Here is a 143,384-nt window from a genome sequence, read left to right on the forward strand (position 1 = left end):
AAGAAGTTTAAAGCTGTCAATATTAAAGATTTTCGGCCCATTAGCCTTGTGGGAAGTTTGTACAAACTTCTGTCTAAAGTTTTGGCTTCTAGGCTTCGAAGAGTTTTGGACAAACTTATTTCCAACTCCCAGAATGCATTTGTAGGGGGAAGACAGATTCTGGATTCTGTTCTTATAGCAAATGAATGTTTGGATAGTAGATTGAAGAGTGGTGTTCCGGGTGTGATCATTAAGTTGGATATAGAGAAGGCTTATGATCATGTAAATTGGAATGCTTTGTTTTACTTAATGGAGAGGATGAGTTTTGGGGAGAAATGGGGGAGGTGGATGAAGGCTTGTATCACTTCAGTTCGTTTCTCAGTGCTTATTAATGGGTCCCCGGCTGGCTTTTTTGGTAGCTCTCGTGGTCTTCGTCAAGGAGATCCTTTATCTCCTCTTTTGTTCTTGTTGGTGATGGAAGTGTTGAGTAGGTTATTGAGGAGGACAGAAGAGGGTGACTTTCTTAGGGGGTTTCAGGCAAGCCCCAATGCAAGAGGAGGTTTGCATATCTCTCATCTATTGTTTGCTGATGATACTATTATTTTTTGTGACGCGTCAAGGGAACAATTATTATATATAAGGATGGTGTTGATCTTTTTTGAAGCTATTACAGGCTTAAAAGTAAATGTTGGCAAGAGTGAAGTTGTGCCAGTTGGTGAGGTTGGGAATTTGGGTGCTTTGGCTCGCATTCTATGTTGTAAGGTTGGGCGTCTGCCTATGTCTTATTTGGGAATGCCTCTTGGGGCTCATTTTAAGGATGCTTCGATCTGGAAATCCTATTTTAGAGAGGGTGGAGAAAAAGCTTGCTGGTTGGAAGAGGTTGTATTTGTCAAAAGGAGGTAGGCTTACTTTATTGAAGAGTACTTTGTCGAGTCTCCCAACTTATTATCTATCGCTGTTTACAATTCTGCAACACATAGCAAATAGATTGGAGAGGATTCAGAGGAATTTCCTGTGGGGGAGTTCTGATGATGTTTTCAGATATTCGCTTGTTGCTTGGGATAAGGTTGTTTGGCCGGTGGAGATAGGGGGTTTGGGGATTCGGAAGATTGGGCTTTTCAATCAAGCTCTACTTGGGAAATGGCTTTGGCAATTTGGGAAGGAAATTACTCATTTATGGCGTCAGGTAATAGCCACCAAATATGGAGAGGATAGTGGAGGTTGGTGCACTAGACTTGTGAGAGGGACTCATGGTTGTGGGTTATGGAAGAATATCAGGAAAGGTGCAGGCAATTTTTTTAGTCATGTGGTGTATGAAGCAGGAGAGGGCAATCGTATTCGGTTTTGGCACGACCCTTGGAGCGGTCCTACTCCTTTGAAGGAATTATACCCGGAATTGTTTGCATGTGCTGTGGTTAAGGAAGCTCTGATTTCTGACATGTTAATCTTTGCACCAGACGGGGGAGGTAGGAGTTGGAACTTCCGTTTCCGTCGTAATTTTAATGAAGGGGAGTTGAGGAGGTTTTATTCTTTCTATGGGCATGTTTCTGCCAGGATTCCTAGTGGGGAGGGGGAGGAAATTTTGATCTGGCAATTGAATTGTAATGGTGTTTTTGATGTGCGATCCTTTTATATTGCTTTATTGAAAGCCCCTTCTGTTTCTTTCCCTTGGCAGAGCATTTGGTGTGTAAAGGTACCTAAAAGGGTCTCTTTCTTTTTATGGACTGCTGCTAGGGGTGGGATTCTTACTATTGATAATCTAGTTAAGAAGACCTTGCCCCTTGTCAACTGGTGTTGTTTATGTAGGTGTGATGAAGAGACTGTGGATCACCTTTTGATCCATTGTAAGTTTGCATCTGCTTTGTGGAGTGAGGTCCTTAGTATGTTTGGGGTTCAATGGGTGATGCCGGACACTATTGTTTCTCTTCTTTTTGCTTGGAGGAATTGGTTGGGAACTTACTCTTCAAAGGTTTGGAATTTGGTACCAGCTTGCCTTATGTGGTTAGTATGGAAGGAATGCAATACCCGAACTTTTGAGGACGTTGAGAGTTCTATAGATAAGTTGAAGACCTTGCTTGTTAGGACTTTGTTTGAGTGGTCTCGTATTTGGGGGCTTACGCATTGTAGTGCCTTGTCTGATTTCCGTAACTCTATTAGTCTTTCCTTATGATTTGACTGTATCTGTTTCAAGGGCAGTGTGTTTACAATCGTAAACACATTGTTCTTTTTCATCAATAAAACTCTTATTATCTATCAAAAAAAAAAAAACTTGATGCACATGTGGAAGTGTTGGAAAAGAATTTTCCATCTCTTTTTTTCCTTCTTTCACCTTGCTATCTTCTTTTGATTCTAGAGTTTCCTCCATTAAGCTTGTAAATTGCTGTTTTAAATCATCTTCAAGTTGTCGAGATGTTTCAGTTTTCTGATTAGACTCTTCTACTTGTTCTTCTGGTTCCATGGACTTTGTTGCATGTTGATCTGACTGTTGTACTTGCTGTTTAGGGTCCACTAGTTGCTCATCTGGTTTTTCTACCTCTTTAGCAAAATTTTCTGACTTATCAGCATCGTGTTCCAGCTCTTCAACTTCCTTTTGTGGCTGTATAGCTCTTTGTTTTGGAGTTTCAGCAATATTCTTGAGGTTTTTCTGAGTTTCAGCAACATCCTTAGGCTTTGACCTCTTGTTTTCACTTCATTTGTCCTGAACTCATAGGCTTTAATACAATTCTTTCATTATTGAACATAAATTGATATGTATTATTCTTTTCACAATGATACACATCTTGGTCATAAAAGCCAAGGGCAGCCTAATAAGATGTGTCAGAGTCATAGGAATAACATCACACCATATAGAATCATTATATTGCTCATGAGAAATAGGAACCAAGCATCGTTTAGTTACCAAAATAGAAGTGCTGTTTATCCACACCACCTTGTATGGTTTTGGTCTTTTTGGATGTGGTTCCGTTGATAGCTTCAACCTTTCAACAGTAGCCTCAGAAACAACATTCATGTCACTGTCACCATCAATAATAAGCATCTGAGCTTCTGTTCCACAACACACTATGGTTTGAAATATTGAATTACACTTCCACTCCTCCTCTTGATTGGGTGCAGCAAGAATACGCCTAACAACCAAAAGAAGAGATGTGTCTTCTTCTAATTCTAGGAGATCATCAGCCAAAGTAGCCTTATCTTTCAACTCATTAGCAGTATTGAATTTGTAGTCAATATGGACTTTGTAATTTGGCTGCATAGTGGATGCTCTAGGGTCAACCTCTCTCAAAGGTGTTTTCCCAGCTTGGGAAGAAAACCTTTCTGTAAGGGGCTGCTTAAAACGCTTCTCAATCTTTAAAGCTAATTGGAATGCCTCAGCAACTGTGTGAGTTCGTTGTGTAATCATTTGGCTATGAATTTCAGCCCTTAATCCTGACTTTAATCGGGCTAAGATTTGTTGTGGATCTTAAATTCCTCTATGCCAAATTTTGAGGTCTTCAAATTTGTTTATTATACTCAACTACTGACATATTACCTTGCCTAAGAGTAGTGAATTTTTCAAAGATCTCATCTTCATAATCACGGGGCAAGTACTTTTGTTTTAGCTGCTGCTTCATGTCATCCCATCTAACAATTGGAGGCTGTCTAGCACATCGACAATCATACTCCACATCTCTCCACCAGATCCTAGCTTGTCCAATAAATTTCATAATAGCAAAACTGACCCTACTCTCATCGGACATGTCATACCCCTCAAAATAACTTTCCAAAGAAGCAAGCCAATCTGAAAATACATGGGCATCAATTGTTCCAGCAAAATATAGTACTTCTACACGAACTTTCTTCATTGTGTCTCCAGCCTTATTGCGATAATCAAGTCTCTCATAAGGATTTCTATAAGGATCAAACTTATTGCTTGAATTTCTGCTTTTGTGATGTAACCCTTCAAATCTGTCCGCAATTTTATAGGCATAGCTCTGCCTTTTTGGATCTATCATGCTTTCATGGTGCTGATTTGGGCTTTGATACCAATTTGATGCAGGACCGTTAAGAAAGTTCAGCACTATACTAGGTTTCTTGATGAATTCTTGAATAAGGAGTGATGTTTAAGAGCTTAGGTTAGAAGAGAATGAATGTTGACGGCTGTTTGGGGCTGAAACAGGGGATAAACTTAGCATCACACCTCGGAGAAGTTTGCACCACACAAACAAAGCTTAGAATAAGCTGCTGAATTTTATTAATCAAAATATTCTCCAAATAACATGACTACAAAAGAGCCTTTATATAGAGGCCATAGTTATCATTTTCCTAGTAGGACTTGGAATCTAAATAACTTATTCCTAGAATGAATAGGAATACTAATAATAATTAAATAAAAGGCTTAATAATACTTAAACATAAAATAAGACTCAGGGGCCTTTGGTATGGCCAAGGACAGCCCATTCCAGATTTCTAAAAATTACCAAATTGCCCTTATTTTAATAGAATTTAATTAAAACTGATCTAGCAGCTTCTCAACCTAAAAGACTCAATACAAGTAACTAAAATGACCTATCAAATGTGCAAAGAAGGTCCGACATCAAAACTAGACCACAATTCTTGAATCTTTGTATATTTAATCTTCTTTTTCCTTGAGCTCTTCCTTGTCCTCATTAATTATTATTTTTATTTGGTCTAGTGTCATAATTTACCCTTTTTTTTTGGGGGGGGGGGGTGTCTAGTGTCAAAATTTTCCTTTAAAAAAAAAAATTTGGATGAGGTTGTTTTGAAAACATGAATTAGTAGGAAAGTATCCTATTTTGTAGGCATTTTAAGTGAAGTTGGAGATATATTTTACCGGGTTGTCCTCAAGTTTTTTAGGTTTAGGGATCTTTTTGAATCACATAAAAGTTCAGTCTAAAGAGGGGAATCCTCTTTTATATATATATATATATATATATGAAATTCAATAATGTTCAATTTGATAAATTTTTTAACAACCTCACCATTGGATTACATGTTCTTAATCTCCATTTTTTGTAATTTTTTACAAAGATAAAGCATATGTGGAGATAATGTGTTCTAGCAGTATGTCATTCAGAGGTGCAACATTGACAACGAGGTATATCAGATATAACCTGAAGCTTATGTGTTTTATGCTTTGTATGCTAACTATGTTAGAAATTATTAATAAATAATGTGTTTAACAAATCCTATTTGAATGCTTTTTTTAGAGTTATTAGTATATTTGGGAGGATGGAGCTATTGCTATGCATGTTATTCTGGTGTCCATTGTCCATTTTCTTTTTGGCAATATGCTTCGGATCTCTTCCGAATGCAATCTCTTAGTTATTAGAGTATTAGAAAAGGAGCTAAATATTATTTGTTTTACGGAGCTTGCTATGACTTGGATGAAGGCATTTCTGGTCATCTTTTATTTGTAGTTGCCTTTTGAGCCTGGCAGGATTTTCATGTAAAGCCAGATCTGTTATCTTAATCCATTAGCCAAATATTCCATGTTATAGAGAAGGTATGTTTAAAAAAATTAAAATTGGTAAGTTACACGAACACAATGGGTCTTGAACCCATTACCTCACCCTCCATAAACTTCTAGGGAGAAGAGGTTCCAATTGTGCTAAAGCTAATTGGCCATGGACAAGGAAAATTGATCCATATTTGGTAAATTTATAGCACCAAAATTGGTTTGGTTTACTTTGTTTCTTCACCTATAAACCCACAAGATTCAGCCATTCCACACAGGATTCTTGCAAGTCTGCTATTAAGCACTCTTTGGTGCCAAACCATGCACATTCCTCCCTGTGATCGTGGGACATGATTGTGGATCAAATACAGTAATTGCCATAGTAGTTATTTCTGTATATGACCCTTATGCTGTTGGGGGTGTCAACAGCAGATTTAGTAATTGCCTTAGAGAGAATTCTGTGTATTTCTCCAGGCTTGTAAGGGTTTCCTTTGTACTTGAGATTAAGTAATAAAGGTTGGAGTGGGTTCCCTGTAAACACCGTGTGTGTGGTGTTGGCTAAGACCAAGTTAGGGACTTAGGGCCATCATAGGCAAAAAATTTGAGTGAAAAATTGACCATATGACAATTAGCTAATTTGGGGAGACAATGCAAGGGAAGCGAGCGTATTTCGCGGAGAGGAGAATTGGGTTTGTCCGCAGTGGAGATTCAAAAGTTCGAGGGTCTTGGTTATGGGATGAGTGGTAGCAGGCACCGGAGGATGGATGCTATTCATATTAGGAAGGAAAACCAAGTTTATAGTGCTGAGGATAAGAGGGCGTTGGCCATGTTTAATTATGAAGAGAAGGCCAAGCGTGAGCACAAGGTTATGGTTGATTTGCAGAGATTGGTGCAGCACCATATAGGGTAGGATGTTGATCCTAATAATGATCCCTTCGCTGCAATGAAGCCTGCAGATACTGCTGATGCATGATTTTTATGTATGTGATTGCTATCTGTATTGGTTTGATCTCATGTCCTTATATTTTCCTGTCTTTCATTGTCTACTTATAAACCAAATATTTTTGCTTGTTTATCAAAATGCTGATGTCACTCTTAGCAATGTTTTATTGATGGTTTGAAGTAATTAGTCACTACATTAGTCCTTCCAGAACATATTTTGATTGTTTTGGGTTTATAGTCAAATCGAGGGTCATATTGTCTTCTCCCAGTACCGCTATTATCATCTTCTTCATCAGTAGGAAGAGGTTTGTATTGAACTGTCGTCGAGATGCCATATCAATCAAACTCAACTCTTACTCAATCATAGGGATGAGTAAACAAACAACTGAGAAGAATTCTAGTTCAAGAATCAAATTAAGCACCCTAAAAAATACAGTGAAGTAATAGAACATAATAAAGAAGGGGCAAAATGCTTCAGCACAAACTAACACTTTCTTCCTCTCACAACTGCGTCGAGGTCAAAATCTGTCCCCCACCATTGGCATCCGAAAGCAGAATACATCCTAAAACAGAACTTAAAAAGGATCCATCTTTCAAATTCAATAAAAATCTTCCCAAGTAGACATACACTGCAACTCATGTAGGCTAAATAGGGAAGAACACTGCAGGAAAGTCTTTTATTTTTTCGGGGGCAAAATGATAGTATTTCACACCATGCATCAAACAAAAGTTGATGAGTGGGTTCCTTATCACACTGCCTAGAAAATTTCGGTATATTGCACCCGACTGAAAACAGAAAAGGGAAATCCACCCTTGACACCTTTTCCGAGTCTTACACTATTAATCTCCTTCATTTTACTACCATAAAGGGAACATTGAGTTCACGTCACTGGAGAACATATGCATCAATCTACAATATAAGAACTGGTACTATAACTCAAGTCAGGATATTTGATTTCAAAGTTCTATGGAAACAACTTTTCTTAATTTTTATACTGGGATTATATGCAGTTCTAGAATTCATTTGGTCTTACCGTCTAAACTTGTGTAAAGAAATGATACTAAGCTTGGAATAAATCCATATTTGATGAGAAAATAATATAGAACACTTTTCGTACCAGTATAAACAGGTGTCCTGATGGATATTCACCTTTTGCTTGTTCCTTGGATGGGTCCGTGGCTATTTTCCATTTTGAGGTGAAAGAACTTGGCCACAGACTAAGTGAAACTGAATTGGATGAGTTAAAAAGAAATCGTTATGGAGATGTGAGAGGTCGACAGGCAAACTTAGCAGAAAGTTTGGCACAATTATTGCTTGAAGAAGCTTTAGTTAAGAAAACTGCAAGCAAAAAAGTTGTTCCAGACATTCAACAAAAGCAGAAACTTGTAAAATCTTCAGTTGATGCAGGATTTGCAACAAAGAGTGAGCCTCAAGCTGATGACAGGAAGAAGAGTGCTGGAATTGCTGGTGATGGGTTGAATAAGGTGTCAACTTCTGCCCGGATTTCCAGTCCTGTAAAACAAAGAGAATATAGACGCCCAGATGGCAGAAAGAGGATTATTCCAGAAGCAGTTGGAGTGCCTGTTCAGCAGGAAAATCTTTCTGTTGGGGCTCAGATCCAGGTGCTTAATTTTCCTCTTATGTCGTCTGATCATCGAAAGGATGATAATGGGTTGGTTCGAACTGGGGGCGGCTTTATAGGAAATTCTGTCAGGGAGACACTAGGCAGAAGCTCTGATTTAAAGGAGCATTCAGGGGTCACTGCAAGGGCTACAATTTCTGATAGCCTAATTATTGAGAAAGTTCCGGTTGCTACAGGCAGAGATGGAAGCATCAATGTGGAACAGTCGGGGAATGTTAAGGCTTCTACATCTTTGTTTCCTGCTTCTAATACGTCTCTTTCTATGAGGGTGTTTGATAAGAAAGAAGGATTTGATGCCTTACCAATTTGCTTTGGAAGCTCGACCTAGAGAACATGCTGCAAATGATATTGTTGGGGTGGGAAATACATTTATGATGAAAGAAACAGAAATTGTTTGCACTAGGGGGTCTCAAACTCTTTGGTCTGATAGGAGGGAAAGTCACTGTTCTAGCTGGAAATGCAAACTTCTGGTCAGTTGGATGTGAATTTGGATGCCTATAGGTGTGTATTGAAGTTTCAATGTTTTGTTTTGTATTTAGTTTTGAAATGTTCTCAACATTTTATTTTTCTATAATTTAAGGGACTGCATGGTGTATTTTGATTATTACTCTTCATGATTGCGATCCGGATCATTGCATCATATATTAGGCACAACTGTTGATTTTTTATTTATTTATTTATTATTATTATTATTTTTTTATAATCTTGAACCACCGAATTAGTTGCATGTTGTTTCTAATGCCTTGTAGATACAAATCTTTCTCTGCCAAACTATTTTGTTATAAAAAAAGAATTTGGCATTGACAAACTTTTCTAGACATTACCATTAAAAATTACCGATTGTCCTAAAAGCTTAAATTGGTAAGAAATAGTGAATTTAATCATTTATTTTAAAACCCAATAACACCTGGGCCTAAATTGCCCTTATTAAGTGGGGCTTAACACATGAATTGTTTTCATGGGAGGTAACATGGAGACATAGTTTAAACCCATGACTTCCTGCTATGATATAATGTTAAATTATCAATTGTCCTAAAAGTTTGAGCCATTAGGAATCATTTAACCTAACAATCAATCATGGGTAGTGAATTTAATAATTTAAAATAACACTCCATTCACACGTGGGCCTAAACTGTCCTTATTAAATGGGGCCTAACACATGAATTTTTATCATGGGAGGCAATTGGGGAGACATTTTTTGAACCCATGACCTCCTATTCTGATATTATGTTAAATTATCGATTGTCTTAAAAGTTTGAGCATTAGGAAATTGTGAAATTAATCATTTAACCTAACAATCACTCGTGGGGTCCCTTGACTAATGATGTACTTCAATTATAACTTATAAATCAATAAAGCTTTCTAACTTTAAATATATAAATAAATAAATAAACATTTAAGGTCAAATAAATTTCATCTTTTTCACTACATTTCAACTCGAAGTAGCGGATTAGATCATTCAAAATCCACACACAAACCTTAAATCTCCATTTCTTTGCCAATCTTTTTCCTTTCAGTATATAATTCTTTCTTAGTTTCAAAATATGAAAAATCATTGAAGGCAGCTAAGTAAATTAACCTATGTATGAAAAATATGTTATAGTCTACACATATTACATTTTGTACATTTTGTATAATGATTACATTCTTATATAATTCGCTATTTATTTTTATTAATGTAAATTAATAATTATTTAATTAATTTTGCTTTCAATCTTGTCTTTAATTTTGTCACCCCTAAATTGAAATCCTAGCTCTGTTATTGATGAAAAATGATTACTATACTTCCTCTTCTTTAACAATAAATAGTAAGAACAAAAGAATAGGAACAAAAATAATACTTATGCAAATTAACACAATTTCAAAAAGGGAAATGTAATTTTGAACAATTGAACTTTCTGTGACCTTTCTATGTAATAGTGTTACAGAGATGTGCATAAGAAGAATTGATATTGGCTAGACAATATGAGGTTCTTTGGTTTGCTAGCTTGATATTGGCATTGGTGTGGTGTGAGCCGCCAGGGTTATTTTAATTCAATTAGGGAAAATTTAACAAATGCCCTAAGGACATTGGTTTAGGAAATATATTTATAATTTTTTATGGAAAAATGAAAAAACTACTATTTTCGACAACTTTTTATATTTCGCATGAAAGTGGTTTCAAAGCTTTTATTAAATGATTTATTAACAAATAACCTAAGGACGTTAACCGGACCCATTAAGTTTTTATTCTATGTAACTTTACATTATTGTTGGAAAATATAATAAAGTTCTATCAAAAGGGGGGGACAAAAGATCATTGGTGGCGAAATCCTTGTATTCGATTTGCGAATATGAGACTGATATATGGGCCCCATGGTTATAAGGTCCACATGTCAGTCTCACATAGGGTTTATACACTAAGTATATAAGATACTTTCTCACTATAGTAAGGTCTATCATTAATAGCTTTTTGCCAATTTTGAGTGATGAGTGATTCTTGGAAATATATATTAAATGAATGGGAATATTTGATCAAGATCACGTACAACTCATGGTTGAATAATAAAACCGCAATATCGATGAAGCTTCGCAATTCAAGGATGTAGGTACCAAGAACTTTTGCCTTTGGCTTTGGCTTTTTTGGCTTGATTGCCTTGCCTTGCCTTGGCTTGAATTCTTTGTCCCACATTGGAAAGATAGCTTAACCAACCAATGTGGGACAAAGAATTCAAGCCAAGGAACCAAACTAGTGGTACTCTTTCTCATTGGCTCATCCCTTATAAGGGAGAAAGAGGAAAGCTATCTTTCCAATGTGGGACAAAGAATTCAAGCCAAGCCAAGGCAAGACAATCAAGCCAAAAAAGCCAAAGTCAAAGGCAAAAATTCTTGAGTACCTACAATAAAAGGATCCTTTTATTGTAGGTACTCAAGAATTTTTGCCTTTGCCTTTCGCTTTGGCTTTTTTGGCTTGATTGCCTTGCCTTGCCTTGGCTTGAATTCTTTTTGTCCCACATTGGAAAGATAGCTTTCCTTTTTTTACCTTATAAGGGATGAACCAATGAGAAAGAGTACTACTAATTTGGTTACTTTGATTGACTTAAAAAAAAAAATTTGAAAGAGAGATGGAAGACTTTGATTAACTTGACAGCATATATAAATGTTAATTTAATACTCATTAATAGCTTTTCGTTATAAGGCCCAAATGTTAGCATATACGATATTTTATCACAAGAGAAATATTATGTCTAAACATTTCTACAATACTTTCATAACAAATCATAGGTAGTAGATTATTACTTGTTGTTAATGGTGGTCAAAAAAGTAATTTCAATGGTGAATTCATATTAAAAATCCGTAACAACCTACCACCTAGGATTTGTTGTGAAAAAACCGTGAACTTAGCACTTCTCCTATCACAATGTTGGGGTCTATCATTAATAACTTTTCATTACAGGCCCAAAATAGGAATGACCTTTAAATGTAAGGACTAAAAGTACATTTACGCAAAAAAAAAAAAAAAAAAAAAAAAAAAAAGTTGAGCCAACAGTTTCATAAAATTTAATAATGAGAAAGGAGAAGCAGAAAGGAAAGAATGGTGGATGAGAGAAGATAAAGATGAAAGAAGATAATGGTGAAAGAAAACATCATATTAATTTTGGTGCTTTATTAAAATATATTCTCTGATAAATGAAATATAAATCACAAATAAAATAAAATTATAATACCTTCTTGAAGTGATTCATTTAAGTCAAAGCAATCTTTTGGAGCAAAGTATTGAGTCTCACTTGCAACTACATTCCCGTCCAATAGTGCTACAATATACATGCAATAAAAATTAATATCATATTAATTTTATATTTTAACCTATTTTTAAAAAATAACTATGAATCAAATAAAATTCAATAATGGTAACTTGTTTAATAATTCTTCAATCCTTGACATTTCTTCATCCTTTCTTCTCTTTGATATTGGTAAAGGGAAAAAAATTGATTTTGATACTGGTAAAGTGAAAGAAAGTAAATAGTAAAATATTAGGCTGTGTTTGTTTTGGGTGTAAATGATTTCATGTGTGTTTGGTAAGCTCAGGAAAATGGGTCAAACGGAAATCATTTTCCGTGTTGACCGTAAAATAGCACTCTTGAGGCATAAAACCATTTCAGCCTTTATTTTACCTTCAAATCAATTACACCCGAGGGAAGCTTCTCACACTCCAAGCACTCCTCACACTTCTCCCTCCCAGAACTCCTCACAGACACACTCCAAGGCAGTTGTGACCGAGCTCTACAGAGCAAGACACGCCAACGCAAGTCACCGTCCGACGACCCAGTTTGTGCTCCTCACGCCAGTCCGTGCTCCTCCGCCAACCCACAGTCCGCCGATCCACCCACGTTGAGTTTGATTCACCCTTTATTTCACTGCGACAACCTCACCTGACCTCCGATCCACCCTCTACTCAGTCCAATCTAGTCACCTCACCTCCGATCCACACACCTTCGACCCATCCTCTACAAAAGCCGATCCACCCACAGTCTTTCCCTAAATCTTTCTCTCTTTGATCTTTGATTTTTGTTGTTGTTGTGGTGGTGTGGGTGGTGGTGCTTTGGTGGTTTTTCTGTTGTGTGATGGTGGGTTTTGTGTGGATAGTGGTGGATTTTTTGCGGGTGATGGTGGATTTTATGATATAAAATTTGTTTGGAAGCTGAAAAAATGACTAAGAAAATGTCAAAAATTTGTAGAAAAATAGAATTTTCAAAATGTTACCAAACACTGAAAATTGTTTTCTAATATAATTTTTCAAATGCAACCAAACACTAGAAAATATTTTCCTTTTCCGAAAATATTTTCACTTGAAAATATTTTACACCCAGAAAATATTTTACATTGAAACAAATCGCAGCCTTAGTAAAATAATATTTGGTGGTAAATAAAAAGTAAAATGGAAAGAAACGTGTTAAGAGGATTTTGTGGATAGAATAAAAATATTCCCTTGCCAGCTGTGTCTTCTTTAAGAGGACAATTTTGTCCAATTTTTTATTGCTTGCTGTGTAGTGTTTTTTCATCCATGTATTCAATTTTTTTTATTAATATGGGACTCACATGGCAAACCTTAAGAAAGCATGCTTGTTAACGTTTTCCACTTGACTTTGACTGACGAAGGATTCTTCAAAATACCCTTTATTTTTTTAATGAATGAGAATATTTTATCAAGAGTAGGTAGACCACGTACAAGACTTTTTTTTTTTTTTTTTTTTTTAGAAACAAACACACACATAAGAGAGAGAGAGAAAGAAGTTCTAATACAAAGATATATCACAACTCCACTTAAAAACTATTATAATTTTTAAGGGAGGGTGGGGCAAGTTATAAACACGTATAAAACATGGTGGAACAATAAAGCTACAAATTTATTACTTGTTGTTAATGGTGGTCAAAAAAGTAATTTCAATGGTGAATTTATATTAAAAATTCATAATAACCTACCACATAGGATTTGTTATGAAAGTATTGTGAAAAAACTATGAACTTCGCACTTCTCCTCTCACAATGTTGGGGTCTATCATTAATAACTTTTCATTACGGGCCCAAAATAGGAATGACTCTTAAATATAGGGATCAAAAGTGCATTTACAAAAAAAAAAAAAAAAAAGACAGAAAAGTTGAGCCAACCGTTTCATAAATTTTAATAATGAGAAAGGAGAAGCAGAAAGGAAAGAATGGTGGATCAGAGAAGATAAAGATGAAAGAAGATAATGGTGAAAGAAAACATCATATTAATTTTGGTGTTTTATTAAAATATATTCTCTAATAAATGAAATGTAAATCACAAATAAAATAAAATTATAATACCTTCTTGAAGTGATTCATTTAAGTCAAAACAATCTTTTGGAGCAAAATATTGAGTCTCACTTGCAACTACATTCTTGTCCAATAGTGCTACAATATACATGCATCAAAAATAAAAATTAATATCATATTAATTTTATATTTTAACCTATTTTTAAAAAATAACTATGAATCAAATAAAATACAATAGTGGTACATTGTTTAATAATTCTTCAATCCTTGACATTTCTTCATTCTTTCTTCTCTTTGATATTGGTAAAGGGGAAAAAATTGAATTTGATATTGGTAAAGTGAAAGAAAGTGAATAATAAAATATTAGTAAAATAATATTTAGTGGTAAATAAAAAGTAAAATGGAAAGAATAAGAGGACAATTTTGTCAAAAGAATAAAAATATTCCCTTGCCAACCGTGTCTTCTTTAAGAGGATAATTTTGTCCAACTATTTCTTGTAAGCCGAGTCTTCTTTAAGAGGACAATTTTGTTCAATTTTTTATTGCTTGCCGTGTAGTGTTTTTTCATCCATGTATTCAATTTTTTATTAATATGGGACTCACATGGCAAACCTTAAGAAAGCACGCTTGTTAACGTTTTCACTTTTCACTTGACTTTGACTGACGAGAGATTCTTGAAAATACCCTTTATTTTTTTAGTGAATGAGAATATTTTATCAAGAGTAGGTAGGCACGTACAAGACATGGTGGAACAATAAAGCTACAAATTTTTTTTAATGAATGAGAGTAGACCGCGTCAACACATGGTGGAACAATAAAGCCACAAATTTTTGTTTTTTTTTTAATGAATGAGAATATTTAAGATGAAAAGCACATTTTAATCTCTATATTTTCAGGTGATTTCATTTTAGTCCCTACATTTTATTTTTATCGCTTTTAGTCCCTATCCTGAAAAACGCTTTTTATTTTGGTCCCTGCCGTTACATCAGAAACGGAAAAGGCTAATGTGGCAAACGGTATGAATAAATAATATTAAATTAATGTTCATGTGGCCTAAATTAATAATAAAAAATGTTTTTTGACATTAAAAAATGTCACGTTAGCATTTAAATTAAAAAATTAATTTTAACTAAATAAAAAAAATTAAAAACAAAAAATCACATTAATTAAGATCTGAGTGGATTTTGAACCTAAAAATTTTGAAACCCAAAAAATTATCATTTTTTTTTCTCTTTTTTGGGAAGAATACAAAGAACTCTGAACAGAATATGAATTCATGTTCTTCAAGCTCTAGATAGCCCCAAATGGAAAAAATAAACAAAGCAAATATTATGTTAAAGAGCCCCATGCTATCTCACCCGATTCAAACACAAACCAAATTTAAAGCCTCTCTCTCTCAGATCAAGACCCATGGCCTCCTCAAAGCCCCTCTCTCTTCAGATCAAGACCCAATCATCACCTTCATGGCCATGGTTTTCAGATCTCGTCTTTTCTTATCTCAAGCTCTCCTCTCACACAAACCCTCGGCTCTTTCTCTCTCTCTCTTTAGATTGATCTAAACCCTCGGCCACTGTTGTATGATGTTTGGATTTGAAAACCATAAACCAAACCCAGAAAGGATCCACTGCCATTCGTGGCTGTGGTGGTCAACGGTGAAGGATTAAAGCTTGAGGAGCTTCGGCCTGGGTTCCTCACGGTGAAACAAAAGTAGAAGATCGGATGGTTGTGATTGGTTTGAAGATCGGTGAAGGATTAAAGCTTGTGGATGTGGATGTGGTGGGTTTGAAGATTTTGGATCATTGGTTTGAGTTTAGTTTTGGATCGTTGGGTTTCAAATCGCGGATCGTTGTGATTTTGTGTTTGGATTGTTGGGTTGTTGCTGAAGATGGATTGATGGCTTTGTGTTTGTATTTGTGTTTGTTTTCTTGTTGATTTTTGGGTATGTGTTTTCTTTTTTGTGTTTGGTTGACAAGAGAGATCTACTGCTGGGTTTGTGTTTGTGTTATTGCTTGAGACCGGTTTGTGTTTGGTTGACAAGAGAGATCTACTGCTGGGTTTGTGTTTGTATTCTTGCTGGAGATCGGTTTGTGTTTTTGTGTTTGGTTGACAAGAAAGGGTAAGAAAATACTAGAAAATCTGGGCATGTGTTCTTATATTTAAAATCTGGGTTTGTGGCCTTTAGTGTTCTTGTTAAAGATGAAAACATATTTTTTTTTTTTTTTTTAATTTTGGGTTTTTGTTCTTGGATCTGGGTTTGTGTTTTTGTTGTTCTTGTTCAAGACACACTTAGATTCAATTCATATGATTTTTAATTTTTAATTTTTTTATTTAGTTAAAATTAATAAATTAATTTTTTTAATTTAAATGCTGACGTGGCATTTTTTAATGTCAAAAAACATTTTTTATTATTAATTTAAGCCACGTGGACATTAATTTAATATTATTTATTCATGCCGTTTGCCACGTTAGCCTTTTCCGTTTTTGATGTAACGGCAGGGACCAAAATGGGAAGCGTTTTTCAGGATAGGGACTAAAAGCGGTAAAAATAAAATGTAGGGACTAAAATGGGAATCACCTGAAAATGTGGGGACTAAAATGTGCTTTTCGCCAATATTTAAACAACGTGAACACACGGTTGAACAATATTCATGTCTTTCATTTTTTGAAGGGTATCACTATTATCTATCAAAATCAAAATGGACACGTGTTTAAGTTGGAAGTATTTCAGTCTACTACTTTCCTTGCTCTTCTTCCATTCTCAATTCCCCTTTTCTTCTTCCTTGTCTTCGAACTCACAATGCTTTGCTCTACTCCATTTTAGTCACTCTCTTTCTCTCAGTAGTTATTTTGAGTGTTTTAATTCTTATCCAAAGACAGGGTCTTCGAAGGAGGATAACGACTGCTGCACTTGGGATGGTGTCGTCTGTGACAATTCCACTCGACATGTCATTGCCCTTGACCTTAGTTACGGTTACCTTTCTGGGTTCATGGATTCCAACAGTACCCTTTTCCTTCTTCACCATCTCAGGACCTTGAATCTCCCTGGGAATAACTTCTATGGCTCCCTAATTTCACCTGAGTTTGGCAAGTTTCAGAGTTTGACACATCTTAACTTATCCTATTCTGCCTTTACAGGTGAAATCCCATATGAAATCTCCCAGTTGTCTTCGCTTGTTTCACTTGATCTTTCTTCCAATTCTCTATCAATCAAAACATCAGTTTGGAAAAGAGTCATTGGTAACTTTACCCAGTTAAGGGAACTTCTTTTGGATGGCATAAATATGTCCTCAATTAGACCTAATTCTTTGATGAACCTATCCTCCTCTTTGACAACTCTTAGTCTCCAAAACTGTGGCTTGTAGGGAAAACTCGAATTAAACATCTTCCGCCTTCCAAGTATGCAAACCCTTGATCTTGGAGGAAATTGGAATCTTGAAGGTTCTCTTCCAAAGTCTAATTGGAGCAGTAGCTCCCTAAAGTACCTAAATCTCTATTTGACAAACTTGTCAGGAGAGTTACCTGATTCTATCGGCAGTTCTAAACTTGAACACCCTTTCCAAATAACAATAATATTTTAACAATTTCGTTAGTTGCCCAGTTTTGAAAGAATGTGTGAAACTAGCATCTCGAGTTTTAGAAACTCAAGATTTAATTAGAACTCGAGTTTTTAAAGCTCGAGTTTAGTGTTTTTGTGCTACCATTAGTTGGAAAAAATTGCCACGTGGAGCCACGTAGAAATCGAGTTTATAAGACTCGAAATCTGCAGAATAAAAACAAATCCACAGTTTCAAACAGTTCATTACAAAATCCTCAAAGTTCAAACACTCACTCACCCGAACACCCTTTCGCATCGCCCTCTCAAACTCACTCACTCACTCACTCACTCACTCATAAAGCAAATCCGTAGCCCATTGCTGAAGCAAATTCGTTGCCCACTGTCATGAAGGTAGTCTCTCAAGCAATCGTAGCTCATTGTCGCCATTCATAGCCCACCGTGCAGAAGGTACTCTCTCTTTCTTCTCAATACTTTGTCATTTTTGCTTCTTAGATTCCTCTGTTTGTCTCTCTCTTTCTCCAATTTTAGATTTTGGAATTCCACCGTGACCTAGGATTTTTCGGATCTTTTTGGGTTTTTTTTTTTGTGTGTTTTTTTTGTTGGTGTTCTGAGAATATAGTCGTCGTCATCATCATCATCATCCTCATCCTCCTCCTCCTTATCATCATCATCGGCATGAACATCATCATGCTCTACATGTCAAAAAAACTCATATTGAGCATCCGAAACTATAACTTGTAAACTTGTTTGTGTTTGTTGGATTTCCTCGATACCAACTTCTGTACACGGCTCCAACTGTATGCACAACTCAATGTTAATTACTTCAAGTATTCTCTCCAACTTGTCAAACATGATCTTCACATGTTTGTCTGTTTCTATCGCCATATACTTGTAATTAATCCGGTGCTTCAGGATTTCATTTGGCATACGATAAGTAATTTGTATGTTGTGCACAGGAGGATTTTCACACAACTCTTCCATAACCATCATCTTCAATTCGTCAAGGGTTTTCAACCTACGATCAATTTGGGTATAATAGCTCTTTATACCCAGTCCTTCAAATGGCAATCCCTTGTTCACATTGGCATTCTTCAACATACCACCGTGGTATAGGATTATATCAATTTCAGGCATTGTGAACCTGTTAAATTCAAGTTACTATGTTAGTTAAAAAACATTTTAAAGTTCCCTGATCTAAAAGAAACTTGAAGCAAGTCTTTAACTTTCTAATAAAAAGAAACGGCCAAGAAATTTTTTTAATTTGATTTTCATGATACAAACTGAACATTTTTTTTCTAAAATTTTGGCTGTAGTACGACTATATTTAACAATTGGACATATACAAATCCATTTGTCCTTCCTATATACAAGAAGCTAATTATAGCAGGATGGTATGAGAGGCAAAGACATGTAAAGCAAAAGATAATTGCAAACACAATTTTTTGTAACACATACAAAATTGCAAAAGCTAATTGCAAAAGATAATGGGGGACTAAATAATTGCAAAAGATATCATATAATTTTGTAACACATACACAGCCAAAATTTTTTGTAACACATACAAACACCCCCCCTCCCCCCAAAAAAAAAGAATCAAGACCTTTTTAGTATTTCCAACATATTTCATGCTTAAGACATCAATATCAATTGAAATCTCAGTCAACCATTTTATAAGATTCCAAGACTAGCTTTAATAACCACATCAGATTGGACCTTTTAGCCAAATGAACACACAGTACACACCCATTAGAAATTAAATCTGCTTCAAGATTGTGACTGTTCTCAACAAAAGCCCCTTCGAAAAAGAATAAGAGAACCTCTGCTATTCTGTACAGAGCACTTTGGTAATGATTCCATGAAAAGTCGTTACAAGATTAAAGTCCATAAATTTTTTTTTTCACACATACACATCTATATTAACTTGTACTAGAAGTAGATAGCTTATTTTCTAACCTTTTATCAAAAAGAAGTAGAGAGCTTATTATTGAACAAAAGGAAGATACCAGAACCTTGATTACCTTAAAGATTACAATAGACTTTATTTCTATCTACAACCATACATCACCAAAAGAGGCTAGGCTACATCACCTTATTTCTGAGGTTAATTGCAACTTTCTACCCTAAACAATGAGGTCAATTGCAATGTTCATCCTAAACTATAAATTTTTGTAATTTACACTTATTCTGATACTCAAACTCTTTAACCCACACCCATAGACAACTAATACCCAACTACAATAACAATCAAATCAAAAACCCTTACCTGAGATATGAAATTGTTGAGAGGGAAGAGTAGTGAGAGAGGCAGTGTGGTGAGTGAGAGTGAGAGGCAATGTGGTGTGAGAGTTATGGGTAAGTGAGAGTTAGTGAGGCTGATTGTATGGGTGAGAGTTAGTGAGGCAGAGAGTTAGTGAGGATGCTCTGTTTTTAGGTGAGAGGTTGTGTCTGTGTTTATAAAATTTTGTAGACTACGTGTTTAAAAAAATTTTCTCAGCAAAACTCGAGTCTATAAGACTCGAGTTCTATACAAATTTTAATTAAAAACTCTTCTTAAATATCGAGTCTTAAAGACTCGGTTTTTGCTATGTAAAAATTGAGTCTTTAAGACTCGAGATCTACCATTTTAAGCCAACTCAACAATTCAAAGCAAGTGAAAAGCGAGTTTGTAAAATTCAATTTTTAATTAGATCTCGAGTTTTAGAAACTCGAGATGTTAGTTTTCTTAAATTTTTGAAAAGTTGCCTAACTTACTACATAGAAGCCCCTCACTAGTCTACTCTGCAAATTCCCTCGTCTAAACTTTTTGGAGTATTTGAATCTTAATCGTTGCAATTTTACAGGGGCAATTCCAACATCACTTAGAAATCTCACTCAAATTATTTATTTGGATCTGTCATATAATAGTTTCAATGGTGAGATTCAAAAATTGCCACTTTTAAATTTTAGGTGTTTTTGTCTGACACTTCAAACTGACAATTTTTTAAATTATTGTGGATTCAACAGGTTTGTTGCCGTTGTCAATATTTGACTTGCCGAATCTCTCCGGTTTATACCTTGACCATAATCAATTTGTGGTCCCCTTCCTAATCACATAAGTGGTTTGAATCTTCTAATTGATCTCTCTTTAAGTTCAAATTTCCTAAATGGGACACTCCCATCTTGGTTATTTAGTTTGACCTCTTTGGTGAGGTTATCTCTTGATTATAATCAATTCATTGGTGAGATAGGGGATTTCAAGTATTATAATTCCTTGGATTTCCTTGATTTGAGCTATAATATGCTACAAGGCTCTATTCTTAGCTCAATATCTAAACTTGTGAACCTTACTTCTCTATCTCTCTCATCAAATAACCTACATGGCTCTATTCCTAGCTCAATATATAGACTTGTGAACCTTACTTCTCTAGATCTCTCATCAAATAACCTACAGGGCTCTATTCCTAGCTCAATATCTAGACTTGTGAACCTTACTTCTCTAGATCTCTCATCAAATAACCTGAGTATTATGTTGGACTTAGAAATTTTCTCAAACCTCACATAACAAAGTCAGTCTCAACAACAATCTAACATTTACCTTGCCCAATCTGGAGAGCTGGTACTTGTCTTCTTGCAACATTAGTGAATTCCCAGTTTTCCTAAGAACAGCAACAAATTTACAAAACCTAGACCTTTCCTATAACATAATTCATGGTCAAACTCCAAAATGGTTGGGAGCTGTGGGGAGGAATTCATTATATTTTCTGGATCTTTCTCACAAGTTGCTTCAAGGACCATTCCCCATGTTAAATTCTCTTAACCTTCAATATCTCTTTGCCTCCCATAACAATTTAACTGGGGAAATTCCTTCTTTAATTTGCAATGCAAGTTCCCTTAAAATTCTAGATTTTTCTCATAACAACTTTAGTGGCACAATTCCAAAGTGTTTGGTACTCTCTAATTTTCTCAGTGTGTTGGATTTGAGAATGAATAGCCTTAATGGTACCATACCTGCAACCTTTTCAATGGGAACAAATTTGAGAAATATTAACCTTAATGACAATCAATTGGAAGGGCCATTGCCACGATCTTTGGAAAATTGTACAAACTTAGAAAGTCTAGATCTTGGAAACAATAAGATAAATGGCACCTTCCCCTATTGGTTGGGAAGTATTCTAAAACTGCAGGTTCTAGTCATTAGATCAAATAAATTTCGAGATCGTATAGGCAATTCTAAGACCCAATTTCCTTTCTTAAATTTGCGAATCCTAGATATCTCTAACAAGGATTTTAATCATCCTTTGCCAAGAAATTTTTTCAAATATTTGAAAGCCATGATGAATGTGGATGAAGGAGAAGTTGGGTTGAAATATATGGGAGATGAGTATTATCATGATTCTTTGAATGTGATGATAAAAGGGTCCAATATTGAGTTAGTGAGAATCCTAACTATCTTCACAACCATTGATTTTTCAAACAATAGTTTCATAAGGGAGATTCCACAGATAATTGGAAGCCTTCATTCACTCAAGGGGCTCAACTTTTCTCGCAATAACCTTACAGGTTATATTCCATCATCTTTTGGAAATTTAACTAATCTTGAATGGTTAGACCTCTCTTTCAACAAGCTCGGAGGGGAGATTCCCAAGCAATTGGCAGATATTCCGTGGCTTGCAGATTTAAAGCTATCACATAATCAAACAATAGTTTCATAGGGGAGATTCCACAGATAATTGGAAGCCTTAATTCACTCAAGGGGCTCAACTTTTCTCGCAATAACCTTATAGGTTAAATTCCATCATCTTTTGGAAATTTAACTAATCTTGAATGGTTAGACCTCTCTTTCAACAAGCTCGGAGGGGAGATTCCCAAGCAATTGGCAGATATTTCGTGGCTTGCAGATTTAAAGCTATCACATAATCAACTTACAGGACAAATACCTTTAGGGAAGCAATTCGATACATTCAACAATGATTCATACACCGATAACTTGGGATTATGTGGATTTCCATTGACAAGAACATGCAGCAACCATGAGATAAAGCAACCACCACCATCGACCTTGCAACAAGAAGACAACTTAGAGTCTAAAAATGGGTTTGGTTGGCAAGCTATATCGATAGGTTATGGATGTTGAGTGATATTTGGAACATTAATGGGATATGTTATGTTTAAAATTGGAAAACCAAAGTGGATTGTGAGGATGGTCAAACTAGAGCAACATATCTTGCTTAGAAGGCTGAAGAATAATGCCTGCAAAAGTGGTGGAAGAAATTAACAAGTCAAAACAATTTGTGGGTAGAATTGTTAGAGTTTTTGAAGAAAGTGTCAAAGGCATGTTGTAACTTTTTGTAATTCATGGAAATCATTTCGATTTCATGAAAAGGTTGGGAGTCCAAGTAGAATGCATCTCTTGTGTGTTATTTCATTTCTAGATAACAGAATTTTTTTTTCAACCATGGAAGAAATTATGGACATGTTGGAATCTGACTCCAATGGAAAAGAAGAAACATACTTTAAATCTAACTCAAATAGCAAAACACAGCAAAAAATAGAGCTCTCCCCCAATTCCTTCCATGTGTCAAAATTGGGATAAAGATGAAACTTCCCTTTCTACTTGCCATCTTCATCATCCTTATTCACTCTCGTCTTCTTCATCGTTCATGGTTCCCAAAGACACAAGACACCATTCATTGCCAAGGTATGCCTCCTTCTTTAGATACATCTTCTCTCTTTGTCACTTTTTTTCTCTCTTTTTCTCTAAATGTAAATGCTTATTCATAGGGAAATCAAGCTGCTAAACTTTGTTATTATTAATTATAAAATAAGTATTTGATTTGTTTTTTTTTTTTAATTTTATTTTATGCAGCTGGTTGGTGTTGTTGCTGTTGAAATAATTGGTAGGCCCAAGATTCCTTTCTGCCTTGCATTCTGGTTTTGAGTTGTTATAATACTTGTATTTTAACTATCTGATTTTTTTTTGCTTTAGGTGCACAGTTTCTGCTTTGCTTAGCATAAAATGCCCAGTAATGTGCAAGGTTGATACCTCTGATGTTTCGGAACATATCAATAACCTTTGTGCTCTTGAATAGTTCAAGGCCTCTGTGTAGACAGTAAGGCCTCAATCTCTCTTGCTTATTTATATTGTTGGGTTTTGATGATGCCGAAAATATCACCAATAGGTTACACAGAACTCGCGACTTAAAGTGAACCAGCACAACTAAATAACAGAAGACCTTAGAGAGCACCGGTGTGGTGCCGGCCAAATACCCTCCGAAGGTCAAGTTAGAATTATTCTCACAACTCTAGAGTGCTAGAGATGGTAAATTATGCGTACCTTGATTTGCGAGGGTACTAAAGTTTTTATAGTAGAAGAAAGTCGACTTCTCCTCCTTGGACTAGAAGTCTTTTCCTTATGGGACTCTACTTCGAGCAATCCCAAATGTGATGGAAAAACATTTCCTTGTAGAGTGGGTTCTTCTAGAATTATCCTTGTGCGAACATTCTGATTTCCCTAGGATCCCCTCAGATTTTAAACGTGTACACCAAGTATTTCAAGTGATGCTAAGTCCTGGGCCCTTCCTTAAAGTCGACCTATGAGCCCGAATCCGTTAAGCCCAATGTTGTGTGATTTCATACCCCTTCAGTTGCCCCCTTCACCCTATGGTCCGTCATGACTTTAAGCGGTCGGACCATTAGGGTGACGGTTAAATATAATTGGGGATGACGATCAAGGATGGCTCATGATGACGGTTGAAAATTTTACGAAGTTGACATTTCCAGATTGATCACGTTGACGGCTGAAGATTTATGAAGTTGATGGTTCCAGATTGATCACGTTGACAGCTGAAGATTTATGAAGTTGACGGTTCCTCAAGGGGAACAATCTGTGGATGTGTACTGACAGATTGTCAACATTTATGAGGCATGCCACGTGTCGCTACTTGATTGGATGGTGTATCGGATCGAAGCGTCGCTTCGTCTTCCGTGCATCTCTCATATATATAACACACCTCTCTTCCTTTATTTCTACTATTTTCAGCTAAAAATTGTTGTCAGAGCGAAGTCGTCATCCTTGTCAGAGAACTCCATCGAGAATTCGTATCTGTCGATTACTCAACCGTCAACCACCATTTACTAAGTGTGGTGAGTACTTATTTTCATTTTTTCAAGTTGCATTTTGTGCTTATATTTCTGTTAGAGCTACACACCCCGTCAGTACTTTTAGACCCGTCAGTCTTAGGTTTCATCGTCAATTGTAGGTAATGTCTAGTGTGTCAAGTAATCAGTCAGTGGTTCGTGATGGGATGGAATACGAGGAGGTATACCAGTCCGGTCATAAAGACCAAGAGAGTCCCAGCGAAGATAGGAGTCCGTCTGCCTCTTCTTCATCCTCAGCAAATGAGGATATGGAGATGGTTGAAGAAGGATCTTCTGATGACGACGGGGATCAAGCATTGGGATCCGTCGTTGGTGCTGATGGACTTAGAGAGTTCATCATGCTACCAGAATGGACGGTGCATAAATTCAGATCCATCATCAAAGAGAGACATTTCAGCACCTTTAGAGCCAACTTCCAAATTCCAGACAACATTCCCATCCGTCTACCATATGTGTCGGAGAAGTGTTATTACGAAGGGGTAGAAGGTGTCGGAGTGTACGAGTAGATGCTGAAGGCAGGACTTCGGTTTCCGCTAAGTACACTTCATAGAGAGCTTTTAAACTATCTGGGTCTGTCTGTTAACCAGATATCCCCTAATGCCTGGAGGGTCTTCATAGCCATGGAGATTCTCTACGGTGCAATGACAGACGGTGAACGAAGGCTGACGATACGTGAATTCCTTCATTGCTACCATCCAGACGAGATTGATAGGGGAATCTATAGCTTTGACAGTAGGAGCCCGTTGCTGAAGGTCATTTTCGAAACACCGGACTCAAATAGAGACTGGAAGAGTCGGTATTTCTTCCTAGAGGGTGATGGGTGGATGAACCGTCCAGGAGAGACGGAGTTTATGCTCGTCGACACAACTTGGGGGGTTTTACATTCATCTCGTATGCATCCATCTTATTTGCTTTAATATTTTACATTCGTCATCTATAGTCGTTTTCTTTTAACCGTCTATTTCCAATGCAGGTAGACGGCGCCCACAGGTCAGTGTTGAAGAGTTTAGCTTCCTAGAAAGAATTTTTCAAAAGACAAAGCCGGAAGAACGGACTTGGGCGAATCTGGTAAACCCGAGAATAATCCATTGGTATTGTGACGGTCACGAGCCTACCCGTGAGGCCATTATATATGACGAAAGAGTTCACAGACGTAAGTCCGTCATCTTTCACTTCGTTTAAATATTTTCGTCCATATGTAGATAATTTCATCCGTCCTGTATTACAGAGATGGACGACGCAAGGAGGAGGGCATTGATAAAATCACAAGCCGCCAGGCAAAAGGAGACGGGCGAGATTGTGGTTCCTAAGGGGACGGCGTCGTCGGCAAAGAGGAAACAGTCGTCCAAGTCTGACCGTCCACCTAAGCAAAAAAAAATCCCTTTGGAGCCCGTCGTAGGGTTGATGGCAGAGGGTGCAAAGACCGTCACCCCCTCAAAACATGGGTCTGGCAAAGGTTTAATGAAGGCCCCGTCCACTAGTCAAGAGAAGCCTCCTCCTCTTCTCCGTGACGACTCCAAATTCGCCCTGGAGAGGCTCTCATCAATCATTTCCTCAGAGGACTACGAAGACCTCAGCAATCACTCGACGGAGGCAATGGGGGAGACGGGTCTGTTTGCCGTTGCACAGGTAACTTTTATCCGTCGACTTGAGTCCGTCTATCTTGCTTTGGCTTTTTGTTTTAACCCCTTTTAACTTGTTTATTTCAGTCCTTGGTTATGATGAAAGGCCTAATGGACCGGTGTCTGAATCGTGAGGCTGCTCTGGAACGTGTTCGGGCAAAGGCAGAGCAGACGGAGGATGAACTCGGTCAACTTCATAAGTGGAAGTCTACAATGGAGAAGAAGTTTGACCTGTCAGAGCAGGCGAGAAAAGAGCTGGAGCAGAGGACGGAGGAAGCTGGGAAGGCCTTGGAAGCCAGAGACAAGGAAGTCAAGGACTTGAAGGAAAAGCTCCCCATGTAATGGAGATTAAGAAAATACTCGTCGATCCAAGAGTATTTCTAGCCAACTTTCAATCCGTCCACTTTGTGGAGTTCAATTAAATTTTAGCATTGATTGATCCGTCCACCCTTGGGTGATCCGTCCCCTTTGAGGACTAGTATGTCATCTTTTGGGTGGTCCGTCCACTTTGTGCACTGTTACTTTTCAATTATGCGGATCCGTCCACTTTGTGGACTTTGCAGGTTAGTTCGCCTTTTAGGTGATCCGTCCACCTTGATGACAATTATTTCATTATCTTAATGATCCGTCCACTTTGTGGGCAGTTATTTCATCTTTTGGGTGATCCGTCCATTTTGTGGACTTGTAAATTAGTTCACCATTTTGGTGATCCGTCCACTTTGTGGGCAGTTGTTTCACCCTTTGGGTGATTCGTCCACTTTGTGGGCTTGTAAATTAGTTCACTGTTTTGGTGATCCGTCCACTTTGTGGACTTATTTTGTATTCGTCCATTTTGGACTTCAAATCGTCATCCTCGTAGGATGATCTATCCACTTTATGGACTTGTTTTGTATCCGTCCATTTTGGACTTCAAATTGTCATCCTCGTAGGATGATCCGTCCACTTTGTGGACTTATTTTGTATCTATCCATTTTGGACTTTAAGTCGTCATCCTCTTAGGATGATCCGTCCACTTTGTGGCCTTGTTTTGTATCCATCCATTTTGGACTTCAAATCGTCATCCTCGTAGGATGATCCGTCCACTTTATGGACTTATTTTGTATCCGTCCATTTTGGACTTTAAGTCGTCATCCTCTTAGGATGATCCGTCCACTTTGTGGACACATAATAATAATAATAAAAAATCCGCGTAGAAAATCAAAACTGTATCTGATTATTCTTCTTAATAGAAATGCGTAAGGAAAAGTACCTGCCCCCTTGGGCTAAAAAAGGCACAAAAAGATTGTAGCAAAAATAGTTGAAGAAAAACTAATAATTAAAAAGCTTAAAATAAACTGGTCAATTGGGGGATCGTTGCTGTTCGCTGTGTTACTACTACTGGTAGTACTTTCTCAAGTGCTCGGCATTCCATGGATGTGGCAGCTTCTTTCCGTCTATCGTCTCCAGGTGGTAGGTGCCTTTCCTTTGCCATGACATAACTTGGTAAGGTCCTTCCCAATTGGGGCCGAGCTTTCCCTGTGTAGGGTCTCTAGTGGCACCCAAGACCTTCCTGAATATGAGGTCTCCTACTTGGAAGTCTCTGTGTCGGACCCGAGAGTTGTAATGTCTAGCCATACGATCCTGGTATCTAGCGAGACTTTGCTCCGCCGCCGACCTAATCTCGTCTATCAGGTCCAGCTGTAGCCGCATTGCTTCGTCATTGCTGCTCTCGTCATGGTTGTGAACCTTGTAACTTGTGAGCCCAACTTCGGCCGGGATGACCGCCTCACTCCCGTACGTAAGTCGGAATGGTGTCTCTCCTGTTGGGGTCCTCGCCGTTGTCCTGTATGCCCATAGTACGCTCAACAATTCTTCAAGCCATATGCCCTTTGCCCCCTTGAGCCGAGTCTTGATAATTTTAAGCAAGGATCGGTTCGTGACTTCAACCTGGCCATTAACCTGAGGATGGGCGGGGGATGAGTAGTAGTTCTTTATCCCTAGCTGTGAGCAAAAATCCCGGAAGTAGTCGTTGTCGAACTGCCTCCCGTTATCCGAGATAAGGACTCTAAGAATACCAAACCTGCATATGATGCACCTCCAGACAAAACTTCTAATGTTCTTCTCTGTAATGGTGGCCAAAGCTTCCGCTTCTACCCATTTTGTAAAGTAGTCAATACCCACTACCAGGAACTTCAGCTGTCGTACCGCTGTTGGGAAAGGTCCTATAATGTCTAGTCCCCACTGAGCGAACGACCATGGAGCCGTCATCGGGGTCAGTTCTTCGGTTGGCTGCCTGATTATATTGCTGAATCTTTGGCATTTGTCACAGCTTTTAACATAAGCCTCGGCATCCTTCTGCATGGTTGGCCAGTAATACCCAGCTCGTACCAGCTTATGTACCAACGACCTTGATCCAGAATGGTTCCCGCAGATTCCTTTGTATACCTCCCTCATTACGTAGTCTGCTTCTTCGGCACCCAGGCATCTTAGATATGGACGGGAGAAAATTCTTTTGTACAGGATGTCTTTTATCAAGACGAACCTTGCCGCCTGGACCTTTAGTTTTCTTGTTGCCTCCTTTCCGTCTGGCAATACCCCGTTCTTCAAGTATGAAACTATCGGTGTGGTCTAGGTGCTTTCGGAGCATATCTCCTGCATGTTGCCGGGATCTATTAGTGGAGAAAGTTGAACAAAAGAAAGTACATTACCCGGGGTTATCATATGCTCTGCTGAAGCGGTTTTGGCTAGGCGGTCGGCGAGCTCATTTTCTCCCCTGGGAATTTGGATGATCTTGGCTTCTAGGTCGTCGATTCTTGCCCTTACTTGATTGAGGTATCTCTTCATCCTTTCACCCTTTCATTCATAATCTCCGTTCACTTGATTGGTCACGACCTGAGAGTCGCAGTAAACGACTACGCTCGCGGCTCCTGCGGCTTTGGCTAGGTCGAGGCCTGCTACTACTGCTTCGTATTCCGCTTCATTGTTGGTGGTGGGGAAGTTAAGACGGACCATACATTCAATCCTGTCTCCTTCAGGTGACAGCAGTACGATGCCGGCTCCCCCGGCTCGTCTATTGGATGATCCTTCAGTATATATGCTCCACCGAGGGGACTCTTCTGCCCCCTTATCTTCGTCACGAGTAAATTCTGCTATGAAGTCGGCTAAGATCTGTCCTTTAATGGCTATACGTGGGCGGTACTTGATATCAAATTCGCTCAACTCTATTGCCCATAACGTCAGTCGACCTGCAACTTCAGGATTGCTCATCGCCCTTCGCAAGGGCTTGTCGGTCATTACGTTCACCGTATGGGCTTGAAAGTAGGGCTTGAGCTTACGAGCCGCCGTGACTAATGCAAAGGCGAGTTTCTCCATAGGTGGGTATCTTTCTTCGGCACCGCGGAGCGCCCGGCTGGCGTAATATACGAGCTTCTGTACCCCGTCCTCTTCTCTAATTAAGGCCGCACTGATTGCGACAGGGGAGACAGCCAGGTAGAGGAAGAGTTCTTCACTTGGTTGCGAGGGGCTCAGCAGAGGTGGTGAAGATAGATAGGCTTTTAACTCCTCAAATGCTCGCTGACACTCGTCTGTCCACTCAAAAGACTTCTTTAATGTGCGAAAAAGGGCAAACACTTATCCGTGGCTTTCGACACGAATCTATTTAATGCCGCTACCTTGCCGTTAAGGCTTTGTACTTCCTTCACATTTCTCGGGGGAGCCATTTCTATTATGGCTCGGATCTTGTCCGGGTTAGCCTCAATCCCCCTTTGAGATACCATGAATCCTAGGAATTTTCTTGCTGTCATGCTGAAGGCGCACTTTCCCAGATTGAGCTTCATGTTATAGGATCGAAGCGTACCGAATGTTTCTCTAAGATCTTCCAGGTGATCTTCCTCCTTTCGGCTCTTCACTAGCATGTCATCGACATAGACCTGGACATTTCTCCCGATTTGCTGTGCGAACATCTTGTTCATCAGCCTTTGGTATGTTGCGCCCGCATTTTTTAGGCTGAATGGCATTACTTTGTAGCAGAAGAGGCCTTGACTGGTCACGAACGAAGTCTTCTCCTGATCAGCTTCGTGCATGCGGATCTGGTTATAACCTGAGAAAGCGTCCATGAAGCTTAGTAACTGGTGTTGAGCCGTCGAGTCTACTAGGACGTCGACCCTTGGAAGGGGATAGCTATCTTTGGGACACGCTTTGTTAAGATCGGTGAAGTCCACGCACATCCGTCACTTGCTGTTTGCTTTTTTAACCATTACTACGTTCGCCAGCCAATCGGGATAGTAGACTTCCCTAATGAAGCTTGCCTCTTGTAGTTTGCGGACTTCTTCCATTATTGCTTGGTCTCGCTCTGGGACGAACACTCTCTTCTTCTGTCGGACGGGTGGAAAGGAAGGCAACACATTCAATTTGTGTACCATGACCGAGGGATCTATTCCTGGCATGTCGTTATGACTCCAAGCGAACACGTCTTAATTGCTCCTCAAGAAAGTTATGAGCTCTTGATGGATTGCAGGGTTAGCGAGCATTCCGATCTTGGTTGTTCGATCCGGATTGGAGCTGTCAAAAGTTATCTCCTCTAGCTTCTCTGTTGGTTCCGTCACCGTTTGGTGCTCTTCTATGTTTAAGGCCTGGATTTGGTCTTCCATCTCCATCATGGCCACATAGCATTCCCGTGCGGCCATTTGACTTCCGCGCAGCTCTCCTACTCCATAATCCGTAGGAAATTTGATCATCAGGTGGTAAGTTGAGGTTACCGCCTTTCACGAGTTGAGCGTGGGTCGTCCGAGAATAGCATTGTAGGCAGACGAGCAATCGACCACTAGGAATGTTACGTCCCTGGTGATTTGCTGGAGGTAATCGCCTACCGTTACTGATAACGTGACCGCACCCAAAGGGAATACCCGGCTTCCTCTGAAACCAACGAGCGGGGCATTCGTCAGCATTAATCGCTCCTTGTCAATCCTCATCTGCTGGAACGCCGGATAATACAAGATATCGACTGAGCTGCTGTTGTCGACCAACACCCGGTGCATATTGTAGTCTTCTACCCGCATGCTGACGACGAGAGCATCGTCATGTGGATGGTGCAGGCGTCGTGCATCTTCTTCTGAGAACCCGATAATGGGGCCTTCTCTTCCTGCTATCTTCGGCACAATGCCCGTCAGCTGAACGCTCTGTACCATCCGGAGGTATGTTTTGCGAGCCTTTTTCGAAGACCCGGCTGCAACTGTTCCTCCGACTATCATCCTTATGTCCCCTATGGGAGGTCTTGGTCGCTCGTTCTCTCGCCGGGGGTGCTGTTCTTGTGGGGGTGGATCTGTTCTCTCCTTACTGATGAACTTTTGCAGCTTTCCTTGTCGGATAAGGGCTTCAATCTGCTGCTTCAAGTCGTAGCAGTCGGCTGTGTCGTGACCATGGTCACGGTGGAAGCGACAATATTTGTCCCTAGATCGTTTGTTGAGATCACTCTTTAGCTTTCCAGGGAACGTCAGGGCCCCTTCGTCCTTAATTTGCATTAGGACTTGGTCTATCGGGGCGGTTAATGGGGTGAAACTTGTGAATTTTCCCCCCATGGGTTTAGGGCGTCTCTCCTCCCTTCGGTCTCCTACCCTTCCTTTCTTCCGCCCCTGGTCCTGTCGAGTGTCTTCTTGCCTCTCTCTTTTCTTGGTCCTCTCTTCTCAGGCCAACAGTGCGTCTTCAGCTTTCATATATTTGGTGGCCCTGTAAAGCACTTTTGACATGGTCTTTGGGTCGTTTTTGTATAGGGAGAACAAAAACTTACCTCCCTTCAGCCCATGCGTGAATGCCGCTACAAGTATTTTGTTGTTGGCTTCGTCGATCGAGAGCGCCTCTTTATTGAAGCAGGATATGTAGGCCCTTAACGTTTCCTTCTCTCGCTGCTTGATATTCATTAAGTAAGATGTGGACTTCTTATACCGATGTCCTCCGATGAAGTGCGTAGTAAATTGAGTGCTTAGCTCCTTGAAGGTGCTGATGGAGTTGGGTGCTAGCCGGTTGAACCAAATCTTTGCCACGCCCTTTAGGGTTGTAGGAAAGGCCCTGCATATAATTGCGTCTGCCACTCCCTGAAGGTGCATCAGGGTCTTGAAGGTCTCTAGGTGATTTAGAGGGTCCTTGACCCCGTCATAACTATCCATATGTGGCATGCGGAACTTACTTGGCAGGGGGAAGGAGTTGACGGTGGTCGTAAATGGCGAGTCAGTCCGGTTGACAAGGTCGTCAAGGTCACTAGACACTCGTCCCTTGAGAGCGTTCATCATCACTTCCATTTGTTCCTTTATCGCCTGCATCTCCGTGATGATGGGTGGCGGAGCCGTATCTGCAAGAGAAGGAAGGCTCGTGTCCCGTCGCTCTGGTCTGCTTGGGGCGTTGCTAGCCTGTGGTCCTTCTTGATTCCTCCTTTCAGCGTTGGTCCCTTCTTGATCCGCTCCTTGGTTATTGGGTGTCGCATTTTTCTGGTTCAGCTGCTCTTCCAGGTCGTGGTTTTGTTTGGTGAGGCACTCCACGGCTGTGGCAAGCATCTTGACCTGTCTCTCAAGAGCAGTCGTGGGGGCTTCTTCTTCTTAAACGTCGTTAGTGGTCGTCATTGAGCGAGTGAGTACCATGTAATTCTTTTGTCTAGGAAGCGATAATGTGCTATGTTTCCCACAGACGACGCCAACTAATGATGCTGAAAATATCACCAATAGGTTACACAGCACTTGCAACTCAAAGTGAACCTGCACAACAAAATAACAAAAGACCTTAGAGAGCACCGGTGTGGTGCCGGCCAAATACCCTCCGAAGGTCAAGTTAGAATTATTCTCACAACTCTAGAGTGCTAGAGAGGGTAAATTATGCGTACCTTGATTTGCGAGGGTACTAAAGCTTTTATAGTAGAAGAAAGTCGACTTCTCCTCCTTGGACTAGAAGTCTTTTCCTTATGGGACTCTACTTCGAGCAATCCCAAACGTGATGGACAAACATTTCTTTGTAGAGTGGGTTCTTCTAGAATTATCCTTGTGCGGACATTCTGATTTCCCTAGGATCCCCTCAGATTTTAAACGTGTACACCAAGTATTTCAAGTGATGCTAAGTCCTGGGCCCTTCCTTAAATTCGGCCCATGAGCCCGAATCCGTCAGGCCCAATGTTGTGTGATTTCATACCCCTTCAGTTTTGGTACCATATCCTTATATATTTAAAATTTGCTTTTGTTTCTCATGTCCATTTTTTGATTCTTTGGTGAATGCATTTCTTAATATTTCAATGTTTTGGAATTTATGATGGTTTTTAATTATACACTTGCTATCCATGTTGAATGTGAGTATTGTCACCTCTTGAATAAAAAAATGAAAATGTGAATTTAATTTGAATGAAGATTCAGGATGATTTTGAGATTATATATAGAAATTGGGTGAGCTATAAGTCAACTTGTAGGTGTAGACTTGATATCATTTCTTCTCTTATTTGTAATCTTCAAGTTTTGATATATGAATATGGAGTGCAGGGTATATATAAAGTATCTCACTGTATTATTTTTTTGGCTGAATAGTTTCACTGTATTCAGTATAAAGGAACTCTCCTGGTTTTATTATTATTATTTTTTTCTTATCAATTTTTTTTTCTTTTCTATTTTAGCAATAGTTGGTATGCAAAAGGTTAGTTTTCTTCCATGCTTGAGAGGAGGATTTGGAGCTTTTTTGTGGATCTATAGGGGAGGTTACTGAGGTTAGCTCCGTTTCTATATAACGCAATCTTCTAAGCGTCTTTTGTGAATATTTATGTCAATGCCATTTTGGTCTGTGCCAACAGGTTCGGATTATGAAAGGCAAAGATTCTGGTGAGAACAAGGGCTTTGCGTTTGTGACCTTTAGAGGTGCAGAATTAGCTTCTAAAGCCATTGGTGAGCTGAATAATAGTGAATTCAAGGTAACATAATCTTTTGCGCATCATTTATTATTGCCTTTTTCCCCACATAGGCTGAGGACTTAATGGCAAGTTGAATATTGAATTTGATATAAAATTATTATTGTTAGCTAAAAGATTAATATGAGTATTCCTTAGAGCTTTTTTAAGGTTTCTATTATTATTATTGTGGCCGTTTGCTGTTATTTATGAATGCTGCAATTGTTGAATGATTTTGTGTAAACACTTTCTCTCCTGGGTAAAAAAATAAAATGTTCAACATCTCAAGCAAAGCACCGTTTGTTCATTTGTAATGTTCCTAGAAGCTAGGGAGAGCAGGATCTAAGGAAGATTGTCCTGGAGGTTGGGCCTGGAGTTATACTTCTGTGGAACTTGTTAAGGTCAGTGTGAATTAGTTATACGTCTTTAGGGTAGTTATCATTAATAGTTGAGATCGTTTATTTCTTTTTTGTTTATTTTTAGAATTCCCAATGTCTTTAAAAAATTTACGTTTTACCACAGCCAGTGGTTTAGTTCTTTTGTGCCAGTTACAAGCGTCTTGGACTCAATTTATTAAACTCTTGGTCACAGGATGCAAAGAATCCAAGCAATAATCGGGGCTTTGCTTTTGTTGACTACCATAACCATGCATGTGCCAATTATTCAAGGATGAAGGTGATGAATCCAAAATTTAAGCTAGGTGATAATGCCCCAACTGTGAGCTGGGCTGACCCTAAAAATGCTGATTCTTCTGCTGCTTCATAGGCCTTGTAAATTTTTTACTTTGTTTATAGAAAATTTATAGCTTCCTGTCCACACTTGAGGACCAACTATTTCAGTTAAAGTAACCGGAACTGAGCCAGATTTTTTTTTTTTTTTTTTTTTTTTTTTTGGGATGTGTGGGGGGGGAAGGGTGACATTAGTAAAATTATTTATTTAATAAGAGAAAGGAGGGAAGATTTTCAAAGCCAGGGGGCCATGCCTTTCAGTTAAAGTAACCGGAACTGAGCCAGAATTTTTTTTTTTTTTTTTTGGGATGTGTGTGGGGGGGGGGGGGGGGGGGCGGAGGGTGACATTAGTAAAATTATTTATATAATAAGAGAAAGGAGGGAAGATTTTAAAAGCCAGGGGGCCATGCCTCTCCCCCCCCCCCCCCCCCCCCCCCTCCCCTCTCCTGCCATTGGAGCATCAATGCCATTGTCAATGCTTGATATTGATGTCAAACGAAAGCTTCAAAAAGTTTTCTTCTTCTTTCTTTTCTTTTCGTTGAATGAAGTTTTTGAGAATGGATTTAATGGTATGATTTTAAGAGATGTAATTGTGGCTTTATGTAATCCTTGAAACATTTAAGAAAGAGGCTCTAGGAATGGTTGAGGCAGTAGAATTTGAAAAAAAAAAATTTTATTAAAGATGTTTCTCTAAGCTTGGTGGTGAAACCTAAGGTTTAGGCAGATTCTAGATGTTGAATCCTGCGATTTCTCCTGTTCTTTGTTTTCTGCTATTTCTGTTTTCTGCCAATAATTTCCTACATCAATTCTATAGTATTCATCTTAGTGGGCACATAACAAAAGATGTTTAAAGCGGATGTTGGTAAATAATATTAAGTTATATAGTTCTTTAGATCTGTAGGAGTTGAATGTAATGAGATTGTGGCTTCTATAAATTCACTATTGGAAAATGGACAAGGAGGTAGTTCCCATAAATTAGAATAACAAATCAACTAGCTCTTCCCGCTTGAGAATTTTGATATCCCTGATGAGGAACTTCGTGGGTGACTTTTTTGGGGTAGCATACTCTCATTGTATTGTACAGACCTATGATCTGTGAGTCTGTGACTGGTCCACGTGACTATCTTTTAATAGTTCAAATATGTCAGACCCTTGTATTTTTTTGTCCTGAACTAGTTTTCAAGATCTGGTTGTAGTTGAATTTCATTGCAGGCTATTGTTGGGGCATTGGTCTAGAAGAACTTAAGCTTGTCTTGTATAGGTGCAGGCAGTGTATGTGAAGAATTTACCGAAGAATGTTACCCAAGACCAGCTAAAGAAGCTATTTGAACATCATGGGAAAATCACAAAAAGTGGTTCTGCCCCCAGAAAAATCTGGACAGGAAAAAAGTAGAACAGGTTTTATACATTTTGGGGAGAGGTCTAGTGCCATGAAGGCGCTAAAAAATACAGAAAAATACAAACTAGATGGTGATCATATATTTGTTTCTTAATGCATTTTACATTTTTCGAACAAAATCAAATTAGTCATTCACATTGCTTGGTTTTTTCTGATTTTCAGGCCAAATTTTGGAGTTTTCCCTTGCAAAACCCAATGGTAATATTAAAAGTTGTTGTGGGAAATAAGTGCAGCTTCAAAATCCTGTTCCTAGGGTCCATTATGCAAATGCACTTATTTCCTTAATGAAAAACATATCAAACACACAAAATTACGTTTCAATAACACCAACGTGTATTTTGACCAAATAAGTGCTAACATACAGACACTTGGTGTAGTGAAAAAGAGGGAGAACCAGAAAATGAGGTGGGGTCAAGTTTTCTAGCTGGGCTCATAAAAAAAAAAAAAAAAATACTCGAAACACTAGCTGCTAGAGGAGCTATGCACTTCAAAAAGGAGATTGGTTTACATCTATCTAGCTTCGAAGGAGATTCTGTCAGCAAAAAAAAAAGAAAAAAGGCTTTCAAGGAGATTCATAAATTTTCATCAATCCGCTCAGACAAGGTGATGAAGCTGCAGTCCTCTTTTGGTCATATTGTTAAGGTATGTTGTCTTCTGTTAGCTCTTTACAGAGTTTTATTTCTTTTGTACACATAGGAAAGGTAATGTTGTAGTACTTGTCTTTAAACAAGAGAGCAATTTTTTTTTTTTTTCCATTATTAATCTGAATGAAGTCCGTTCTTCCGAATCTTTATAGTTGTTTGGCTGCGGATTTATCTGCTATTAAATAATCTATATATTACTAAAAGCTGAAGCGTAGCATTTAATGTTGCTATGCTCACATTGAGCCACATCAACAGCCATGTCATTTTTATCATCTTTTCTAAAATTTTCGTACAATTTTAAAATAGTTTTTATCAATTTTAAAATACTGATAAATATAAAATATTTTACAGCCCTATCTCCACCATAAAGCCCACTTCTTATACATTTAATTACACCATAAAGCCCAAACCCAAAGCCTTTTCAACTGATACCTTTTAAAACCTTCTGTTTTCACGGTATCAACTTTTTGTTTTCCTGCACGGTTTCAATTTCCTCTCCCCACGTTTTAGTTCTTTCCCCTTCCCCACTTTGTTCTACCGTTTCACATTTACTTCACGCCAGCCTCTCTCCCTTCTAACGGTGGCCCCTCTGTCTTCCTTCCTTCTTGTCTTCCACTCCTCACACTACTATATAAATACTGACAGAGGCGGGATGATTCAGTTAAGGTATCTCTAAATCCCAGTTTCTTTTGTGGTCCATTCTTTTGCTTGATTTTTTTTTTTCTCTTTTTACTGCCTTTTTCGTGCTATGGTGTGGATGATTGTTTACTGCCTCTTTCATAGGGTGTTGAATTTTTGATTGTTGGGTTTTTTAATTGGAGTTTTACCTTTTTGAGTCTGTTCATTTTGAGTTTTTTTATTGCTGGGTTTTTTTTAATTCGACGTGATTCCAATGACTTAGTATGACTCTGATTTCTTAGCGTAGTGCTGTGGTGTTTGCTTCCGCTGTTTTCCAACAATTGGTATCAGCGCCTACTTCAATATCATGATTGTATAATATGTTGATTGGGTTTTAGAATCAAAGCAAATTGTTTTCTTGGTGTTTCAATTTTTTGCAGTAATTTTTCTGCATAATTGTGTTTATCATGGTCTTTGGTTTAGACATGGTTTGTTATTCATGGTTTTGATTTTAAGTCATTGTGCAAGCGTTCTTATTTTGTGCTAAGATTGTGCTTTTTAATCGAGATTTATAAGGCTGCTATGGTGTGGCTGATTGTTTATCGCCTCTTTGTTATGGTGTGAAATGATTTAATATTGTTTATATAAACATGCTTTAGTGTGAAATGATTTGAAGGTGGCTGATTGTTTAGTGTGACTTTGATTTCTTAGTATAGTGTTGTGGTGTTTGCTTCCACTCTTTTCCAACAATTGGTATCATAGCCTACTTCAATAACATGATTGTATAACATGTTGATTGGGTTTTAGAATCAAAGCAAATTGTTTTCTTGGTGTTTCAATTTTCTGCAGTAATTTTTTTGCATAATTGTGTTTATCATGGTCTTTGGTTTAGACATGGTTTGACATTCATGGTTTCAATTTTAAGTCATTGTGCAAGTGTTTTTATTTTGTGCTAAGATTATTTTTTTTAATTGAGATTTATATAAGGCTTAAATCTCTCTCCCCACCTAAGATGTATCAAGATGGGATTATAACGACATGCCATCTTTCATTCATCCTAGAAATATGGGTAGGCCTGATTTACTAACCGTTATTATAGTAAAAAATCTAGGTGGGTCTATAAAATATGTCGTTGCAAGTTTCAACTTTCCATTAAATATGTAATTAACTTAAAATACGTCCTGGAAGTTGATGCATCCTATTAAAATACGTCTTTCAAGAAGAGCAAAACATTATAGTAAACATTTTATGCATCCTATTAATCTAGGTGGTTCTTACTTGCAAGTTTCAACTTCCCATTAAATATGTAATTAACTTGAAAGACGTATTGTAAAATGTTTTGCTCCTTTAGTTAATTAGTTAATTACATACTTCAAAAAATTAGTTCTTTAATTCAAATTAGTTATAAAAAAAATAAAAAAAGGAGAGCAAATTAGTTCTTTAGTTCAAACATTTTATAAATTACGTCTTTAGTCCTTTTTTGAGCAATACATCTTTCACATATTTTCAATGCGTCTTTCCCATTTAATATTTGAAGTTGAAAGTATGTAATTAACTAATGAAAAAACATTTTTAATTAATTTTATAGATCTTTTTCATGTGAAAATGATATATTTTTAATGGCAATTTTTTAATGAAATTGGAGGGAAGACCTAAATTGCAGGCAATTTTTTATTGGCAGTATCTCAATGGGGAATATGTAAATTTTGATTTTGACAGTTTTTAGAGTACTATTGCATGCTGTTCAATCAGAGGCATTTGTAAAAATGTTCATGTCCGAGCCAGTGATAATTGAATGATTACTCTATATGTACTCATATCATAAAGGCATCTATGGAAAACTCTGATAAGATAAGCTACATTTACTCAAGAACTTCTCCACTATTAGATTTGGTCACATGTATTTGGAAGTCCACTAAAAATATGTTAAATGATTTAAATTCTTATATCATTTTTATTCATTATTGCATTACTTTTTTTTTTCTTATTTATTTATTGGTGATTCACAAGTGTCATAGATAGATTTAGAGCTATTACCACTATGGAGGCAAAAGTAGCAGTATAAACATATATATGCGCGATTTGGGCTTGATATAGTTGCACATACTCAAAACATATTACTTCTCCTTTTCTACAGTGTATTGTTTAATGAGTTGCTTTGCTAGGAAATTCCATTGTCAACCGAATAGTTTATGTAACCAAAGGAATTATCCAAAAGAAATAGAACATTGTTGAATGAGTTGCTTTGCTGGGAAATTCCATTGTAAATAAAGTTGGAGTTGTTTCTTCAAGTATGTACAACTCTCAATTATAAATAAAATGAAAAGGTTATGCTAACATATTTTTATATTATCTTTCGGTACGCTAAAATAATTTTTATGTTATCTTTGGGTTGTGTAGGATGTTCAGTTTTTCTACCAATTTATCACGGATTATCTATTAAATTGCAAGTTCAAAAGCTAGAATATTTCTTTAGGTATCACTAAATGTCGGTTGTAAATAAAATGAAATTTTTTACTAAAATAGTTCTCCTATTATTTTTGGGGGTGTAAGCTGTTCATATTATCCACCACTTATTTGAAATGATTTTTAGGTGGGTGTAATCAAATGGCTTTCTATAATTAAGACAAAACATTTAATGACAAGATACCGCTACTTCTAGAATTGTTTCAAAGGCACAAATCAGAGCTTAAATCTCTGTGAGATTGAATATATGTCATTGATCAGTGAAATGGGCAGATTAGGAGAGTATAAAAGTTAAGGGGGATAAAATAGTGCAAAAGATAGGGGTCCTCAAGTTGTCTTTCTTGGGTTCATAAATTTCGAACGGTAGAAGGAAAAAAAAAAGAAAAAGGATGGCATATAGAGCATGTAGGTGAGAATTCGGGGCAGTGCTAAAATAGGCAGTGGAAGCTTTTAACACAAAGTGAAAGAGTAAAAACAGAGGGAGAATAAAACCAAAAGCAGAGAGAGATTAAAAAAAAGAAAATCGATGTTGGTCTGAAAAATGAGGTTGGTTTAAGTATTTGGGTTGGGTCTTATCTTGTGATGGTTTCATTTATAATGGAACTACATAAGGCAGGAATCTTCAAATAGTCTTAGAAAAATGATCTTCATGTTTCTTGTATGAACTTACTTAACAACCAAGAAGACACTATAAATAGATGACAGCAAAATCAATGCACCCCAAAACATAAAATATAAGATCTTTTTGATTGTGTGTATTTGCATGCGAGTGTTTATGTTCATTCATTAAAAAAAAAAGTTCTTGGTGTTCAATGATGTGGACACCTGTCACCGTTTTAATTACTATTTTACCCACCCATTGCTCACAGGTTACCTGTTAATTTGCATTTTTTAAAGTTGGATTGCTTATTCAAGTCTAATTCTCAATTATAAATAAAATGAAAAAGGCTATGCTAAAATATATTTTATATTATCTTTTGGTTGTGTAGATTGTTCATTTTTTCTACCAGTTAATTATGAATTATCCATTAAATTGCAAGTTCAAAAGCTGGATTGTTTCTTCAAGTATGTCTAATGAATAAAATTTCCACATTCTATTCCAAATACTAATCTCTAAAAATACTCAATTAATTCCTTCACCAAAGCCTCCAATCACCATGAATCCTGCAATATATTGATCATGCATATATAATGGAGCTTGAGTAGTAATGCATAGAAAAATATTAATAATTAATAATATATAATAATAACACTATCAAAAACAAATATATCATGCGCAACGCGCAGGTCTGCGACTAGTAATAATAATAACCCATCTGCTTTTAAAAAAAAATATTCAAACTCAAATGTAATAAATAGATGACTATAAGTTTTTTTTTTTTTTTTAAATGAGATTATAAGTTAAAATATTAATTTGTTTTTCACATTATTAATGATCTTGCCTAATCAATTTTATTTTCGTAATTCAATTTCATTTTCACAATATTGTAAAATCATTTCTTTCATTGATAATTTCTTCACCAATTCCAACATTAATTATCTATTCTTGTTCTTATCCATTTTGGTGACCTGAAACTTTACTGTTGCGTGTTGGCCTGGGATTTCCTTGAATTGACAACTCTCTCATTGGAATTCATGACCCTTAATCACTCCTATTTAGCACAAAGCGCAACAATTCAGACACTATCTATCATTAGCTATATGTTGCATTTACTCTCAAAGTATAGTTTAAGCTTCAACAGTTCCAACCTTTTCAACTATGGCTTTCCAATGCCAGAGAGATGGTGAAGATGCCCAGGCTAGGTCCCCGCATTTTTTTAAGATTATCCTGGGTGACACTCGTCTAGAAGGAAAGCTTGTAAGAATACTTTCATATATATATATATATATATATATGTCACTGAACTTTTTATTTTTTATTTTTATAATGAATTAGTAAACTTCATTTACAAAACCAAACTGTAAAAAAAAAGTTTCCATAGGTCAACATAGCAACAGGAACAATTAAGGCTTGCCCAGACTAACTAACCAAATCAGCATTAATGGAGCCAGTCTATCCTTCGTTGTTAGTTTGTTTTAGATTGTCAACAAGTTTGCCAAAGAAAGTTTGAACAGCAGCTACTGATAGACCACTTTGCCAAAGAAAGTTGGCTTTGTATGGTGACTAAAGCTAGTCAGAACTTAATTGTAGGCTTCCAAACCCATGTTTTGTTCATCAATACAGAATTCACCTTGGCCTTAGAGGTGCTTGTTGTACTTGTATCATATATCACCTCAAAGCCATATATCATTAACAGGGTTCTAGCATGGTGCCAATTATCATGCCATAAAAATTCCTTTTTTACTTGAAGGATTTAAGACTTTTAAGTATGGCTTTTCATCCCCATGTGTAGAGAACAGCACTTGCAAATAGGTGGACTTGGTATTATGTAACGTGTAGTAATCATGTAAGCTGCCCTTTATTTTGACCTTTTTTATGGCTGTATGATGACTAATCCATGGAGATTTCGAGCTTTGTGAGGTAGCATGTTGGAACGAGTTGGCCAATGAGGTTTTTTTTTTTTTAATAAATATGTATATATAAAAATTTCTTTTCATCTTATCATCTTATAATTTTCTCCACTTAGTTTACCTTTTTTCTCTTTTGGCTTCACATTAACTAACAATATTAAAGGAAGGCCAAATCTATTTTTTTCTGCAATAATAATTATTGCACAATAATAATAGAATTTGATTGTTGTGTGTTTATTTCACAATGCCTGCATTTAGTTATGTGAAAACTTAAAATGGAAATTCTCTTTACAGAGGGTTCCAAGAAAGTTTATTAGCAAATATGGAGGTGGTCTGTCAAATACTGCATATCTTAAGCTTCCCCATGGTGCAGAATGGAAAGTAGAGTTGACAGATAGCGATGGTGAGATTTGGTTTCAAAATGGTTGGCATGAATTTGCAAACTATCACTCTCTAAAGCAGGGGCACTTGCTAGTTTTAAGATATGAAGGAAATTCCCACTTTTATGTACTCCTATTTGATGCGAGTGCAAAAGAAATAGACTATTCTTTTGATGACAAACTCCAAGTTCCAAAGATGGAAGATATTGAGAGTGATGATAACTCAGTTGAAATCTTGGATGACCTTCGCCCAAGTCGAAAAACAAGGATGAAATCGTCATTATCATGTCCTTTGCCAAATAAAAGGGCAAAGACCAATCCAAGAAATTCCAATTTACAAGCAGGGGATCCACATTTCAGAGCTGAAGTCACTAAAGCTACAGGGACAATGTTAGAGAAATCAAAAACGAATGCAGGGTTACCTTATAAAGGTTTGAATCTTACACTTTTTTTTATGTTATTTGGTTTTTGTGTCAAAGTGTCATGTTTTAATAACTCCTAATTGGACCTACTATTTCAGCAGAAGAATGCAGTGGAGCTACTAGATGCCTAAAACTTGAGGTTATTGAGAAGATGCAGCCATTGTCTGTCAGTGTAAAAGATAGAGCTCTTTATAGAGCTAGAGCTTTTGAATCTGGAAATCCTTTTTTCACGGTTGTTATGCAACCTTCATATTTTCAAGATGGGAGATTGGTAAGCTTCCACTTCCAGTTCAAAAATGTGCAGGCTACATTAACTTCACTTTTTAGATAGCTTACATTAATAGGTGAACAAAATTATGAACTGGGTCCTTCTTTGCAGGCTAAAACTATCTCTTGTCTGAAAAAGAACGTATTACTTATTTGAATTTTCTTTTTCTTTTTAAAAAATTTATTTAAATGAATCTTATTTGATTTTTCACTATTATCTTTTTTAGAATATATCATCCAACTTTGCCAACAAATACCTAAGGAAGACAAATGATGATATCATCCTTTGGGTTTCTGATGAGGGAAATTGGTCCATTCGAGTCAGATTTAGGGAAGCCCATACAGGAGCAAGAGCCAAATTTTGCCATGGTTGGAAGGCATTTGCCCATGAAAATAACTTGAAAGTAGGTGATGTTCACCTTTGAGCTGATTAATAGGCATTGAAGTTGCCTTTAAAGTTGCCCTTTTCCAGGCTGGTAAAGATATAGACTGCCCTCTGTTGAATGGTAAGGAACTGGTTGAATTTGTTTGTGTGTTTAGTATTAATTGCATGTGCATGACTTGATATTTTCATGTCATTTCAGTATCAGCTCATGGGGGTGGAGGAAATGGAGGACCTAAATCTGACTGCAGTTTGGCTGATTATCCTGCAAAAGAAGATGGCAGAGGAAGGTCTACCAGTCAGAGATGCCTGAAAGTTAAGGCTTTTCAGAAGAAGAAAGAGTTGAATATTAAAGGAAGAGCTAGAACTATTGAGAGAGCCAGAGCTTTTAAATCACAAAATCCTTTTTTCATGGTTATCATGTGACCATCATACCTTTGTGGCAAGGGTCATATGGTAAGCTTTCAGCTGTGCATCTTATTGAGTTTTAGCAATGCAACTTCTATTAACTTCTATTTTCATAAATTAATTAGAAAACACGTAGCAGGGAGTTAGAAAATTGCCTGGGTTTCAAACAGTATCAAATTAGATTAGAATGCACAGCCATTATGAAGAATAAAATCAAATCAGTGGCATAATCCATACAACTGCCCTGCAACCATAAACGTAAAAAATAATGTTATTGCCACAAAACTACTTCTTCATACAAACGGGTTCTACACTAATAACTATTTTGAAATATCTTCTATTCTCTTTTCCACAGCATGTACCCCGGGGCTTTATGAACTATTTACCAAAAGAAGGCTTTATCAAGGACCATGCCAAAGGAATTGCACGCATTGTGATGCTCCAGGTTGCAGACCGATTATGGCCTGTGAAGTTACACGGTTATTTATGTGCAGGTGCAGCATATCAGTTCTCTTCTGGTTGGTCTGCATTTGTGAGGTAAAATACTTTTCAAGTAGGAGATGTTTGCGTATTTGAGCTTGTTATGATGGACAACATTGTGTTCAAAGTTCACATTTTCAAATGCCCAGAATAAGTGGTTGCTTGTATTGTGATGGATCATCGTTGGAGCTCATTTATTTTGTTACTACTCAGTGTTCACAGAGTTTTCTTTCCTCTTGTTTTTGGATTGGAGTGTATCATGGATGTGATTTTTGTTGTATCTAATGCCCCGGTGTGGACAATCTTGGAATTCGAGCATTAGGTCTAGTACAAGTATGTTTGGTCCATCAATCTTTATGAAAAAGATCCCACAGGGATAGTGTATTCTTTTTTCCCTTTCGTATTATTCCACTAAATCTGATTGGTTCAAGTATTACAACATATATAATTACTAGTAATTTACCCCCAAAAAAATTTATAGGAAATCTCAAATTATAGCATGACTTATTATAACACTTGAGAATTAAAAGAAAAATGGCAAAGGTAGCTAATCCCATCCATATGAATTATGATAACAACTGAAAACTCAAATAATCTACAAAATCAACAAATGAATTATGGGAAATCCTCCTGTCATTGTTTATTTATGTAACTAAGATTGATTCTTGGAACCTATATATGATTTAAAGGTACATTCTATTGTTCTAAATCCTCCAAGAGTAATAACAAAAAGCATCAATTTCCAATTGGAGTAGTCGAGTTTTGTTAAGGCATTAACCCAAAGGTTAAATTCTCAAAATTAATGATGTCAGTCCTTTTAAATGAAGCTCTTCATCAAACACTCACAACCATTTGCAATGAAGATTTTTGTTACTGATAGTTGCTAACTGATTACATTTTATGCCTAATTTGTATTTTTGGCTTTGTTTTAACAAAATCCTTTTACACGACAACACACACACAAAATGAAGAATGGTGGTTTAAAATACTATTTTCTTAAGCCTCAACAAATATGGCAGCTAATCACTTGGTTCTCGTCTGCCATTACAAAGGTAAGCATTTAAATGGAGAAGATGCAGTCATTCAAATAATTTCAAAGTAACCATATATAGAGCATATCAAAAGAAAATAAAATAAAATAAAATGTGAATGCTCTAAAAATTTTTTTTTTCCTTCAAAGTAATCATATAATGCTTTGTAATTGACCTTAAAATAAAGACAAGATTTCAATGGAAAACTTGTAGGGAGAGGTAGATAGGCAAAAATCAAAGACCAGATCTCTAAAATATAACTTGCCACATCTATGATAGTAAGTATATTAGTATAATGACATAGTATGCTTTATGAATTCTTTTTCCCCCATTACCAAGGAAACTTAGCAAAGGAAGAAGAAGAAGAATCCTAAGAGAGGCAACTTAGGATTCCATGCTAGAAAATTTTCAAAGTAAATGAACAAGAAATCATTTAAATTCGGGGGACAGAATCATCTAGTTCATACTGACAATAAACTGAACTAATAGTTCTTAGTAGTGTATATTCTACCCATGTGCTAATTTATAAGCCTCTCTCTCTCTCTCTCAGACACACAAACATGTTAGACACACAACTTCCCCTAAGGAGTTTCCAAGACCTTATAATACTAAAATGTGAGATAATGCAGGATCAATGTTGTCTTAATAGGACCTATACAAAAAATGTTGTCTTAATAGGGATTGCATTGAAAGAGATCTCAAATAAATATCTCAACCAAGAGGATTTAACAACTCCACTCTTTAAGTGCTTGTGGTGCATTGGTCACTCCACAAATATAAGTGCTTGTAGGGTGTAGGGGGCAAGGACCGGGGTTCAAGTCTCCAAGAGGAAGCTTCAGGCACATATATACTTAGATTAAACTAGAGTAGAATTTCTATCTTGTATCAAAAAACAACTCTACTTTAAATGTTAATCTAATTACACATAGGACAACAATTTAATACCAATATAAGGTCATTAAAACAATTGATGAACTGAAAGCTTAAAAAGAACTTATCTAGCTTAGTCAAATTAGGCCATATACCACTTCATCAATGAAATTTTTTGTGTATATATTTACAATAAACTTATGGTTTTTGCTTTATAATGATTGCTATATATCATCAAACTAAGACACTAATTAGTTTAATGTAGGTGAGATTTGAACTTAAGTTATTTATTTGAGAATAAGAAACTTTACCAATGTAACTATTTGGATGCCACATAAATATGAAATGAATTGAACCCATGATATTTGCTACATGTACTTGCTCTTTACCATCAGCCTAAAACACTAAATGGATTTCGAGGTTAGCAGGATTCAAACCTAGGTCCCTTATTCAATGACAATAAACTTTATTATTTTAGTTAACCAAAATCCTCACCATTTATATAATATATAATAATGAAATATTAACAATTAATTTTGCTAATCTTTTATTTGCCACTAGATTTTTCATTTAGTTTTTTTCTATTTTGCTTTTGTGCATCTTTTTAAAACCTTACATTTTAAGGTGCAAGTATACTTCTTCTTCTTCTTCTTTTTTTTTTTTTTTTTTTTTTTTTTTGAGAAACAAAGTGCAAGTATATTTTAACCAACTTTCAACAAAAAAGCTTCTCAAAAAAAAAAAAAAAAAAAAAAAAAAGCTTTCAACAAAAAGTCAAATAAGGTAATGCCATATGAATACATACATATATCACATGACGGGTTTCTAGTTAATGCTTTACAATCTTGACTTCTACATTCCTTACCTCTCCTCTAACCCTCCATCCTTTTGTTTTTTTCCCCTCACATTACTGTTGCTCTTCCTCTCTTTCATCCTTTATTGTTTTTTTTTTTTTTTTTTTTAATTTAAAATTTGCTATTACTTTTACTACAATTCTTCCATTCATTTTATGTTATGCCACTACTTTGACAATCACCCCCACAAGCTTTTAAAATCTTTAAAAAAAAAAAAATTCAAATGTTATTTTTAGAGGTTTTAAGTACTTGTAAGTTTAGTGAATAATTTTTTATCAACTTCTATTTCTCCATGTTAAACTCTTATTTTGATTGTGTTCCTAAAATGTCATATTCAATAATTTATTTTCGGTTGATTTGAGTTGTTTGATTATTATTATGTTTAAAATCATAAAAATATGAATAAAAATAACAATTGTTATTTAATTATCAGTTTGTGTAAAATAAATTATACTGGGAATTCATTACAACTTAAAATAAGGATATTACATAAATATTGTAAGATTTTTCGCTCACCTATTTATTTATTTATTTTTACAAACTATCCCCCAAAAAAATAAAATAAAATCTCCACATTTTAAAAAGCATAATAAAATACTAATATTACTCATAAAAAGTAAAAATCTGTATATGTTTAAGGATTTTGCTAACGAAAGGCACACAATAATTAATCATTTTTGGAAAACAATTTCTTGAAAATTAAAAAAGTATTGACAGCTTTTTCAATTTTCAAGAAAATGTTTCAAAAAATGGATGACTTAACACATTAATCGAACCTATCTTTAAACGGCACCACTGCCTTCAACTTGTATATATTTATTTTCATAATTGTTAGTTAGAGCATCTCCAATAGCCTCTCCAAATTTTTGTCTGTTTGGAGAGTGAACAGTACATTTTACTTTTTATCTACTTACTTTTTCAAATACACTTTCCAATCAACTTTCTATCCTTTTCTCCATCTCATTTGAATATTATTTCATCATTCATTCTTTATTCTTTTTTAAACAACTACACATCTTCCAACATTTTTTTATTCAATACCTTATTATTATAATAGAAAAAAATATTTGAAGAATGAACAGTAGCTCATCAAACTTGATAAGTTCTTGTTCATAAGCAAAAAAAATTAGGATATAGAGAGGTTGAAGGGCTTTTTTTGGTGTGTTTGCTCTCCAAATTAGGCTTTAGAGAGCCTATTAGAGATCTTACAACCATCAAAATGGGGAGGCCAGCGTTAATGATCGAAATCCCTGATAAACGACACCGTTCTGACCGCGATAATGGCCGTTACACACCAGATTCCGATAACTCCTTCGACTACAACAAACACCACCACCGTCGGAGCCCTAATTACAACACCTACGACCGTTATTACGACAACCACCACCGCCACCACCGCCACCACAACCACAACCACAACCACAACCATAACCAACAACGCAGCAACTCGAGCCCAAACCCTAGGTCTAACAAAGCCCAAGACTTTTTGCCCAAGCGATTTGGACGTGATTCTCGTAACGGAAACCAATCCGAGTTCGAGTCCGATGAGGAATTGAAGGGGCTGAACCTTGAGGAGTACCGGAGGCTCAAGAGGCAGAAGATGAGAAGAGCGCTCACTCATTGTATCTGGAATTGCACGCCGAGTCCACCTAGGAATGAGAATGATAACGATAACGACAAGGCCGATGAGATCTCTGACATGTACGGTGGAGAAGACGAGTTAATCGATGGCGAAAAGAACGATTCAAGCTCGAAAGAGAAAGCGAAGGTGAGTAGTCGGAAAGGAAAATCGGAAAGTCAGTCTAATTCCGAGTCTGAATCGGATTCGGAAACCGATGATTCGTAGTCGAAGCGGAAGAGGAAGAGAAAGAGTTCGATTTCCAATAGTAGAATATACGAATCTGATGAGAGTGACAGTGAGAGTGAATCGGATGAAGAAGAGGAAGAAGAGAGAAAACAAAGAAAGAAAACGAAGGCAAGTAGTAGGAATCGGAGCCGCCAAAAGAGTAGCAAAAGAAGTAGTAGAAGAAAAGGGAGTAGTAGTATGAGAAAGAGTAGGTACAACAATTCCGATGAAAGTGATGATTCCAATGCTAGCCTTCGAGTAAGGTCGAAGAAGAAGCAGAGTCGGAGTATAGCATATATTGCTCTTGAGCCACATCAACATAATATTTCGGTCCATTCGAGCTATTTTAGTACATTTTTCAATTGTAAAAGAATTTAGCAAATAACTAAATTAGTTCATTTAATTATTTTGTTCAAATCTATTAGTACAAGAAGTCATTTAAGCATTTTTAAATTAATATTAATCAACAATATTTTTTTTTTTAATAATGCATCTTATGAATGTTTTTATTTAAAATTTTAATAGTAAAAAAAGAACATCTAAATGATATCTTTTACTAACTAAAAAATTTACAAAGTGACATGATTAATTAGCTTCACATCAACAACATAATAAAAGAATGGAAAAATTGCAAATTACACCTTTGAAGTTCGGGGTTGACTGGATTTTACACCCCAAAGTTTTGAAAACTTGATTTTACATCCTGAAGTTTGGTTATGTTAGCAATTCACCCCCCACGATTAATTTTTGCTGTTAAGTGACACATCATGATGCTGATGTGTTTTATTTTTGACAAATCAACCTTAAAACTATGTCGTTTTAGTGATGACTAAGCAAAGAGTTGGCATGCATCAAAACTATGTAGTTTTAAAGCAAAACTTAAAACAAAAACCTCCCCCTAAACGACACAATTTCAGCCAAAATCCTAAAATCTAAAAACAAAAACTCACAACAAAAAACTCAGTTCCTACAAAGTATGTTTCTTTGAATCTTGTCAACAAGAAATTCATTCATTAAAAGCCCAATTAGAAGTTGCAAAGTATGATGTGATCAAATATTGCACAGGTACCCTCGTCTCAATATCTACAATTGGTCTTGCTGTACTCCGCATCTTGTTGTAGAGGGATAATTGTTACTTTGGCAGTTAAAGATGACACTGATGAAAATTTTGTATTCATTCTTTTCATGGAAATTGTCTGTTGGGGAAATTCAGGTTGTATTTCTTGTAATTTTCCCCCAAAACAAGGCTAATCCCAAGTGGTTGGAACAATTTTCATAGTTCCTTGCGGGACAAAGCTAAACGTCCAGATTTGTAGTCCCATTTTGAAGTGGTTGAACATTTGTGGGAACTTAGTTTTTTGTGGTGAGTTTTTGTTTTTAGATTTTAGGATTTTGGCTGAAATTGTGCCGTTTAGGGGGAGGTTTTTGTTTTAAGTTTAGCTTTGAAACTACATAGTTTTGATGCATGCCAGCTCTTTGCTTGGTCATCACTAAAACTATGTAGTTTTAAGGCAAATTTGGCAAAAATAAAACACATTAGCATAATGATGTGTCACTTAACGGCAAAAATTAACCGTGGAGGCTGAATTGCTAATGTAACCAAATTTTATGGTGTAAAATCAAGCTTTCAAAATTTTGGGGTATAAAATCCAGTCAACCCCAAACTTCAGGAGTCTAATTCGCAATTTACCCTAAAAAAATTCATAATTAGGATCTGTTTGGATACCGCTTATTTTGCTGAAAATTGAAAACTTATTACTGAAAATACTGTAGCAAAATAATTTTTAAAACAAAAACACTATAGTAAACTTTTTTTTTTTTTGACCCGAAAAAGGTAGAATAGGTATATTTAAATGAACAAAAGTACAAAAGGTGTAGGCCAGCTATATGGCTCAGGACATTGTAGCAAATTTTAATAGTGCGTTTTTCACAAGTTGCAACTCTGTGAACAGTACTGTGGGGGCCACTAAAAAACGCAAACGCAAACTTGGGGGAGAAACGCTGTATCCAAATGGATACTTACTATTTTTTTGACAAACATAATTACTTTTTAGTGATACTGTAACTAGTACAAATTTTACTACATATAAGCTTTATAAATCTATATAATATCTCACTCATTGTTGCTATGCTCTTTTTGAGTCACGTTAACATAACATTCGGTCTACTTCAGTCAAATTAAGTCTATTTTAGTCCACTTTTTTGGTCCATTTGGTTCATTTTTGTCCATTCTGTTAACTTCGGTTTTATTCGGTCCACTTTGGTCTCCTTTGATCCACTTCAAATTGAGATTGGTTCAACTGCCCCACTAATCTTGAGAAATTATTAAGTCCACTGGAAGGACTACTAAAATAGTCATTTCTAACCAATGAAATAAAACCACTTATGCAAATGTGTGAGTCAACTTCCTAATCAGAATATAAAACAAAAAAAATCACCATATGTCAAATTTGCATAAGTGACAGGGTTTTATTAGTTAGGAGGACCACTTCAGCAATTCTCCGATAGACCTAATAATTTCTCACCAACCTCTTGAAAAGACTCCTTTAAAATAGGAGTCTAGATCTATTTGTCCCATCACCCAACAAAATTTTTAGATTTGGTTTTCCCTCATACCATTCATTTTTTCAAATTCCCATTTTGGTTTCCAATTCCTCAATTAGCAGGAAAAAAAAAATCCAGAGATATAGAGATAAGTATCATGTTATTAAATAAAAATCCAAAGAGACAACTTCTAAATTTATATATATATGACTCAGGGTACTTGTGAATTTTGATCTTTCATAACAATTGATATTCTATTTTCCCACGTTACAACATTTTTGGAGTGCCAGAGTCCTTTCTATTGGGTGCTATTAAAATGGTCAAGTTTTTACTCAAAATTTTGCAATATTTGACTGTAATTAGAACGAGAAAATAAGAACATTTATAAAGTGATGCAATCTTAAAAATGGGCTCGTGCTTTGCGTGGAAAGTGGAAGTTATCTCATGTCCTTCAAGGGCTTTGATCATGGTCTTTTTAATATGTAGCCAAGGATGGGAATTTAGGTGCCACTGTTATTGCTGACTTCGTAAAAAAAAATAAAAAATGCGTTGATGCTCTACTTTGGCTTGAGGAGTTACAATTGTGTTTTTCAGCCTTAATGGCTAGTGATGTACTTCAATTATAACTTACTAGCCTCATCACACACGCTTCGCACATGCAATAAGGTTTTTTTTTTTTTTTTTTTTTTGGTCCTATTTTGTAGCAAAAAACGTGTTTTTATTTTATATATATAATTTTTATTTTAAAATTTTAATTTATAAGTGAGGCTTTTTTTTTAGTGGTTCTATTTGTAGCAAAAAAGAATGTGTTTTTATTATATATATATATATATATATATAATTGTGGGGCCAGAGAATTTGTGATCCCGGCCCACTTTACACTAGGGCCCAAGGCCCGCGCCGAGGAGAGACATTGCCAAGGACGTGCAACGAAAGTCCAAATGGCCTAGAGATGTAGCCGAGGACGATCTTGTCCTCGGCATCCTAAAACCTAAAAGGAAAGAACAGCACGCCATTAAAGGCAGCCCCCAGAGCGCTCCCAGAAGAAAGGACGAGTACAGTAAGACGCGCATGGGGGTACAGTGTAGGAGTGGTTCAAGGAAAAACAGTCACCTCCGCATTGAATACGCCAACAAACGCCTTGGCCGCATTAATGAGGAAAGGATCCCTGAACAGTGTGGCTTCGGTTGCTGCAACTAACAGAAGGTAGGGGAAGGCGACTGATGGGACAAGCACTCAAGTAGTTACCTGCCTGATCAACAGATGGAAGGTCAGGATCAACTGAGAAGGGCTATATAATGTAAGAATTCCTCCATGAAAGGGGGAGAGAGAAAAAGAGAGAGAGAGAGAGGTGAGTAGCATTATGTATCGTCTCTAGGCCCGAGGACGATGTTTCCCGTTTTAGCCTGCGTATCTGTTATTCAACCCATTCATGACCATGTCTGGTCGTTGCAATCCTCGCTAAAACCTAGCTCTCGAACCTACTCTCTACAAATTTATTGTATTGGGCTAGTTGGGCTTGAATCCACTTCTACCACGAAAGAAGTGTGTGAACCCAGTCCCTACAATTGGCGCCGTCTGTGGGGAGAGCTTGTGTGTTAGTAAGGACAACAATCAGGCATGGCAGGATCAGGCCCTCATCAAGCAGGCTCCCATCAGCCCGAACCAGCCAAACCTCAACAACAGGGTAATTTCTCCAACCTTGAGCATACTCGAAATGAAGAAAATGGAAGGTTCCGGGAGGGAAGTGTGAACACCACTCAAACCAGCAAAAGCCATTCTCGTGTGGGCAACCATGTGCTCCAGAGACAAAACAACAACTAGGTCACGCAACCAAAACAAGTTAAGAGCCATGCATTCCAGAGACAGAATGATAAGCAAACCATGCGGCAAGAGATAGAAGACTTGAAGATGAAGTTGTACCATGCACAACGAAGGCCATCCCATTCCAGGCATGACATACCCTTCGATGACGAAAGTGATGACGATTATAGGAAAAGATCAAGGACTCCTCCAAGCGAGACCTTCTCCCACGAAGAAGAGCATTTTCGGAGGCGCGAATGTAAAAGCCCATCTCCCAGGGGCTCGGGAAACGATGCCATGAGCAAGGCACTAGACCAGCTCTCCAAATCACTCTTCACGCGTCGCATAGAAGGGGCTACGCTTCCTCGACGATTCTAGCAGCCGACCTTCACCCTTTATAACGGCAAAACAGACCCCGTGGAGCACGTGAGCCAGTTTAACCAAAGGATGACTGTCCATTCTAGGGATGAGGCGCTAATGTGCAAGGTTTTCCCATCCAGCTTGGGACCTGTGGCGATGAGATGGTTCAATGGCCTAAAGACGAATTCCATAGATTCGTATAGGCAGCTAACCCAAGCCTTTGGCTCCCGTTTCGTTACGAACAGTAGTGCCCCTCGGCCCCTGAGTGCGTTATTATCGTTGTCCATGCATGATGGAGAAATTCTAAAAGCCTACTCGGACCGTTATTGAGAAATGTTTAACGAACTGGAAGGCAATTTTGACGAAGTCGCCATCAGCACCTTCAAAAGTAGCCTCCCGGCCAAGCATGGCTTGAGGAAGTCGTTGACAGGCAAACCTGCCACCAGTGTGCACCAGTTGATGAACTGGATTGACAAATATAAACGAGTAGAGGAAGACCAGCTGCAGGGTAAAGGAAAAGAGAAGGTTATCCCCTAGGAGAGGAGGGATTTCAGGTCAGAACGATACAACAACAACCGCCCGAGGAGAGATTTCATAGGGCAATCCGGAGCAACCAACACGCAAACTGTTAACGCTGTATTCCGAGAACCAGTACATCGGGTGTTGGAGAAGATCAAGGGCGAGCCATACTTTAGATGGCCAAATAAGATGGCCGGAGAGTTCACGAAGCGCAATCAGAACTTTTATTACCAATACCACCAGGACCACAGGCATACCACGGAGGATTGCAGGAACCTTTGGAACTAGCTAGACCAGCTCGTCCGAGAAGGAAAGTTGAAGCACCTCCTGCATCATTCCAGTGGTCATCAAGGTCAGACCCATCAGGAACCCTAGAGAGACGCTGCCCTAAAGCCGCCCGTAGGGACGATCAATGTAATCCTGGCCGCGCTAAGAAAAACAAGTGCGCGCCCTTCTCGAGTATTATCTGTGTCCCAGCTGCCTACCAGGGAGTCCCAACCAGAGCTAAAAAGGGCCAGAAGGAATTTTCACCTGGCCTTAAGCTTTTCAGAAGAAGATATGGACGGTACCACCCAGCCCCATGACGACGCGCTGGTGATCACTCTCAGAATCACGGGCTACGATGTGAAAAGGGTGATGGTGGATGGTGGCAACGCTGCCGAGGTCATGTACCCAGATCTCTACAAGGGGCTGGGATTAAAATTGGAGGATCTGACGCCCTATAGCTCCCCTTTGATGACCTTCGATGGGAAGCTCGTTGTCCCAAAGGGCATGATTAGGCTACCCATCTAGACCGGCCCAAAGACGGTGGAGGTAAATTTTATTGTGGTAGACACTTACTCTCCCTATACGGCCATCATCGGCAGACCCTAGCTCTATACACTGGGAGCTGTCGCCTCCTCCTTGCATTAGAAGTTGAAATTCCTGTTGGGGAACCAAGTCCGCGAAATCCGTGGGAGCCAATCCATGGCAAGGCATTGTGTGGTGGCTGCTGTCTCCCATCGGCTCGATACGGAGTCCTCGGCTTCTGCTGAAAGGAGTTTATAGCAATCAAAGGTCTCGACTTCACCCCCTGACACAGCCGCCGACGAGGTGAAATGCGAAGACTTGGAAGAAGTGGTTATTGGCGGCGATCCGGAGAAATTCTTTCGGGTAAGGGCTCAACTGCCTCTTCAGGAGAAGGAGAAAATGATTAAGTTCCTCAAAAGAAACATCGATGTGTTTGCCTGGGACGCCTGCGATGCTCCTAGGATCAACCCGGCCTTCATCTGTCACCATCTCAATGACAACCCGTCCATCATTCCCAAGAAGCAGCAGCCTCGTCGCCCGTCAAGAGAGCACGCTGATGCGATTAGAGATGAGGTGGCGAAGCTTAAGTGTGTAGGGGCTATCAAAGAAGTTTTTTACCCCGAATGGTTGGCCAACACTGTGGTGGTCAAGAAGAAAAGTGGGAAGTGACGAGTTTGTGTGGACTTCACAAACCTAAATAAGGCGTGCCCTAAGGACCCCTTCCCAATGCCTCGGATAGACCAGCTAGTCGATGCAACAACAGGCCATCCTCGGATGTGCTTCTTAGATGCCTTTCAAGGCTATCATCAAATACCGCTGGCACTGGAGGATCAGGAGAAACGGCTTTCATAACATCTATTGGGAACTACCACTACAAGGTAATGTCATTTGGTCTGAAGAACGCAGGATCCACTTATCAACGGATGATGACGACAATGTTCGAGCCATAATTGGGCAAAAACATCGAAATCTATGTCGATGACATGGTGGTGAAGAGTAAAGCGGTGTCCGAACATTTAGGGGACCTCGGCAGCACCTTTGGCATCTTAAGGAAGCACAAGCTGCGCCTAAATGCTTCCAAATGCTCGTTTGGTGTGGGATCAGGCAAATTTTTGGGCTACATGGTTACTCATAGGGGAATCGAGGTTAACCCCAACCAGATCAAGGCTATAAACGACCTGAAACCACCACAAAACTCAAAGGAGGTCCAAAAGCTCACAGGGATGATCGTAGCCCTCAACCGATTCATTTCCAGGTTGGCGGACAGATGTGGACCGTTCTATCTCTTGATTAACAAGTGGAAGGGGTTTGAGTGGTTCGAGGACTGTGTTGTGGCCTTCCAGCAACTCAAGAAGTACCTATCCCGACCACCTATCATGTCCAGCCCCGAGGCCGATGAAGTCCTGTATGCATATATTGCTGTGGCCCCCCATGCTATGAGCTTGGTACTAATACGGGATGACAAGGGCATCCAAAAGTCGGTCTATTACGTGAGTACGTCACTGCATGAAGTTGAGGTCAGATACCTACCCTTGGAGAAGGCCATATTGGCTGTAGTCTATGCCACGCGGAAGCTTCCCCATTACTTCCAAGCCCACACGGTGGTTGTCCTAACCCAACTACCTTTGAAGTCTGTACTGCGGACTGTGGATTACATTGGAAGGATCGCCATATGGAACACGGTTCTGGGGGCTTTCAACATTAAGTACATGCCCCGGACCTCTATAAAGGGCCAAGTCTTGGCTGACTTAATAGCCGAATTTGCTGAACCACCAGTGGGAATAGTAGCAAAGGAGTAGAACATGGATGGAAAATCGGTTGGAGTAATCTCTGCACCAGGACCCCCACGTTGGAAGGTGTACATTGATGGCGCAGCAAATCAAAGGGGATCCGAAGTGGGGCTAGTCCTAATATCTCCCGAGCAAACCGTCATAAAGAAGTCCCTCAGACTTGGGTTCCCGGCCACGAACAACGAAGCCGAGTATGAGGCCCTGCTACAAGGAATTGCCATGGTAAAGAAAATGAGGGGAAAGGCTGTGGAGATGATCTCGAACTCAAGACTGGTAGTGGGCTAAGTAAAGGGGGAATTAGAGGCCAGAGATGCGAGGATGCAAGAGTACCTAAGTCGGGTCAAACGCTTGCAGTCGGGCTTCGATCTCTTCAGCCTATCGCACGTCTCCAGAAGTGGAAACACTCATGCGGACTCACTGGCCACACTTGCCACATCCTCGGCAGGGGATCTGCCTCGAATTATTCTTGTCGAGCATCTGGATAGAACGAATGAAGGAGCGAAAGGCATGGTCCCTGTTCATGAGGTCAGGGCGGGCCCCAGCTAGATGGACCCTATGGTAAGGTACCTCAAAGACGACATCTTGCCCGAGGAAAGGTTGGAGGCGGAAAAAATACGAAGAAAGGCTCCCTGGTTTTGGCTGTCCGAGGACATCAAACTGTACGAACGTTCATACTTCGGACCATATTTACTGTGCGTCCACCCTGAGGCATCAGAGCTACTGCTCGAGGAGCTATACGAAGGGATCTGCGAGAGTCACACAGGAGGAAGATCCCTATCCCACCGGGCCATCACTCAGGGATATTGGTGGCCGAGGATGCAGAGGGAAGCCCTGGAGTACGTTAAGAAGTGTGACCAGTGCCAAAGGTTCGCCCCAAATATTCATCAACCGGGCGGGATCCTCAACCCTCTATCCAGCCCATGGCCGTTCGCCCAGTGGGGCCTGGATATTGTGGGACCTTTCCCGAAGGTAGCGGGAAATAAGAGGTATCTACTGGTCGACACGGATTACTTCACCAAGTGGGTCGAAGTCGAGCCCCTGGCCAACATTAGGGACGTGGATGCTAAGAAATTCATCTGGAGAAACATCGTCACACGATTCGGGGTCCCTCGCACCTTCATTTCAGATAATGGACTCTAGTTTGATAGTAAGGCCTTTAGAAAATATTGTTGCGAGCTGGGGATCACTAACAGGTACTCAACTCTAGCTTATCCTCAAGGGAACAGTCAAGCCGAGGCCGTCAACAAGGTCATAGTTAATGGGCTTAAGAGGAGACTAGACGACACTAAGGGGAGATGGGTAGAAGAGCTACCGCACGTCTTATGGACTTATCAGACTACTCCACGACAGTCCACAGGGGAGACACATTTTGCCCTGACCTATGGGGCCGAGGCTGTTATCCCCCTAGAGGTAAACTTCCTAACACTGAGGACAAAATCCTTCACCCCGGACAGTAACGATGAACTATTGGGGAAGAACCTGGACCTAATCGACGAACAAAGAGAAAAGGCAACGATCCATTTAGCCTATTACCACCAGAAGCTCAAACAGGGTTATGATGCCAACGTAAAGCTCAAGCCGCTAGCACCAGGAGACTTAGTGCTGAGGAAAGTTGTGGGTGCTGCGAAGAATCCGTCCTGGGGAAAGCTGGGACCCAATTGGGAAGGGCCATACCAAATTACTTCAGTCGCGGGAATAGGAGCTTTCTACCTAGAAGACTTAGATGAAAGGGCTGTACCTCGTCCATGGAATGTAAATAACCTGAGAAGGTATTATTATTAATAACAACATCTCCCCAATTCAAATTTTAAGTCTATTACGATTGTATGTCTCGCATCCTAGCAACCGTCTAAGTGCTAGATAGAACCAAGGTCTTGCATGGTCCTCGGACTCAAACCTATGGGGAAACTAGATACTCCAAGAAAATCTAAGTGCTAGACAGAACCAAGGTCTTGCATGGTCCTCGGACTCAAACCTATGGGGAAACTAGATACTCTAAGAAAATCTAAGTACCAGACATGGCCTAAGAACACGCTCGGCACCTCGGATTATGCACTTAGCTCCCTAGAAATATGTGTAGACGCAAACTCAGCGTCCCATGGGCGCGGGTAAGTTAGAATTCTGGGATGTAACTCCAAATATATCATATGCACAACCATTCATACATGTTAAGATAACTAATTCAAAAACCATGAGATTCGCAGCAATAGTAATATCGGCAAAGGCAACAAACATATAATTTAAAGGAAAAAGGAAGAAATGAATTTCATACATATGGTCAAAGAGTTTAATTATAAGCAAATTCCAAGGTCCTCAAAACAAAAGGGAAACTAATTAACAACTAAAATAAAAACAAATACAAAAGTTGGCCAGGGCTCCTACTTCTTCAATTTTGTTTTGGCCACTCCGTGGGGAGGCTGAGCAGGATTAGCCTCGAGACCCTGGGAGACGTCCCCTTCCTGGGGAGGTCGAGCAGGATTAGCCTCGAGACCCTGGGAGACATCCCCTTCCTGGGGAGGCTGAGCAGGGTTAGCTTTAAGGCCCTTGGAGACATCAGCAAGGGGAATGGTTTGAAGGGGTTGAATTGAGATGGCCGGCTCCTCGGCATCAGAGACCTGAGCACTGACTATGGACTTGGCAGCCTCCTGGGCACCTCAGGATTCAGACCTCCTGGGGTTTCTGTCACCCCATGAAGCTCTCCTCCCTTAGTCGGCTCGTCAGGAGTGGAAACGAATTAAGTAGCTTCCGGCTAAGCAGCCTCAGCCTCCTGTGGAGCGCTCACAACCTCGGAGCTGGCAGAGGCGGTCTCACGAATGGCCGGAGGATAGTACACCTTCTCCGCCTTCCACAGGTCTGACGAAACCTCTACCCCAGCTCGTTTGAGGGCTTCATTCCAAACTTGGGAGCAGTATAACCTGCATACACCAGGGATTTGAGCTTTAAGGATGGCTTAGGTATCAGCCACCCCCGCATCGTAAGCCTCCTCCTCGGCTTTGTCCTTGGAGGTCTCGGCCTCCTTCTTGGCAAACTCAGCCTCTGTCTTGGCCCTCACGACTTTGTCCTTGGCTCACTCTGCGACGCCCTTAGCCCCCTCTGCCTCGATCAGTTTCTTCTTTAAATCATCGATCTGCTCCTTGGCAATTTCTAATTGCTCCTCGGCAGCGAGCAAGCGCCTCGTCTGGTCCTCGGTCTGTTTTTGGGCACCGGCCAGGCCTGCCTCAGCACTATCCCTAGCCTTGGTCATCTCCTTTAAGTCCTCCCTGACCTTCGTGAGGTCAACCTTGGAATTTTTAAGGGTTCGCGCAGCCTTTATACGCTTATTACGCTCAAGTTCTACGGACTTACTCTACCCCTTAGCCTCATCCTCCAACCTATAGGTGGCCTAGACGGCCTGCCAATTGAAACAAACACATCATGAATGAAAACATAGGAGTAAAAGTCGACGGAGTCACAGGTATTAGGAGCCTTACCATACCCAGGTACCTCTTCATGCTGAGGAAAACCTCTTGCATCCTCATATTCTTCAACTTGTTCATGTCAGTGGGGAGCAGCAAGGTCCTCTCCAACGCGTCTGCCACATAAGCGTCTTCGCCGTCTCGGAAGCTCCTCATGAATGCATCTTCCATCAGTGGCTCCTCGTGGAGTATTGAGGCAGGAAGCCAAGCATTAGGCGCGGATTGGGCATCGACCCCTTTCCCCTGGCCTTGATGCCTAATCTTTAACTGTTTTTGAGCGGGGCTTCGTCCTCCTCTCGAGAGGAGTGAGATTTCCCCCCTTCCATTGGCTCTTTACCCTTGGAACTCCTCTTCCTCTTTGGGTCAATGGGCTCAGGCCGAGGAGGCAGAGTAGATTGGGGAGAGGTAGGAAGTTTGGGTCGGGGAGATTGTGACTGCGACCGAGAAGGAGAAGACCTAGTCTGGACAGGCTGGGGCTATGGTGGGGGAGTTGGAACACTGGATTGCGACTTTCCCTGTACACCCTTCCTCGGCTGGCCCTCAATCAGGTCGAACAAGCTGGTCGGGGGCTTTCTCTTAAAACCCATCTCCGCCAAAGAAGATGTTCCCATTGACAACAGTTCCGCCACGGACAAGTCAGGGTCACCCAGGTCACCGGAAGGATCCTTGGATGAATCAGCTTGGTCAAATACCCCGAACCCCTCTTCGGATAAACCCAAATCACCCTCGTCCCCCGCTGCTTGGTGGGACGGAGAAGAGCCCGCCAACGGGATGCCCTCTGGGACAGGAGATCATTCAGAGATCAAAAATCTGTGCTCGGCTACAGTGATTTTCTGAAGCCGAGGATCGTTAGCTTTGATCACATGCTTCGGGGCAGCAAATGACTTTTGGATAGAATCATACCCTAAGATTTTGTGAGCGGCTTTGACTTGGTTGTCCTCTTCATTTACAAAAACCGTCGCCTTAAGAACGGTGTCCAAATCCTCCCGGTTGGTCAGATGAAAGTGTCGGTGAAAGGCGTGTGGATCTGCAAAAAGAATGCAAGTTCATAGTTAGTAACCGAACCATACAAATTAAGATTAGCCCCCTTCTGCTCTCTACACCCCACCTGGTTCTCCCTCCACAGTTGGGCAAGGAAAGCCATTGTGCCACTCCCCAGATACAATAAGAAAGTCCTTATTCAATCCTTTGCTGGACTCGGGGAGGCACTGGATTAGCCGAACCCTATCGTCTCTCGTCTTCATGTAGTAGGATTTGCCCCTCAAATGTTGGAGGTTGTAGCACCAGTTTACGTCATGATGGGTTAGTCTTAGCCCCATTTTCTCATTTAAGTCGTTCACACAACCCAGGATCCTAAACACATTAGCAGTGCACTGGGTGGGAGCTAATCGGAAATGCCTAAGGTAATCCCTCATTACCGGCCCCATAGGGATTCTCACACCCCCTTGGCGAGAAGGGGAATCACCACCTCGCCCGTTCTTCTCTTAAAATGCCACTCCCCCTCCTTGCAGTACCTCAAACCCACATTGGGGGGTATCCTATAGTCGGCGATGAACTTTTCCAACGCCTCTTCGATTTCAACCAACTTTTTTAATTTACCCATCTCTAGAAACCGCTAAAGAGATTCAGGGGATGACGGGAGAAGGAGAGGAATAAGAGAAAGATAAACCCAGAAGAGAGGAAACACGAGTTAGTGAGAGCAGAAAACTTACAGAAAGGAGGAAAAGTTCCTCGGACGGGCTTTTTATGCTGGAGAGAGACTTGAGTTTGGCTAGAAGTTTGACTGAACCCGGGATATGTGAGCCAGAACTCTTAAGTGCGAAAGTGAAGAGACAAATCAGTTCTAAAGATTATTTATACCTCCCATTAAAAGTAACTGTGCGGATTTTCCCGCCCATAAAGGTAAGGAAATCTCCACCGTTAGATTACCATCGCACCGTTGAACGTGGGGAGCACAGAGCCGCCCACATTTAATAAAGACGCGCTTCACATACCAAGGCGCTAGGAACGTGTCTCGGGCAGACGAAGAGGCTCTGGTACTGATAGATGACAAGGATTAACAAGCCATGACAAAGGCCTGATGTCATTAAAACCCTCATCCCCGTCCGAGGAGCCGGACAGCAGGATTTTGATGGGCTATTGTGGGGCCAGAGAATTTGTGATCCCGGCCCACTTTACACTAGGGCCTAAGGCCCGCGTCGAGGAAAGACGTTGCCGAGGACATGCAACGAAAGTCCAAATGGCCTAGAGATGTAACCGAGGACGATCCTGTTCTCGGCATCCCAAAACCTAGAAGGAAAGAACGGCACGCCATCAAAGGCAGCCCCCAAAAGCGCTCCCAGAAGAAAGGGCGAGTACAGTAGGACGCGCACGGGGGTACAGTGTAGGAGCGGTTCAAGGAAAAACTGTCACCTCCGCATTGAATGCGCCAATAAACGTCCTGGCCGCATTAATGGGAAAAGGACCCTTGAACAGTGTGGCTTCGGTTGCTGCAACTAACAGAAGGTGGGGGAAGGCGGCTGATGGGACAAGCACTCAAGTAGTTACTTGCCTGATCAACAGATGGAAGGTCAGGATTAACTGAGAAGGGCTATATAATGTAAGAATTCCTCCATGAAAGGGGGAGAGAGAAAAAGAGAGAGAGAGAGAGAGAGGTGAGTAGCATTATGTATCGTCTCTAGGACCATTGTAACCTAGCGTAAAAGAAATAATAAGAACATTAAGCTCCTCGGACGAGAGGCCCGAGGACGAAGTTTCCCATTTTAGCCTGCGTATCTGTTATTCAACCCATTCATGACCATGTCCGGTCGTTGCAATCCTTGCTAAAACCTAGCTCTCAAACCTACTCTCTACAAATTTATTGTATTGGGCTAGTTGGGCTTGAATCCACTTATACCACGAAAGAAGTGCGCGAACCCAATCCCTACAATAATTTTTATTTTGAAAATTTAATTTATAAGTGGATAAAACAATTTGAAAATAAATAGGAGAGTGACCCTATTTTTTAGCCAATATTTTAGTAGGACTTAGAGTTATACTTTTACTGAATTGTCCTTTAGTTTTGTCTCTGCTTAAATATAGAGATGTAGGGGCATTTTAGAACCATGAAAATGAAGAATCTAATTTATATATATATAATTTTTATTTTGAAAATCTAATTTATAAGTGGATAAAGAAATTTAAAATTAACAGGAGCGTGGTTCTATTTTTTGGGTAATGTTTTAGTGAGAGTTAAATTTGTATTTTTACTGTCCTTTAAATTTGTCTTTACTTAAACATAAGGCTGTAGGGGTATTTTTGAACTAAAAAATGAGGAATCCAAACAGAGGAAGTCTCTTAAATAATAGTATAGATAACTTATAAATCAATAAAGCTTTCTAACTTTAAATAAATATATATACAACATTTTTTAAGGTCAAATAAATTTCATCTTTTCCACTACATTTCAACTCAAAGTAGCGGATTAGATCATTTAAAATATACACACACAAACCTTAAATCGTCATTCCTTTACCAATCTTTTTCCTTTCAGTATATGACTCTTTCTAGTTTCAAAATATGAAAATTCGTTGAAGGCAACTAAGTAAATTAACCTATGTATGAAAAATATGTTATAGTTTACACATATTACATTTTGTACATTTTGTATGATGATTACATTGTTATATAATTCGCTATTTATTTTTGTTAATGTAAATTAATAATTGTTTAATTAATTTTACTTTTAATCTTGTCTTTTATTTTGTCTCCTCTAAATTGAAATCCTGGCTCCATTATTGGTGAAAATGATTACTATACTTCCTCTTTATTAGCAATAAATAGTAAGAACAAAAGAATGGTAGCAAAAATAATACTTATGCAAATTAACACAATTTCAAAAAGGAAAATGTAATTTTGAACAATTGAACTTTCTGTAAACTTTTTATGCAATAGCATTACAGAGATTTGCATAAGAAGAATTGATATTGGCTAGACAATATGAGGTTATTTGATTTGCTAGCCTAATATTGGCATTGGTGTGTTGTGAGCCGCCAGGGTTATTTGAATTCAATTAGAGAAAAGTTAATAGATACCCTAAGGGCATTGGTTTAGGAAATATATTTAGAATTTTTTATGGAAAAATGAAAAAAACTACTATTTTTTACAACTTTTTATATTTTGTATGAAAGTGGTATCAAAGCTTTCATTAAATGATCTATTAACAAATGACCTAAGGACGTTTACCGGACCCATTAAGTTTTTATTTTATGTAACTTTACATTATTGTTGGAATATATAATAAAGTTCTATCTTTCCTAAAGGAAAAAAAAAAAAGAAAAGAAAAAAAAAAAAAGAACATCGGTGGAAAAATCCTTGTATGTGGCTAGCGTATACAAGACTGATATGTGGGCCCCATGGTTATAAGGTCCACATGTCAGTCTCACATAGGGTTTATACGTTGAGTATATAAGATACTTTCTCACTATGGTGAGGTACATCATTAATAGCTTTTTGCCAATTTTGATTGATGAGTGATTCTTGGAAATATATATATGTGTGTGTGTGTGTGTGTGTGTGAATCTAAGGCTCTGTTTGTTTCAATGTAAAATATTTTACTTTGAAAATATTTTCCGTAAAATGTTTTCATTTTACGGTGTTTGGTAGCCTACATGAAAATGTTTAGGAAATCACTTTGTAAAAATTTTCCAATCTCACAACCCACCAGATCACTGCAAAGTCCAACTAGATCAGAGCAAATCCAACCAAATCAAAGCAAAATTTTGTCTAGTTGGAGCCATTGAAGCATCACGGGAAAAACACAGCAACGATCGTCAAATCCACCCCACCAAGCTACACATGAAACCCATCAAACAATCCAAGTCATCTGTGAATCCATCGTCAACCCACCACCATGACAAACAAAACCCATACCTGAAATCCATCAAATGCGCACGCCGTCCACCAAGCCACCATCACCTCGCCTCTGCCACCGTCGACAAATGCAAACCATACCCAAAATCCATCAACACAAAAATCATCCACTCACCATATCCACAGCAATCCGACCCACCAAAAGCAGCTCCGCCACAATCTGACCTCTAGAAACTCAACTTGAAAATCTTAGAGCAAGTGGAGATTGGAGAACTATTTGATGAATGATTTTGATCTCTTCAATCTTGGTCTTGAAGGGTGATTTTGAAGCTGAAGAACCAGATCAGATTTGGTAGGGAGTGTGGCGCCACCAGTGGTTTGCTGCTGGTGGGTGTTGTCTCTGGAGGGTGTTGTTGCTGGTCTCACCAATTTGGCTTGGTAGAGTTTGAGAGAGGGAGAGAAGAAGTGTGAGAGAGGGAGAGAGGAACTGAAAAGAAAAGGGAGAAAGTGTTGGGAGAGAGGGAGTGAGAATTTTGTAAAATGTTTTACCGTTGATTTTTTGGTAAAATATTTTACAAGTTTCTAGGCACAAACTTTGGTCAAACTGAAAAATTTTTACTGCTTTGACTATATTTTACATCCAAACAAACACTTGAAAATAGGAAAATATTTTACGGAAAATATTTTACTTCAAAACAAATGGAGCGTAATATATTCATCCCATCCCATGCCTTACTGTTACGGATAACATTACCAAGGATTTGCATCTTTTGCTTTTTTTAAGGATATCAATTATCGATTATCAAATCAAATGGGCAAGTGTTTAAGTTGGAAGTATTTTAGTCTACTTTTCTTGCTCTTCTTCCATTCTCAATTATCGATTATTGTGTCGGTAGTATTACTCTATGTCTTTAGGCCTCAACGCTAAAGGAAGTCTTATTTTCTTGGCGTCATTGGTAAAGATTTATCAATAATATTTTTATTTTTATAAATTTTATGGGATTTATAATGCTTTTGGACAATCTTTAACAAATGATTTGAGTAATGTATCATTTAAATAATCAAAAATTAAAAAGTATGCACACTTTCAAGAGACAAAGACTTTAAAGAAGAGGGGTTTTTTTATTTTTATTTTTTAGGAACAAACTTTTAAGGAGACTTTTTAAGTAAAAATAAGACTTTGGAGGCGTAAAAAAAGGCAATCACACATGGCACCCGATAAAAAAATAAAGCCTAAATATCCATGTAATTTTGTGTTGAATAATAAATCCGAAATATTCTTATATATATATATAAAAAAGCCGAAATATCCATGTAAAAAGTATGCACACTTTCACAAGACAAAGACTTTAAAGAAGAGTTTTTATTTATTTATTTTTAGGAACAAACTTTTAAGGAGACTTTTTAAGTAAAAAAAGACCTTGGAGGCGTAAAGAAAGGGAATCACACATGGCACCTGATAAAAAAAAAAAGCGGAAATATCCGTGTAATTTCGTGTTGAATAATAAATCCGAAATATTCTTATAAAAAAATAAATAAATAAAACCGAAATATTCATGTAAAAAGTATGCACACTTTCACATGACAAAGACTTTAAAGAAGACCTTTTTTTTAATTATTTTTTTTGGGGAACAAACTTTAAAGGAGACTTTATCAAGTAAAAAAAGACTTTGGAGGCGTAAAAAAAGGGCAATCACATGCAGCACTCAATAAAAAAATAAAGCCGAAATATCCATGTAATTTCGTGTTGAATAATAAAAGCCGAAATATCCTTATCAAAAGAACAAAAATAAAGCCAAAATATCCGTGTAGTTTCGTAATTCAAGGACTTTGACTCTTTAATTGTCTTGAAAAAAAAAAAAAAAAAAAAAAAAGACTTCGATCGACTTGGCAGCATATATAAATGTGGAATCAAGTATTCATTCCATCCCATGACCTTCTTGATATCTTCTGCTTTTTTAAGGATATCAAATCAATCAAATCAAATGGAGTGTTTAAGTTGGATGTATTTGGGAATACTTTCCCTGCTCTTCTTGCATTCTCAGTTCTCCTTTTCTTTTTCTTCTTCTTCAAACTCACCATGCTCTGCTCTACTCCATTTTAATCACTCTCTTTCTCTCGATAGCGGTGCTTCTTTTCCTCTTGATGGATATGATTATGCACCTAATCTTCAGATGTGTCTTAATTCTTATCCAAAGACAGGGTCTTGGAAGGAGGATAAAGACTGCTGCACTTGGGATGGTGTCATCTGTGACAACACCACTCGCCATGTCATTGGCCTTGACCTTAGTTGCAGTTGGCTTTCTGGCTCCATTTCTTCCAACAGTACTCTCTTCCTTCTTCGCCATCTCAGGACCTTGAATCTCGCTGGGAATAGCTTCGAACCCTCCCTAATTTCATCTGAGTTTGGCAGGTTTCAGAGTTTGACTCATCTTAACTTATCTAATTCCTATTTTACTGGTGAAATCCCATATGAAATCTCCCAATTGTCTTCGCTTGTTTCACTTGATCTTTCTTACAATTTACATTTATTAATCAAAACACCAGTTTGGAAAAGAGTCATTGGTAACCTTACCCAGTTAAGGGAACTTCTTCTGGATCAGACAGATATGTCCTTAATTGCACCTAATTCTTCGATGATGAATCTATCCTCTTTGACAACTCTTAGTCTCCGTGGTTGTAGCTTGCAGGGAACACTCGAAATAAACATCTTCCGCCTTCCATGTATGCAAACCCTTGATGTTGGGTTTAATCCAAATCTTGAAGTTTCTCTTTCAAAGTCTAATTGGAGCAATAGTTCCTTCAAGTTCTTATCTCTCTTTACGACAAACTTGTCGGGTGAATTACCTGATTCTATCGGCAGTCTAAAGTCCTTAAAGTATTTGTTTCTCAATAATTGCAATTTTACTGGGACAATTCCAACCTCACTTGGAAACCTCACTCAAATTATTTATTTGGATCTGTCATATAATAGTTTCAGCGGTGAGATTAAAAAATTATCACTTTTAAATTTTAGATGTTTTTGGCTGACACATTAAACTGATAATTTTTAATTATTGTGGATTCAACAGGTTTGCTGCCGTTGTCAATATTTGACTTGCCGAATCTCTCCTTTTTAGACCTTCGCCACAATCAACTTGTTGGCCCCCTTCCTAATCACGTAAGTGGTTTGAATCTTCTAATTCATCTCTCTTTAAGTTCCAATTTCCTAAATGGGACACTCCCATCTTGGTTATTCAGTTTGACCTCTTTGAGGTCGTTAACTCTTGATCATAATCAATTCATTGGTGAGATTGGGGAATTCAAGTATAATAATTCCTTGGACAACCTTGATTTGAGCTATAATATGCTACAGGGCTCTATTCCTAGGTCAATATCGAGACTTTTGAGCCTTACTTCTCTATCTCTCTCATCAAATAATCTAAGTATTTTGTTGGACTTAGAATTGTTCTCAAACCACAAATATCTCAATGTTGTCAATTTTTCATCTAACAATTTATTAGTCAGCATCAACAATAATCTAACATTTACCTTGCCCAACCTGAGGATGTTGTACTTGTCTTCTTGCAACATTAGTGAATTCCCAATTTTCCTAAGAACAGCAACAAATTTACAACACTTAGACCTTTCCAATAACAGAATTCATGGTCAAACTCCAAAATGGTTAGGAGCTGTGGGGAGGAATTCATTACATTTTCTGGATCTTTCTCACAACTTTTTGACAAGTATAGATAAGATTCCTTGGAAGAACCTACAATTTGTTGATCTTCATAAGAACTTGCTTCAAGGACCATTCCCCACGTTAAATGCTCTTAAACTTCATTATCTCCTTGCCTCCAATAACAATTTAACTGGGGAAATTCCTTCTTTATTTTGCAATGCAAGTTTCCTTGAAATTCTAGATTTGTCTTATAACAACTTTAGTGGCACAATTCCAAAGTGTTTGGTACTCTCTAATGTACTCTCAGTATTGGATTTGCGAATGAATAGCCTTAATGGTACCATACCTGCAACATTTTCAAAGGGAAGCACTTTGAGGAATATTAACCTTAATGGCAATCAATTGGAAGGGCCATTGCCACGATCTTTGGAAAATTGTACAAACTTAGAAAGTCTAGATCTTGGAAACAATAAGATAAATGGCACCTTCCCCTACTGGTTGGGAAGTATTCTAAAACTGCAGGTTCTAGTCATTAGATCAAATAAATTTCGAGGTCGTATAGGCAATCCTAAGACCCAATTTCCTTTCTTAAATTTGCGAATCCTAGACATCTCTTGCAATGATTTTAATGGTCCTTTGCCAAGAATTTTTTTCAAATATTTGAAAGCTATGATGAATGTGACTAAAGGAGAAGTTGGGTTGAAATATATGGGAGAGGAGTATTATCATGATTCTTTGAATGTGACGATCAAAGGGTCGAATATTGAGTTGGAGAGAATCCAAACCCTCTTCACAACCATTGATTTTTCAAACAATAGATTCATAGGAGAGATGCCACAAATAATTGGAAGGCTTAAATCACTCAAGGGACTCAACTTTTCTCACAATAACCTTACAGGTTGTATTCCATCATCTTTTGGAAATTTGACTAATCTTGAATGGTTAGACCTCTCTTTCAACAAGCTCGGTGGGGAGATTCCCAAGCAATTAGCAGATCTTCCGTGGCTTGAAGTTTTAAAGCTATCACATAACCAACTTGTAGGACACATACCTTTAGGGAAGCAATTTGATACATTCGACAATGATTCATACATCGAGAACTCTGGATTATGTGGATATCCATTATCAAGAACATGCAACCACCACGAGTCAAAGCAACCACCACCATCAACCTTGCAACAAGAAGACAACTTAGAGCCTAAAAATGGGTTTGGTTGGCAAGCTGTATCAATAGGTTATGGATGTGGAGTGATATTTGGAACATTAATGGGATATCTTATGTTTAAAATTGGAAAACCAAAGTGGATTGTGAGGATGGTCAAACTAGAGCAACATATCTTGCTTAGAAGGCTGAAGAATAATGCCCGCAGAAGTGGTGGAAGAAATTAACAAGTCAAAACAATTTATGAGTAGATTTGTTAGAGTTTTTGAAGAAAATGTCAAAGGCATGTTGTAACTTTTTGTAATTCGTGGAAATCACTCCTATTTCATGAAAAGGGTGGGAGTCCAGGTAGAATGCATCTCTTGTGTGTTATTTCATTTCTAGATAATGGAATTTTTTTCAACCATGGAAGAAATTACGGACAGGCTGGAATCTGACTCCAATGGAAAAGAAGAAACATACTCTGAATTGGACTGAGACGGCAAAACCCAACAGAAAATGGAGCTCTCCCCCAATTCCTTCCATGTGTCAAAATTGGGATAAAGATGAAGCTTCTCTTTCTACTTGCCATCTTCATCATCCTTATTCACTCTCATCTTCTTCATCTTTCATGGTTCCCAAAGACATAGGACACCATTCATTGCCGAGGTATGCCTCCTTCTTTAGTTACATCTTCTCTCTTTGTCACTTTTTTCTCTCTTTCTCTAAATGTAAATGCTCATTCATAGGGAAATCAAGCTGCTGAACTTTTTCATTATTAATTATAAAATAAGTATTTGATTTTTTTTTAATTTTGTTTTAATGCAGCTGGTTGGTGTTGTTGCTGTTGAAATAATTGGTAGGCCCAAGATTCCTTTCTGCCTTGTATTCTGGTTTTCAGTTGTTATAATACTTATGTTTTAACTATTTCATTTTTTTTTTTTTTTTTTGCTTTAGGTGCATAGTTTCTACTTTGCTTAGCATAAAATGCCCAGTAACGTGCAAGGTCGATACCTCTTATGTTTCGGAACATATCAATAACCACTATGCTCTTGAATAGTTCAAGGCCTCTGTGTAGACAGTAAGGCCTCAGTCTCTCTTGCTTATTTATATTGTTGGGTTTGGTACCATATCCTTATATATTTAAAATTTGCTTTTGTTTTTCATGTCCATTTTTTGATTCTTTGGTGAATGCGTTTCTTAATATTTCAAAGTTGTGGGATTTATGATGGTTTTTAATTATACACTTGCTATCCATGTTGAATGTGAGTATTGTCACTTCTCGACTAAAAAACTGAAAATGTGAGTTTAATTTGATTGAAGATTCAAGATGATTTTGAGATTTTATATAGAAATTGGGTGAGCTGTAAGTCAACTTGTAGGTGTAGACTTGATGTCATTTCTTCTCTTATTTGTAATCTTCAAGTTTTGATATATGAATGTGGAGTGAAGGTATATATAAAGTATCTCACTGTATTATTTTTTTGGCCGAATAGTTTCACTGTATTCAGTATAAAGGAAACTCTACTGGTTTTATTTATTTATTTTTTTCTTTTCCATTTTAGCAATAGTTGGTATGCAAAAGGTTAGTTTTCTTCCATGCTTGAGAGGAGGATTTGGAGCTTTTTTGTGGATCTATAGGGGAGGTTACTAAGGTTAGCTCCATTTCTATATAATGCAATCTTCTAAGTGGCTTTTGTGAAGATTTATATCAATGCCATTTTGGTCTGTGCCAACAGGTTCGGATTATGAAAGGCAAAGATTCTGATCAGATTATGAAAGGCAAAGATTCTGATGAGAACAAGGGCTTTGCATTTGTGACCTTTAGAAGTGCAGAAATAGCTTCTAAAGCCATTGATGAGCTGAATAATACTGAATTCAAGGTAACATAATCTTTTGCACATCATTTATTATTGCCTTTTCCCCCGCAGGCTGAGGACTTCATGGCAAGTTGAATATTGAATTTGATGTAAAATTATTATTGTTAGCTAAAAGATTAATATGAGTATTCCTTAGAGCTTTTTTAAGGTTTCTATTATTATCATTGTGGCCGTTTGCTATTATTTATGAATGCTGCAATTGGTGAATGCTTTTGTGTAAACTCTCTCTCTCCTGGGTAAAAAAATAAAATGTTCAACATCTCAAGCAAAGCACCGTTTGTTCATTGGTAATGTATTCCTAGAAGCTGGGGCGAGCAGGATCTAAGGAAGGTTGTGCTGGAGGTTGGGCCTTGAGTTATACTGCTGTGGAACTTGTTAAGGTCAGTGTGAACTAGTTATACGTCTTTAGGGTAGTTATCATTAATAGTTGAGATCGTTTATTTCTTTTTTGTTTATTTTCAGAATTCCCAGTGCCTTTAAAAAATTTATGTTTTACCACAGCCAGTGGTTTAGTTCTTTTGTGCCAGTTAGAAGTGTCTTGTACTCAATTTATTAAACTCTTGGTCACAGGATGCAAAGAATCCAAGCAATAGTCGGGGCTTTGCTTTTGTTGACTACCTAACCAAGCATGTGCTGAGTATTCAAGGCAGAAGGTGATGAATCCAAAACTTAATCTAGGTGATAATGTCCCAACAGTGAGCTGGGCTGACCCTAAAAATGCTGATTCTTCTGCTGCTTCATAGGCCTTGTAAATTTTTTTCTTTGTTTATAGAAAATGTATAGCTTCCGGTCCGCACTTGAGGACCAACGATTTCAATTAAAGTAACCGGAACTGAGCCATAATTTTTTTTTTTTTTTGGGGAGGTGTTGGGGGGGGATTGACATTAGTAAAATTTTTATATAATAAGAGAAAGGGGGGAAGATTTTAAAAGCCGGGGGGGGGGGGGGGGGGGGGGGGGGCTTCTCTGCCATTGGAACATCAATGCCATTGTCAATTGTTGACATTGGTGTCCAACGAAAGCTTCAAAAAGTTTTCTTCTTCTTTCTTTTCTTTTTGTTGAATGAAGTTTTTGAGGATGGATTTAGTGGTATGATTTTAAGAGATGTAATTGTGGCTTTATATAATCCTTGAAACATTTAAGAAAGAGGCTCTAGGAATGGTTGAGGCAGTAGAATTTGAATAAATTTTTTTATTAAAGATGTTTCTCTAAGCTTGGTGGTGAAACCTAAGGTTTAGGCAGATTCTAGATGTTGAATCCTGCGATTTCTCCTGTTCTTTGTTTTCTGCTATTTCTGTTTTCTGCCAATAATTTCCTACATCAGTTCTATAGTATCCATCTTAGTGGGCACATGGAAAACCAAAGATGTTTAAAGTGGATGTTGGTAAATAATATTAAGTTATATAGTTCTTTAGATCTGTAGGAGTTGAATGTAATGAGATCGTGGCTTCTATAAATTCACTATTGGAAAATGGACAAGGAGGTATTTCCCATAAATTAGAATAACAAATCAACTAGCTCTTCCCCCTTGAGAATTTTGATAGCCCTGATGAGGAACTTTGTGGGTGACTTTTTAGGGGTAGCATACACTTATTGTATTGTATGGACCTATGATCTGTGAGTCTGTGACTGGTCCACGTGACTATCTTTTAGTAGTTGTTCAAATATGTCAGACCCTTGTATTTTTTTGTTCTGAACTAGTTTTCAAGATCTGGTTGTAGTTGAATTTCATTGCAGTCTATTGTTGGGGCATTGGTCTTGAAGAACTTAAGCTTGTATAGGTAAAGGCAGTGTATGTGAAGAATTTACAGAAGAATGTTACCTAGGACCAGCTAAAGAAGCTATTTGAACATCATGGAAAAATCACAAAAAGTGGTTCTGCCCCCAGAAAAATCTGGACAGGAAAGCTGATAAGCTGCAGTCCTCTTTGTTCATATTGTTAAGGGTATGTTGCCTTCTGTTAGCTCTTTACAGAGTTTTATTTCTTTTGTACATATAGGAAAGGTAATGTTTTATTACATGTTTTTAACCAAGAGAGCAATTTTTTTTTTTTTTTTCCATTATTAATCTGAATGGAGTCCATTCTTCTGAATCTTTATAGTTGTTTTGCTGTGGATTTATCTGCTATTAAATAATAATAATAATAATAACAACCCATCTACTTTTGAAAAAAAAAAAAAAATTCAAACTCAAATGTAATAATAGATGACTAAGGTTTTTTTTTTTTTTTTTTTTTTATTATATATATATAAATTTTAGAAATGAGATTATAAGTTAAAATATTAATTTGTTTTTCACATTATTAATGATCTTGCCTAATCAATTTTATTTTCGTAATTCAAATTCATTTTCACAATATTGTAAAATCATTTCTTTCATTGATATTTTCTTCACCAATTCCAACATTGATTATCTATTCTTGTTCCTATCCATTTTGGTGATCTGAAACTTTACTGTTGCATGTTGGCCTGGGATTTCCTTGCATTGACAACTCTCTCATTGGAATTCATGACCCTTAATCACTCCTATTTAGCACAAAGCCCAACAATTCAGACACTATCTATCATTAACTATATGTTGCATTTACTCTCAAAGTATGGTTTAAGCTTCAACAGTTCCAACTTTTTCAACTATGGCTTTCCAATGCCAGAGAGATGGTGAAGATGCCTAGGCTAAGTCCCCGCATTTTTTCAAGATTATCCTGGCTGACACTCTTCTAGAAGGAAAGCTTGTAAGAATACTTTCATATATATATATATATATATATATATCACTGAACTTTTTATTTTTTATTTTTATAATGAATTAGTAAACTTCATTTGCAAAACCAAACTGTACACAAAAAAGTTTCCATAGGCCAACATAGCAACAGGAACAATTAAGGCTTGCCCAGACTAAGTAACCAAAACAACATTAATGGATCTAGTCTATCCTTCGTTGTTAGTTTGTTTTAGATTGTCAACAAGTTTGCCAAAGAAAGTTTGAACCGCAGCTAGTGATAGACCACTTTGCCAAAGAAATTTGGCTTTGCATGGTGACTAAATCTAGTCAGATCTTGTAGGCTTCCTTCCAAACCCATGTTTTGTTTATCAATACAGAATTCACCTTGGCCTTAGATCAAGTTGCTTGTGGTACTTGTATCATGTATCACCCTAAGGCCATATTTCATTAACAGGGTTCCAGCATGGTGCCAATTATCATGCCTTAAAAAATCCTTTTTTACTTGAAGGATTTAAGACTTTTAAGTATAGCTCTTTATCCCCATGTGCAGTGCTGTGGGACTTTGACTGTCCAAAGTCATGTAAAGAAGAACATGAAGAAGAAGGAAACAGCACTTGCAAATAGGTGGACTTGGTATTATGTAACGTGTAGTAGTCATGTAAACTGCCCTTTATTTTGACCTTTTTAATGGCTGTATGATGACTAATCCTTGGAGATTTCAAGCTTTGTGAGGTAGCATGCTGGAATGAGTTGGCCAATGAGTTTTTTTTTTTTTTTTTTTTTTTAATATATATATATATATATAAATTTATTTTCATGTTATCATCTTATAATTTTCTCCACTTAGTTTACCTTTTTTTTCTCTTTTGGCTTCACATTAACTAACAATATTAAAGGAAGGCCAAATCTTTTTTTTTCTGCGATAATATTTTTACTGCACAACAATAATAGAATTTGATTGTTGCGTGTTTATTTCACAATGCCTGCATTTAGTTATGTGAAAACTTTAAATGGAAATTCTCTTTACAGAGGGTACCAAGAAAGTTTATTAGCAAATATGGAGGTGGTCTGTCAAATACTGCATATCTTAAGCTTCCCCACGGTGCAGAAACGAAAGTAGAATTGACAAATAGCGATGGTGAGGTTTGGTTTCAAAATGGTTAGCATGAATTTGCAAACTATCACTCTCTAAAGCAGGGGCACTTGCTAGTTTTAAGATATGAAGGAAATTCCCACTTTTATGTACTCATATTTGATAAGAGTGCAACAGAAATAGACTATTCTTTTGATGACAAACTCCAAGTGCCAAAGATGGAAGACATTGAGAGTGATGATAACTCTGTTGAAATCTTGGGTGACCTTCACCCAAAGTCAAAAAACAAGGAAGAAATCGCCATTATCATGTCCTTTGCCAAATAAGTGGGCAAAAACCAATCCAAGAAGTTCCAAGTTACAACCAGGGGATCCACATTTCAGGGCTGAAGTAACTAAAGCTACAGGGACAATGTTAGAGAAATAAAAAATGAATGCAGGGTTACCTTATAAAGGTTTGAATCTTAAACTGCTGTTTATGTTATTTGGTTTTTTTGTCAAAGTGTCATGTTTTTATAACTCCTAATTGGACCTAATATATCAGCAGAAAAATGCAGTGGAGCTACTAGATGCCTAAAACTTGAGGTTATTGAGAGGATGCAGCCATTGTCTACCAGCGTAAAAGATAGAGCTCTTTATAGAGCTAGAGCTTTTGAATCAAGAAATCCTTTTTTCACGGTCGTTATGCAACCTTCATATTTTCAAGATGGGAGATTGGTAAGCTTCCTCTTCCAGTTCAAAAATGTGCAGGCTACATTAACTTCACTTTTTAGATAGCATACATTAATAGGTGAACAGAAATACGAACTGAGTCCTTTGCAGGCTAAAATTATCTCTTGTCTGAAAAAAAACGCATTACTTATTTGACTTTCCTTTTTCTTTTTTAAAAATTTATTTAGATGAATCTTATTGAATTTTTCATTATTATCTTTTTTAGAATATATCATCCAACTTTGCCAACAAATACCTAAGGAAGACAAGTAATGATATCATCCTTTGGGTTTCTGATGAGGGAAATTGGTCCATTCGAGTCAGATTTAGGGAATCCCATACAGGAGCAAGAGCCAAATTTTGCCGTGGTTGGAAGGCATTTGCCCAAGACAATAACTTGAAAGTAGGTGATGTTTGTGTCTTTGAGCTGATTAATAGCATTGAAGTTGCCTTTAAAGTTGACATTTTCCAGGCTGGTAAAGATATAGACTGCCCTCTGTTGAATGGTAAGGAACTGGTTGAATTTGTTCGTGTTTTTAGTATTAATTGCATGTGCATGATTTGATATTTTCATGTCATTTCAGTATCAGCTGATGGGGATGGAGGAAATGGAGGACCTAACGACTGCAGTTTGGATGATTATCCTGCAAAAGAAGGTGGCAGAGGAAGGTCTACCAGTCAGAGATGCCTGAAAGTTAAGGCTTTTCAGTGGAAGAAAGAGTTGAATATTAAAGGAAGAGCTAGAACTATAGAGAGAGCCAGAGCTTTTAAATCACAAAATCCTTTTTTCATGGTTATCATGCGACCATCATACCTCTGTTGCAAGGGTCATATGGTAAGCTTTCAGCTGTGCATCTTATTGGGTTTTAGCAATGCGACTCCTATTAACTTTGATTTTCATAAATTAATTAGAAAACACGTAGCGGAGAGTTAGAAAATTTCCTGGGTTTCAAACAGTATCAAATCAGATTAGAATTCAAAGCCATTATGAAGAATAAAATCAAATCAGTGACATAATCCATACAACTGCCCTGCAACCATAAATGTAAAAATAATGTTGTTGCCACAAAACTACTTTTCATACAAATGGGTTCTACACTAATAACTATTTTTGAAATATCTTCTATTCTCTTTCGCGCAGCATGTACCCCGGGGCTTTATGAACTATTTACCCAAAGAAGGTTTTATCAAGGAACATGCTAAAGGAATTGCACGCATTGTGATGCTCCAGGTTGCGGACCGATTATGGCCTGTGAAGTTATACAGTTATTTATGTGCAGGTGCAGCATATCAGTTCTCTTCTGGTTGGTCTGCATTTGTGAGGGAAAATACTTTGCAAGTAGGAGATGTTTGTGTATTTGAGCTTGTTATGATGAGGGACGACGTTGTGTTCAAATTTCACATTTTCAAATGCCCGGAATAAGTGGTTGCTTGTATTGTGATAGATCATCGTTGGAGCTCATTTATTTTGTTACTTTAAGTGTTCACAGAGTTTTCTTTTCTCTTGTTTCTGGATTGGAGTGTATCATGGATGTGATTTTTGTTGCATCTAATGCCCGGTGTGGACAATCTTGGAATTCAAGCATTAGGCCGAGTACAAGTATGTTTGGTCCTTCAATCTTTATGAAAAAGATCCCACAGGGATAGTGTATTCTCTTTTCCATTTGTATTATTCCACTAAATCTGATTGGTTCAAGTATTGCAACATATATAATTACTAGTAATTTATCCCCCAAAAGAATTATAGGAAGTCTCAAATTATAGCATGACTTACTACGACACTTGAGAATATTTTTTAAAAAGGGCAAAGGTAGCTAATCCCATCCATATGAATTTTGATTACAACTGAAAACTCAAATAATCTACAAAATCAACAAATGAATTACAGGAAATCCTCCTGTCATTGTTTATTTATGTAACTAAGATTGATTCTTGGAACCTATATATGACTTAAAGGTACATTCTATTGTTTTAAATCTTCCAAGAGTGATAACTAAAAGCATCCATTTCCAATTGTAGTCAAGTTTTGCTAAGGCATTAACTCAAAGGTTAAATTCCTATAATGAATGATATCAGTCCTTTCAAATGAAGCTATTCATCAAATACTTACAACCATTTGCAATGAAGATTTTTGTTACGGATAGTTGCTAACTTATGACATTTTATGCCTAATTTGTATTTTTGGCTTAGTCTTAACAAAATCCCTTTACATGACAAAACACACACACAATGAAGAGTGGTGGTTTAAAATACTATTTTCTTAAGCCTCAACAAATATGGCAGCTAATCACTTGGTTCTCGTTTGCCATTACAAAAATAAGCATTTAAATGAAGAAGATGCAGTCATTCAAATTATTTCAAAGTAACCATATATAGAACATATCAAAAGAAAAGAAAAGAAAATGCGAATGCTCTAATTTTTATTTTTTCCCTTCAAAGTAATCGTATGATGCTTTGTAATTGAATCAAGACAAGATTGCAATGGAAAACTTGTAGGGAGAGGTAGATAGGCAAAAATCAAAAACCAGATCTCTAAAAACATACCTTGCCACATCTATGATAGTAAGGATATTAGTATAATGACATAGTGTGCTTTATGAATTCTTTTTCCCCCATTACCAAGGAAATTTAGCAAATGACGAACAGGAAGAACAAGACAAATCCTAAGAGAGGCAACTTAGAATTCCATGCTAGAAAATTTTCAAAGTAAATGAACATGAAATCATTTAAATTTGAGAGACAGAATCATCTAGTTCACACTGATAATAAATTGAACCAATAGTTCTTAGTAGTGTATATTCTACCCATGTGCTAATTTATAAGCCTCTCTCTCTCTCTCTCTCTCTCTCTCTCACACACACACACACACACAAACATGTTAGACACACAACTTCCCCTAAGGAGTTTCCAAGACCTTATATGCTAAAATGTGAGATAATGCAGGATCAATGTTGTCTTAATAGGATCTATACAAAAAATATTGTCTTAATTGGGATTGCATTGAAAGAGATCTCAAATAATTATCTCGAACAAGAGGATTTAACAACTCCACTTTAAATGGTAATCTTTTTTTTTTTTTTTTTTTTTTTTTTTTTTTTTTTTTGTGGAGAAGGCTTTAAATGGTAATCTAATTACACATAGGACAACAATTTAATACCAATATAGGGTCATTAAAACAACTGATGAACTAAATGCTTAAAAAGAACTTACCTAACTTAGTCAAATTTGGCCATATACCACCTCATCAATGAAATTTTTTGTGTATATATTTACAATAAACTTATGGTTTTTACTTTATAATGATTGCTATATATCATCAAACTAAGACACTAATTAGTTTAATGTAGGTGAGATTTAAACTTAAGTTATTTATTTGAGAATAAGAAACTTTACCAATGTAACTATTTGGACGCCACATAAATATGAAATGAACTGAACCCATGATATTTGCTACATAAAACTTAGTCTTTATCATCAGCCCAAAACACTAAATGGATTTTGAGGTTAGTAGGATTCAAACCTAGGTCCCTTATTCAATGACAATAAACTTTATTATTTTAGCTAACTAAAATCCTCACCATTTATATAATATATAATAATGAAAGATTAGCAATTAATTTTGCTAATCTTTTATTTGCCACTAGATTTTTCATTTAGTTTTTATCTATTTTGCTTTTGTGCATCTTTTTAAAACCTTACATTTTAAAGTGCAAGTATACTTTTTTTTTTTTTTTGGGAGAAACAAAGTGCAAGTATACTTTAACTAACTTTCAACCAAAAAAAAATATCAACAAAAAAAGTCAAATAAGCTAATGTCATATGAATATATACATATATCACATGTGACGGGTTTCTAGTTAATGCTTTACAATCTTGACTTCTACATTCCTTACCTCTCCTCTAACCCTCCATCCTTTTGTTTTTTTTCCCCTCACATTACTGTTGCTCTTCCTCTCTTTCATCCTCTATTTTTTTTTTCCTTTTTTTTTTTATTTAAAATTTACTATTACTTTTACTACAATTCTTCCATTCATTTTTTGTTATGCCACTACTTTGACAATCACCCCCACAAGCTTTTAAAATCCAAAAAAAAAAAATTCAAATGTTATTTTTAGAGGTTTTAAGTACCTGCAAGTTTAGTGAATAATTTTTTTTTATCAACTTCTGTTTCTCCATGTTAAACTCTTATTTTGATTGTGTATCTAAAATGTCATTTTCAATAATTTGTTTTCGGTTGATTTGAGTTGTTTGATTATTATTATGTTTAAAATCATAAAAATATGAATATAAATAACAATTGTTATATTTAATTATCAATTTGTATAAAATAAATTATACTTGGAATACATTACTGTAGGGGCACAATTTTAATAGTCCAATCCTTGTCGGTCAAGTCTTGACCCAAGAAGTCCCACAAAATGAATTTTCTGTAGAGTATGGGCTAAAGAACTTGGTTTCAGTTAGCTTAAACGGTTTGCTGCATGGATTAAGGAAATACAGAAACAAGAACGAAAAAGATGGACGTGAAGAGAGATCCCTCTCAAGTAATCAGGCTCCAAACTTTATTCATAGACGTGTATTCATACAGTAAGATTTCTCTTCTGTGTTCATTCCCTTCTTTTTCTGTCCCCTTTCTTGGAGGACTTTTTACATATTATATAGGCCTTCTCCTATCATCTGGGCTTTACGCTTGTTGATCATCCAAACCCCTACTTAAGCACTTGTCCCATCAGATACCCTTATCAGTTCTTTGTGAGTTGCAGTGGCCAAGGTAGCACTGCTCAGGGGTCTTCTCTTTATTAATGCGGCCAGGAGAGTAGTTGTGGTGCATTTAATGTGGTGGTAGCAGCCTTTGTTGAGATATTTTAGATTTTCTTTCTTTTTACGTATTTGGAGGGTGGACTACAGTAGCTGGAACACACCTTTGATCCGGATTTTGCAATGTCCGAGGAGGAATTACTCCTCGGACATGTTCTTTTGCCCCAGTGGGCCTAAATAAGGATTTTGGGCCACGATATCTCCTCGAATGGACTGGTCCTCGGACGGGCCCAGGGCCCAGCCAACCTATTATTCTGGGCCGGTCCCCACAATAATCCCTCAGAACTCCGGTTTTTGATCTCCTTCCGAGGAAAAAAACGGGGTTTTGACATTACAAAGGATGGAATTAATGAGATCTTGGTTTGCGCGTGTGGGCAGTCACTTTTGACGCGCTACAATTTACGAGGCTCGGCCATTTACTCCAGGTAGCTTTATGTCTCCCTTATCCAACGGCGAGGCGTAGATCTAACGGCCAGCATGTTTCCTTGAATTCTTGAGCGGGAGTGATTTTCTCTTTCTCCCTCTTGCTATATAAAGTGCTAGAGAGGCTTATTTTTTCTTTTTTATCTGCATATCAGAAGTCCAGAGAACTCCAGAGAACTCCAGCACCCAGAAATCTATGAACACTTCCGTTCTTCAAATTTCCATATCCGTTTCTGCAAAACGTCCTTCCTAGAAGAGATTTTCAAGCATCTTACTGGTCATTTGTGAAGATACTCGTAAGTTCCGTTCGTTTTGTTGCTTCGAATTTCTCCTCGGATTTCGCTTTTCTCCTCGGTTTTTATTTCCGTCCCTCCAGTTTAACTTAGATGGGTATATTCAAAGACCTAGTAGACACTCCGGCTGCCATGGAGGCCTTTAGGGCAAAATACCACATCCCGCAGGGGGTGGTTCTGCAGTACTGTCCCCCAGAAGGAGTATTGACAGATAGAGACGTGGGTGAAGTTGTCATTCCTATGATTGTCTTTATAGAAGGAGGAATGACACTCCCCATGCGTAGGATTACCCGGGACTACTTGTTCCACCATAGGTTGACACTGCATCAGTGCGCTCCAAACATGTTCAGGGTATTAGGCTGCATAGATGTCTTGAACGAGCGGATAGGTCTAGGCCTGACCTGGCATGATGTGGTTCACCTGTACGAGTGCCACTACGTCGAGAAGGGAGGGTATTATCTTAAATCTCGGTCCGAGGTGGTTAGGCTAATCTCCTGCCTCCCTATATCCAATAAGACTATGAAGGATGATTTCCTCATTGCCTCAGGAGAGTGGAGCGATGGTTTTCATTGTCCAACTCGGGCAGGAATTCCAGGTGCGGCGCTTTTAGGGCCAATCCTTTAGGGAGGGGGCTTAGCTCTTCGGATTCATTCTCTTTTTTGTTTAAGAATCAAAAATTTTATAGTTTAACTCTAATTTCCTTCTCGGCTGTATTGCAAATAGAGCTATAGTTGCTCCCAAGCTGAGCCACGTGAACGTTCGGGCCTTGAACTATCTTCTAAGGTCAGAAATCTACGTTACCGAGGATGGGCAACTACGCGCGGCTCATTTGGTTTTGGGCTACCGACCACTAACCCGCTCTTTCCAAGCCATTGGCCACGCTATAAGAGCTGGTAGTCCAAGGTTGGCTAGGATTGACGTATCCAAGCCCAAGTTTTTGGCCCGACAAGATCTTAAGCCAGTCGTGTTACCTGGCGTTCGGAATCCTCCACCAGCAGTGCAATTGCCTCCGCCAGACAACCTTGAAGTTGTTGCGCCAGTTGAAGGAGAGACTGAATCATCTCGTCTTTCTCTTGAGGAGGAGATAGACGAGTTCTATTTTGAAGAGGAGGTTCATAAAGCCCCTTTGATTGAGCTTTTAGACCCTGAAGGAGAGCAAGATCGAAACTCTGTGGTCGGCGCTCCAATTATTATAGCCTGCTCGGACGACTCTTCAGACGAGGAGGTAGACAATATGGCCGGCAAAGGAAAAACCTTACGAGAATTGATGGCCTCCCGAGGAAAAGGTCAATCTTCAAAGGTGCCAGTTCAGTCGCAGACCCAGGTCCTTTCTCCAGTTGCTCCTCAGGTTCCTTCTGACCTCGGCCTTAAGGTTAACCAGGACCTAAAGAAGAAAAGGCCGGCTGAAACCCCTGAGGAAAGCGAAGTGGTTCCCCGCCCGGACAAGCAGCAAAAAACCATTCGGGGGCAGAGGAGTAAAAGGGCTTCTTCCGTAGAAAGCCGAAAGGAAAAGAACCGGGCCGAAGTGCGCGTTACTCCACGCACTTGGAGTTTGAAGCTAGAGTTAGACGGGGTCGCTATCCCCTATACTGCCTCAATCCAAGAATACAACAGGGACCGAGCAGGATACATAGCTGAGGCCCTGGAGCAGCCAGTGCTCCTTCCTCGGGACATGGAGGCCTACAGGCGATTCTCCCAACCCGAGCTCTTTCTGTCCCTCAAGAGGGACCTTGCAATGGTAAGTGACTCTTCTATCCTTCCATTAAATCATTAGACCTTGTAGCATTCTAAGACATTGTCTTCTTGTTTTGTGGGCAGATCACTTAGCAGGTGTTTGTGGCCGAGGAATACTGCTGCGACAACTGCAAATTAGCTGAAGCTGAGGCTTAGTCTCGTGTCGAGGTTGAGAAATTTGTAGGGTCCCTCAAGTAGGAGAACCTTGAACTTGCGGAGAAGTTCAAAGAGTCAGAGAAAGCCCGCAAGAGCGCCTTGGCCGGGCTAAAGAATGCTGAAACCCAAGCCGAGGACCAACGCTAAAAATTGTTCGTGACCAAGACCAGCCTTGCCACTGAGAAGCAAACAGTGCTAGATCTCAAGGCCGCGCTACAGAAAGCTGAGGAGGAGATCCGGCAGGTTAAAGAAGAGGCTCAGCTAGTTCGGGAAGCAGACGAGGCTGAAAAGAAGGCTGCTTATTAGCTTGGGGCTGGGGAGACTAAAACCAGGCTCTCCGAGGAGATTCCAGAGGTATGCAGGGATTATTGCAGCATCTCATGGGCTCATGCCCTTGATGCTGCAGGGATTCCTACAGACTCGGCGCTGAGGTTGCCCGAGAAGGTTTTCTACCTGCCGGAGATCCGAGAGACTCCTGACGGTGCTCCTGAAGCTTCTGAGTAGGCCATGACTATTCCTGCTGCCATCCCTTTGCTTGATAAGGCCAAGGATCCTGCCAAGGAGTCCGTCTCTGAGGTTCTTGGGGCAGATTCCCAACCCAAAGTGGTTCCTCCTCCTCAACCAGAGCAGAAAAAGAATCCTCCTGCGGAGGCTTAGCCTATAGGGTTTTTAATTACTGTATTTCATTTTTTTTTTTTTTTGAACAGGAGTTGTCTTATTTTTGCTCTTTTGTAAAGACCTCTCTTTGTATTGACTTTGGCTTATTGATATAGAATGTTCTTCTTCTTTTTTTTCCTTCTCTTTTGGTACTTATGATTGATGTTGATATAATTCCATTATTTTGTTCAAGGCTAATACAGTTCCTCTATTTAATGTTTGTAACAATATAAACAAATATAAACGAATGAGAAAAGGCAATGCCATGCGGCGAACTTAGAACGATAGATGCCATTATACTAAACTACGCACGTACCTTAAAATCACACGTGTCCCACTTTGTTAATTTCCCCCAAGTTTGTGGTCCGAGGAGCCATGCGGGACTTAGGTTCTGTTTAAAACTTGTATCGATGCCATAAGTTATTAATTTCCCCTAAGTCTGTGGTCCGAGGAGCCATGCAGGACTTAGGTTCTGTTAAAAACTTGGATGGATGTCATAAGTTATTAATTTCCCCTAAGTCTGTGGTCTGAGGAGCCATGCAGGACTTAAGTTCTGTTTAAAACTTGGATGGATGCCATAAGTTATTAATTTCCCCTAAGTCTGTGGTCCGAGGAGCCACGCAGGACTTAGGTTCTGTTTAAAACTTGGATAGATGCCATAAGTTATTAATTTCCACTAAGTCTGTGGTTCGAGGAGCCATGCCGGACTTAGGTTCTGTTTAAAACTTGGATAGATGCCATAAGTTATTAATTTCCCCTAAGTCTGTGGTCCGAGGAGCCATGCAGGACTTAGGTTCTGTTTAAAACTTAGAGAGATGCCATAAGTTATTAATTTCCCCTAAGTCCTGCCTAAGTCTGCGGTCCGAGGAGTCATGCAGGACTTAGGTTTTGTTTAAAACTTGGATAGATGTCATAAGTTATTAATTTCCCCTAAATCTGTGGTCCGAGGAGTCATGCAGGATTTAGGTTCTGTTTAAAACTTGTATCGATGTCATAAGTTATTAATTTCCCCTAAGTCTGTGGTCCGAGGAGTCATGCAGGACTTAGGTTCTGTTTAAAACTTGGATAGATGGAAATGGACCAATGGGTATGCGATGATCATGGAACAAAACATAGGCAGAGCTGTTTTCATTAATAATAATATCTTCTTAGATTATTTACATTCCACGGGCGAGGCACAATTTTTTCATCTAAGTTTTCTAGGTAATAAGCACCTATTCCGGCCACAGATGTGATGCGATACGGTCCTTCCCAGTTGGGTCCCAGCTTGCCCCAGGAAGGGTTCTTAGCGCTGTCGAGAATCTTCCTCATTACGAGATCGCCTGGATTTAAAGGTCGTAGTTTTACATTAGCATCATATCCTTGCTTTAGCTTCTGATGATAATAGGCCATATGGATCATCGCTTTTTCCCTTTTTTCCTCAACTAAGTCTAGACTTCTCCCCAGTAACTCGTCATTGTTTTCTAGGGTAAAAGTGCTAGACCTTAATGTGGGGAAGCTGTTCTCGATCAGGAGTACGACTTCGGCCCCATAAGTCATTGAAAAGGGAGTTTCGCCCGTTGACCGTCGCGGCGTCGTTCGATAGGTCCATAAAACATGCAGAAGCTCTTCCACCCATCTCCCCTTTGCATCATCCAATCTCTTTTTCAGACCGCTCACTATGACTTTATTCACGGCCTCGACTTGCCCATTTCCTTGGGGTAGGCAGGAGTGGAATATTGGTTTGTGAAGCCAAACTCGTTGCAGTATTCCCTGAAGTTCTTACTATCAAATTGAAGACCGTTGTCCGAGATAAGGGTGTGAAGAGTTCCGAAGTGCGTAATAATGTTTTTCCAAATGAATTTCTTGGCATCCACGTCCCTGATGTTGGCCAAAGGTTCAGCCTCTACCCACTTGGTGAAATAGTCAGTGCCGACCATTATATATCGCTTATTCCCTGCTGCTTTAGGGAAAGGACCAACAATATCAAGACCCCACTGAGCAAACGGCCAGGGGCTGGAGAGGGGGTTAAGGACTCCTCTTGGTTGGTGGATATTTGGGGCAAATCTTTAGCATTGATCACACTTCTTCGCATATTCTTGGGCCTCTCTTTGCATGTTTGGCCATCAATATCCTTGGGCGAGAGCCCTGTGCGCCAGCGATCTCCCCCCTGTGTGACTTCCACAAATCCCCTCATGTAGCTCTTCAAGCAAGGACTCGGATTCCTCCGGATGTATACATAATAGGTATGGCCCTAAATAGGAGCGCTTATATAGCTTGTGGTCTTCCGACAACCAAAACCGAGGAGCATTTCTCCGTATCTTCTCGGCTTCCAGTTTTCCCTCTGGTAATGTATCGTCTTTGAGGAAGTTCATTATAGGATCCATCCAGCTGGGACTCTTTATAACCTGATGGACCTGAGCTGGGTCTCTTCTAATTGAACTCGCTTGAGCTAGATCCTCGACAAGGATCATTCGCGGCAGATCATGCGCCGAGGACGTGGCAAGAGTGGCCAGCGAATCTGCATGTGTGTTCCCACTTCTGGAAACGTGTGTCAGATTGAAGGATTCAAATTCCGACTGCAGGCGTTTGACTCATCCGAGATACTCTTGCATTCTAGCATTTCTAGCTTCTAACTCACCCATCACTTGGCCAACGACCAATTTGGAGTCCGAGAACCCTTCCATTGCCCTTCCGCCCAATTTTTGAACCATCATCCCATGAAGTAAGGCTTCGTACTCGGCCTCGTTATTCGTAGCAGAGAACCCGAGTCTTAGCGATTTCTCAATGGCAATACCTTCGGGCGATATTAAAACTAGCCTAATTCCAGATCCTCTTTGGTTGGCCGCTCCATCCACGTAGACTTTCCAGCGCAAGGTCTCCCGTGCTGAGATTGTGCCAACCGATTTTCCATCCATGTCTTCCTTTTCAGTTATTGTTTCTACAGAGGGTTCAGCGAATTCTGCGACTAAGTCTGCGAGGACTTGACCCTTGACAGAGGACCTAAGCATATATTTAATATCAAAGGCTCCCAAAAGTGCACTCCACATGGCGATCTTTCCTGTGTAGTCGGCGCTTCGAAGCACCGATTGAAGGGGAAGCTGGGTTAGAACGATGACCGTGTGTGCCTGAAAGTAATGTGGGAGTTTTCGCATGGCGTGCACCACTGCTAGAATTTCCTTTTCCAGGGGTAAGTAACGCATTTCAGCCTCATGTAACGATTTATTCACGTAATACACTGGTCGCTGAACTCCATTATCATCCCGTAACAGTACCAGACTTACAGCATGAGGGGCTACCGCTATGTATGCAAATAGTACCTCGTCTGCCTCAGGGCTAGACATAATGGGTGGTTGCGACAAGTATTCTTTGAGTTGCTGGAAAGCCAGGACACAATCCTCTGACCACTCAAACCCTTTCCACTTATTCATTAATTGGTAGAAAGGTCGGCATCGGTCTGTAGATCGTGATATGAACCGGTTCAATGCCTCAACCATGCCAGTGAGTTTCTGCACTTCTTTCAGATTCCGAGGAGCCTGTAGGCTATTAATCGCTTTGATTTGATCTGGGCTTACCTCTATCCCTCTGTGGGTTACCATATAGCCTAGGAATTTCCCAGATCCGACCTTGAATGAACACTTGGAAGCATTGAGCCGCAGCTTGTGCTCCCTTAAGGTGCCAAAAATGATCTCTAGGTCTTTCACGTGCTCGGAAACCACCTTACTTTTCACCACCATATCGTCTATGTAGACTTCAATAACTTTGCCTAGTTGCGGTTCAAACATTCTGGTCATCATCCTTTGGTACGTTGACCCTGCATTCTTTAGTCTGAAAGGTATCACCTTATAGTGGTAGTTTCCGACGGGTGTCATGAACGCCGTTTTCTCCTGATCCTCTAATGCCAGAGGTATCTGATGATAGCCCTAGAAGGCATCCAGGAAACTCATTCGAGGGTGGCCTACAATCGCATCTACCAGTCGGTTTATTCGAGGTAACGGGAACGGGTCTTTCGGGCATGCCTTGTTCAAGTCTGTGAAGTCTACACAGACTCGCCACTTCCCCGTTTTCTTTCTTACCACCACCGTATTTGCCGGCCATTCGGGGTAAAAGACTTCTTTGATAGCCCCTGCCTTTTTCAGTTTTGTCACTTTGTCTCTAACGGCATTGGCATGTTCCTTTAAGGGACGTCGGGGTGGTTGCTTCTTTGGAATGGAAGATGGGTTAGCATTCAAGTGGTGAAAAATAAGGCTAGGGTCAACCCCCGGGGCATCGTAAGCGTCCCATGCAAACACATCGACATTTCTTCTCAAAAACCTGACCAGTTCCTCTTTTTCTTGAGGAGGCAACTTGGAGCCGACCTGGAAAAATCTCTCCGAGTCATTGTCAACGATAAACTTTTCTAAACTTTTCTCAGAGGCCGAGGACACAGCATTGGACCGACGTGAGATGGCGGCCACCATACATTGCCTGAACATGGCCTGATCTCCACAAATCTCTTCTACTTGGCCTCTAGACGGGTATTTTACCTTTTGGTGAAGTGTGGAAGATACAACTTCTAGGGTATGGATCCATGGCCTGGCTACTATCGCTGTGTAGGGCGAGTAGGCATCGACCACGATAAAGTTCACCTCCACCACCTCTGACCCAGTCTGTATGGGTAGTCTGATCTGCCCTTTTGGTATAACAGTCTTCCCTTCGAAGCTGATAAGGGGAGAGTCATAAGCCGTCAAATCCTCCGGCCTTAGGTTCAACCCCTTGTATAGATTAGGGTACATTACCTCTACTGTGCTACCCGGGTCTACCAGCACCCTTCTCACATCGAAACCTCCAATTCTCAGCGTAACCACTAAGGCATCGAAGTGTAGAAGATATAGCTTTTAGGGCATGGATCCATGGCCTGGCTACTATCGCTGTGTAGGGCGAATAGGCATCGACCACGATAAAGTTCACCTCCACCACCTCTGACCCAGTCTGTATGGGTAGTTTGATCTGCCCTTTTGGTATAACAGTCTTCCCTTCGAAGTTGATAAGGGGAGAGTCATAAGCTGTCAAATCCTCCGGCCTTAGGTTCAGCCCCTTGTATAGATTAGGGTACATTACCTTTACTGCGCTACCTGGGTCTACCAGCACCCTTCTCACATTGAAACCTCTGATTCTTAGCGTAACCACTAAGGCATCATCGTGAGGTTGGATAGTTCCCCTCTTATCCTCGTCCAAGAATCCTAATATCAAAGAGCTTGCCTTTTTGGACCTCTTAAACTCTCTTTCCCTGTCCTCGGCGGAGAGCCGAGCCACAGACAGCACCCTGGAAGGAAATGACCCGATTCTTCCTGGAGCGGCGAGGATGACATGTATCGTTCCTGTGGGGGGTCTTAATGATACATCTTTTCGAGGCTCTTGCATTGCCTGGCCCGGATGACCGCTTGAGGGGTGTAAAAGGTGACGTAGCTTTCCTTCTCGGACCAGCTGATCTAAGTGATTCCATAGATTCCAGCAATCCTCAGTGGTGTGTCCATGGTCCGGATGATAGTGGCAATACAAGTTCTGGTTGCGTTTTGAAGGGTCCCCAGCCATTTTTCCCAGCCATCTGAAGAAGGGTTCGTTCTTGACTTTCTCTAAAACTTGTTATACCGGCTCTTTGAACACGGCATTAACCGTTTGCATGTTACTTTGTCCAGCCTGTCTGGAAAAATCTCTCCTCGGTTGGTTATGGTTATATCGTTTCGACTTGAAATCATTCCCTTTGAGGGGAACGATCTTCTCCTTTCCCTTTCTTTGTAGCTGATCTTCTTCCACCCTTTTGTATTTGTCAATCCTATCCATTAACTGATGAACGTTGGCAACGGGTTTACCAATAAGAAATTTTCTTAAGCCATGCTTGGTGGGGAGACCTCTTTTGAATGTGCTAATAGCGACGTTATCGTGGTTCTCATCTAGCTCATTATACATCTCCCAATATCTATCCGAGTACGCCTTTAGGGTCTCTCCTTTGCGCATGGATAAGGATAATAACGAACTTAGGGGTCGAGAGACCCTGCTATTCGTAATAAAGCGAGAACAAAAAGCCTGAGTGAGCTGCTTGTAGGAGCTTATGGAATTTGTCTCTAGGTTGTTGAACCATCTCATCGCCATTGGCCCCAAGCTCGACGGGAAGACTTTGCACATCAGAGCCTCATTTTGGGAGTGGATGGCCATTCTTTGGTTAAACTGGCTTACGTGCTCCACCGGGTCTGCTCGGCCATTGTAGATGGCAAACGTTGGTTGATTAAAGCGTCGAGGTAACTTAGCCCCTTGATTCTGTGCGCAAAAGGTGATCTGAAGATCTGATCTAATGCCTTGTTCATAGCGTCATTTCCCAAACCCTTGCTGGACGGGCTCTCATACCTTCACACAGGGTGAGACTCCTTCTCGTAAGGAAATGTCTCACTTGGGGGTGTTCTCGACCTCCGTCGATAACTCACGTCCTCCTCGTTAGAGGATGCATCTAAGCTGGAGGGAGATCACTTTCGCTACGCACGTCGCAACTTTCTTTTCAGGTCATCTATCTCTCGCTGCATGGCCTGATGATTGTTTCGCCTTTGGGATACATGACTACCTCTTTGGGTATGACTTTGGCTCGTCTGGGTAGTATGTACGCTTCCCTCATGATTCTTTCTGTTGCCTGGGTTGGCAGGATCATTTTGCCGCTGAGACTCAATGGGTTCTGTCTGTTGAGGGTTAGCCTGGTGAGGATTCTCCTGGTGTGGACCTTGTCCTACCATGCTCAACCGTTGTGCTTACTGACACTTTAGTTCTTCCCACAGACGGGACCAATTGTAGGGGCACAATTTTAATGGTCCAATCCTTGTCGGTTAAGTCTTGGCCCAAGAAGTCCCACACAATGAATTTTCTGTAGAGTATGGGCTAAAGAACTTGGTTTCAGTTAGCTTAAACGGTTTGCTGCATGGATTAAGGAAATACATAAACAAGAACGAAAAAGATGGACATGAAGAGAGATCCCTCTCAAGTGATCAGGCTCCAAACTTTATTCATAGACGTGTATTCATACAGTAAGATTTTTCTTCTGTGTTCATTCCCTTCTTTTTCTGTCCCCTTTCTTGGAGGACTTTTTACATATTATATAGGCCCTCTCCTATCATCTGGGCTTTACACTTGTTGATCATCTAAACCCTTACTTGAGCATCTGTCCCAACAGACACCCTTATCAGTTCTTTGTGAGTTGCAGTGGTCAAGGTAGCACTGTTCAGGGGTCTTCTTTTCATTAATGCGGCCAGGAGAGTAGTTGTGGTGCATTTAATGTGGTGGTGATAGCCTTTGCTGAGATATTTTGGGTTTTCTTTCTTTTTACATATTTGGAGGGTGGACTACAGTAGCTGGGACGCACCTTTGATTCGGATTTTGCAATGTCCGAGGGAGGAATTACTCCTCGAACATGTTTTCTTTGCCCTAGTGGGCCTAAATAAGGATTCTAGACCACGATGTCTCCTCGGACGGGCCCAGGGCCCAGCCAACCTATTATTCAGGGCCGGTCCCCACAATTACAACTTAAAATAAGGATATTGCATAAATATTGTAAGATTCTGACGTGCACCTATTTATTTATGGCGAAAAACACATTTTAGTCCCTACATTTTTAGGCGATTCCCATTTTAGTCCCTAAATTTTATTTTTACCGCTTTTAGTCCCTATCCTGAAAAACGCTTCTCATTTTTGTCCTTGCCGTTACATCAGAGACGGAAAATGCACATGTGGCAAACGGCAGAATTAAAAAATATTAAAAATATTTTATTTTATTTTAAAATAAAATAAAATTTTAGTTATTAATAATTTTTAAATAAAAATATTAAAAATTTTAGTTAAAAATATTTGTTCTTCATGTTCTTCCCCAAGAACATAATTGCCCAGAAATTCAAGATTTTTTTCCCTTTTATTTCATTTTCTTATCATCCAAACAAGCAAAAACATATACAAAACTATGATCAAACTTAGATCCTGACACAATCAACTAACAACTATCGAAAAAAAATTTTCAAACATTTGTCCTTAATTTATATTTTTGGAAAAATAAAATTTTAAACTAAATAATACTAACTTAATGAGAATATAAAAGGGGTAGCTTTGTGAAAAACAAGGGGAGAAGTAGAAAAAAAATGGAGGCAGCAGAGGCAGAGTACTTCTCCAAGGACTTCGAATGGGATGAACTCAGAGCAGAGGTCGAAAACGACCCATCGTTTCGCTACCACTTGCTCCCTTACGAATCTTCAACAATTCCCTCTTCACAAACAACAACAAGAGCAACGACGGCAAAAGAAGAAGATTCAATGGCATGGAAGAGATTTCATATCCATCACTGCTCCGGCAAAATCTTCAAGGTTCTCAAGCTTTCATCAAATTCCCCTTTGAATTTTCTTTTGTGGGTCTTCTTTCATTTTTCTTTATGTTCATTATTGGGTGTTTGGTTGCCGAGAAAGCTCAGGAAATGTCAGTAAACCAAAAGGAAATTGGGTTTTTGAGTTTGGTGGGTGGGTGATATAGAAGGAGGCTTGTGTCATTCAAATGAATTGGGTTTCTGGAATTTTTTGTGTTCATGGTTTAGTGTGAAGTGATTTGGGGGTTTATGGTGTGGATTTTGGAAGTTAAATTTTTTTTTTTTTCGTTGAGCAATATTGATATGCATTTGGTTGATGGCGTTGTCAGTTGTTCTTCCTTTTTTTCTTTTCTTTTTTTCAGATCGTTGTTAGTTGATTGTTAAATTATTTTCTTGGGGAAGAACATGAAGAACAAATATTTTTAACTAAAATTTTATTTTATTTTAAAATAAAATAAAATATTTTTAATATTTTTTAATTTAAAATAAAATATTTTTAATATTTTTTAATTCTGCCGTTTGCCACATGTACATTTTCCGTTTTTGATGTAACGGCAAGGACAAAAATGAGAAGTATTTTTCAGGATAGGGACTAAAAGCGATAAAAATAAAATTTAGGGACTAAAATGGGAATCGCCTAAAAATGTAGGGACTAAAATGTGTTTTTCACCTTTATTTATTTATTTGTATATATATTTATTTTCATAATTGTTAGTTACAACCATCAAAATGGGGAGGCCAGCGTCAACGATCGAAATCCCTGATAAACGACATCGTTCTGACCGCGATAATGGCCGTTACACGCCAGATTCCGATAACTCCTTTGACTACAACAGACGCCACCACCGTCGTAGCCCTAATTACGAAGCCTACGACCGCTATTACGACAACCACGACCGCCGCCACCACAACTACAACCACAACCAACAACGCAGCAGTTCGAGCCCAAACCCTAGGTCCAGCAAAGCCCAAAACTCTTTGCCCAAGCGATTTGGACGCGATTCCCGTAACGGAAACCGGTCCGAGTCCGAGTCCGATGAGGAATTGAAGGGGCTGAACCCTGAGGAGTACAGGAGGCTCAAGAGGCAGAAGATGAGAAGAGCGCTCACTCGTTGTATTTGGAATTGCACGCCGAGTCCGCCTAGGAATGAGAACGATAACGATAACGAGAAGGCCGACGAGATCTCTGAAAAGTACGGTGGAGAAGACGAGTTAATCGGCGGCGAAAAGAGCGATTCGAGCTCGAAAGAGAAGGCGAAGGTGAGTAATCGGAAAGGAATATCGGAAAGTCAGTCTAATTCCGAGTCTGGATCGCAATCGGAAACCGATGATTCGCGGTCGAAGCGGAAGAGGAAGAGGAAGAGTTCGATTTCCAAGAGTAGAAAATACGAATCTGATGAGAGCGACAGCGAGAGTGAATCGGATGAAGAAGAGGAAGAAGAGAGAAAACAAAGAAAGAAAACGAAGGCAAGTAGTAGGAATCGGAGCCGCCAAAAGAGTAGCAAAAGAAGCAGTAGAAGAAAAGGGAGTAGTAGTAGGAGAAAGAGTAGGTACAGCAATTCCGATGAGAGTGATGATTCCGATGCTAGCCATCGAGCAAGGTCGAAGAAGAAGCGGAGTCGGAGTAGGAATCTCTCGGAGACAGAGAAGGATATTGAGGTTTCGAATTCGGAGGGTTCCGAAGTTGAAAAGAGTATGGTTGCTGCGGCAGCAATGGCTATAGACGATGAGGATATGAAAGCTGAAAGCATTGCGGAGGCATTGAACTTTAAGGAGATTTTTGAGGCACAGAAGAAGCCGGCTTTGGATAGCGAACCAGTGGTTGGGCCAATGCCCTTGCCTCGAGCCGAAGGGCATATCAGTTATGGTGGCGCTCTTAGGCCCGGAGAAGGTGATGCCATTGCGCAGTATGTGCAGCAAGGGAAGCGTATTCCAAGGAGAGGAGAAGTGGGTTTGTCCGCAGATGAGATTCAGAAGTTCGAGGGTCTTGGTTATGTGATGAGTGGTAGCAGGCACCAGAGGATGAATGCTATTCGTATTAGGAAGGAAAACCAAGTTTATAGCGCCGAGGATAAGAGGGCGTTGGCTATGTTTAATTATGAAGAGAAGGCCAAGCGTGAGCACAAGGTTATGGCTGATTTGCAGAGATTGGTGCAGCGCCATATAGGGCAGGATGTTGGTCCTAATCATGATCCCTTCAGTGCAACAAAGCCTGCAGATACTGCTGATGCTTGATTTTTATGTATGTGATTGCTACCTGTATTGGTTTGATCTCATGTCCTTGTATTTTCTTGTAAACCAAATACTTTTACTTGTTTACCAAAATGCCACTCTTAGCAATGTTTCATTGATGCTTTGAAGTAATTAGTCAGTACATTTGTCCTTCCAGCACATAGATTGATTGTTTTGGGTTTATAGTCAAATCGAGGGTCATATTGTCTTCTCCCAGTACTGCTATAATCATCATCTTCTTCAGTAGGAAGAGGTCTGTATTGAACACGTCATGAGATCATAATTTGACTCCATGTTATATTGATATAGGTGGTAACTCCAATTTTCGTCCTTGCTCCTATTTAAGATGATAGATTCATTCAGATTGTCAAGTCATATGTAAATTCTAGTGGAAGATAGGGAAGCAATGCAAGTTTGCCAATCTGTACAAGTAAGCATATCTAGTTAACTACTGCATGATACATGACTTTAGGTGGATCCATTCCTCCACCTATATATTGTTTATCAAAAACAAAAAACAAAGTTTTATATATTTTAAAGTTGCTTTATTACAGATTGTTATGACAAACATTCATATTATGCTAAATATACTCTTGAGGCTTTCAAAATAATACCAGGTCTTAGAGCAAATCCTACAAAAAGTGAAATGGGAAGTTAGAAGGAGAATTGAAGGGAATGGCTATTTTACTACTTCTGCCCAAAACAGAGTTTTGTGTTGTGTATGGGGAATTTCTTTAGATGTTCTTAAATCCTCTTCTTCTTAATTCCTTTCCCTTGTTGTGGCTAAGTGATTGTTTTCCTTGTATGAGTTAGTTATGGTGTTCACTGGTGTTCCAGTTTTGCTATTAGGTGCTGTTACTTAAACTTTGTACCCATTTCATTTGATGCAACATTCGTATTGTGCTTCTTTTATTTCCTGAGGGGGTTTTACAGCTTGCTGGAATAAAAATGGTAGATTTAGGTTCCATGCTTCCACTTTTTGTTTTTCTTGCTAAATATATCTTCCACTTTTTGGCAAATAAATAGGGCAACACACTTACATAAAATAATTATTATAAAAATAAATATATAGTGCAACACCTTCTTGTACTGGAAAGTGGAGATGACCAGTAACTATTAAAAGCATTAGAAATGTTTTAGCAGCCATGTTAATGTTTTGAACAAATAACTTAAGTGAATTGAGCATTTTGACATTTGTATAAGAGTTTGTTTGAATCTAAAAAGGAATTTGTTTATATTATAGGGTCCGGCTCCCCTCCTGTCTTGAAATCTCCCGTTCTCTCCCATTTTAAAACTGATGGACACATGGCAAAAATAAAATCTGAAGGTTACAAAGATGCCACGCCAAATACAACTTTTTTCTCACCTAAGAAGTCTGACCACCCTCTTTCTCTCTCTCCCTCCTCTCTTATTTGCCTCTCTCTCTTTCTCCATCACCACTGCCACCTGAGCATCATAGGCACCGAAATCAGAGCTTGTCAGAGAAGAAGGGTAAAACAAGATAGTGGATTAGGAAATTAAAAAGAGCAAAAGATCTTTGTGACCTTATGGGAAGCCAAGCAAGCTATACTGTGAGAGGGAGGTAGGTGTGCAGTTTGCCATTGTTGTCTTTAACTCCACCTTCTCTTTGACAGAAGCCAATGGCATTGTGGCTAAGCACACCACTCAAGTCCTTGTCCAACATGCCAAGAATGATATAAATTCCCCAAGCACAGACTCACATCTTGTCCATTTTGGGTTATTTTTTTAATAATTTATTCTCTCTGATCGAATTTATATTTCTTGTTTCTTTTCTGGTTGTGGAAATTTTTGATTTTGTAAAAACTTTTGAATTGTTCTTTTCCATTAGATGTTAATGTTGTGACTGATTTTGTGGTAACATTGGCAGTGGGTATTATATATATTAAAAAGATCTTTCGCTCTTTTTAATTTCCTAATCCATTGTCTTGTTTTACCCTTCCTTCCCGGTAAGCTTTGATTTCGGTGCCTATGATGCTCAGGTGGCGGTGGTGATGGAGAAGAAGAGAGAGGCAAATAAGAGAGGAAAGTCTTGTTGGGTAGAAGGAGAAAGAGGGTGGTCAGACTTCTTAGGTGAGAAAAAAGTTGTATTTGGCGTGGCATCTTTGTAACCTGTGGATTTTATTTTTGCCACGTGTCTATCATCCATTTTAAAATGGGAGAGAACGGGAGACTTCAAGACTGGAGGGGAGCCAGACCCTATATTATAAAGAACCTATTCTTGCATCCACGCTTGCTTTATTATTTAAGAAATGCTATGTCTACTACACTCTCACAACAAATCTTAAGTGGTAGGTTGTTATGGACGGTTATAGGTGGGCAAAAAAGTAATTTAAAAGATAGATTTAAATTAGAACCAATAACAACTTACTATCTATGATTTGTTGTGAAAGTGTTGTGGAAAATGTTGTGGATTTAGCTCTTCTTTTATTATTTATTTAATTCACTTCTAACATTTTGTTGCTAGGTGTCAACTATGGGCAATATTTCTGACAGGATTCTCAGTGATTGCTAGTTAGCTTGTTAATTTTGCACTTGGTAGTAGTCACAGACTCACAGTAGTCATTACTCTTATTAATATGATTTTGTATTCTTATGCAAAGGTTTGAGCCATCCTCTGCTAGTGTATGATTTTTCTTAAAAGTTAAAAAAAGACCACCCTTCCCTCTTATTTTCCTTCTTGAATCATGCACATGTCAATTAATTCTCATGTGTTCTTTGCTCTGCTTGAAGTTGTTTCTGTTTTTATACTGGATTTCAATAATTTTGGAGATGTTTAGGAGATGGGAACCTTATATTTTTGTTGAAGTCTCTCAGTTTTTACATCAATGAGAATAGTTCTTTCATTTAGAATCCACATAATTGGAAAGTTGATGTGATATCTACTAAGTCTATATAAAAAGTGCGAATGGAGGTTTGAACAGTGATATGTTTAGAAAATTTTTGTCGAGTAAATGCACCGTTTCTAGTAAACGCATTTTGGCACCTGCACCATAATCTCTTTTTGATTGCCGACAATCTCTCTCACATCTAAATCCATAATCCATCATAATTCTTCCATCTGTATTATCTGAATCCATAATCCATCATTTTTTTTACCATCATGGCACCTGCACCATCAATAAACTAGCACCGACAGTGATTATGAGTCAAAAGTCGTGAAGGATTCAGTGAGAGAGACTTTTCTCGCCCTTTTGCGGCTTTCCCTGAAATTTACTTTACTTTGAAGAGGGAGCAAATTCTCTCTCAATCAATTATTCTTTGACTTCAATTTTCTGTGTTTTGCTGGTTTCCTTTGGGATCGAAAGAAGGAGAATTAGAGTTTGGTGGAGAATTGGAATTTATCGCGTTGGTGGAGTTACTGGGCAAAACGTATATGTTTTTGTTGTGTCGTCATAGTCAACGTGATAGGTTTTTTGTTTTTCCCAGATATTTGTTGTTGCGAAATTTTAAAGTACCTGCAAGTGTACAAACCGTACCGAAATATAGTTTGACAAGAACGAGGTCAAACTTAGAAGGACTTGAATGAACGTAGGAAAATTAATCAAATCTTAACCAAATTAATTCTAATCCAGTTTAATAAAAATTGGTTGTTTGCAATTAAATATACTAAGAAAATAATTAAACTAAACAAAGATATAAATAATCTAGAAAAACGAGTTAAGGTTTTGGAATCCATCTTGTTAATTCTTATCAACAAATATTTACGATCATTAATTTTTTCCAACCACTACATGATAATTTAGAAATCAATTTTGCTATCATGAGGAATATTATCATTAAAACTTCTATTTAAATATCTAAAGCATGTTCTTTTCTGCTTTCTAGGTATAAAATCAAATCATCAATTGTATCCGTGGCTAAATAAATCACAAGAGATATCCAATTTTAAAATCAAGAAATAAAAAACCAAGCGTTCAATTAATTAAGACAAATTTTAAATCATGAGAAAAACATGATTGAACTCATATCTAGAATCTCATCTTAGTCAATTGATATGAAGCAAGAACAATTTAAATCATTAAAGAACAACTATTGTGGGAAAAATCAAATCACATAAATATTATTGATAATCCTTAACAAGGTTTCATCCTCAATCCTAATTATAAATTTAGCTATTCATGGTAATTGAAATAAAACACAAGAATAAAATACTAAACATTAAAATGCGCATGGCCTCTTGCTCCAATTTTCTGTTTTGCATCCCAGCCCTAGCACTAGCCTTAGCCTCCATTGAATTTTACTCTAAAGAGCCTTTAAATAGGTCAAGGAATCCTATTACAAGTTGAATTCTCGTTAGGAGAAAATGCCAAAAATACTAACTGATGTGAAGGCTGAAATCCTAATCCGAATTGGACTTGGATTTGGTGCAAATTTCCTTTGATTCCTTACTTCAATTAGACTTAAAATTTAATTGGTTAGCCTTCTTTAACTTCATCATGGCCCTTGTAAAAGTAAAGTCCATTAGCTTTCTTCTTTGCACAAATCCACTTATTTAATTCCATTCTCTTACAAAAGACAAATTCATGCAATAAAATTCAATTAAACACAAAATTGATTATTCAGCATTATTTCAAAACCAAATATAAAATGCATGAATTAACTCAAAATATGTATGATAATGCTTTTTAACAATGATATAAATATGTAAAATTAAGCTATTATCAATGCACATCAGTTGTAATTACAAATCAGCTTCTTCTGTGAGGTATTTTTAGCCTCTGGAGTTGAAATCACAGCCACTGAGTTTAAGCAGTGATTTTCATGGCAAAAATAATTTTTCTTGAAGAACACAAAATCATGCCCATGAGAGAACATTTCCAATTCCAATTGTCAGTCAATGCTTGAGTTAGAATTTCTTAGATTCCCTTCTCTCCTTATCCATCCTTCCCATGGGACAGATTCTTTGAGGGCAAAGATGTTTTTAATGTTTTTTAGGCCGCATATATGTTTGAAAACATTTGTTTTTGAAATTTTCAATTCAATTAGTAATAGAATATTTATGTAATGTAGTTGATATTTAAAACGTATATATTATTACCTTTTTGATATAGACTAATATGTATCAAACCTCCATTCACACTTTTTATATAGACTAATATATATATCGCTTTATTTCATTTCTTCTTTCAATTGGACTATGTTCTCTTGATCTACTTTTCTCAATTGCTCATTTATAAAACAAAATCGTAATGGTGTCAGATTATTGAGGGATTTCGATATTCAAAGACATGAAAGCGAATGTCCATATGGTTCTTTCCTCTCTTTCTTCTTTTGATTTTCTTGGATTTTATGACGTGTTGATGATTTTGTTGAGTTGTGAGTGTTTGTAAATAGGATTAGGATTGGAGGAAATTTTTGCATTTGAAATTGGAGTTTTTGACAGTGCAAACGTATATTTTTGTGAAAAATGCCTAAATGGGCCTTTTTTTGTTCTTTGTAGTGATGTTTTTGATGTGTTTGGATTTGGTTAGCTTCTTGTCATGGCAATGGCTATGAGATTTAAAGCATATTTGCAGCTTTCTGTCAGTTCATAAGGAGATTCTTTTGTTCAGTTTAATTTATTTATCTTTGTGTGTGTGGCCAAATTTTTATGACAGCCCATCAATGGCAATTAAATCAGCATCCTCGAAGATATAACATCTAATATATATATATATATATATATTATTTATTGGATATGATTCAATTGGATTGAGTTTTGATTTTAACATGATTTGTTGATATCCTTATTCTAGATAAAAAAATTAAAAGCATTAATGTTTGCTTTGATGAAATATCTATGAGAATGTTGATTTATTTGTGGGTTTGATGATATATCTTCAAGGACGCTGAGTTATTTGTGGTTATAGTGGAGGTTTTGGATAAATAATCTGGTGTGAAAGGCCTTGCAGATCTAATCAAGACAAGTGCTGTTCACATTGCTGATTTTCATAGCATGCTGACTTGCTATCGGATTTGTCATTTCTTTCCACTGGTATCCTTTCCCTTTGCACCTTGTGTGTGTGTGTTTTTTATGATTATTTCTTATCAATGAAATAGCTCCGTTAAAAATATTATTAGAATTTAATAATTTATTGCCACATTATTACCTTTTGCAATAACTAAATGAGACATTAGTTATTATCAAATTGAAATCATTCATGTAGATGACAGTTTTGGTAGAAATCTTATTGTAGACAACTTATTTTTAGAACATTTGCTCTACAATGATTTGTTACTACCTGTTGTTAGACTCCATAGTAACAATTAATTCTAAAGTCACCTTGATAGAGTTATTACTTGCAATTGTGTATACGTCCGCTAATAATTTTTACATTGCCTACCATTACATCTTTTCCATCACATTTTACATATTTAGATCACATAAATTTTTTAGTTCTTCATACAATTACAGCTTTAGTGTATGCCTTTTTGGCTACTTCTGTGAGTCGCTGTATAAAACTTGATTTCGATGTTATTGTGATCCTTAGCTTATAAGATACATGTTAATTTATTCTACTTAATGTTTCTATTAGACCCATGATTGATGCCTTGTTGCTTTCCTGGAACTGATATTTTCTACTTTTGGTCCAGCTTAACTATTAGTGTTCACTTTGTTACACTGCTTTTGGTTGTGATGTCGCTAAATGTATTATTGAAGGTTCTTCACTTAGAAGCCTCCTGATTTCTTCTCTTTGTTTACTGTTAGTGCTTTTCTGTGTTCATCATCATGAACACCTTGTATGTTTCTTTCTTCTTTTTTCATCAATAATAGTACTCATATTACCTATCAAAAAAAATATATGTGTAATTGAAGGTTGAGTTTATGAAAAATGGTAGTGTGGGGAATATGAAATCTCGCAGGGGAGGCGTGATATAAATAAAGTTTATATCAAAACTCTTTGATTATGCAAATAGAGTTTTCTGTTTTTGCAATTAAGATTCCTCTTTCACCAAAACAAAAATATTAGGTAAACAGAGAAGGTTGTCCTAAAAATGATGCGATAACCATAGAAATGATTCACTTTTGGTCAATGTTATTATATTGCAAATGATTCACTTTTGTTCAATGTCATTATATTGCAATTCATATATACTATGTAAATTTTGATATGAAATTACATTTGACAAAATGTACCATATTTATCTTAATGTAGTAATACCTTTTTCATGACCTAAGCACGTGCCCTGCACGTGACACCAACACTAGTTTTAGATCAGCTCATATTTTAGTTTCTTGGTCTAAATGTAACAGATTTGGAGTATGTTTTGCTCTTGGTGCTGTTCCTGCTGAGTTTTCTAATGTTATTCTCCAGGAGCAAGCCCACTCTTGTTGATGTACTCCTTTCTTTTTCAATAAATCGTTTAGTTGTTAGATTTGTGCTAGTGGACTCTCTTCGATTGGTTTTGGTGTTGGGGTCTTTCGGATTGTTCTACTATTATTGATTTTCTTTTGTCTCTTAGAATAGGTTTTTGATTCCTTTATTTCTCTTTGTTTCTATGTTGTTCTTTGTTCACTACTCATGAACTCTGTGTATCTTTTCTTCTCTTCTTTTTTAATAATATTACTTTCTTACCTATAAAAAAAAAAAAAAAAAAGAGAAAAAAAAAACCTGTTGAAGCAATGATTTACCATTTATTCTACAACAACAGTAATGTCTTTTTATTTTTATTTTTTTGGGTTAACATGGGTGTTCAAAACTCTTCAAACGTGTAAATGTAATCTTCTTGTCTCACATGCACCAAGTAATTACATGTATGATTCCTTGGGAATCGTTTGAAGATGCTGGCGATGAATTTGTAACAGGTAGAAAGAGCATTGTATCTTTTCATTTTTATTTTTTAATTTGTACGAAGGTCCCTCCTAGGGTGGCGTTCTTTTCATGGTCTGGTGCCTAGGGTAAGATTTTAACTTTAGATAATCTTCAAAAGTGGAAAGTTATTGTGATAGATTGGTGTTGTATGTGCAAAAGATGTGGGGAATTCGTGGATCACCTTCTTCTTCATTGTCATATAGCATATGAGTTGTGAATAGTGGTGTTTAGGCAAAGGGTCTTTGAGTTGTTTACTTCTTGGTTGGGAAATTTCAACAGGCATCACAATATAGCTTTGTGGAGGTTTGTGCCGCATTGCATTATGTGTTGTATTTGGCGGGAATCAAATGTTAGATGTTTCTCTCTCACTGCCATCCTTATTTTCTTTTCATATTTTCTCATATATTTCATCATGCCATCAAAGCTACACCATGTCTTTTCTAACATGGCATAGAGTTACATTTTCTTTTTCTAATAAGAAATGCTACAATCCATGGCACGTTATGATGGTAAGAGTATAGAACAATTCTTGTATATATAATGCAACAAGGGACAAAGAGAAAGATGACACTAAAATAAACGAGAATGCCTGATCGAATCCATCAGGTCTTAGAGCATGCACTATGGATTCGGACGATCGCATATACCGCAAGCTTGCTCAATAGTAAAGCCTTTTGAAACCAACATTTCCTTGATGTTAACGCATAACTAAACAAACAGTTGAATTGTTTGTACTGTTTTATCTTTTATGATCCACTCCAATGAGAATAAGTTGTAAATTTTGTTTCTTGTAAATATTAATAAAAAAACATATAAACATAAATATTGGTTCTTTAAAAAAATGATATTCCAGTTTATTTATTTAGAGAGAAGGCTTAAAACTGGTGAATGATGACTGGACCATTCTTAAGGCTTGCAATCTTCTATGTAGAGACTAATCGGTATCATAAGCATCAGAGGGATATCCATCAAAGGGATCCCAAGGGGGATGGTAATCATAATCATGCTCATGATGCTTGGCATATCGATTACAGAAACCGCAGTACAGTATAGGTTCATAGTCTGCATTTTGTGTTACAAATTGCCTGAAATCAACGTAATCAATTCTTTCGATATGGAGGGCTGTGGAGTATAGCCTGGTATTAAATACTGAAATCCTTCTAGTATTTCTGATGAAATGGTAGTTTTTCCATAATTCACTAGTGACATCCATAATCTCATTATTGAAATATCTCCTCCAACAATCTGCAAGAGCATCTGGGTCTTCATAGGAGAAGTAGGAGTCTCCTTCATACCAGGGGCCATTATGGGTGTACCCGTTGATGAGTATGAGATGGTGTGCAGGTCGGACAATCATCCAATTGTTACTGTCCCATTGTGGGAGAGTGCTCCAATACCTGATGGAGACAAAAGGACTTTTGATTTCTGAAACGACCTGTTGGATGATTTGGGGAAACTAACTAATCTGATTATGGCTTGTTAGCTTGATGAGTCTGATAAAGCCATATTCAAACATCCTTGAAAGCCAGCTTGAATCCTCTTCAACAGACCAATCTTCGTAGTTGACTACTAGGCTGGGAAAATGATGCTTCTTTTCATAAACTCTGTGGCTGCTTCCAAAGTATTCTTCCCAGGTTGATTGGATGAAGGCATTTTTGATGTCATCTGGATCTTCACCATAAACTGGGAAATGGGTTGTAACCATTATCTTGAAATGTTCAAACCATTGGTCACATGATTTTAACATGGCCTTGCTTCCTAAGATACGAGTTTGTATATCAGTAGGTAAGTTGGCAACAACACTTCTTAGCTGGTTTTGAGTCTTAAGACTTAACCTAACATAATCTGTGCCCATGATCGTCATTTTATCCATTGAATGGATATCCTCCTTGCCAAGGAGTTGACTAATGATAATCTCATTAACTTCATTTCCTGCCTCAAGTTTAACTAGGTGGATTTCTAGTGCTTTGAGGGTTCTTTGGAAAAGACGATGGTTGCTTTGGGTAAAGGCCCTCTAAAGGTTATCTAGGATGATTTTAATGGAGGGTGATAGATCTGTGTACACTCCATTTGTGAAATGTAAGGTCTTGGATAAAACTTCTTCTAAGGTGATGGCCACATTACCACTAGAAAATATTATTTTTGCTGGAACACATTCTTGAAGGGATGTTGCTTTTCTGGGCTCTGAACCAGAAGAAGCACCTTCTTGCATTTTGTGAGAATATATATATATATATGTATGTATGTATGTATGTATATAAATAATCTTTTACAATGCTATATGTTTTTTAAAGGTTTTTTGCAATTAGCTATCAAATTGGAATTAAAATCTAAAATCATACATTGGTATTTTTAAATTAATTCAAATAATAATGTTATAAAACATCTTTATAAAATCAAGGCACGCATAGAACATTTAAAATTTTTTGAGTATATGATCATAATGTCAATACTTCTAAGTTAATTAATATTTTCATTTTACTTTTAAGTATTCAAATAAATTTTTTTATGACTTATATATTTATATTAATATTTTAACCATATATTAATGAGTATTATTGATTATTTTTATTTATTTATTTACTTGTTTGAAATATATATTTATAGTTAGCTTAAATTATGAAGTTCCTTTTGCATAATAATTATTATACTTACTCTAATACTAGGCTAAAAAAATAAATTGAAACCAAGCACAAGAAAAGAATTTATAATTTACATTTAGATTATATTTTTATGTTAATCAAATATCTTGTTTAAAAAATTAATTTTTCTTACATAAACATTTTTGCACTTAATTTTTTCTTAAGTATTTTATCTTAATCTTTCCCCCTAACCAAAATCCTAGCCCCTCCTAGATGTGGTTTACTCTAGGCCTAGGTTTAAGGCCCATTATTAGAAGGCCTAAGAAACTGTGTTATGATATTTAGTTTTTTTTTTTTAATAGGTTGGTTGTTCGCACTTTTCCCCATTTCAAAAAATGCCTCCAAAATATTAGATTAGTAGATATCCAACTCTTTTAAAAGTTTGCATTGTTTTAGAAAAATGTTGCAAGTATGTCAAATCATTATTAATAGTCTATTTTCCCTAATAGCTTAAGACTTTAATTTTTGTTAACTAATCTCTCACATGGTATATTCTATTATAAAGTGTTCAAAGTTGCAATTATGCATTTAATAAATTACATTTTATTGTTTTACACTTTCAAATTTATTTTATTTATGTGATATAATAATTATATATTATACAATACCTCTTTTATTTGGTAAATAATGTTTAGAAGTCAATTTGGAGAGAGAGAGAGATTAATTTAATCTTGTTAGAAGTAATATAAAAAAAAAATTAACCATTTTTTTTTTTATGGGAAAACATCAAACTTTATTTAGAATGAAAAACAATGATTACATTATAGAGAAGAGCTTGAACAACAATATAGATGACAACTTTACAAATGAAGAAGAAATTCATTAAAAAAAAAAGATAGAAGAAAACGAGATAATACACAGTGAAAATTCTTATACATTCAAACTTCAAATATGTAATATAATAATTCATATTAATAAAAAGGAATTGTTTCTCCCAATGCAAGTTTATCTTGTTTCTACATCTTTAAAAAAAAAATTATAGTGAATAATATCCTATCAAGGTTGATAATCATAAACATCATAAAAAGATAGATGGATTATCTATTACCAATAAAAATGAGATATGATCAAAATTAAACACAAAAATTTAATTAATACAGTAAATTTTATATTAAAAAAAATTTTAAATAAAAAATTAATAATATAAAAAGTTATATAAATATATTTTGTCTCAAAAATTTTTTTTTTTTTTTTTTGAAGCCGTCTCAATTTTTTTTTCAAACAGTTTAACTCTTAGTTTTTTTTTGGAACTAAGTTAGTTTTAGCACTATAAATAAAGTTATTGTGAAAATAAGTAGTTTCTAAACACAATTTTTCTCTTAAAGTGAGAAAAAAGAAAAAGAAAAAGAAAGAGACATTGTTCCCCAAAGGCCAAAAAAAAAAAAAAAAAAAAAAAAAAAAACCTAAAATTCACTGTTCTCACTCCTCAGTCTCTTTTGCACTTTACTCTTGTTTTTCGTATCTATAAAGACTTTGCAACATTCTACTAGATTTGACCGTTAAAAAGGAAGTTATACCTTGATCTTCTCCAGCGCCCAACTGGACAGTCACTTTCTATTTGGTAGGGTTTTGTCCTTTTCAAACCCTAGGGTTTTGCTTTCTCTCAAATTCTTAGGGTTCCTCTGCTTATTCAAATTAAGGGTTTTTTTCTCTCTCCAAAACCCTGAATTTGCATATCATTTTGAAGGGTTTTCAAGAAACTAGGTCAAAGGCTTTGTCTTGGGTTTTTATTAGCTTCTTTAGTCTTTTCTTTTGGCCCCAAAGCTATAAATTTGGATACCCTTTTTTTCTCTTTCCAAAACCCTGAATTTGCATAGCATTTTGCTGGGTTTTCAAAGAACTAGGTCAAAGGCTTTGTCTTTGGGGGGCTTTTTGCTTTATGCACTCATCTGGGGTTTTTCTGATATAGCTTCTTTTTAGTCTTTTCTTTTGGTTCCAAAGCTATAAATTTGGATACCCTTTTGGTGGTTTCTCTTGGTTTTTGGTCTTTGGAAACTTATTGGGTTTTCTTCAAATTACTCAATTAAGGGCGTTCTTGCTGTGAAGCTGCGAATTTGGGAAAATTATACTGCAAAAGCCTGTGTTGGGTTTTAGTAGCAAGAAGCAGAGATGATTGCAGAGAAACCCAGTTGGATTAGGCATGAGGGGATGCAAATTTTCTCCATTGATGTCCAGCCTGGAGGGCTTAGGTTTGCTACTGGTGGTGGTGACCACAAGGTATGGCTTTTTATCTGATCCTTTGTTCTTTGTTTAATAGCTGAGAAAATTCAGGAAGAGGGGAATGCTTTGGATTTTGAATTTTAGGTTCTTCATTTGGGATTGGGGACAAAAGAAATACGTACTTTACTGAGCACAGATTTGTTTCTTTTGCTTAAGTAGCAGAGCCTTTCTCATTGTTCCTGGCTTTTTTGTTTCACGAGAGAATTTTTATAAGTTCTTGGTTTGTTTAGTTGCTTAGGAAATCTAGGAAGAGAGGAGACATTCAAACTTTGAGTTTTCATTGTTTGTATTTTAGGATTAAAACATACTAAACTTAGTCCAATACAGTTATTCGGTCTAGCTGGTCTGCTTTTACATATTTTGTGCTTCTTTGGTTGTTGAGGAATTTGGGTTAGGAAAAGAGACATCATGTTTGAATGTTAAAATATCCTTTTTATGGCATTCAGAAACTGAGAACTGTAACTTGTCTTTGAAGTTATGTTCTCTTTTCCTTGTTTCTCTTCATGTTATCAAACATAGTTGGTAATGTAAACCTTTGGGGGGCTCGTATGGATGTGTTTTGTGTTAATGAAAGTTTTCCAATATTTCAAAACTTGGTGACTGTTTTGGCAATTCCTTAAAGCAGTTGCATCTTTGGTAAGGGCGGTTAAATTGTATGTTGGAGGATATAATACTGGAATAACATATTTGGTGGGGTTAGTGATATTGGAGGTAAAAATGATGATAGTGGTATGAAAGTGGAGGCCAGGGCAAGTGTGTTGGGTGTAGTTTACTCTCTCATTGCCTTACACAATCTCCTAATTGATTCTAAAAGCTTTGATTTTATTGTTTTTTGACTTCTGATTTTTCCTTTTTGAATCTTGTTTTGGTTGTCAAGAAAAGTTGTGGGTCCCAAATGTGTGTATTCTTACCTTATTGGCTTGGAAATTCAGATAACATATTCTAACAAGTACTTCCAGATTGGAGGGGTGCCTCAGCGGGAAGGGAGAGTGCCTGGACTAACCGTTTGAGAGATCTTTCGACATTCTGAAATGTGTGAGAATTGTGCTCCTTCCATACTAACCACATCAAAAAAGATGGCACCAAATTCCAAACTATCGAGGAGTGCTTGTGAAACCAATTCCTCCACCCAAATAATAAGGATGAAACTGTCCTTGGCATTACCCAGTGAACCCCAAACATGGAGAAAACTTCACACCACAAGGCATTAGTAAAATTACAGTGAAGCAATCAATGACTCACTATTTCCTCACTGCACGTACACAAACAACACCAATGCACTAAAGAGAGACCTTCTTATTGGGATTATCAATGAGGATTTTATCCCAAGTGGCAGTACACATAAAAAAGAAACCCTCTTTGGAGATTTAACATGCCATATACTCTTCCAAGGAAAGGGAATACCCCCTGTACCACCAATAATTAGCCTTATAGAACGGGCAAACATCAAAAGTACCAGATCCATTCAAAGACCATCTCATCCTATCTCCTTCCTCCCCATTAAGTACCTGAGAGTAAATATGGGTAAAAAATGAGGTCTCCGAATCCAGCTCCCAATCATGCACCTCCCTGCGAGTTAATCTTGCAAAAACTATACACCAAGGGACTTCATCTTGAATTGATCCAGGTAGTCATACATCACTTGAGCAAAGAAATATGGACTTTATGTTGATCCTTGATGCAAACCTATAATGATTGGAAACTCACTGTGTTACCTCCACTTGTTATCACACTAGTTGCAACTTCATCATACATATACTTAATCAACTAATTAATTTAGTTTAGGGGTTTTATTAAAGTTTTGTTACTCATAAAATAACTTATTAATATAGTCTAGAGGAACACTTTTCTCTTCTAAAATCTACCACATAACTTTTCTAGGTACCCTATCATGTTCTTTCTCTAGGTTAATAACAATCATATGGAGATCTCTAGGCTTCTCTATATTTTTCCATTAGACGTCTAAGTTAGAAAATGGCTTCCATTGTGGATCACCCTGGCGTAATATAGATAAGTCCCAGTTTCCAAACAGGGCAATTCTGTTAGACAAGACGAGCCTTAATCCTAACTAATTGGGGGTTGGATTGCCACTTGGCCCTATCTAAGGGAATGCTTCTAGAAACCTAATCTGCACATCATTCTAAGGCAATGCTTCTAGATCCTTTGCCAGAAATATCACATATGTGGGAAGATCTTGCATTGGACCTTTTTGGTCACAGTTACAATGATTTTTCTCAATTTAGTGGTTTGCACAACATTATTTATTATGTACTTAAATTTGACAGCTTGCTTCCCTCCCTCCCATTATTGAATGCAGGTTCGTATATGGAACATGAAATCTGTTGGAAAGGACTTGGAAAATGATGAATCCACGCACAGGCTTCTTGCCACCCTCCGTGATCACTTTGGTTCTGTCAACTGTGTTAGGTGGGCTAAGCACGGTAGGTATGTTGCATCAGGGTCTGATGATCAGGTGATTTTAGTTCATGAAAGGAAGCCTGGTTCAGGAACCACTGAGTTTGGCAGTGGAGAGCCCCCAGATGTTGAGAACTGGAAAGTTGCAATGACTTTGAGAGGACACACTGCAGATGTGGTAATGAAATTGCTTTTACTAATGTGAGACTATGTCAGCATGCAAAGATAGTATCTTTCATTCTGTGATCTTTTGAATGAGTTTATCTTGCTGCACGTTTAGTTTTTATTGTTTGTTTATAGCTTTTGAATTCATTTCTATTACTATTTGTTGATTTTCACTTTAAAGCATGGATTTTCCACCATGGTGAAAAGAAGGTAAACAAAAGAAAGGACTTTCATTTTTCTGTATGATGAAATGCCACTTATGTTTATTACATGAATATGTTCTCACTGGGTATCATCTAACCTGGGAGTTTTTTTTCCATGCTTAAAGTAGGTGGATCTTAATTGGTCTCCTGATGACTTGGCATTGGCTAGTGGGAGTTTGGACAATACTATACACATCTGGAATATGAACAGTGGAATGTGTACTGCTGTTCTTAGGGGTCACTCTAGCTTGGTTAAAGGTGTTACTTGGGATCCCATTGGCTCCTTCATTGCAAGCCAATCAGATGATAAGACAGTGATTATTTGGCGAACAAGCGATTGGAGCCTTGCTCACAGGACAGATGGTCATTGGACTAAATCAGTATGTTTGTTCATCATTGGTGAATATTTATATGTTCCAGTTTTAATTTCTATTTTTTCTAATGGGATTATGTTCTTTTCAGCTTGGATCTACCTTTTTCAGACGGCTTGGATGGTCCCCTTGTGGCCATTTTATCACTACCACTCATGGTTACCAGAAGCCTAGGCATTCTGCACCCGTTCTGGAGAGAGGGGAATGGTCTGCGACGTTTGACTTCTTAGGACATAATGCCCCAGTTATTGTGGTGAAGTTTAATCATTCAATGTTCAGAAGGACTTCGACCAATGCTCAGGAAGTGAAATCTGCATCTGTTGGGTGGAGTAATGGGGCTTCTAAGACTGGAGGCAAAGAATCACAGCCATATAATGTTATTGCAATTGGAAGTCAGGACCGCACTATTACTGTTTGGACTACTGCAAGTCCTCGTCCTCTCTTTGTGGCCAAGCATTTCTTTACTCAAAGTGTTGTGGATTTATCTTGGTATGTTTGTACTTCCCAGAAAGTGTGGAACCTATTATGTTAGGTTTGCATATTTATTTTTTGAACTTGATTATTTAATTATTCTTCTTTCTTTGTTCTTCCTCTTTATAATTTTCCATTTTCTATTTTTGGGAACAGGTCTCCTGATGGATATTCACTTTTTGCCTGTTCCTTGGATGGGTCCGTGGCTACTTTCCATTTTGAGGTGAAAGAACTTGGCCACAGGCTAAGTGATACTGAATTGGATGAGTTGAAAAGAAATCGTTATGGAGATGTGAGAGGTCGACAGGCAAACTTAGCAGAAAGCCCGGCACAGTTATTGCTTGAAGAAGCTTCAGTTAAGCAAACTGCAAGCAAAAAAGTTGTTCCAGACATTCAACAAAAGCAGATACTTGTTAAATCTTCTGTTGATGCAGGGGCTGCAACAAAGACTGAACCTCAAGCTGATGACGGGAAGAAGAGTGCTGGAACTGCTGGTGATGGGTTAAATAAGGTGTCAACTTCTGCCCGGATTTCCAGTCCTGTAAAACAAAGAGAATATAGACGCCCTGATGGCAGAAAGAGGATTATTCCAGAAGCAGTTGGAGTGCCTGTTCAGCAGGAAAATCTTTCTGTCGTGGCTCAGATCCAGGTGCTTGAGTTTCCTCTTATGTCGTCTGATCATGGAAAGGATGATAATGGGTTAGTTCCAACTGAGGGTGGCTTTAAAGAAAGTTCTGTCAGGGGGACACTAGGCAGAAGCTCTGATTTAAAGGAGCGTTCAGGGGTCACTGCAAGGGCTACAATTTCTGATAGCCTAATTATTGAGAAAGTTCCAGTTGCTACGGGCAGAGATGGAAGCATCAACGTGGAACAGTCAGGGAACCTTAAGGCTTCTACTTCTTTGTTGCCTGCTTCTAATACATCTCTTTCTATCAGGGTGTTTGATAAGAAAGAAGGATTAGATGCCGTACCAATTTGCTTGGAAGCTCGACCTAGAGAACATGCTGCAAGTGATATTGTTGGGGTGGGAAATACATTTATGATGAAAGAAACAGAAATTGTTTGCACTAGTGGGTCTCAAACTCTTTGGTCTGATAGGATCTCAGGGAAAGTCACTGTTTTAGCTGGAAATGCAAACTTCTGGGCAGTTGGATGTGAAGATGGATGCCTACAGGTATGTATTGAAGTTTCAATGTTTTGTTTTGTTTTGTATTTAGTTTTGAAATGTTCTCAACATTTTATTTAACTATAATTTAAGGGACTGCATGGTATATTTTGATTATTACTCTTCATGATTGCAATCCAAATCTGTGCATCATATATTAGGCCCAACTGTTGATTTTTGTTATCTTGATCCACTGAATTAGTTGTATGTTGTTTCTAATGCCTTGTAGATACAATCTTTCTCTGCCAAACTATTTTGTTATAGGGATCCTTTTAGTTATTATCATTATTTATTTAAAAAAAAAAAAAAAGAATTTGTCATTGACAAGCTTTTCTAGACATCACCGTTAAATTACTGATTGTCCTGAAAGTTTAAACTATTAGAAAATTGTGAATTTAATTTAACACTCCCCATTCACACGTGGGCTTAAACTGTACTTATTAAGTGGGGCCCATCACTTGAATTTTTTTCATGGGAGGTAACGTGGAGACAGTTTGAACCCATGACCTCCTACTATGATATTATGTTAAATTACAGATTGTCCTAAAAGTTTAAGCCATTAGGAAATGATGAATTTAATCATTTAACCTAACAATCACTAGTGGGGTCCCTTGGCTGATTGCTGAATTTTGAAATTTTATCAAGGCTATTACAACCGTTTGGTAAATGCTCTATCTGAAAATTTCTCTTGTATAAATTTTAGGAGGAATGTACATGGATATTAAGCTTGGACATAGAAGTTAAACTTGCAATAATTGCTTAGAGATTTTATACCATATGCTAATGTCTGTTTTCTTTGGAAAGGTTTACACGAAGTGTGGGAGACGAGCTATGCCAACCATGATGATGGGATCAGCAGCAACATTTATAGATTGTGATGAGTGCTGGAAGCTGTTATTGGTCTCGAGGAAAGGATCATTATATGTTTGGGATCTATATAACCAGAAGTGTCTCCTTCATGACTCATTGGCATCTCTGGTTGCCTTGAACCCTAACTCTTCTGCAAAAGATGCAGGTATCACTAAACTCTTGCCTTTTTATATGACCATGGTTTTATTGTTTATAATAATTACTTGAGAGACCATGTATTGTCCAATTGAGTTTTGGAAATTTTCTTTAATTTCTTGACAACTGTGCCCTCTAATTGTATGACTCTTTGTGTGTCTTTTCATTTAATCACTCTCTCCAGGCACAATCAAAGTTATATCTGCAAAGCTATCAAGGTCCGGTTCTCCTCTGGTTGTTCTGGCCACTCGCCATGCCTTCCTTTTTGATATGAGTCTCATGTGTTGGCTAAGGGTTGCAGATGACTGCTTCCCTGCTTCAAACTTTGCGAGCTCCTGGAATCTGGGTTCAGTTCAGAGTGGCGAGCTGGCTGCATTGCAGGTGGATGTTAGGAAGTATGTGGCAAGAAAGCCTGGTTGGAGCAGGTTTGTACCTTTTTAACATGAATTCATGATGGGTGTTGTAGTTAACTGCCATTTGTCAAGAGATGGACCTTAATAATTGGATTTAAAGTCAAAATTTAGGGGTGAAAATTTCTCTTATTTTTAAAGAAGCATAGTACTTGGATTTTATGAAAAATTATTAACATGAGTAATAGAATTAAGCTTTATGCCGTGAATAATTACTAATCCATTTTCAAATGGATTCCAGAATGACAACCAGCTCAGTGTTTCTTTCCTTTTCCTTTTTTATTTTGTGGAACATGCTTGGCTTTTAAACATCCTGAATTCTTTAATGAAGTTCTTGTGATTTGTGAATGACAAGTTCTAGATTGATTCATGACTTTCAAAGTACTGAAGAATGTGTTTATTAGCACCTCTTCAGTTCTCTTCTTAGTAATTCATTCTGAAGCCCATAATTAATTTTGGCATGCTGCTCCTACAATTGACTGGTGATTGTTTTTTGTTAGAGTGACTGATGATGGAGTGCAGACACGCGCTCATTTGGAAGCTCAGTTGGCATCCTCATTGGCTTTGAAGTCCCCTCATGAATATCGGCAGTGCCTCCTGTCATATATACGCTTTCTTGCAAGGTCTACTTCCATCCCCCTTGGTCAATATGTTTCTAATTTTTAGTTTTTCCCGTCTATAATTGACCCTGGTGTAGAGTGATATTCTAGTTCTGCCTGGATAAAAGCTTTTCCCTATGTTTTTGAGATGTTAGTGTTGTTAAAAGCGTTGAGTGCACTTAAGCGCAAAGGCCTCCTGGAGCCTAGTGCAAAGCGCAAGTACATGCTTGATCGATGTGAAGTGCTCATTAAAAAAAAAAAATATTAATAAATTAAAAAAAATTATTAATGGTTGATACAACAATCAAGTGATCAATTAATCCTATAAATTACAATAAAACATTTTACATAATTTATTTAACATTTATATAATTCTTTTGTGCTTTGCAAAATACTAGTGTGTAGCCTCGTGAATATGCACGGGTATAATTAAAAACAATCACAATTATACAATTTTTTTTTAGAAGTGATTCAAAGTGTTTTTATTTTTATTTTTTAAACCATACATTTTTAAAATATGTAATAGTTTCTCATTATATATATATATATATATGATTTAGAATTTAATTGGATTTAGATTCTTTGGTTTTTTCGCCCAATAATTCACTTGCTACAAAAATTAAAAAAATAAATGGACATGTGGCGGAAAATTGGACTTCAATTGAAATCTAATTTAGAATTTAATTAGATTTGGACTTTTCAATTTTTGCACTCAATGATTCACTTGGCACAAAATTAAAAACTCGTGGGGTTGCCAAATCTCTCCTTCACTCCTTTGCTGCCTGGGATTTCATATCCTTAGAGAAGCTAATATTAAATGGAGCATGTGGCGCGAAATTGAGAATTCAATTAAAATCTAATTGGATTTCCTCTGAGTTTTGTCTATATATATATATGCAACCATGATATTTGATGGCCATGATTACAAAACATGGTTGAATCAAAATAGAAGTATAGAACCAAAATGGCAAAGGCTAAAAAGTACTAGAATGTTAAGTAATGTTATCTTTTCCTAACAAAATATCTTTGCCTAACAAAATCAATGCAAATATGCAATGCAATACTTATCTACATAATCATCATCCTCATTAAGCAAGGGACCATCATCATTGTCATCACAAGATTTGTAGCCCTCATCATTTTCATCTCCATCATGAGGAGCATGTTGTAAACTAGAACGTGAACCTGTTGCTTGCCCTAGTGGCCCCATTCTTGATCTCAGTGGGGTTGGGGTTGTTTGACTTGAGTGTTTGTTTGTCTGGTTGTAGTCCTAATCTTAAAGGTCTAAAATATCTAAAGAGGTTGGCTTAGGTGTATGGTAGCAAACCACACTATTAGTTTTTATATATTAAATCAATGGCTTGTATCAAACATATTTAGATCTAATGGCTAAAAATCAAATCAGGATTAAAAAAAAATACAAAAAGCTCAAAAAATTGCGCTTTGCGCTTAATAAAAAAGCTCTAAAAAGCATGCTTAAGGCGAGCTTTTGTGAGGGTGCCTTGCTTTAGAGGGAAAAAGCCCCCAGGCCTGTGTGCTTTGTGCTTAAGCACGCTTTTAACAACACTGTGTACAGTCTTTCAGTTTGTTCAAGTTGTGTGAATGGATTTTATAAATATATTGCTATAAGCCTATAACTGCTTGTCTTCTTATTCCCCCTCCTTGTCCCTCCTATTGTGGGTCAATAGACTCAATACTTAAACATGGTTTTTTGATTCCTTTTGTAATTATTTCATTTGGTTACTCTTTTGACATTTTATGTTGGACACCAATGTAATTTAACTTGTATAATGCTATTTCTCATTTAATTAATCAGAAAGTGCCAATGAACTATATTTTCAAATGACATTTCCTCCCTTTGTAAAAGCAAGATGGAGGATGAGGCTATGGGTTTTAAGACCCATTAGGGGCGTGTGTAACCTGCCTTTTTTTTTTTTTTTAATAAAAAAAGTACCATTGCTCCCCATTATTACAGTTGATATGTGCATGGACACGCACATTATGGGCCCTCCAGTTGGATTTTGCTGCTGTTTCGCTCTTGCTTTTCCTTCTTCTGGTGGCTTCATCATTTGTCTTTGGTTCTTGCTTCTTAAAATTGTTGCTGCCATAGTGGCATATGCATAGGGAGAAATTATGATAGGGTGGTGTCTCATTAAAGTTGAAGTGCCAGACCCATTTTTTATTTGACAATATTATGTATAGATCTAAACTGTTCAAACAAATCTATAAAGCATAAGTGTACAATTTTGAAAATTTCACTAATCTATATTTGTACTTATATTTGTAAGGTGGGTTTTTTTTTTTTTTTTTTTTTTTTTTATAAATTTTTTTTTTAGGAAAAAAAAATCAGCTTACAATAAGTAAAAATGAGGCAAAAAATAACCTTTATTTTCTAGTTAAGATAAGTGTTGAATTTTTAATTTTCATTCAATTATATTTCATATAAGAGATGCTTATTGTATTGAATGGTTTAATTTGCAACAAAAATTCTCTTTTCTGCATAAAAAGGGTTGTGCCCCCCACCCCCCACATCAACTTTGATGAGACGCTGTCCAATTGTTGTTTCTCCCATCTATGTTATATGTACTTGATATGATAGGATTTTAATCTATGGTGTCTACTTAGTGATGATTGTTGTTTTACCATTAAACCAAGGCACTAATGGGCTTATTTTGGTGTAGGTGGGATTTTATCTTAGGTCTCTTATTCGAAAAACAAGAGACTTTATCATTTAAACTAACTAACAATATATATTTATATATATATATATATATATCCCATTACCTACTATCTTTATATTTTCTTTTGTATTTCTTCTCATTGGTGGTTACTTCGAATTGTTTTCAGTTGAATCAGAGGTTTGTAATGAGGTTTTCAAAAAATTGTTCCTGTGGATGCAATCATCTTATAAGCATAATGCTGCAGTATTACTCCTATAGTTTTTTTGTCTTAAGCATTCTTTATTGAAAGAACAATTGCAGTGCACCTTGTCTTTCAATCATAGAAAATGACATATGGGCTCTATTTCTGAGGGGGAATGGTGAACCAGAAGTTTTGTTGTCAGATACTCAGATATTGTCCCGAGTTTATGCCAATTAGTGTTATAAACTGAACGATTGAGAATCCAAATATTAAATAGTCAACTTATAGAGCAAAAATCAATGTAACAGTGCACATAACAACTTTTTTTATTGATTGCAGAGAAGCTGATGAGTCTCGTTTGCGAGAATTCTGTGAGAGTTTTCTTGGACCTCCTACTGGGATGGCTGAAGATACATCTTCAGATTCAAGGAACCTGGCATGGGATCCTTGTGTACTAGTAAGATTTTTACTACGTCTTACCCATCTTTAATGCTTTACATATACCTTGGATGGTAGTACCCTTTTTTCTTGGTCTTTTAGGAAATTACTTGTATGATACATCTGAGATCATACAAATGATTTATAGGAAATGATTCTGCTTATTTTCCCCAATTTTGCATTTACATTGTGTCACATTGGATGCACCTATATGTATCTGTGAGACCATACTTTGCATCAACCCAGCATTGCTCTGTGATTCTTTATCTCCTTGAATTGAACACCTCATAATTGGAGCCAATGCCTCTGTTAGTGAACTGCTTTGATAAATGGCCCCAACATATGCATGATGCATAGAGAATTAGAGACTCTAGAGAAATAGTTGATGATTCTTATGTTTTTAAAGGGTTGGAGTTTCTCTGCAATTGGAAGGCATGATAAAGTATTACACACTCCTACCCCTTTTGCGAGTGTTTAAACATCCAATGGATATTGACTTTTGGTCCATTGTTTTTGAATGCGGAATGCATCAGTAGAATGGAGCAGTTGATGTGATGGGAGTGAACTCAATTGCTGTTTTAATTTTATGAGATTGTTCAATTCTACTCTTATTGCTTGAGATTTTTCAAGTGAAGAGTCGGTCCTTCCCACCACAGCTCTTTCTTTTTCCAAATATCTGAGATAGGGTTATTTTTATTGGCCTTTTATTTATTTTTTATTTTTTATTTATAAATGTTCTTTTAAATTAAATGAAACTTTTTATTACCTGTTAAAAAAATAATGGAGCTTATCATCACTTATGTAAAAAATTACTTTTTTTGCATGAAATATACTCTTTTTACATGGATATAGGGTTTGTTTGGGATTCATTTATTTTGCTAAAACTGAAAATTTTTTGCTGAAAGTACTGTAGATAAAGGTAAAAGTTAGCTAAAATAGTACAATAGAACTCAAATAGTACTAAAAAGTGCAGTGGGGCTTATGAATAGTAGTAAAAATAAGCTAAATAGTAAAATAAGTTGGTTTTTTAAGTTGGAGCCAAACACACACATAGTGTGAATTTTCTCTATTTGTTTTTCGTACTCCACGTCACATACAAAATCACCTTTTTCTTTTCCTGGCATTTTTTTGGTGCTTTGTAATAGTGAACCTAGCAGCTGCCCAGTACTATACAGAGGTTGGTTTAGTGAATTTAGGGTAACTTTGTGCTTTTAAGGAGATGTCAATTAATGTAAGGCCTCTGTTGCAGGGTGAAATCACCATTGCTTTATGTTACAACAAAGAACTAGAATCGTACTCCCTACCTGACCCCAGCATCAGTATCTAAAATCTTTCTCTCATGTTTGAATGGCTCAATTACACTGCCCGGTTTCCCCCATGGGGAGGGGGTTCAAATCCCCCCAACCAATACTTTTAAGCAAAAAAAGAGAGAAATCTAGGGCTTGTGTAAGTTACTCTTTTGGGTCTTTGCAGGGTCTGAGAAAGCACAAACTCTTAAGAGAGGATATTCTTCCGGCAATGGCATCAAATAGAAAAGTCCAGCGATTGCTTAATGAGTTCATGGATCTCCTTTCTGAATATGAGAACATTGACAGTAATGTGGACCGGAAAAATCCCTCCCCACCATCATCATCTCCAATAGCAACTAATCAAAGAGAGACTGCACCACCAGTAGTAGATCAGATGGATTCAACCCCCTCAGCAGTAGAGTGTATGGATTCTGGCCCTGCAGCTACATTTCAAAAGAACTCAACCCAGCTAACAAAAGATCAAGCAAAATCTGCTCCAACAACAATAGATCAAGTTAATTCGGATTCACTAGTGACAGATCAAGTTAATGTGGTCCCCCAGGCAAAAGATGCAGGTTCTTGAATTCTGCATCTTTTAGCAGTTGGAGCTAATGTCTGACATAGGAACATACCAACTTTTGCTTTGAGGTTCTTTTTGCCCATTTCAGCTTTTTGTTCCGAGGATATGTGCAGTGTAAATGAGCTCTACAGAATTTACCTGGTCTATTTCCTTTGAGCTCCTCCCTGAAGTTGCACCTGGGTTTGAAACAGATCTAACTTTTGATGCGCCAGAAATTTCAAATTTGCCTTCGCATAGTTGGTTTTCTGCTATTAACTTGGTTGATCTTTTGTCTTGTATAATGTTAGCCATAATGTGAAATAGAATTTCTTTCCAAGGCCCTCATGCCTTACTGGATGAGTTACGTTCTAACATGTATTCATAGTATGGGCCTGATGCACAGATTGAATAAAAATAACTTGCAATGAGTAATTTAATTGATAGTATTTTATCATTGCGGCTTCAGCAAAGCATAAAGTGCAATGATCTGCGCTCATTGGCTATCTATTGAAAGGTGAGATCAATGCCTTTGATTTTTATTTTTTAGTATGCAGCAGAGTTTTGAAACCAATAGAAGATTAGCTGAAAAGCTGGAAGCAATTTTGCTCCTTTTTTTTTTTTTTTTTTTTTTTTTTTTTGATGAACAACAAATGAAGATTAGCTAAGAAAAGTTGGAAGCAATTTTGTTTTTGATGAACAAATTTTTATTACGAAGAAAAAAACTCCAAACGGAGAAAACACAGCAAAAAGAAAGGAGATTATATAGTAGAAAGAAAATTAGCCTCCACCTTGATAACATTACCAAAACAAGGGGGGTAGTTCATAACATCAAAGGAACCTACAAAATTATTAAGGGACCATCTCGCCAGAGTATGAGTTGTCATATTTGCCTTCCTAGAGACCCAACAAACTGTTGGATTACGTAGAGACTCTAGGGTTGCAATAGTCTCTTGAGTGATTGTTTTAATCCTCCTTGGAACCTCTGGCAATGCTTAGAAATGACGTTAAGGCAAATTCGACAATCTCCTTCAAAAGTGATGGTTGATGAATTCATCTGGTTAGCAAGAGATACAGCCCATCTCAATGCCTCAACTTTAGCTTGGAGAGGGGAGTTGGAGTTTGCTTTATTTGAGCAAGCAAATATCAAGTCCTCTCTTCGGTCTCTAACCACCACAGCTAAAACGGAATAAGAATGGCTCACTGCTGCATCTACATTAATTTGATGGTGCCTCTAGTTGGTTTGGTTCAGCTAAAAACACTTCTCAAAAGTTCATTTCTCTCCTCTGAAAGCTACCTGCTGCCTCAAACTAGTATGCTCAATAAGTGCTTTTTCCAATGAGGATTTGATCTCCACAAAGCAAGGGGACCTCCCCTTAAACACCACTTTATTTCTGTATTCCGAATTTGATTGCAAAAGAGGGCTTCAAATAACAATATCTCATTTTCCTCTACTTCCAAATTCAAGATATTGGTTGTACATAGAATGAGCTTAATAAACTGGGAAATAGATGAGAGATTTAAAAAATCCATCCTAATCCCCCAGTTGCTTCCAAACCATAAACCTCTAGCCATAGAGCAATTAGAGAAGATATGGAGAGCAGATTCATCATCGCAACTACATAATGGACAAGAAATTTTAGACAAATCAACAAACCTGCCAATTTTGCTTCTTGTGGGATGACAATCTGTTGCTATCCTCCATAAAAGCATCTTTAATCTCTCATGAATTCTAGATTTCCAAATGAGTCTTCTGACTCTATCTTGGTGCTGAGAAGGGGAGGAGTATCAATTGAGCCAATAGGCTGATTTTATTGAAAATTTTCTTGAACAAATTTTTGGTCCATACCCATACATCCCTTTGCACAACTTGGGAAATTGGGATACAAATAATAGCAGCAACACTCTCCTCATTGAATAAGGCAAATAGTTTATATTTGTCCCAACCAGATCCATTGTTTGTTATGAGCTGAGACACCACAATGATGTCATCCAAGTTTGCACTAGCACTTAGGGATGGGGTGAAATGTGGGGAATCCGGGATCCATGGGTCTTCCGGTACTCTAATAGTGTTGCCATTTCCAACTATTATACAAGTTGCTTTAGCAACTAGTTCTTTAACCCCTTCAATGCTCTTCCACACAAAAGATGGGCTTCCTGAAGTCTTGTGAGTGAGCCAATTTCCCCTTTGTATTTTGCACGCAAGAAATTTGCATTTTTCAAATGAGAGCTAGGAACTTTGCCATCCTTGCTAAGTTATGTTAGAGGATTGCTTCGAGCCCGGAGGTAGTTTCGGCACAAATGCTCACTTCAAAATACCTTACCCTTGTCAGATTAGGTGAAAGGGGAGGAAGATTACCTGCTTCTCGTACTTGGGCAGCTTGCAAAGATGGGGAGTGCTTGGGATGATTTTTTGGCTAGCCTAAGGCCCTCTTAGGAAGCAAATTCAAGGATCCTTGCCAATGTTCTAGACTCGTCCTTTGTCTTCCCAGCAACAATCCTAAAGGAAATTCAAGGGGTGCCACTTGCTGCCAATCCTCTTCAAGAAGATATTCTTATTTGGGATTTCTCTAAGGATGGAAGTTTCAATCTTCAGTCGGCTTATCTTCTTGCTAAGGGTTTAAACCCCTTGAACTCGACCATTCACAAACCTTGGGTTTGGAAGGAAAAAACCTCACCTAGAATTAAATTCTTCCTTTGGCTATGCTTTCACTCTAATATCCCTACAAAGGAAGTGCTGGGTTTAAGGGGTTTTAATCTTGATAATACTTGTGATCTTTGTGGAGTTGGTATGAAGTCTATTATTCATGTATTGTGTGATTGCAGTGTGGCTAGGGAAGTTTAGAGGAATTTGGGTATTGATGATGCTGGATAGGACTTCTTCGGCACCCCTTCGGTGGATTGGATAAAAAACAATTGTGAATCCTATGAATCTCTCTTGCAACCTCGTATACCTTGGAAGTTTGTGTTTCCCCAAGCTGTTTGGCAAATTTGGCTCCATAGGAATAGTTTCATCTTTCAGACAAGAAGAAAGGAGGCCAACACTCATGTTCAAAGCATTAAGAAAGGAGCTGAATTTTTTGCTCTCATCCTGGACTGTTTATACAAGCTGCCTAGAGTGCAAATCCAAATTAGTTGGAAGAAACCTATGCCTGGTTGGGTGTGTTCTGATTTTGCTTATAGGAAATGGAAAAGAAAGAGAAATGTGGTCACTTCAAGGGGACCAGGCCTTCATAGAAAGATAGAGAGATCAGAGTAAGAGAATGCTTGAAGTATTATTGCTTCCCTCATACAAAATCAATCCTCCCTTTATATCTGTGTAACTACCTTCCCTAACAGAATGCTAGTCATTTCCTCATTGACTAACCCCTTACTAATTCATACAACACACACGTGCCACTTGCTTAGCTGCTATACACTATAATGCTAATACAACACCAGTGCAGATAAAGTTCCTAACATTACCCCTCCCATTTAAAGCACCTTGCCCACAAGGTGAGGAGAGGCAAGTTGCAACTAATGCAGGGATTCCCAAGTAGCTTCAGTAGTTGAAAAGCCCAACCATTGAACCAAAACCTTAGTAATGACCTGAGATCTCAATGCTTTTGTCCTAGTTTTCAACACGGCAATAGGTTCTGAGAATACTTGTCCTGACTCATCAACAGGTGGTAAGGTAGGAATGGGTGTAACATGCTGTCCTAGCTTCATCTTTAAACAAGAAACATGAAACACAGGGTGAACTTTTGATTCAGGAGGAAGATCCAGCTTGTATGACATAGGACCAACCTTCTATAAGACTTGAAATGGACCAAAATACCTTGGTGAAAGCTTCCATCTCCCCTTGGAAGCCAAAGACTACTGTCTGTATGGCTACAATCTCAGAAAAACCCAATCCCCAACTTCAAATGATCTGTCCTGCCTGTGTTTATTTGCTTGAAACTTCATTCTAGCTTATGCAGCAACCAAATGAGTCTTCAAGGTGTCCAAAACAACTTGTCTTTGACATAATAAGGAATCCACCCTAGTAGTGCCAGGAATATATGCTTGCAGCTTGGGGGCAGGGAAACCACACAAAGCCTTAAAGGGAGACAACTTTAAACTAGTGTGAAAGGAAGTGTTGAACCAATACTCAGCCAAGGGAAGCCAGGTTGCCCACTGATGTGGTCTGTCACTGGTGAAAGCCTTCAAATACTGTTCTAAGCACTTGTTAACAATCTCAGTCTGCCCATCTGACTGAGGATGATATGCTGAGGACATAGCCAAGTCAGTTCCCTAAAGCCTAAACAATTCAAACCAAAATAGAGAAGTGAAGGTAGCATCTCTGTCACTAACTATAGATGTAGGCATACCATGGAGCTTGAAAACATGTTGCATGTAGAGGGAAGCAATCTTGGCTACATTATAGGGATGGGAAACTGGAACAAAGTGAGCATATTTAGTTAATCTATCCACAACTACTAAAATCACCTCATACCCAATAGACTTAGGAAGACCTTCTATGAAATCCAAGCTCACATCTGTCCAAGGAGTGGTGGGAAGTGACAGTGGTTGAAGTAGTCCAACTGGGGAAGTAGTGTCAAATTTAATCCTCTGACAGACATCACAATCCCTGACAAACTTCTTAAGATCAGACTTCATTTCAGGCCAATAAAATTCCTTCTTAGCTCTTTGATAAGACTTTAAGAATCCGGAGTGACCAGCCAAGGGGCTACTGTGGACATGATGCAAAAATTGAGATTTGAGAGAACAATGTGGACTGATATAGAACCTACCCTTGTAAAACAATAACCCATTCTAGAAGGTGAATCCTTTAGGTGGATTTCCAACTTGAATGGCAGCAATAATGTTCTGAAGAGAAGCATCTTGAGAACAACTATCTCTTAATAAGGATAGCTAGGTAGGGTCAGGGACTGACAGTAGGAACAAGCAACTAGTCCTGGAATTAAAAATAAGATCTAACCACTTAGAAGTGAAAGCAGGACTCCTTGATAGAGCATCTGTCACTCTATTATCACTGCCCTTTTTATATTCCACCACAAAGGCTAGACATGGCAAAAAAATTTGACCCGACCCGACTCGAAAAATACCTGACTCGAACTCGATTTTTTTTGACCTAAAATAAAAACGGGTTGACCTGTGACCCGACCCGATTTTTTTGCGAGTCAACCCGACCTGGATAACTCGTGACTCGACCCATTAAAAAAAATTCGCTAAAAAAATTTTAAAACTACGTCCTGATACTTAGTGCATAAAGCACAAAGCACCAGAACGACAGAGCCAAACCAATAGGCAATAGTCAATAAATTATATCGTCATCTCTCTTCCTTTTTTTTTTTACCAACTTAGAGGTCAAGTTTTGGTGTAATAATAACTTGGCAAGTGCATTCCATCAAAAGCAATAGGTTGCATGTTCGAGTCGGAGAATAATCTCTTTAGAAAACTGGGATACGACTACCTGTTATGACCTCTCTCAAACTCCACAAAAGTAAGAGTTTTGTACACTAGGTATGATCATCTCATTTTTAACTTGTGCATAATTTTCTTGTCATTTTTATTCAATTTTTTGTAAATTCTATACACAAAAATTTAGGGGTGTACATCCAACTCACTAGCCTAATGAAACCAACCCAATCCAACCCAACTTGATGCCTTAGGTTGGTGTGGTGGATTGAGATTTTATTTTCAGCCTCGGGTTGGGTTCGGGTTGATAATTTTTCAACCCACTTGACCTAACTAAACACACCATATATAAGTTTATTTTACTACCATTATTTTAATATTTTAATTTGATTTATTTGGCTATTTAGAGAATTAAGTTTGATGAGTTTGAAATTTTGGAATATAATTTAAACATATTACATAAATTATAATAATTTATTGAAAAAAAGTACTAAATAGTTTATAGAAGTCTATTTTTTTTTACAAAACATGAATTACATAAATACAACCTACAAATCAATTCAATCTAACCTGATTCATGTGAGTTGGTTTCTAAATATGTGATGGGTAGAAATGGGCTAAGAATTTCTCAACTTGATAAGGTTGGAAAAAACCCTCCAACTTGACCTATATATGCATACCCTAACTCAAAATATGGTGTATGCATAAAAGCAAGAGAGTCAATTTCTACTGAAGGTCGTTTTAGTTTAATCAGGAGAACGAAATATTTCAGTACCAGTTGATACCGGTGTACCATTTCGAGATTGTCGCTATTTATATATTTATATGCATATATATATATATGTATTATTTATCTAAGTATGAATTTATGAATTTTTATGCTTATTAACATAAAATTTAAAATTTACATATCTTATAAGCCTACATATTAGCTTAAGTACATTAACCAATATATTAGTTTAAACATGTTTTTTTCAATTTTTTTTTTATTTTTTTTATTTTTATTGTATTGGCCAAAACACCAATATCAACCGGTGTAGTCGAAATAGGCTGGTACAACTTGATTTTTTTTTCTGATACATTTTGAAAAAGTACCAATACTAATTTAATGACCGGTACGATATATTTCTCTGTTTCGGTATTATCTTCTTGCATAAAAGACAATATCTTCTGTGATGCCATGTGACAATTGTTATCAACCTCGGCTTATCCACCGAAAGGAAACATACATTTAATTTGAAAATTAAGGGGTGGGGCAATTTTAATTGCGGAGTTCGGCTGGTGACAATAGCCTCATAAATGAAAATTTAGGTCTATATTAAAGGCGGCCCTTATTAGCTAATACCTTTTCACAATTTATGGAGATAAGGAAATTGTCTCCAATGGATGAGGACAACTCCAATGTGATTCTTCACACGCACAATCTTTCTTAAGGATTATGTATTAAGTCAATTCTCTTCAATCATATTTCCGGAGTCATTTTTGACCCGTTAATTTCAGCTACGTCGCTAACAAGAGATCAGTGCCTATATTTTTGTTCTAAAGTCAGCAAACATTATGAAAATTACTTGTCATCATCATCCTCATCATCTTATCCACTTGCAAAGTACTGTGTATATAATGAGAGTTTGCGAAAGTGGATTAGTGTTCTTTATCTTTATTACAGGGTAACTTTAGGGTGTAGTTTTTAAAATCTTGCTCATCCATGTTGAAAACGTTTGTTTAAATGTTAATTGTGATGCCCCAATTTGATTGATTGTGTGATGTGTGTAAGTGTGTGATGAGTTCCACATCGGGTATTTACTGGGTTGAACTGGGTTTTATTAACAACTACAAGGAGCCTCAATTGTGACTAGTCCTTTTGAGGTATAGCGCAGATGTGGCTAGCGCTTTTCCTTGGGTCGTTACATTAATGATATAATAAAATCTAATCCACCAATTTTAAAGTACATGAATAAGATTTTAAGAACTCTACGATTGAGTTATTTGAAACACTCTGGAGAATCCTAGTCCGACAAAATTAATGGTCTTATAAATCACAATCAGAGTTGTTGTCGTCATATAATCAATCACGTACGACTTTCATTTGAAAGCCAAATATTCACAATCTATGCCTTAATATCGTAGGTTATTAAGCTCATGTGCAAGATTTAATTTTCCATCTCGAAAATGATTTAACTAGGCTTTGCATACAATCATTGAATGTACAAATGAATTGGTTGAACTCATACATCGATAGGCTCACCTTCATGTGCTCAGCAATGTGGCTACACTGAATTTTTGTTTTCAATTACCATCAAGCTAGCTCAGTCATGTTCCATTGTCTACAGACCTGAATCAATAGTGTAGCAACTCTGGAAAGAAAGGAAAAGTCTTGTCTTTCCACTCTACCCAACTATTCCTTTCCAACATCCAACGCTCTCCCCCAACTATATGCACCTTCCAGCTATATGTACCTAACTTCTTGTTTTTTTCTGTTTTGTTTATTTCATTGTACTCTGCAATATTGCAGGAATGAAATCTAAGACACATGAATGCCAATTTCAAACAACAGCTGGGGTCCTCTAATGAGGCCCCATGGGAATAACTTATAGCGTTGGAAAAGTTTATATTTTCTCTCAATCCAATTTTTCTTCTTGTCTAAAATGATTATATAATCAATTCTGTTGGTGATGAGGGTACTGCATGAAAAATATATATATATATATATATTTATATATTCACCGATTATGTGATATGTGTGGTATATGGATACAAAAGTAGGACCTATGATTTGTATTTTGTGACATATTATTGGCTTCTCAACTTATGAGTCGTATCAAATTTTTTTTTATAGTAAATTTTGTAATACTTTTCGTATTTAAGAAGTCTTAAATGTTTTGGCAATAACAAGAATTGAGGGAAAGTATGATCTTGCTGAAAGTTTATTTTGAGTATCATAATGATCGTTGGTAGGCTAGAAGGATTACAAAAAGACCATGGCAAGCCACTTTCAATTTCTTCTGACGTGTGTGCAAAAACTTTAGATTATTATAAGCAAAAAATAAACCTCTCTTTTGTGATATTAAGATCTTGTTGTCAAGAAGAATCGAAATGAAATGTGTGACAGAACAAAAGGATCTTTTAGAGCTCCTTTTATTTTGTTCCTTCTGTGGGCAAGAGTATAAAGTGATCTTTTCCTCATAAACTAAAGGTGCAACTCGAATTGAATGCGTTTACTCCTTTTTTATATAAATAAATTTTGGTCTAAAAGAAAAAAAAAAATGAAGATTTAAATTAATGACATCAACATAAAGAAACACGATTCCCAATTATGAGAAAAGGTTTTTGATATGATTCAACTTGATAGCCTATATTTATAGCAGAAAACCTTATGTGACAATATATTTACTATTATTAGTTGTGTTACAATAAACATAGTATGAGGTACTTATAAGAATATATCATAGGTAATATGAGAATCTTAAAACTTCAGTAGCCCGTGGCATTCTACAAAATCACGGTCTACTTATTTTTGGTAATATCAAAATATATTCTAACATCCCCTTCGTGGAAGCTTGAAGGCATTTTGAATTTGGAATGTAAGCTCATGAAAAAAAAAATAGGAACTTGAATTATTGGATCGAATGTAGAATGGACCGGGTACAAACATGGAATGAAACTTGCGAAAATGTTAGCTTTGGCAGCGAATAACGATAGTTGGTGATGGATGAAGTTTGAAAGACTGCTATTAGAGGTTGGACATTGACAACGTTCATATGCCTATAATGCTTTCACTTCACAAGCATACACTAGAGCTCATTAAGAGTCACTAACTATTCACCAAGACACCTCAACTAAGAGAGTATCAAAACCATGTTTTTTTTTGGTAGAGTTATACAAAGATTACTCTAAAAATTTCACCTAATATGTCTAAGAATACCTATATAAAACTGACTCTTAATTTTTTTTTTTACTGAATAAATACATTATTGCTCATCTCAAAACATGGGAGAAACAAAAGAATTAGGCCAAATTCCATTTCTATCCAAAGCCTATAAAATAGAAGAAGACAGATTTGAGATAAAAAACAGCCCAATTAAGCTTACAAGAGTTACTCATTGGGCCAAAAGATGGGTAGAGAGTCTAAAGACATTGCCCTCCCTAAAAATAAAATAAAATTTTACATTGGTAAAAAATTTTACAAAATACAAAATATCATCACTTAAAGTTTCTTAAACACATGTTTAAGGAACTAAACATTTTATGTTGAATTTTGGTCCACTCCTAATCCTTTACTTCTTTAATCCTTTCCACCAACCACTCTAGTTATTTTTGTGTTCCATTTTTTTGACAAGAATCCAAATACGCAGTTATTTTTATGAAATTTTGATGTTAATAATTTAATATCGCATTTAGGGTTACTTTGATTACTAGTCTCATCCAAAATGTAAGTTATTAACATCCTAGAGTCAATTCTCTCACCAAAGTATAATTTTATTCACACTTAATTTGAAAAGTTCATAGACATTAGGAAAAATTTCTTACCTTAGGGATGCTTTGATTGATTTTGGTTCCAAAATTTCTACTTGAATCTCCTCCCCTTTACATTTTTTTTTTTTTTTTTGGGGTCAAACATACAACTTAGAGAAGGTTGATATCAATAGTTAACTAATCTTAAATGTTAGGGTTGTCCTAAAATTTAAAATATACTACTTGATCCCAATTAAACTATTAATTAAATTTGTGTGTATATATATAAAAGAGAAGGGTAGGTTCGGGTATTACATTATTACTCAAACCATCTTTAGAAAAGGTCAACAAAAAAGTATATTCAAATATTGGTATTGCTGTTTTACCCACCCCACCCCCCCCCCCCCCCCCCCAAAAAAAAAAAAAAGAAAAAAAGAAAAAAGAGAGAAAAGAATATGGGTGTTGTATATAACACCACTCCCGCCGAATTTTAAAAGGGACTGCTCACCTAATGATTAAGATTTTACTAATTCGACGTATAAGGACAATGGATCCTGACTTGTCGTGTTAATACTTAATAGCATGTCTATCGTCCAACTACATCTACATGGGTGATAGTTTACGTACTTAGAAGGGAATGCAGATATTACGTGATTTAGTCTAACCATCTATGTTCATAGCTAGAAAAATATTATTAATAACTACATCTTCGCTATAATAAAATTATATGTCACAAGACTCACAACGAACCCAACATTCAGTAATTTATAAGAGGCTAAACCCTATAGGCCTAACTCGCAGTATACTAAAAACCATGGTCACCAAACTTAGAAAGTTAAAATACTTTGCTTGTATAGATCAAATAGAAATTGGGCTTTGCTTTTTGACTAAGAATTTGGCGTGATATCTTTAACCTAAACAAATCACTTGGTCATGAAAGTTTCGCTTATACAAACCCATAAGACTCCTAAGACATGTACTTTGACAACTGCGCATCTTCTTCCCAACAACATATCCTTTAGTCCTTACAAGACCAGTAATAATTAAGAATTTATTATACCGCTTTTCATTGGCATTGACATATTCTTTGCCAAAAATTTAGTGCATTTTGGTCCCACAGTCAAGTGAGAAGTGACATGCACGTCATGTGGGGGCTTTGCACGAGAAGAGAACGGAGAAACATACTCATCACTATCGTCAACTTTTAATAGTTGCCATGTGCTGCGAACATGAGCAATATAAAAATAAAACGTACTAAAAACCAAAAAGAGAAAATGACTTTGTTTTCTTCTGTTTTGTTTTTCCCCTGCAAATTACTATATTAAATTGAATTCACCTAACTTCTCTTTCTGTATTATAAAAAGGGCCGGTTAATGTGTGCATACGTTAATAAAATTTTTTAGGAAACTTTTTCTTTTTGTATTATAAAAAGGGTTTGGTTATTTATTTTAAGAAATTTTTTATGAGAAATTGAAAAAACTGTAAAAAAAAAGTTAATTTTTTTTAATTTTTCCATTAAAAATTTTCTAAATGGTTTACTAACATATGCCTTAAGTACACACACTAATAAAACCCTTATAAAAATTGGTTCTTCTATAGCTAATCTGCACTATGAAAGTCCAGAATTTATCACATATTGCACACCTGACTTAAAAAGCTACATTATTCAGTTCTGTTATAATTAGTGACTTTCACAAAACAGTACACCCTCATTTTAATGGATTAAAGACCAAGAGAAAAAAAATACAACCATGCGGAACTCAAAGCAATCAAAGAGAGAAGGTCATTGCATTTTTTTTAAGAAACAAACACATACATAAGAGAGAGGAGATGAGGTTCTAATACAAAAGTACACTACAAATTACACTCAAAAGAGAAGGTAATTGCTAACTCTTCCCCTTCTCATGATTTGAGTCACTCACCCATTTATCAAACAATAAATATATAAGTAAAACCCAAAGCAAACGATCAAGAAGATGGATAATGATATGCATATATATGATGATGAGGATTGAGTGTTTTTATTAAAAAGAAGATTTAGGCCACTCACTTATTAAAGATAAATAAGTAGAAGAAAAGCATACTATATCAATAAGAAGGAATTGCATACATAGAGATTTGAGTGCTTTTCTAAGGGAAAAATACAACGAGATTCCACCAAGTTTGGAAAATAACCTCTCGTGCTGTTAGTTAATGTTATGTTTGGACAAAGGAATTGATAATTGTATATAAAAAAATTAAAATGGTCGGATTTACAATCCCAACATTTTAAATTCCATCAAACAATATACTTTCATTGTTTATTTGAAGTGAAAATTGAATTCTTTACTTGTAGTCTAGCCAAACTCGAAAATTGTAATTAACAGAATTAAAAATGCTGGTTTAACCCAAATTATGGCAACAAATGCTGCACCGAAACATACGGTTTAAGAATTAACTCCTCTAACTAAAGAAAATGACAACATTCCTCATTCCATCCATCTTTCATTGAACTTCCATTATTTTTTTATTATTTTTTTTAAGTCATGGTTATTAATTACTAATAATTAGGAAAAATTATTAAGTACTTCCGGAGTACCATAAATGCATAGTTTCCCTTTTCACATGAATGGTGGGTCCCACCAATTAAATTATTAGGTACTCTTGGAGTACCATAAATGCGTAGTCCCCCATTTCAAATGAATGGTGGGTCTCACTATGAATTTAATTAGTGGGATCTACCATTCATGTGAGAGGAGGGAATGCGCATTTATGATACTTTGTGAGTACATAATAATTTCCCAATAATTAGTGGCATGCAGGTACATAGAGGAGGGAAAATGATTCAATACTCCGGGAGTTATATAAATGCGTATTCTCCTCTCTCACATGAATTGTGGGTCCCATCATAAATTTAACTAGTGAAACCCACAGTTATGTGAGAGGGTAGAGTACACATTTATGGTATTCTGGAAGTACTCAATAATTACCTATAGAGGAGGGGGAAAAAATTTATGGAATTCTTTTCCTTTTTTTCCGAAATGTTTTCTCTTTCACTTTTGAAATCCTTCGTTTTTGTGTCAATACATAAATAAGAGTAATGCTACAGATACAAACCGTTTTACAATATTTTTACAAACTGTTGATGTTGCAAATTCTTAATAATTCTCATTCGGGTCCATTACTAACATCATTTTTTTACTTATCAATAATCATTCACCATAAATATATGTGGGAAAAAAAAATTAGAGAAGGGTCAAAGGTGCAAGTTTACCATTTCCATAGTTTAGAATTTCTAAATTAAAATCATGATGGGTCATTTGCCCTTTTTATAAAAGATTTAAGAGAAGTCAAATTTCTAGAGGCAAAGGGATAAATCAACTTTTAGTTAATATAATTAGTGTTTGACCACATAAAGTTTTAGGTTTGATCTTGAGGGGTAAGGGGTAGGTTGTTGCAAGCTTGCTCAGGGTGGCATTGGCAAGCCATGTGCTAAGCTTAATGTCAAAACTATATATAGTCACCGACAAGCCCTAATATATAAATGTACTAGCTAGATACCTTAAAAAATGGGTTGGAATTGAAATGGGGAGAGATTGAGACCACACACGCAAACATAGATACATTGGTGGATATTTTTTCAAAAAACGTAACTTATGACTTATCTCAACTGTACTACTACATATTGACTCTCTTACTCTCTTGTATTGTAAGGGACTTTATTTTGCTATATTCCTAAATTCGTTTGCGTATACGATTTACCTTCTCTATATTAAGGCATTATAATATTTTGAATGTTGACCTTTTTAAGTCAATGTTGGAAGAAAAAAAAAAGTTTAAAAACACAAAAATGACACTTACTGATATGACAAATTGTTGGTGGTAGATTAAAAAATGATGTCACTAATGGGCTTAAATGATAACTATTAAATAGTAAAAGCTTACTAACTCCACAGATGTGAAAAAAATTATCAAATTTTTTTATTTTTATTTTTTTGTTATAGCGTTACTTAAAAACAAACAGACTAGTTAGAAATGAATGATGCGGCTATCAATTAGTTGTAACTTTAAGGTAGGTAGGCAGTCTAATACAAGTTATAAATATAATCCCTTGAGTGGAGAAGATGGGAAAGTAGCTCAAATGAAGGCAAGCAAACCCTACAACATTTATTTTAGCCCCATTGCCATGGCCACCTCGTTACCTTATTTAAGGTTTTCACCTAAATTTTTAGTTGCGATATATACATTTATTCCAATTTGCTGCTCCTCTCTGGGTGTGAGCTCTTCAAGTACAACATACTTTCCGACCAATGATCTGTTTGTTTCGGTTGATGGTTTTTTTTTTTTTTTTTTTTTTTTTAAATGTAATCGAAAATACAATTCAATGGATAATAGTTTCAGTAATTATTAAAAAAGTTAAGCCCAATAGAGTGGAAACATTTTCTGTTTTAAAGGAATGAAAATACATTTTTTAAGGCTCCGGTTTTACATGCTCAACAAAATCGTCAAAAATAAACTCTCTTGTTTGCTCAAAAATGTCATTTTTCCACTTAATTTTTAGCATAAATTCTAAATTTGGGGTTGATTTCATTTTTTTTTTCAAATTATTATTAATAATTTTTCATCCAAGTCAAATAATAGATTTTTTTTCCTTGGCTTATTATTAGAATTGCAATTATATAGACATAAGTTATTAGTTTTCTAAAAAATGATTTCCATCGAACAAATGGATTATAATATATTGTTGCAATTACAACATGGACTTAAGTACAAGTTTAGTAAAATGTTTTGAGACTATGCTTATTTTTCTCTCTCATCTCAAAACAAACAGAATATAATATATTGTTGAAATTATAATATAGATTTAACTACATGTTTCGTAGTGCAGTTTGAGCCCAAACAACACTTATTTGACCCCATTTGCTTCTCAACTGTCTGGTAATTAAGTAAAATGATTTTTTTGGGGGGAGGAAAAGCATGAAATGAAAATGGTATTACTTATTCCATTTAGGAAATTAAATATATGGTGGGAGGAGAATAGGGAATCCCGATCTTGCACCATTGGTTGGAGACCCGGGGGTACGTTTGGAACCAAGGGAGATGGAGGGAGAGAACCTTCCCCTCTACTCTCCTGTCCTATCTCGTCATCTCTCTCCATCCAAACATAGGGTAAGAGTAGTAAGAACAACCCAAATTTGTCTCCAACTCCATCTATCTATTAGTTTCGCATAAGTCACCAGCCCACCACCACCACCACCACCCAGTTCCTCATGGTTGTTGTTGTTGTATTGAGTCTATTAACATTGGCTTTGTTTAGTCATATGGGTGAATGGGTTTTAGATAGTGTGGTGGACGTGGATGGTAAGAGAAATTTCAGTAATTTGATTGTCCTTTTTAGTAATTTAATTTTTAAACTACATATTTTTAATATAAATCTGGCAAAGAGCTCATAAATTTTTTAAACACTACGTTTTCATCCTACACTTACTAAAATCAAAGTTTTTATTTTATTTATTTTATTTTATTATTAAATCCATTGTACCAATCTCATCCTGAATTGCACTGAAAGACTGGAACTAATAAAAGAAGCAAAAACTGCACAACTCCCTATACAAATTTATACTAATATTCTATCTTACATTACATAATATACTATATATTTACGCTTTTATTGAGCTCCTACAAGCAGATAGATCTCAGTATGCTTCTCTCAGTCACAGTACGTAGTTACCATTCCTTCTTTTGTTTATTTGCTTAAAATAAAATTGAAATTCAGTAATTACTAACAAAGGGATAAACTGCAGACTTATTATATTACAACTGACCACCAACACAAACTATGAAGATGGAGCCCATTATTCATATATAATTTATATACCATTAGTAAGATATTGCTGTGAGATCTTATCTGTAGGTAAGCAAATAAGCTGGTGGGTGATGTATATTATGAAATTCAAAAGAGATTGTTATATATATATATATCTGGGTACGTGGACCAATTACTCACTGAAATTTTTGTATCAACTTTACCAAACAAGTTTTGCAATATATATTGCAGCACATATTTTTAATTAGTATTAATAATTTTTTTTTTTTTTTGGAGAATGTAGTGTTAATAATGTTATGGACAGGGACTTGTCATGGGTGCAAATTATAACACCCTTCAAGAAAAATCAATTTCTATATTTTCTTCTTCATTAATTGAAGATTGGAACTGATAGTGAGTTTCATCAAAATATGGAGAATGGGAAACAGAAATCAATTTCTCTTTTTCTTCTTTGTCGGGAAATAGAAATCAATTTCTCTTTTTATTCTTCGTCTTTTCTCTCTCTCTCTCTCTCTCTCTCTCCAATTCTTATTTCCTAATTTTCCCCCACGAAAGACAATATTTGCATTAAAATGAATGGAATGGAAAGATAAAAGGAGGAAAAAATTGGCTTTTGCTCCTTTCAGAAAAACAATCTAGCATTTTGCACTATTTCCCAAATTAATTAGGGAAATGCCCTTCTTTTGAAACTCGATTTTCTCAAAATCGAGTTAAGTCCTATAGTGACGTTTTTAAGGAGTTTATAGTGACGTTTTAAGGACTTATAGTGATGTTTTGTAATCCGATTTCCATGAAGTCGAGTTATAGGTAAAAAAAAGAAAAAAAATTGCACGTAACTCGACTTCATGGAGATAGGATTACAAAATGCCACTATAGGTCCTTAAAACATCACTATAGGCTCCTTAAAACGCCACTATAGCGCTCCAGAATTATTTTTTTTATAACTCGATTTTGAGAAAATCGAGTTTTAAAAGAGGGGCATTTCCCTAATTAGTTTGGGAAAGAGGGAAAAATGCTAGATTTTTTTTTGAAAGGGGCATTTGCCCATTTTCTCCGATAAAAGGAAGAAGAGATTGTGACCACGTACACTATTCACATACGTTAACTTTAGTTAGTAGTAAAATAAATGCCATTTCTATATTTTCTTCATCATTAATTGAAGATTGAGACTAATCGTGGGTTTAATTAATATATGGAGACGCTCAAATTCAAATAACAACACTTAATTAAATAAAAACCGTTTCTAAAAAAAAAAAAAAAAAAAAACAAAAACCAATTTCTCTCTCTCTCTCTCTCATTTCTTTTAAAAAATATCTTATGCTATTGTTTTATGAGACCCCTCTCTCACAGCATGTGCGAACATTGCATGTGGTCACATTCTCCTCTTAATTTCATTTTGTCATCCCAATCATTAGAGCAACCGCATCAGCTCATGCAAACTTTTCATCTATTTTGCATAAATAAATTACTTTTTCTATTTTACACACCCATTTTTACAAAACACCCACATCAGTCTATTTATTCTACACATCTATTCAATAAAATATTCATTCTTTTACAATTTTTTTATTATTTCCTCACTCACAACCCCTCTCTCTCACATACCCAACACTACCCAAAAAAAAAAAAAAGCCTAAAATGTTAAATGCACGAGTTACAGTAACCATGCATATATGTACGGTTACTGTAACACTTGTGCATTTATGCACAATTTTACACCCACTGATGTGGGTGTTTTTTTGGTCAAAATATGCATATCTCAACACCTTTTCTATTTTGCACTTACTAATGCAAGTGCTCTTATACAGATATTTTTGGTTTGGGGGAGTGGGGGGGGGGGGGGATTAGGAAATAATAATTGGAAACAGAGATGGGAGAGAATGATTAATGAATAATTGACTCGAAGCACTTTATATATGAATAACCTCAGTTTTGACTTTAGTTAGTAGTAAAATAAATGTCAATTTTTCAAACAAAAGAAATATTTAACACCCCACTTGTTTGACTGTAAAATATTTTTTGAAAAATATTTTCTATATCTTCAAGTGTTTGTTTCTTTGTAAAATGTGTCAAATCTATAAAACGTTTTCTATTTACTTGAAAACCCTATATAAAAACTTGTAAAACATTTTACAACAAAAAATTCCATAAAACGCTTTCCAAAAACAAACATGAATGGCTTCCCACATTCTCTTCCTCACTCGCACACGGACCCTCCCATCTCTAAAACTCTCTCTCGCTGACCCTACACCAGCCCACACCTCTTTTTTCTCACTTTCAATTATATTTAAAAATATTTTACAGCGAAACAAACATAACAAAGAATACTATTCAATAAATTTTATGTAGATCAACATTTTGAAACTTACCATTAGGTTACTTGTATAAACTATATATATATATATATATATATTAGATAAAATAACTTTTAATCTTTAATCATCTTAAGATTTAACAAGAATAATGAGCATAAGAGGATAAGTGTTCCATTAATAGGTTCAAAGAAAAAAAAATTTATTTATAAGGGAATTTTGATTTTTGAATTGCACTTCATCAAACAAATTATAATAGTCATCTTCAGCTATAAGCCTATAACTAGTTGAACACCCATTTAATGCAAGAGAGTTTTTTTGACAAAAAATATTTATATATGATACATATTTTATTAATGAATATTAATAAGTGTAGGGACTGGGTTCGAGCACTTCTTCTATTGGATGAGTGGACTCAAGCCCAACTAGCCCAATACAATAAATTTATAGAGAATGAGTTTAAGAACTAGGTCTTAGTCAGGATTACAACAACTAGTCACGGTTATGTATAGATTGAATAACAAGGATACAGACTAAAGTATGAAATTCTGTCCTCGGGCACTTTGTCCGAGGAACTTAGTGTTCTTCTTCTTTCTTCAGTGCTAGGTTACAAAGGTTTCCAAGATCATGCAAATTGTTCCCGTATTCTCCTTTTTTCTCTCCCTCCTCATTCTTGGAGGATCTCTCACATTATATATCTCCTTCCAATCGATCTTGGCCCTCTATCTGTTGATCATGCAGGTCATTACTCGAGTGCTCGTCCCATCAGCCACCTTCCCAAATGTTGGGGACATATTTTTATGTAATTGACATATCCTTTGACAAAACGCACTTTACTTGTATTTGGGTAAATCTAAGTAGGTTCAAGATGATCATTATAAGTGGTTAAATTGAAGACATGAAGACTACTCAAGAACTGTTCAAGAAAAGTGCAATCTGCAGGTCTCGATACCTTCTTGATAGAAGCTCGATCTGTCGAGATTCATTAAATCTCGACAGATGGCTCGATCGATCGAGCTTATGGGTTTTCAGATTATAACCAGAAACGTTTTATTCTAAAAGGCTTTTTGTTTATGAGTTTGTATAATCATTATAGGACTAGGAAAACCCAAGGTTTGTGGGTTTGCATAATTCTTATTGGACTAGGAAAGCCCAAGATTTGTGTAAACCTATTTGGAATAGGAGAGCCCATTAAACTCCAATTTAAAGGAGGTGGAAAAAGAAAAACCTAACTCTAGAGAGTTTCATAAGGTTTTCTTTTTGAAACCCTAGCCTCCTCCTATAGAAGAAAGAGTTCTTGCTGCGTTTCTTGTACACCTTTGGGTTTTGTAACCAAGCAAAGTCTCTTGCACCAACATTGAAGATCTTATTGGTGTTTCTATGTGAAGCTGCTGCAAATCAACTACAACAATCAAAGGGTTGCTGTAGAGTTAGTCACGTACTGGGATTCGTGCAAAGGAGTAAGCCGTATACTGGAATCCGTGCAATTGGTTAGCACATACTGGAGTCGTGCATCTGAAAGGGGAACTGTCACTACAGAATAAGTCCAATTGGGTATTGGGGTAAAGGTTCAATTGTAGGTTGGTAAGGTACTTGGATTTCTTTACTTGTAACCACTTGTTGTGATAATAGTGGAGTTTCGGGAGTGGTGATCTGAAAATCACCCGGTGGGGTTTTTGCTATTAGGTTTTCTCCATTCATAAACAAATTACCGTGTTATTTATTTTCCACTGCATAATTAGTTTATTGGTGATTTGTTTGTCCTACCACGCGTTTGCATGATAAATTGATTAATTAATAACTTGACTAATTAATTAATTAATTTGAATCACAAGGGATCATTCAGTTTGTGGCCTATCACCAAACCCTCTGTGAGTTGCGGCAACCAAGACTGCACTGTTCAGGGGTCATTTCCTTATTAATGCGGCTAGAATGTTAGTTGGGTGCATGTAATGCGGAGGTAATAGTTTCTCCTTGAATTGCCCCTACACCATACTCCCATGTGTGTCCTACTGTACTTGTCCTTTTTATGGAGGCGCTCTGGGAGGCTGCCTTTGACGGCGTGCCGTTCTTTTCTTCTGGGATCTGGAATGTCGAGAACAGGATCGTCCTTGGCAACGTTTCTAGGCTATTTAAGCTTTCTTTGTTCATCCTCGGCCATTTCTTCCTCCTTGGCGTGAGCCTTGGGTTTAGTATAAAGTGGGCCGGGGTTGTCAAATTCTTTGACCCCACAATAAGCAAAAAGGAAATTTATACTCTATTAAAAAAAAAAAAAATTCCTAATTTAATTAGATTTCGCTTAGAGAAAATCTAACCTAATTTAATAGTATGAATTTGTGTAGTATTGAGTTGTTTTATGAGAACGAGTTCTAATTAATTTAAATGGACATGGTTTATCACTATGTATAACTTTAAAAACTAAATTTAAAAGAAGTGTGAGCTTTTAAAAACTTATGTGACTACATTAGAAGAAGTAAACAAAAAGTCAAAGATTTCATTTTGTTTATATTATTAGTTGGTATCTTGTTCAATGCACGGAAAAGTTTAATATTATATTGTTGGAAAATTTAGACCTTGTGTGATAAATTTTAAGTCAAATTACCAACTTATTTAATTAGCTCAATCATGAAATGTATTCCAAATTCGTTGGTGATTGGCACAACCATATTACAATATTAAAGTACAACCAAAAGTTAATTTTGACACAAACAATATGGTTACAAAGGAAAAACCTAGATGGGAAAAATCCAATGAGTGATTTATAGGTCACTATCAAATTGAAGTACTGACTAAGATAAAGTGGAAGTTTACATTATAAAATATCCCAATCCTTGTATATACCTATAGTTGAACTTACTCTTGTGACTGCTAAGAGCAGCTCCAACCTAGTTGGACTCTTTTATCTTGTGAATCACTTCAATGGTGCACAAATGTCCAATTTGTGTCTAACACACCACAACAATAACTTGATTACGGTAGTCTTGTGCAAGAACTTGACTTTCTATACTCTTTGATCTTCAATTCGATCCCAGAGACAGAGCTTGGTACAAATCCTTCGCGCACAACCATTGCAACAAAATCTCTTCTTTACATAATGTTCTCCTTATGTTTAAAATTAAGATGACCTGATAAATCTCGAAATATGCTCTAGAATCCTAAGACATGAATCCCAAGGCTTTTTGGTTATTATGAGCCGAAAACTAAAAATTCAGTTTACCCAAGGCTTGATTGATTGACTGGAGTTGAGCTTTAATGAAACTTGATCAATCGAGTTGTAGTCAAGCTTGCAATCAATGTAACATACTTGATAGCTTACGAGCGATTTCTTTTGTCTTCGATGTAGATCTTCAAATACTATCATGACACTAAAAGCTTAAACGCAAGACACATTTTGGATACAGGTTTCCAGCACTTACAAACTTTGATCCTAACATTTTGGATACATTTGGAATTAAATATCACAGCATTAGGAATTTATCATGATTGTGTTTGTATATGGAACAATACATTCTATCATTTTAAAAAAGTAAGAGGCACCAAGATTCAAATAGAGGGTTTAAATATAGAATAAAATTTAAATTCAATTAAAATAATGCCACGTAAATTAGTGAGGCTCAAAAGTGTATGTTGCACAATACTATGAGTTTTTTTTAGAAGAAAATTATGAGATTAACTAAAAGTAAAACTACTTTGATTTTTTTTTATTTATAAAAAAATATTATTATATAATAAACTAGTCACTAACATGCACTGAAGTTCAACAAAATATGATTTTATTTCTTTTGTATTTTTTTTGGGTAAAATATTATTTTAGTACCTAAATGTTACCAAAAACATTATGTGACAAGATTCTAATGGATGATATAAAACATATTAGGTTTTATAGTTAGTAATAGCCATTTATTGAGATTGGGTTTATGTATGGAATTGTCTACTCTTTTTTTTTTTTTTAAGAAAGTTTTAACCTATGATGTTCACTGCTCATGATGATAGTTTTTTATTATTAGATCAAGACACCAATCTGTTTTTGGTGTAGGTGAGGATTGAACCTCAGAACTTTTACTTAGCTATCTACTCTATTGAAAGAAAATATAATGTGACAAGATTCTAATGGATTATATTAAACATATTAAATTTTATAAGGAATCCTTATAAAATTTAAACTCAATTATATAAAAATTAACATGAAAAAAATGTGGACTTTCAATATATTATATTGTAGCATAAGAAAAAAAGTTAATAAAAAGTCAAAAAGTTCATTTTATATTATATAAAAATAAATATAGAAATGCATTACTAATAAATACATTTTCTTAACCAGAGATAACAATTTGTAAGGATTCCAACTGAATAGTTAATATAATATATAAAAGTACTATGCTTAAATAAAAAGTTTAATCCAATGAGTTTTGGGCCTAATCATATTATATTAATCACTTTATCTTGTTACATTGAACGAAAGATCATCCAAGGACTGAAAATCGGGACTCAAAAAACTAGTTAAGAAGGCTTAACTCAAGCAATCACTCAAGAGAAGAAAGGATTTTAGCTTGCCGGATTTGTGAGACTTTCACATTTTTTTAATAGAAAAATGTTTAAACAAATGGTAGAGGAAAAATTCATCTTATAAAGACAAAATAACATCATTGAGTTACAATTATCTTCGCTTTGCCCAGTTTTAAAAAAATGTTTAAACAAATGGTAGAGGAAAAATTCATCTTATAAAGACAAAATAACATCATTGAGTTACAATTATCTTCGCTTTGCCCAGTTTTTGAAGACAACTCTAATTATTATGGGCTGTATCGTGTTCAATAGCAACAGCACGTTGCATTTACTTGTAAAACTTAGTTAACTTCTAAATATTATAGACTTGGTCAGAGAACGACAACACTAAGGCCAAGTTTAGAAACATACAATAAAATATGGGGTAATATGTGAATTTGGATGAAGATAATTTACATAGTCCAGATGGATACTTTAAAGCCTCTTTCAATATAATGAGGGTAGGTAAGAGTTAACTGCAATCAGTGTACAGCACACTGCAGCCTAGCTAGATTTTTTTTCTTCTCCTGAACTACTAATCTCAGCAGTTGATAAACCTTTTAATCAAAGTTTCACCAAAATAGAGAATTTGTTTATCATAGAACACAAAACAGATAATAACACAAGGTGTTTTTTGAAGGAAGAAGGATTACACAATACAAACATAAAGCTAGGTAATTTACCATAATGTTGTGATATATAAAGCATATATGCATGTGAAAGTAACAATATCCATGCAAACATTGATCAATGATACTTCACAATTGACACATTTTTATGCCTATGTTGAATACCAAAAAAACCAAAAAAAAAAAAAACAAAAAATTCTTAAAAATATATATATATATATATATATATATTACAATAATGATAAGAGCGTTAGTAGTTAGGACAGCGCTTCACGGAAGTGTTAATTAACTGCAGAGGGTTGGTTACACCTATCAAAGAATAAGACCACTGTTCAC

General features: G+C 37.1%; 6 protein-coding genes across 31 annotated transcripts; 5 read left to right on the forward strand and 1 right to left on the reverse strand.

Annotated features, from left to right (window-relative positions):
* Window positions 1-20,903: 20,903 nt before the first annotated feature.
* LOC126721883 (receptor-like protein 9DC3) lies at window positions 20,904-22,466 on the forward strand. Its single transcript, XM_050424961.1, has 2 exons — window positions 20,904-21,942; window positions 22,167-22,466. Exons 1-2 carry the CDS (start codon window positions 21,133-21,135, stop codon window positions 22,464-22,466), a joined length of 1,110 nt encoding a protein of 369 aa, XP_050280918.1. The 5' UTR covers window positions 20,904-21,132.
* Window positions 22,467-22,907: 441 nt separating this feature from the next.
* On the forward strand, window positions 22,908-78,280 carry LOC126721768 (B3 domain-containing protein At5g18000-like). Of its 19 annotated transcripts, none has more exons than XM_050424861.1 (13): window positions 22,908-23,030; window positions 23,199-23,229; window positions 23,319-23,442; window positions 33,734-33,823; window positions 71,956-72,099; window positions 72,399-72,476; window positions 72,667-72,749; window positions 73,877-74,040; window positions 75,846-76,363; window positions 76,453-76,625; window positions 76,846-77,125; window positions 77,204-77,454; window positions 77,761-78,280. In XM_050424861.1, exons 9-13 carry the CDS (start codon window positions 76,339-76,341, stop codon window positions 78,040-78,042), a joined length of 1,011 nt encoding a protein of 336 aa, XP_050280818.1. In that variant the 5' UTR covers window positions 22,908-23,030; window positions 23,199-23,229; window positions 23,319-23,442; window positions 33,734-33,823; window positions 71,956-72,099; window positions 72,399-72,476; window positions 72,667-72,749; window positions 73,877-74,040; window positions 75,846-76,338; the 3' UTR covers window positions 78,043-78,280. The 19 variants fall into 19 exon arrangements, 11 of the variants coding, with proteins under 11 accessions (XP_050280818.1, XP_050280845.1, XP_050280840.1 ...); XM_050424888.1 differs by having other exon boundaries at window positions 33,740-33,823; XM_050424883.1 differs by having other exon boundaries at window positions 33,777-33,823.
* On the forward strand, window positions 36,571-78,280 carry LOC126721889 (B3 domain-containing transcription factor VRN1-like). 6 transcript variants are annotated; one of them, XM_050424997.1, is made up of 7 exons: window positions 36,571-36,730; window positions 42,661-43,177; window positions 43,267-43,439; window positions 43,663-43,941; window positions 44,020-44,273; window positions 44,581-44,670; window positions 77,851-78,068. In XM_050424997.1, exons 1-4 carry the CDS (start codon window positions 36,608-36,610, stop codon window positions 43,858-43,860), a joined length of 1,011 nt encoding a protein of 336 aa, XP_050280954.1. In that variant the 5' UTR covers window positions 36,571-36,607; the 3' UTR covers window positions 43,861-43,941; window positions 44,020-44,273; window positions 44,581-44,670; window positions 77,851-78,068. The 6 variants fall into 6 exon arrangements, with proteins under 6 accessions (XP_050280954.1, XP_050280928.1, XP_050280946.1 ...); XM_050424971.1 differs by having other exon boundaries at window positions 36,652-36,769; XM_050424989.1 differs by having other exon boundaries at window positions 36,652-36,769; window positions 43,270-43,439.
* An 11,187-nt stretch (window positions 78,281-89,467) lies between these two features.
* Window positions 89,468-90,253, reverse strand: LOC126719745 (uncharacterized). The gene has a single exon (XM_050422293.1). The coding sequence runs from the start codon at window positions 90,251-90,253 to the stop codon at window positions 89,468-89,470; it is 786 nt and encodes a 261-aa protein (XP_050278250.1).
* Window positions 90,254-93,737: 3,484 nt separating this feature from the next.
* Window positions 93,738-95,411, forward strand: LOC126721856 (uncharacterized). The gene has a single exon (XM_050424934.1). The coding sequence runs from the start codon at window positions 93,777-93,779 to the stop codon at window positions 95,280-95,282; it is 1,506 nt and encodes a 501-aa protein (XP_050280891.1). The 5' UTR covers window positions 93,738-93,776; the 3' UTR covers window positions 95,283-95,411.
* Window positions 95,412-107,214: 11,803 nt separating this feature from the next.
* LOC126721924 (protein HIRA) lies at window positions 107,215-120,361 on the forward strand. Of its 3 annotated transcripts, none has more exons than XM_050425012.1 (10): window positions 107,215-107,952; window positions 110,273-110,548; window positions 110,867-111,118; window positions 111,201-111,598; window positions 111,737-112,754; window positions 113,550-113,760; window positions 113,935-114,175; window positions 114,661-114,783; window positions 117,961-118,078; window positions 119,533-120,361. In XM_050425012.1, the coding sequence occupies exons 1-10, from the start codon at window positions 107,845-107,847 to the stop codon at window positions 119,929-119,931; spliced, it is 3,144 nt and encodes a 1,047-aa protein (XP_050280969.1). In that variant the 5' UTR covers window positions 107,215-107,844; the 3' UTR covers window positions 119,932-120,361. The 3 variants fall into 3 exon arrangements, with proteins under 3 accessions (XP_050280969.1, XP_050280976.1, XP_050280979.1); XM_050425019.1 differs by lacking the exon at window positions 107,215-107,952 and adding an exon at window positions 109,009-109,582; XM_050425022.1 differs by lacking the exon at window positions 107,215-107,952 and having other exon boundaries at window positions 110,358-110,548; window positions 110,864-111,118.
* The last annotated feature ends 23,023 nt before the right edge of the window (window positions 120,362-143,384 follow it).

Source organism: Quercus robur, chromosome 1 (assembly GCF_932294415.1).
Source record: "Quercus robur chromosome 1, dhQueRobu3.1, whole genome shotgun sequence".
Lineage (NCBI taxonomy): Eukaryota > Viridiplantae > Streptophyta > Magnoliopsida > Fagales > Fagaceae > Quercus > Quercus robur.

What these genes read in the sequence shown, in the direction of transcription:
- LOC126721856 (XM_050424934.1), top strand. Translation starts at nt 93,777, where the DNA reads ATGGGGAGGCCAGCGTCAACGATCGAAATCCCTGATAAACGACATCGT.
- LOC126719745 (XM_050422293.1), bottom strand. Translation starts at nt 90,253, where the DNA reads ATGGCTGGGGACCCTTCAAAACGCAACCAGAACTTGTATTGCCACTAT.
- LOC126721889 (XM_050424997.1), top strand. Translation starts at nt 36,608, where the DNA reads ATGCACTTCAAAAAGGAGATTGGTTTACATCTATCTAGCTTCGAAGGA. An exon ending in CATCAATCCGCTCAGACAAG is followed by an intron (nt 36,731 to 42,660) that starts GTGATGAAGCTG and finishes TTCTCTTTACAG; the next exon opens with AGGGTTCCAAGAAAGTTTAT. An exon ending in TGCAGGGTTACCTTATAAAG is followed by an intron (nt 43,178 to 43,266) that starts GTTTGAATCTTA and finishes CTACTATTTCAG; the next exon opens with CAGAAGAATGCAGTGGAGCT.
- LOC126721768 (XM_050424861.1), top strand. Translation starts at nt 76,339, where the DNA reads ATGAATGCAGGGTTACCTTATAAAG. An exon ending in AGACTGCCCTCTGTTGAATG is followed by an intron (nt 77,126 to 77,203) that starts GTAAGGAACTGG and finishes ATGTCATTTCAG; the next exon opens with TATCAGCTGATGGGGATGGA. An exon ending in TCTGTTGCAAGGGTCATATG is followed by an intron (nt 77,455 to 77,760) that starts GTAAGCTTTCAG and finishes TCTTTCGCGCAG; the next exon opens with CATGTACCCCGGGGCTTTAT.
- LOC126721924 (XM_050425012.1), top strand. Translation starts at nt 107,845, where the DNA reads ATGATTGCAGAGAAACCCAGTTGGATTAGGCATGAGGGGATGCAAATT. An exon ending in CTGGTGGTGGTGACCACAAG is followed by an intron (nt 107,953 to 110,272) that starts GTATGGCTTTTT and finishes TATTGAATGCAG; the next exon opens with GTTCGTATATGGAACATGAA. An exon ending in TATATACGCTTTCTTGCAAG is followed by an intron (nt 114,784 to 117,960) that starts GTCTACTTCCAT and finishes TATTGATTGCAG; the next exon opens with AGAAGCTGATGAGTCTCGTT.
- LOC126721883 (XM_050424961.1), top strand. Translation starts at nt 21,133, where the DNA reads ATGTTAAATTCTCTTAACCTTCAATATCTCTTTGCCTCCCATAACAAT. An exon ending in CTAATCTTGAATGGTTAGAC is followed by an intron (nt 21,943 to 22,166) that starts CTCTCTTTCAAC and finishes GAATGGTTAGAC; the next exon opens with CTCTCTTTCAACAAGCTCGG.